This window comes from Trachypithecus francoisi, unplaced genomic scaffold (assembly GCF_009764315.1).
Source record: "Trachypithecus francoisi isolate TF-2019V2 unplaced genomic scaffold, Tfra_2.0 Lachesis_group17, whole genome shotgun sequence".
Classification (NCBI taxonomy): Eukaryota; Metazoa; Chordata; class Mammalia; order Primates; family Cercopithecidae; genus Trachypithecus; species Trachypithecus francoisi.
The window spans coordinates 21,266,464-21,386,154 of NW_022681462.1; the positions used below are offsets into that span (position 1 = coordinate 21,266,464).

Genomic DNA, 119,691 nt, shown 5'->3' on the forward strand with positions numbered 1-119,691 from the left:
TGATGGTTTTATAAGGGGTTTCCCCTTTTGCTCAGTTCTCATTCTCTCCTTGCCTGCCACCATGTAAAACGTCCCTTTGCTCTTCCTCCATTTTGGGCCAGGACTGTGAGTCCATTACACCTCTTTTCCTTTATAAACTACCCAGTCTTGGGTATGTCTTTATTAGCAGCATGAGAACAAACTAATACAGTTGGTCTCGCCTTCTATTCTCCTTCCTTCTCTTCATTTACACCATTCCCCCAATGAAGACAAGAGACCCAAAGCCCAGTAGATAAGCAAACAAAGCTACTCTTTAAGGTGGGGGAAGGAAAAAGGCTGTGATCAAACATCCCAGTGTATCTGTGAGGTTATTTATGGATGGGATTAACATTTGACTGAGCAGACCAAGTAAGGCAGATTGTCCTCCCTAATGTGGGCAGCTTCTGGACTCCAACTTAAACCATTGGCTCTCCTGGTTTTCAGACCTTTGGACTCAAGCTGCAACCATCCCATTGGCTCTCCTGAATCTCCAACTTGCTCACTGCAGATCTTGGTACTTCTCAGCTTCCATAAAGGCATTAGCCAATTTCTTACAATAAATATATAATCTCCTGTTGGTTCTTTTTCTCTGGAGACCACCAATACAGATTTTGGTACCAAGAGTGGGATATTGCTGTAAGAAATACCTAACAATCTAGAAGTGGCTTTGGAACTGCGTAATTGATAGAAAATGGAAGAGTTTTAAGATTTATGCTAGAAAAAGCCTAGATTGCCATAAAGGGACTGTTGGTAGAAATATGGATGTTAAAGATATTTCTGGTAAGCATTCAGAAAGAAAACAGGAGAGCTGGAGAGAAGCATTCATCTTCTCAGAGAAAAATCAGGAACAGAATGTTGGTAGAAATAAGGCTGAGGCATGAGAATTGCTTGAATTTGGGAGGCGGAAGTTACAGTGCACTGAGATTGTGCCATTGCACTCCAGCCTGGGTGACAGAGTGAGGCTCCATCTCAAAAAAAAAAAACAAGTGATCCTGCTATAAAGTGGCAAACAACCTGGCTAAATAGCATTCTAGCACTTTTGGGAAGGTAGAATTTGCAAGTGATAAAATTAAATATTTAGCAGAAGTGATTTCTAAACAAAGTATTAAAGGTGAGGTTTGGGTCCTCCTTACTGCTTATAGTAAAATTCAGAAGACATGAGATGAACTGAAGAAATCAAAAGCAAAAAGGAATCAGAGGCTGGGTGTGGTGGATCGTGCCTGCAATCCCAGCACTTTGAGAGGCTGAGGTGAGTGGATCACTTGAGGCCAGAAGTTCAAGACCAGCTGAGACCCTATCTGTACTAAAAATACAAAAATTAGGTGGGTATGGTGATGCATGCCTGCAATCGCAGCTACTTGGGAGGCCGAGGCATGAGAATCACTTGAACCCAGGAGGTGGAGGTTGCAGAGAGCCAGGACTGTGCCACTGCACTCCAGCCTGGGTGATAGAGACTGTCTTAAAAATTAAAAAAAAAAACAAACAGAACTTGGGGACTTGGAAAATTTCTTAACCTATCCATATTGCAAAAATTGAGAAAGGTTACTCTGAAGAGATCACTAAGGGTGTGGCTGAGCAACCATTTGATAAACAGATCATGAGTGTGACTCATATACCTAATTAGCCATCTCAGCTGCAGCCAGGAATACCCACGGGATTATACCAGAAAGACACTGATACCTGGAAAGAAAGAGGACAGAGAAAGTGGGAAAGAATAAAGGTAAGTTGTCAGCCTTCTCAGATTCTATAGGACTAGACCATATCACTCTTTGGCTACAAACATGCACTATTTAAGCAAAAGAAAGAAATGACCCCAAAGGCAATTCAGAGATCAGGGCTGCCACTCAGAGTGAGTGAGTGAGTGAGTGAGAGTGTGTGAGTGTGTGTGTGTGTGTGTGTGTGTGTGTGTGTGTGTGTGTGTGTGTGTTTTGATGAGGTCAGGGCAGGGGGACACGGGGAGGAGAAGAGCTGAGCTCCTCCTCAGTTTCTGAGGGCAGGTCACCCTGCCAAGCCACAAGGATGACACTACATCAAAGCAAAGAGGATTTATTCTTGAGGCTTAAGATATAATGGGATTTGCCTCAATAGTTTTGGACTTGCTTGGGACCCATCAACCCTTTGTTTCCTATTTTTCCTTTTTGGAATAGGAATGTCAATCCTACACCTGTCTCACTACTGTGTTTGGGGCACATGTAACTTGTCTGGTTTCAGAGGTTCACAGCTAGAGAAAGATAGGAATCATAGCTCAAGTCTCACCCATACCTGATTTAGAAGATATTTAGATGAGACTACTTTAATGTGAGAATGAGTTTAGATTCTGGGGGCTGTTGGGGTGGAATGCATATATTTTGCATGTGATAAGAAAATGAATTTGGGGGAAGGGCTAGGGGCAGAATGCTATGAACAGCATATGTTCACCCAAAATTCATATACTGAGAGCCTAATCCCCAATAAGGCTGTATTTGGAGACAGAGTCTCTAGGAGGTATTAAGATTACACGAAGTCATTAGGATGGAGCCCTGATCCAATAGGATTCGTGCCCTTATAAGAAGGGAAACCAAAGCTAGCTATCTCTCTGCCATATGAGGACACAGTGGCAAGGCAGCCATCTGCAAGCCCAAAAGAGAGCCCTCATCAGAAACCGAACAATGCCAGACCATAATCTTGAACTTTCCAGCCTCTAGAACTATGAGAAATAAATTTCTGTTGTTAAGCCTCCCCGTCTATAGTATTTGTTATGGCAACCTGAGCTAATGATACTTTCTGTACCTTGGTTTTCCCATCTGTGAAATGGGGATAATTATGCCTTTATCTTAGGCTTATTGTAAGAACAAGTTAACACATGGAAAGCATAGAGAACAGAATCCAGCATATAATAAGTACTATGTCTTTGTGAGCAACTGTTATAAAGACGAAGTCTCAAGGTGCTTGGCTGTCTACCTTGCACAAAAGGTGTCATTTGGCCTTAGCTGGGTATTTAAAAACACTTGAAAACTCTCACCCCCATTGGCCAATGTTTACAACTCTTTTAGCTTAAGTCTGCATTTCTATTAATTTCTATTGGAAGGGTAACAGTCACTTATTTCTCAAAGCAATGAAAAAAAGATGGACTGAAAGATATTAGATGTAGGTCCCCAGAGGATGATGATGAGTTGGAAGCAAAGGCTGAAGCCCCTGAAGCCTATTTCTTCGAAGCATGAAGTTAAGGAGAAAGTAGAGTGGAGTAAACTTGAGACAGGCAAGGCTATTTAAAAGGGTAATTGTTAAACTCTGCATTATTGCAAAATTTCTTTTTTAAAAAAGAGACTCCCTCCAGGCACAGTGGCTCATGCCTGTAATCCCAGCACTTTGGGAGACTGAGGTGGGTGAATCACCTGAGGTTGGGAGTTCGAGACCAGCCTGACCAACAGGGAGAAACCCTGTCTCTACTAAAAATACAAAAATTAGCTGGGCGTGGTGGTGCATGCCTGTCCCAGCTACTCAGGAGGCTGAGGCAGGAGGATTGCTTGAACCTGGGAGGCAGAGGTTGCAGTGAGCCGAGATCATGCTATGCCACTCCAGCCTGGGTGATAAGAGTGAAACGCTAAAGAGAGAAAAAAAAAAAAAGACTCCAAAACTTTCAAGACTGCATTTATTTGTCTCTAGAAGGTAACCCTGGGCCTTTTCATTTTTCATACTTGTGGAAGTCTGAAACACAGAAAAAATTCCATTATAAATAGTTAAAAATAAGAACAGTTTACAAAAGAAATACAATAATGAAATATGCAAAAAAAATTTAATTAGTAATCAAAGATGTTTAAATTTAAAGATACCACTTTTTTACCCATTAAGAGTCCATCTTTTAATAGAGGTCATTGGTAAGAATGTGATGGAATTAGCACTCTTATTATACAGCCAGTGGTGTTATAAACTGGCACGATGCATCAAGTTATAGAGTGACCTACCTGTGACTCAGCAGTTCTACTTCTGGGAATCTATCCTGCAAAAACAATACAAAATACAGAAAGGGCTAAACACATCAGTTATTTGTCATGTTTATGAGAACAAAAAAACTGAGAACATAGTGGCCAACAGTAAGACAATTGTCCCACCTAATGGGTCACATAAACATGCCAGTGATAGAAAAATCAAGAACAGGCACACAATGTTATGTATCTGACAATTTTTTAATTTTAGTTGCAAAGGAAAAGAAATTGGAAGGATTTTAGTGTATTTCCATCAGGGTTTTACTAGCGTGGCAAGATCATTTTGTCTCTGCTCAATTTTCTGAAACTCTCAACTTGAAGAAAAAATAAACCCATGACTGAAAAATAAAGCCACTCAAGTCATGGTCAGGCAGTTTGGATACTGAAATCCATTAAGTATATATCACTATGGATGGTAAAGCACTGCAATCAAATGCTTTAACTTAGCCTTAAACATTTATCTATTTTCTAGTCCACCCTCCTTTACATTTCAAGGTTCAGTTTTGTTAGAATGAAAGTGATTAAAAAGGACTTAACACTGTTATACCCACATCCCCCCAACCCCAACACTTCATTGACTTGCCGATATTGGGCAAGTTACGTCTGTTCCTTAGTTTCCTCACATGTAAAATGGATATAATTGTTTGTATAGCACAGGGTGGTTGTGAAAATTAAATAGGTTAATATGTATATGCTGCCAGGAACAGTCTCTGACAGAAAATATGTATGAGTAGCTTTTTTTTCTAATCTTGATCGAGTCTTTCCACTATACATGTGATCAACCTTTCTTTTTATAGTTCAGACTTAGCTTTAGAAGCTTTATTTTTAAAATAAATTTTAATTTTTTACATATTTAGAATTTTTTATACTTAAGAGACAAATTTATATATATTTACCTGAAGGATTAAAGGATGACTGGATACTGCCTATAGTCTAGTGCATTTTAGAACATTTGTTTTCATTTATTTTTAAGAGTTAGCTGGAAAATTTCAGAAATGTAATATTTAAGTATGAGAATAGAAAACTTGCCAAAGTTTATAAATGTTGTCTTTATTGTCACAGCTCATTAAAAATTGGCTGTTGGTCTCATCTAAGCCAAAGAGTTTAAGGTCCAAGAAGAGGGTAGTCTGAAGAATAGAAACCCAGTCTGTTGCTTAATGTCTTTAAGAAGGCAGGCACACTCCAATTGTTGGCGGCGTGGCTGCAGAATTTGACATATTATCCAATGTACATTCCTCCACCCACTGAGCCAGGCTTGATGAGGGAGATGGAGGTAAATAGAAATCGTTGCTCACTCAGCTTTAGAGTTCAGTCCCTGTTCCTATAATAATCTGAAAAGCAAGGCTCACCTTTCCAAAGTCCCAGAGAACTACAAGCATAGGCACCATCACAGCATCAGAACCTAAATCCCCAAAGTATAGAGAGCACAGTAAAATCCCAGGGCTATAAATGCAGTCGCTGGAGCAGCCTTCCTCTGAGCCACTGTGCCCTTAGACCAGGGCAGCAAAACCCAACACCTTACTAGGTGAAATATGCTACTGTGGTGTAGTAACGAGCGGGGAGGACTGGGACAAACCAGAAAGCACCCACCCCATTAAAAAGGAAACAACTTTGGAAAATACTGGGCTGACTAATCTCATCAGAATATGCCCCATAGGCTATCAGCGAACCCCAGGGCAGATGACTGTTCTTCTCAAGCAAAGGGAGACCCATCACTTACTGTGGTAGAATTTTTACCATCGCATAGAGCCACTACCTGGGGGGATATGAGATGGACGACAGAAGAGGCTCAGGGCTTTCCCAAGGTACTAATGAATTCATCCCAACTAGCTAAACCATCTCATTTCAGAGCTTAAAATGCTATAGGAAGAAATGCCCCCAGTGACTAATCTCACAGATTACCACAACTTGGAACAGGAGTGGTAGGAGTCTACCATCCACATAGGCTTCTTTCTCTCAGAAACTCTCTCCAGGAACATTCCCATGACATGCCAGAGTTTGGAGGTATACACTGGCAGCATACCCAGGCCCCTGGAACAGACACTATGTCTCTCCATATGTCCTTTTCCAAAGGCCCTCAAGCCCCAGCGCTCTTGGCATCTCACTCCAAAATTGAGGGTGGTCTTTGTCTAGAGACATGGTCTCTACAGTGTCACTGGCAGCTCTGAACAAAATTTAGAGCCATGCATAATCTGAAATGCCAGAGCACAACCACAGGTGGCAAAGAGAAGGAATATACAATGGCAAGACAGCAAACACCTTGCCATCTAGCAACGCCAACCCCACTACGGCAAAAACCTACACTTCGAAGTTCTAATTTTCAGCAGGCCTCTCCTGGACCTTGAAATTAATTTTTCTTCCTACCAACACCATATGCTGTGGCTTCACATGGCTCATGGTCCTTTCTGTCTGCACGAATACATGCCAATTCATTCCCCTAGTGAACCTGCTCTGGCCCCAGAAGTTAATCTCCATCCCTGTCATCAGCAGATTCTCATGTACTTCATTCAGGACTTTGCCTCCCAGGAATGTTGTTGATCTTGCACAGCCTGCTCTGACCCCATCTCCAAATCCCCCAAAATGCCCGTCCCTGCCACCACCAGGATTTCACTCCCCGGGTCCTCATCAAGGGCAGGGAAAAGGGTACCACTCCTGCAAACTGAAGCTGGAGAGGGCCTGCCTCCCACATCTTAAGCTCCTCTGGATACGAGCATTTCTGTCCAATGAGCCACGTTAACTGTCACCGGTTCTCTAGTCTGGTCAGGATCCTGAAACCTTACGGAGTCAGCCCTTCAGGAAAGCTGGGCTAAACTTTATGAGGATCCTTTTGTCAAATAAAGGTCAGCCTGAGCATCAATTCCTTGGACACTTCTTATCTTGAGCCCATCCTGGTTCCTGACTGTAAAATGCAAACTTTTTATAAAGTTAATAAAGGTGATATTAAACAATTGCTCAACTCACATATAATGAAATATCTCAGAGATAAATGTTAACAAAGAGAAAACTAGCCAGAAAGACGGCTGCACAATAGGTACTTCAAAGAAAATGCAAGTTCTTCTCCCTCCTGAACAATTCAGTACTAATGTCATTAGTTGGGTCACAGTTAGGTAGTTAGAAGCCACAGTGACCCAAAGTGAGGTGGTATCAGAGCCCAAGCAGGGTGAGATGGCACCCACATATAGAGGCAGCCCAGCATAGGATATCAGAGACCCAGCAGATGAGGGGCATGTTCACACAGAGGGTGTGGGCCAGTGCAAACATGGTAGAGCCCAATCAGATGGGAACGGCAGCCCCATGAAAGGGGTGGAGGCCTGGCCTGGGGACTCAGAGCCCAAGCTGGGTAAAAAGTCCATGGAAAAGGGCAGTTCAGCATGGAGTAGGGAAACCTGAGCGGAGTAGGCCAGGCACTCGTGTGCAGGTGATTTCGCCAGAGCAGGGAGAGGAGGAATTCACATATGGGGGGACCTGCGTGGAATGTCAGAGCCAAGAAAGAGGTTTTTGCGGAGGTACAGCTTGCCACGAGTGTTAAAGTTCAAGGGGGTGAGGAGAACAGCCATGTGGTGAGGGGATGGCAACAGAAATGGGAGACGGGTTATATACAGGGGCATCCTCAGATAAGTGACTGATTCCAGGGCTGGGATGGAAAAGTACAAGATGAGCTTGGAACATCTTCTGCCAAAAAAAAAAAAAAAAAAAAAAGGAAATGATCAAATAATTATGATGACATATCAAACAGAAAGACTGCCAGCTTAAGGAGCTTTCGCTGGCCACAGTGGGGACAATTTGAGCAATAACGTAATAAAAAATGATAGTATATAACAATCCACTGAATTAAATAGAAAACCATGAGCTCATACTAATATAAAAATGTCTATATAAAAACAACCAAAATGTTCTAAAATATTTAAGTGAACAGTTAAACTGTGGCGCATCCACACCACAGATTACTACTCAGCACAAAGCAGAGGAACATTTATACAATGTGGATGATCTCAAGGGCATCATCTGAGCAGGAAAAGACCATCTCTAAAAGTCACATAATGTATGGTCCCATTTTTATAGCATTCTCAAGATTAAGTATAGAGGTGGAGAACAGATTAGTGACGTCCAGGAGTTTGGAAGAATGGAAGGTTGGGAGCAGAGTGTGGGTGTGACCATAAAGGGGCAGCATGAAGGAGATCTTTGTGGTGATGGAACAGTTCTGCATCTGGATTGCAATGATGATTCCATGAATCCACACATGTGATAAAACAACATACAACTATGCATACATGGTACCAATGTCAATTTCCTGGTTTTGATATTATACTATAGTTATAGAAGATGCAACCATTGGGGAAAACTGGGCTACGGATGCTTCTCTGTACTATTTTTGCAACTTCCTGTGAATCTATAATTATTTCCAAATTACAAATTTGATAAATGTAGAATGTTTGATGAGTAATGAGATATTTACGTAGTTTCAAAGCACCGCCTCACAAAATACATATTAATTACAAAGGAAAAAGATTAACTATAAAGTGAAAGGCTTGGCAGTCACCACCTTAAGCAAGTGATCAAAGTGAATATCATTAGAAATAGAATAAATCAAAATCTGCCCCATGTAACAGGATGCAATGAGTAGAAAACAGCATCACTTTTGTTATTCCTGCTGACGATGCATATCTGAATCTAATCAAAAGGAAACAGACAAATGCTGATCAAGACACACTCTATAATAAACAACTGGCCTGGTAAGCTCCAAACGTGACATGGTTATAAGTCACAGAAGCTCTGAGAAACTCTCCTTCCAGACCGAAGGAGCCATGGCAACTAAACGTAATTCATGATTCTCAGCTGGGTCTTTTTGCTAGACGAGACATTATTGAGACTACTGGTGAAACTTGAATGGGACCTGAGGATTGTATGGCAGTAACACAACATTCATCCCCAGACTTAGTGGTTGCATTGTGGCCACGCAGGGGAATGTCCTGTTTGTAACAAATGTACACTGAAGCCTTAGGGGCGATGGGACATCAGGTTGACCCTCAAATGTATCAGGAAAAAAGTTCTTTGTACTGCACCTGCAAACTTTCTATAAGTTGACTATTGTTTCAGACTAATTTTTTTAATTTTAAAAATGAATGGCTGGGCACGGTGGCTCACGCCTGTAATCCCAGCATGTCGGGAGACTGAGGTGGGCAGATCATGAGGTCAGAAGTTCGAGTCCAGCCTGGCCAACATGGTGAAACCCCATCTCTACTAAAAATACAAAAATTAGCTGGGCATGGTGGTGTGAGCCAGCTACTCAGGAGGCTGAGGCAGGTGAGTTGCTTGAACCTGGGAGGCAGAGGTTGCAGTGAGACGAGATCGTGCCACTGTACTCCAGCCTGGCAACAGAGCGAGACTCTGTCTCAGAAAAAAAAAAAAAAAAGAATGATTTGAATGTAAAAGGATGAAAAATCCTTGACAAAACTGATGAAATTCTGGAATGCTTCTGCAAAAAAAAGGCACTCTTTACGATCAGGCCTCAGAAGTCATACTTGACAGTAGTGACATGCACTGTCTATAAAAATCTCAAACGTCGAGTCTTCCTTGGTTCATTCTACAAATTAGCACTCTTCCAATTAACAACAAACTTGGTTGGCTAAAAAGACTAAAACTTAAGTGTTTTATTCCCTTTTCTGAAGAAAATTCCAGTCAGAACATTTCTGGCTTTTACTAGGAAATGTTAGTCCCCACTCTAAATTAGTGTACTGTACATGGCCTATGCCCAGGATCAATTATCCTCGGAAAACCAGGACCTCCCATCATACGTACTTGCTACTAGTACTGCCAAGCACAGACCTGCTCTGCTACTGCAGAGGCTCCTGTCCAAGCCCAGGTCCAACAGGACTGGCAGGAAGGTGTAGCCAGGTGGCTCACCATGAGAGTGACATGATGATACCTACCTGAGGAGGATCAATGAGGATTAAGTGCAAGTCAGATTTTTACCTTGATACTAGCATTTGCAGAAGCATTACTCTTCTTAGATAGTCAGGTTCGAGGTCTAGCTCAGGTCATTTCTTCACTTTTTTTTTTTTTTCTTTTTTTGGAGACGGTGTCTCACTCTGTCACCCAGGCTGGAATGCAGTGGCATGATCTCAGCTCACTGCAACCTCCCCTCCCGGGTTCAAGCGATTCTCCTGCCTCAGCCTCCTGAGTAACTGGGACTACAGGTGCCCACCACCATGCCCGATTTTTAGTAGCAATGGAGTTTCACCATGTTGGTCAGGCTGGTCTGGAACTCCTGACCTCAGGTGATCTGCCCACCTTGGTCTCCCAAAGTGCTGGGATGACAATTGTGAGCCACCGCACCTGGCCCCACTCTTTTGTTGTTCTTGTTCTTAGTCATTCCATGTCAGCTTACGTAGCAGCAACAGGAATTCTGTCTCCTATGGGTTGACTGGCCAGGGAAATCTTATATCACAAGTGGTCAGAATATGAAAATCTAGACTGAGCATATGCACAAATGAATCCTTAGAACACATTAATCAAATCAGAAATGGAAGCCAAGGCCGCCCACTGCCGCTTTCCCCACACCCCTGCCCCCACCAGCCAGCAAGAAGCCTGTAGGACCTCAAATCAGAGCACAACATTGGTGAGAGCCAAGTGAGAAAACTCAAAACACTGGCTACAGAGCTGGAATACCTGCGGCCCATTATTGCTCACTAATCAATGTTGATTGCTCATGAGTCAAGAAAATTTGGTATCTGTCCAAATGACATGACAGGTATTATGCCAGATACTTTGCTGACATTATGTCATTTGAAGTTAGTTATCTTATATACAAGGTAGGTACAATTATTATACCCATTGCTCAGATGGGGAAAACTGAGGATTAGAGGCATTCAGCAGCTCATGCAAGATTACACAGCTAGCAAGTGGTAAAACCAGGGTTTAAACCTTAGCAGTCTGTTTCCAAAGCATACTCTCAACTGCTCACCTAAACTGCCTCCTTCCAACCACCATTTGTGACTCCACAGTCCCCACTGTCCCTTATATCGTACCATGCAACATGTTTGTTACGGCATGCTTACTGCATATTCCTATACACCTTTCTTATTTCAATAGTAATTGTGTTGCTGGGTAGGATAGAGCAGGGGGCCTCATTTATGTATACCAGTTCACAGCAAGGGCAAAAAGTCCACTTCTGGACTTGGAGAAGCATGCTGCCACTTCCAGCTGTCTCTTTAGTTGACAAAGTAGTAAGAGACAATAAACTGCTTTCTTTCATTTAAAATGTTGTCTTACAACCAGCACCACCCTCCCAGCTCCAACCCCCACCAACACACACACACAAAAGTATCACCAAGCATGCATCTTTATGTATGGCAAGCTACTTACTTCTTTTTCTGGAGACCACGGAGTCCAGAAAACCTTTTGATGGATTAAATAGGATCATTTAAAAGATAAACTTAGGTCTGTATTGGGTGGTTCTGGAGGAGTTTCCCCTTCCCTGGAGCTGCTTACCAGTTAATTTAGAAACAAAATAATCTCCCAAACTAGTAAACCCCACTGCCCCACCCAAGGGCTTTCATAAAATTATCTTGTTTTAATCACATTTTAGCATGGAAAAATTACTCATATCTCAAAGTATACATTTTACGGTTTTGATATCTGTATGGCTACTTAAGAAGGAATATTTTACCAGACTTCTGGTTGGGGAGATAACGTCAGTCGTAGACATCACACCCTGGCGACAAGTATGCACCGGCTCACCACTGCCACCATCTGCCCAAGGCCCTTCCTCTTCATTCTTCAAGCCGAAAGCACAGCTGATACGTTGGGTGATGTTTCTTGATAGCTCTCTAGCCGAGGATATATGTGGTTCAGAAGTGTCATTACTGTAGCTCTGCTCATCTGGGTCTTGTTTCTGGAAACCATATTTAGTTGTCAAACAGTATAATATGACAGAAAGATTTTGATGACTTAAACCAATACATTTCCAAGTTTTAACTGATGAGGTTTCATTTAAGTGATAAGGGCAATGCTTAAGTTACCATGGAGAGAAAAAGCATTGTTCAATTGACCGTATTTTGTTCTCCTATAAACTTAAAATGTTATGCAATAGGTAACTGCATTAAACATATTATGGCATGGAACAGATTGTATGTTTTACAATGAGCAAAGCACTTCTGTTACACAATTAACATGCAAGAAAAAACTAAGGTAGCCACCTGCACATGTCCAAACACTGTGACCATAACACAATCCAACCATCCAGTTTGGCCAACAGGACAATCCACTCCTGCCATTGCAGAATGTAGCTTTCTAGCAGTCACCTGGCTAGGACTAATGGAGAAGAAAAAAATATTCAAAGGTACTATGATATACCTGGAGATTTCTGCCCCAAATTTCTAGGATAATTGTTTCTTTTCTCTCTAGTGTCTCCCTTCTGTTCCTAAACATGATCAAATTTCTACTTAGGAAAGACCTTCACTTGATCTAACAACTTTTCTGCCCTTTTTTTTTTTTTTGGCAGGGGGTAGGGGGAGTGGAGGTGGGGGGGGGGTGGTTCTTCTTTCCACTTTGAACTGCTAGGTTAAATGGACTTGAAGTTTGCCACTTTCCTCTGAATCTGCTTGGATTCCAGATATTTACCAATCATGCACCCTCAGTCTCCTCCAAGTTAATGCCCAGCCCAATTCTCTTTTACCTTTCAGGTGCTAGACATGGTGCCTTCCCCAGTCCTGGCCTTCCTCAGCCTCTCTGTAACCTCTCATACTCCTCACCTTTAGTTTCCTAAGGTTCTCTTCTCAATTTTATGACCCCATCTTGTTCCTCTACCTTCTTGCCACATTCTAATGATGATTCCTTCCTCCTACCAACAGAGTTGCTTAGGGCTCATTTTTAAGGCCTTTTCTCTCTTCCTATTTTGTCTCCCCAGATGACTGATTCATTTTCAGCCCATCAATGTTTGCCTCTCCCCGAAACAAGTCCATAAAACCAGCCCACACTTTACTCTGCCTAATGGACACTTCTGAGCTATCCCACTCTGATAATGGTGGTGACACTATGATACTTCAGTTGACAGGGCCATTTGTGTCATTCCTGCTGAATGGTTGCAAAATCCCATCAGAATGGTATCACCAGACCATTGCTGAGCTCTTCAGCTGGCCTCAGGGAGGGTCTCTCCTAAGAGAGGTCCTTTGGGGAAAAGAAATGCCTCTGCCTTCCTGTGTCCTGTCTGATGTGCACTCTACTGTAGGGAAACAACCACAGTGCTTTTAGGAAAGCCCCCTCCTATGTCCAGCTGTAGAAATCCTATCAAAGATTCAACAGTCAGGAACTAGGTGCCCTGGACAGTGACCACAGGCAAGTATAGATGGTCAGGGACTCAACGCCAAAGCTCATGTAGATCTGGGTTCAAATCCCAGTCCTGAGTTTTCATAGCTGTGTGGCCCTTAACTATTTTTGTTTTCCTTCTCTGTAAAATGAGGGTCACAAAAATAGCTCAGAGGATTGTTATAAACATTAAAAGTATACATATATCACTTGGCACAGTGTCTCGTACATAGACAAGGCCTAATAAATGGTGGCTAGCATTATTCTAAAATCTTACACCTTTACCTTTGAGTCTTTGGCTCCTCCCAAAAGATCACTGAGAACCTGGATATATTCAGTTGCACCTTTGAGGATATCAACTTTGCTGGGCTTCCTGCTTTGGGGAAGAAACGGCACAAGTGCCTTCAATTTGGCAAAACCACGGTTGAGATTTTTTATCTAGAAAACAAAAAGGCACAGTGAGACAGAGAAGCCAATTTGTACAGACATCTCCCCAAGCTACAGAAGGGGGTTGTTTCCACAGCCTCCTTGTCTGAGGGGCAAATCTAAACAGGCATATGCCCGAAAGAGTCACTGTTCCACCAGCAGTGCAGTTCATAGTAAAAGAAGAGGGAATGGCATAAACTTGGTACTGAGGGCAGAAGGGCTGCAAGGTATATTCACGTTCATGCTGACCTCACTCCTCTTCCTTTGAGAGTGTACCCGCTGTATCATAATGCAGAGGCAGTAGAGGTGTGGCTAAAATCTGAGTCAACTACACCCAGGTTTAAAATCCAGGTCTATCACTTACAAGAGTGTGTGGAATACTTCACATCACTAAGCCTCAGTTTGTTCATCTGCAAAGTGGAAAATATCTCAAAGCTTTCTGGGGCGGGGTGTGATTAAGTGATATAATGTACACATAAGATACCTCACCCAAACCCGGCACATAGGAAGTCCTCAAGAAGTGGTGTTGCTGCTGATGAATCAAATGTACAAATACTTGTCAACTCAAGCACTGAGCCATCCGCTCTTCAACCTCTTTCCCCACCGAGTTAATGATATAGAGGCAAGGGTGAGAATCCAGAGAGTTGGTGAGACTTCAAAGGCTCCTCATATTTTATTTTTCTCTATTCTCCAGCGTCTAATCCCTGTCTCTGAAGGGCTATAATTCTGATGGTCACCCCCCTGGGAGACACAGGCCTTGGGAGAACTGGTTCCCACTATACCACAAAGTCAATATATTTTGAGTATATCCTACCTGGAGCAAACCAGGCAAGGGACATAGTTTGCCATTTCACAGGAGAATACAACAACCAGTCCGTGTATAAAAAGAATTTAATAATCAAAGAACTACAAACTAAAACAGAAATTAGATGCCATTTTTCATGTATCAAGGTGGTAACATTTTGTTTTATTATACCCTGGATCAGGGATAGCATGAAAAAGAGCACAGTCCTAGATCTGTAAGAAGGGATAGGCCGGGTGCGGTGGCTCAAGCCTGTAATCCCAGCACTTTGGGAGGCCGAGACGGGCGGATCACGAGGTCAGGAGATCGAGACCATCCTGGCGAACACAGTGAAACCCCGTCACTACTAAAAATACAAAAAACTAGCCGGGCGAGGTGGCGGGCGCCTGTAGTCCCAGCTACTCGGGAGGCTGAGGCAGGAGAATGGCGTAAACCCGGGAGGCGGAGCTTGCAGTGAGCTGAGATCCGGCCACTGCACTCCAGCCTGGGCGACAGAGCAAGACTCCGTCTCAACAAAAAAAAAAAAAAAAAGAAGGGATAAAAATTAGTAAACCTATCTAGAAAGGAATTGGGCAACTTGTATCAAAAGCCATTCGATTGTATATGCCTTAAGTCTCAGTAATTTCACTTGCAGCATTTTATTCTAAGGAAATTATCAGACACGCACATAGAGTTACATCGATAGTTATCAGTAAAAAGCTACAAAGAGCAAACATGCCTAATAAGAGACTGAATACATTATGGTCCATTTTTGGACAGACTATGCACTCAAAAACTATTCTTTGAAAGAATACTTAAGAATATAAGAAAATGCTTTTGATAATGTTAAGTGGAAAAAATTACACAAATATGTACTGAATGACAATTTTGTAAAATTATATATATATATGAATCCACAAAACTAGAAAAAAAGACTGGGTGGATATACACAAAAATGTTCACAGTAGTTATATCTGTGTTGTGAGTATCGCTTAACCTCTTCAGTCATTTCTGTCTTTTCCAAGTGTATTAATATTACCATTATAAACAATAATATAGCTCGTTAGTGTTTTGGTGGATAAAACCAGGACTGATTCTCTGGAGAAGACAATTTCTTCCTAGTGGGAAGGACCACTTAAACTATTAGGTCATAATCTCTTTGTAGGGCCACCAAATCAGATCACAGGTTCTGGCCATCAAGAGTCTAGTACCAGTAAAAGCAGGAGACTTAGAGAAGTCTCCTACTCTCCTGTCGTCCTTTCTCCGCTTGCCCTCTCCCTGCAAAGCTCCTACTTGATTCACTGGGACATTTCTAAAAGGCCTGGGGTGCTTAGGAACAGCCCCCGGCGGAATTTCTCTCCGCAGTTCCAGGCCTGAACGTGCGCTCTTGCACCCCTCACCCTTCCCTCTCCCAGATTCGCCTCTGCTGCAACCAAACCCATAGAATGCAAACGCTAGGAAGGAGAACATGTCTCCCAAGTTTGGGGCTGAGTTTCGTTAGAGATAGTAAAATCTACCAGCAGGTGCCGCTCCAACCACGGCCCACAGGACCCTTCCCGTTTGCGAGATTGCTGCGGCTCGACTGGGAAAGTCACTTTATCTTGACAGAGTTGAGTGAGAGTCTTGGGTGCACACTGGGACGTCGTGTTTCGTTACTTTAAAAAAGAAAAGTCACTTCCGTCAGGCCCCCCTTTCTCCTCACCCTCGTGTGTGCTTCGAGACCGAGATGCAGAAAGCAGAAAAAGGAGCGAAGGGGATCCCTGTGCGCCCCAAGCACCCACCAGAGCCTATAATGTGAGATGAAAGCTCACCCCCTGCGCGCGAAGCTTTTAAAGCACCTGCCCAGGGAGACATTTTTGAAGTTGTCAGCGCCCCTCCTCTGTCCCCTCCCGGACCCGGGTCCTGCACAAATCCTGGAGGGTTAGCGGGCGAGGCGACCAACGCAGCGGCCGCCAACGAGCAGCTGCACAGAGGTGCAGAGGAAGGAGGCCACTGCCGTTCTCCCGACAAGCTGGGGGCGCGGGAGGCCTCGGGAGCTCGAAGTCGCCTCGAGCGGGGGTGGGCGGTGAGTGGGCCCCCGGGTGTTGACCAAGTGTTTGGTGGTGAAGCAGGGACTGGGAGGGGGGAGCGAGCGTCGACCCTGGGGACCCCTCACCCGCTCACGCTCCTTGGCGTTGGCCACACGCCGCCGCTCCAGCACCAACTGGAGGTTTTCGGTGGACGAGTAGCCGCCTGAGGGCAGCCGCTTGAGCCGGCAGACAGCCGCCAGCTGGGGCAGCGGCCCGAACTGCTCCCGCAACACGTCTTCTAGCACCTCGGCTTGCGGGGCGCACAGGAGCGCGGGCGGCGCGGCGCGGGGATCTAGGGCGCCGGGCGCGGGGTCCATGGCGAGGTGGAGGCAGCTGAGGCAGGGCTTTCACCGGCGCACCTGGGGCCGCACGAGGCCCGGGCGGGGGCGGGGCGGAGGCGGGGGCTGGACCACCTGCACCCATTCCTCTGCAGCATATTCCAATCCCGGCCTGCTCTCTGGAGGCTGCGCCAAGGCATCGCGTTGAAGCAGCCGCACAGGTGCGAATCGGGAGCACTGGAGCGCAGTACCGGCTGCACACTGGAACTGCCGGCAGCGTGGTGGTGGTGTTTTTCTCAATCCACTTGCCACAGTTCCAGTCCCCCAAATTCCCATTTAATCAGTCTGGGTTGGGGCCTGAGCTTCTGGATATGTGTATACGGAAAAATGTGATGGATAGCCACAAAACTTTTTAAAGAATTCGTTTTGAAATAAAAGTTGCGGAGAAAATGGCAAGAGTTTCTAAGAGCTCCTGTGTCCCCTTCGCCACGCTCTCTACTTAATAAGTTTTCACGTTTCCTCCATTGCCCTCTTTCTCGCTGTGAATATTCTCATTTTCATTATTCTTTTTCCATTTTATTTGAACTATTTTCTTTTTTCGCGGGTGGGGGGATACATCGTTTTATTCATTTTCTCCCTTTTCCACACAGACTTTTATTGTCAACACAGCCAAACACAGTTGTTACTTCAGAAGATGTGCTGGAAAATAGCGATCCCGAACTTGTTAAATAGTAGAGTACAATTTAGTATTTTAGAAATAATTAGCTACATCTTCTGTTTTGACTAGATTACTCATGAGAGTTTGTTTCTCTGGAGGTTATCAATGTAACTGGAACATTCTGATCTTGCAACTGGAAATCAGACATGTTTCTGGAAGCCCTCTGTAAAATTCTTCCAGGCATAAAAATACTTTTTTTTTTTTAAGTCTGAGAAAATATATTTTCTCCATTTTTTGTTTTAGGTTCAGGGGTATATGTGCAGGTTTGTTATGTGGGTAAATTGTGTGTCGCTGAGGTTTGGTGTACGAATGATCCTGTGGCCTAAGTAGTGAGCCTAGTACCCAATAGGTATCCTTCCAATACACGCCCCCCTCTTACCTTCCCCTCAAGCAGACCCCAGTGTCTATTGTTCCTATCTTTGTGTCCCTGTGTATTCAATGTTTAGCTCTCACTTATAAAGTGAGAATGTGCAATGTTTGGTTTTCTGTTCCTGTGTTAGTTCCCTTATGATAATAGTGTCTAGCTGCATCCATTGATCTATTCTTTTTTAAAAGTTTTTAAGTTGCAGACCTGCTATCATATCACCTCTAAATACTCCAGTGGGTATTCCCCCTAAACAAGGCCTCTCTTCCACACAACCACAACACAACCACTCAAACTAGGAAGTAAGCATTGGTACTATGCCACCATACAATCCATGGACCCCATCCAAGTACCACCAGCTGTCTCAACAATGTCTTTTTCCCTTCTGGTTGGAATCCAATCCAGGAGTACAAGTTTTATTTTGTTGTCCTATTTTTACTCTCCTTCATTCTGGACCGTTTCCTCCATCTTGTCCTGTCTTCATGCCCTTGACAGTTTAAAAGAGTAGGGGCCTTTCATTCTGTAGTATGTCCCTCAACCTGGGGCTCTCTGCTATTTGCTTATGTCCAGACCCCAGCCATGCCTTCATGGAGGGACTCCGTATAAATGATGCTGGGCTCTTCTCAGTGCATCACATCAGGAAGTACATGAGGTTGATCTGCCCCACCACTGGTGATGTTAACCTTAATTGCCTGGTCAAGGTGGTGGTGTCAGGTTTTTTCACCCTAAATTGATATTTTGTGGGCCAGCTGCGGTGGCTCACGCCTGTAATCCTAGCACTTTGGGAAGCCGAGGCAGGTGGATCACAAGGTCAGGAGATCGAGACCATCCTGGCTAACATAGTGAAACCCCCATCTCTACTAAAAAATACAAAAAAATTAGCCAGGTGTGGTGGCGGGCACCTGTAGTCCCAGCTACTCAGGAGACTGAGGCAGGAGAATGGTGTGAACCCGGGTGGCAGAGCTTGCAGTGAGCCTAGATCACGCCACTGCACTCCAGCCTGGGCGACAGAGCAAGACTCCATCTCTCTCTCTCTCTCTCTCTCTCTCTCTAGGGAGAGAGTGTGTGTGTGTTTGTGTGTGTGTGTGTAGATACTCCTTCTCATCCATTGTTGACTCCTGCCTGAATCAACCAGCACCATGAGTAGAGCCAAATGATTGGCATTCTACTGTGAAGAAGAGCTTTCTCTTCTTCCCATTCATTTATTCATTTTGTATTTATGTCAGCATAGGCCCATAAATTTCTGTTTTATTCACAGGATGTAATTTATTTACATCATTATTTTAATGCTCAATTTGTCCCAGATTTGGCCTATGGGAGGCCCTCTAAGCTGGCTCGTCTGTCGCTTTCATATGACCCCCTCATTTTTGTGCACTTTCTTGTACCAGGAAGGCTCTTCTCGAATTTTCCCAGCTCCAGCCCAAGAATCAGTCTATTCTTCTTTTAGTGGAAGTTAGGATTTAGAAACCAAGATCTGTATGCTTGGTTGCTCATTCCTTTTTGGATGTCATTGCTTCTAAGCCCTTTTTGCAGATATGACACATACATAGGTAAGTGCACATGCATATAATACATATAGCTATATCTGTGTATCTAAGTACATATATATTTAAAACCATGAGTTCACACTAATACCTCCAACTCCAACCAAACACCTCAGGTTCCTTCTAGTTTCCCTGCTTTCCTTTTTTGTAACTCCTCACCCCATATCTGCTTTTGTAACTCCCTTCACCAACAATGAGAAACTTGACTCACATTATCCTCAGTGTAATTACTTATTTGCTCAATCCCTGTACATAACCAATTTCCTAACCACATCAGCCACCTCTTTGACCCCACCATTCTTCAGCTTCCACTCTGACACCTCCTAGCAAAGGTCAAAGGAAAGAAGGGGACACACCAAATGTTTGACTGAGGTTCCTTGAGCATGGCCAGGGAATGGGGAAGTGTGACCTGCACATCACATCCTCTATATTGCTTATTTCACAATAAGCATGGGCCAATTCTGTAATTTAAAATATATTTTTAAGTATGAAAACATTTTGTTTGCTCAAAGTTGGTTTGGTGTTGTCTGCTGGCAGGCAGATGGAAGGCAACAAGGGCCAAACGTATGGGAACAAAGCTTAAAATGGAGATAGCTTACCCATTTACTTAACTTTCCTTGAAAGCATCATAAAGGACATCATTGATATTATTCTATTTTATTGCCAAACCTTGCAGTGAACAAGGTGGTATACATTAGGAACCCAGTGTGAGCACACCAGATTTGATTCTGTATTCTGTGTTCTTCCATAAACTCCAACTCTTAACTTTCTGGCCTCCGGTCTGTTAGATTCATACGTTATGTCATTGTTCTCAGGGAAAGCAATCACATGAACTGATTTAACCTAAAGTGTTACAGCTGATAGTGACTTAGTGCTGATACCTTGCCATACACCCAATAATACAATGGCCTAATGAACAAAAAGTTTCACTATCCTCTAACAGTGTGAAAGCTGTAGGTCAGCTCTGCTCCTCATGGTCACTTGGGGACTTATGTTCCTTCCAAATTATTGTTCTTCCATCCCTTAGGGCCAACTCCCCTAGGGCATTGTCATCATTGGCATGGCTGAGGCTCAGTCGCCACCATATCTGGGTTCCAGGAGAAGGGCATGGAAGAGATCTTAAGGCCTGACCAGAGGTGGCACATAGGATTCAACTCACATGCCATTGGCAGGAATTCACACATGGCTACACACGGATGCAAGAAAGGGCAGGGAATGTAGCCTGACTGGGGAGCCATGTGCCTGGCTACAATTCTGTTCAATGGGGAGAACGCATTTGGTTGACAACAGGAGTCTCTGTCCTAGTACCCCTCCTCTGTGCTCCAGTAGTGCCCATAAAACCTTTGCAAGATCATTTATTTCTCTTATTTTGGCTCCTGGAAGGAGGATCACTGGCCACAGCATCTCCAGCACCTATAGAGTGCTGGCTTGGCACAGAGTAGACATCCAATAAACATTTGTTGAATGACTGAGAAGGCAAATGAATGAATAATGCTTGCAATGAAGTAAAAAAGCTACTTTGACATGGGTAAAATAAGAACCTGCTTATTCAGGTAAAATCTTTCATGTTTTGCCACAACTACTTGACCCTATAATATATATCTGTGAATTAGTAAATAGATGAATGAAAAAGTTTACCTAAGATTACATAGAAAGTAGGAAGATCTCTCTGCCATGGAAAACTGAAGGATAAGTATCCTGTTAGATGCTGGAGATATACTATGGTTGGTGTACACAGTACTGGCTCAGTTGCATTCATCCTATACTACTCTATGGGTGTAGTAGGGAGTTTCCCCTTCCAGGCTGCCTGAAGTGTGTGAACATCTTTAGGTCCGATAATGCATTGCTTTCCTTGTGTTTGCTATTCCTGCTTATTGCCCTTCCTTTGTGGGACCAGACCTCTTAGGATGCAACTGATGACATCCTCTCTTTACTGCTTTTTTGTTTCCTGAGTCCTAAATACCTTGTAGCCCAGTACAATGCCAGCTGAATGGAGTCTACCCTTGGAGTAAGGATGGGGACACACAACTGTCTCAAAACACAATGCCCTTGAAGAAAGGGGATCCCTGTCTACTTTGTTGATTGATACAGACAGTAGGTCTCTGAGTCAATGGTGCAAAAAGCAGCGTAAGGCTAAAGGACCTTTTACCAATTTCTTATTGTTGCTCTGTTTCAAAAAGCAAGACATGTGCTTGCTTCAAATCATGTTTCTGACTTCAGCTCCATGACTATTACAGGTAGTTGGTAAAATTTCTCTGGCAATTGGCCTGTCTTGGTTTCTGCTGCTGCTGTCAGTTTTGCCTTTTTCTGTGTGTTATTATGTATTTTAGAGGGAAATGAGAAAACTCTTGGTCAAATGCCATTTTAAAGAGAAAGTTCCCCTAATCTGGCTTTAAATAACACATTTTTTGTTTTTCATTTAAAATTAAGAAAGCTATTTTTTCACTTAGGGAGAGTTACAAGGCATGCAGTAAGAAGGAACTCTTCACTTTTGCCTGATAACATAAGGCTGGGTGAGATGATGACTTAAGGCTGGGTGAGATGATGACTTAAGGCTGGCACATGTTGAGTGCTAACAAATGTCACCATTATTGTCACTTCTCTTGCTAGATAAGCTGTTTCCCTCCATGCTTGTGGGCAGCTAAGAAAAGGTCAAGACTGCTCTGTCTACTTGGGAACAATTAACCAATACTCCTCCCGAATCCTGCCCTGGAAGGGGAGGGCAGGGACGGGAAGGAAAGAAGGGGAACCTTAGCAGTAATCAGAACTCATACTCCAGGCAGAGGCTACAAGCAGGCCAGAGAAGCGGAATCTCGGTTTGGACCCCTGGATTTGGAGAATGAATTTTTCTGACTTTGGGCGGGGGGGACATTTTTGTTTGTTTTTCCCTTAGGCTTTATTGAAAGCCTGTTTATCTAGCCTGTTTTACTTGTGCAAAGGGGCCTATGAATGATATTCCTAAAGCCAGGAAGAGGTAATCATGCTGAGCAGAGTGAAAAAAAAATCAGGGTTTCAGGTTTTTTTGTTTTGTTTTGTTTTGTTTTGTTTTTTGTAGTACCTCTTTAACAAGCATCCCTTCCCTTCAGGAACTCCCACCCCAGGTGCCTCATCACCCGACCCCACCCCTTCCAGAAGGGATTGAGAGAGATAAGGTAGGTGCGGTGTCATTCCTGAGCTGTCTCCTTAGAGACCTCTGCAGGGAGCCTGCCTTGCAGCAGCAAAGACCTCATGCCATACGCCCCAACAAGGCTCAGTATAGGCTCAGAAGCTCGTCTATCTATTCTAAGCAGATGCCAAGAGATTTCACTCAGGATCCTGGTGCTTACATAACCATGAGAGGGCTGGAGAGGCAGGAGGAGCTCTGAGTTTGAGAACACACCACTGCCACTGCCATTTAACTCCATGAATGTGGGAAAGGGGCCTGGGACACTATGGGGGAGACACACCTGGCCCCATCTCCTTGCTCTCCACAGAAAATAGACAAAAGGACAGGAAAGTGAGCTCTGCCTCACTTCTACCCTCTCAATGTCCTACAACAGTTTCTAATTAAATCATCTTAATTCGCATTCAGAACACTGAGTCCAAATTCTGAAAAATGAAGCTTCTGCAGTGCCAAAAGGCATGAGGTGGAGGCAGTCAATCCACATTATCTTCTCCTACGAGACACAGATAAATTGCCCTCGCTCCATCTCCAGCCAGTCCACCTCATCAGTCTTTGCGCATTAGTTACCCTGGGCCTAGGTGAGAAGAACTCTCCCCTACTGGGTCTGCCCTCCTAGGCACTCAGCACCCCTCATCACAGTGCACACATTGTGGCTCACAGATGCCACCTTTCTCCCATTAGCTCAGGCAAGACATGAAAGAACTGCTAAAAAAGCAGCTTTAGTAAAGAAGACCAAGAATGCACTTTAAACAGGGACCAAAGACTATAGTCAAGTCTATATTGCCCAGAATTCCCATCCAAATCGATTTGGCAATTTCATGTTGTTCATATTCACATAAATTCACATTATGATGATGTTATATTATTTTTGGCACAGCATTATTATTTTATCCCACCATATCCTGGGCATTAGACTTTCCTCCCATTGTACAGAAAATCAATAAAGTTTAATGACTGGGCAAGGTCACGCTGCCAGTCAGTAGCAGAGCCAAGTCCAGAACTTAGCTTTGTCACATTCACTGCACATTTGTCACATTCACATTCACTGCAGCTCTCTTTCCTCCAAGTCTGAGTGGCCTCCAACCCAAGATCACTCAGCACAGCCTCACATTTCCAGCTGCTTGAGTCCTGGCACACGAGTCCTGCCTGCTTGCTATGTGGAATAGTTCACTTCCCTTGGGGGCCTTGTCTTCCTCCACCCCCACCAAACATGAGCTAGGGTTAGTGTATTGGCTACACCACCAGCAGGGTTAAAAGAGGGTCAAAAGTGTGTCTCAGAAAGAGGACAGAGAACAGAGAAAAGGAACAGACACAGAGACTCTGCCCTTGGGCTTTGTCCCCAGGAAACTGGCCAAAGACCTTCTCTTCCCAGAGCCCCTTAGCTCAGGAGTTTCTCATTGGTGCTGCTGTGCTTCAGAGCCCTGACAAAACATAGAGATAGACCTACAGCCTCATGAAGGGGCCCTGGGAAGCTTCAAGCCATGTGAGCTTCAGTGGCTTTGCAGAAGAACTGAGAAAATGAAGCAGAGAGTGGGGGCTACAGGCAGAGGGCCATGGCTGTCAAGAGGGACCTTCTGCAGCAGGGCATTTGTATCACCTTCAGGCAAGTCATCTGTATTCATCCATTTTTACACTGCTGATAAAGACATAACCAAGACTGGGAAGAAAAAGAGGTTTAATTGGATTTACAGTTCCACATGGTTGGGAGGCCTCAGAATCATGGTGGGAGACCAAAAGCACTTCTTACATGGCAGTGGCAAGAGAAATGAGGAAATGCAAAAGCAGAAACCCCTGATAAAACCATCAGATCTTGTGAGACTTATTCACTACCACAAGAACAGTATGGGGAAACCGCCCGCATAATTCAAATTATCTCCCACTGAGTCCCTCCCACAACATGTGGGAATTATGGGAGTACAATTCAAGATGAGATTTGGGTTAGGACACAGAGCCAAACCATATCATTCCATCCCTGCCCCCTCCAAATCTCATGTCCTCACATTTCAAAACCAATCATGCCTTCCCAACAGTCCCCCAAAGTTTTAACTCATTTTAGGATTAACCCAAAAGTCCACAGTTCAAAGTCTCATTTGAGACAAGGCAAGTCTCTTCTGTCTATGAGTCTGTAAAATCAAAAGCAAGCTAGTTACTTCCTAGATACAATGAGGGTGCAGGTATTGGTTAAATACAGCCATTCCAAATGGGAGAAATTGGCCAAAACAAAGGGGTTACAGGGCCCATGCAAGTCCAAAATTCAGCAAGTCAGTCAAATTTTAAAGCTCCAAAATTATCTCCTTTGACTCCAGGTCTCATATCTAGGTCATGCTGATGCAAGAGGTGGGTTCCTATAATCTTGGGCAGCTCCACCCCTGTGGCTTTGCAGGGTACAGCCTCCCTCCTGGCTGCTTTCACAGGCTGGCAATGAATGTCTGCGGCTTTTCCAGGCACACAGTGCAAGGTGTAGGTGGATCTCCCATTCTGGGGTCTGGAGGACAGTGGCCCTCTTCTTACAGCTCCACTAGGTGGCACCCCAGTATGGACTGTGTAGGAGCTCCAACCCCACATTTCCCTTCTACACTGCCCTAGCAGTGGTTCTCCATGAGGTCCCTGCCTCTGCAGCAAACTTCTGCCTGGACATCCAGGCATCCATACATCTTCTGAAAGCTAGGCAGAGGTTCCCAAACCTCAATTCTTGACTTCTGTGCACCTGCAGGCTCAATGCCACATGGAAACTGCCAAGGCTTGGGGCTTGCACCCTCTGAAGCCACTGCACAAACTCTAAGTTGGCCCCTTTCAGCTATGGCTGGAGCAACTGAGAAGCAAGGCACCAAGTCCCTAGGCTGCACACAGCACGGGTACTGTGGGCCTTGCCCACAAAACCATTTTTTCCTGCTAGACCTCTGGGTCTGTAATGGGAGAGGCTGCCACAAAGGTCTCTGACCTGCCCTGGTGACACTTTCCCCATTGTCTTGGGGATTAACATTTGGCTCCTTGTTACTCATGAAAATATATGCAGCCAGCTTGAATTTCTCCTCAGAAAATGGGATTTTCTTTTCTATTGCATTGTCAGGCTGCAAATTTTCCAAACTTTTATGCTCTGCTTCCCTTTCAAAACTGAATGCCTTTAACAGCATCCAAGTCACATCTTGAATGCTTTGCTGCTTAGAAATTTCTTCCACCAGATACCCTAAATCATCTCTCTCAAGTTCCAAGTTCCATAAATTTCTGGGGCAGGGGCAAAATACCACTAGTCTCTTTGCTAAAACATAACAAGAGTCACCTTTGCTCCAGTTCCCAAGAAGTTCCTCACCTCCATCTGAGACCATCTCAGCCAGGATTTCATTGTCCATATCATTATCAGTATTTGTCAAAGCCATTCAACAAGTCTCTAGGAAGTTGGAAACTTTCCCACATTTTCCTGTCTTCTTCTGAGCCCTCAAAGCTGTTCCAATCTCTGTCTGTTAGCTAGTTACAAAGTCACTTCCACATTTTCAGATATCTTTTCAGCAACACCCCACTCCTGGTACCAATTTACTATGTTAGTCCATTTTCATGCTGCATTTCAAGATGCACCCAAGACTGGGAAGTAAAAGAGGTTTAATTGAACTTACAGTTCCACATGGCTGGAGAGACCTCAGAATCATGGCGGGAGATGAAAGGTTCTTCTTACATGGTGGCGGCAAGAGAAAATGTAGAGGTGCAGAAGTGGAAATCCCTAATAAAACCATCAGATCTCATGAGACTTATTCACCACTAAGAGAACAGTATGATTCAAATTATTTCCCACCAGGTCCCTCTCACAACAGGTGGGAATTATGGGAATACAATTCAAGATGAGATTTGGGTGAAGACACAGAGCCAAACCACATAATCATCCAAACTCTCTGGGTTTTATCTCCCCATTTGTAAAGTGAGGGTTCTAATAGATCCTTCCTCAGAGGTGAAGTGAGGAGTGAAGTAGGCCATCAGCAAAACAATCACCACTAATGCTTGCATGGTGGGATCCATGTCCCATGCACTATCCTAAATTCATCCTATGCATTGACTTTCCTAATTCTCACAGCACCCCCACAAAGGAGGTACTGCAGTTACTTCCATTTCACAGAAAAGGAAACTGAAACATGAAAGTCAATGAACCAGCTTTCCGAGCTAGAAAGGGATGAAAATGGGATTGGACCCAGACTGTTTGACCTCAGAGCCTGGGTCTATAGCCACCAAGCTCTCCTGCCACCATTAACCCCCATCATGTTGTTAGTTAATGGTAGTATGATTTATGAACCACACAGAAAGTCCAGAAATGTGGTTATCATATAGACAAATCCTAAGTGACCCAGGCTAAGGGGAGGTTGGAGCACCAGTGCAGAAGCTACAATCAGAGCTGGTTGAGGAGACACTAAGTGACTTGGCTCAATTTAATTGACCCCATGGCAGAAATGTGATGAAAGGTTCACTGGGGTCACCTTGAAGAGGGCCTGGGATCCCAGTCCTGGGATCTGTATGGCAGAGAGTGGAAAATACTTGTCAGGTCTAAGAAGTCAAAGATTGCAACAAAAGCAGGGCTTTGGCAAGATTCAAGAGGCAGTGAGAGGTAGCTGCTTTGGGGAGTGAGGCATGGTTGCACTATGGACAGCCTGCTGCTTGGGGCCCTGTCCTGCAGGAAGAAGCCAGATGGCATGGACCCTCTGGCTATCCTAAAGCACATGGACCCTCGTGCCTCCCAAGAGGAGCCAAGGCATACTTACTCTTCCATGATTCTCACTGGGGCCTGGGGCTCTCACTGGGGGTGGGAGGTCCTTGGAGTTGGTTGCCTAAGCTGCAGCAGGAATTGCTGACTGGCAAGGTGTAACAATTTATAACTCTTATAAGTGAGAGCAATACACAAAAGAGAGGGTCCTTCTGAGAGGCATGGTGGAGGCACACAGGAAGGGTTGGGCCCAGGTCCAAATTCATGTGTCAGAGCAGTGAATGCTGTATGTATCTAGTGCATGAAAAGAGCTGGGCATTTGTTGGTAGACACTCAAAATTACTGACTAAGCAAGTGTAGATTTTCCTCTAAACCAGTGACATCCCTCATCCTCAAAATGCTGTTACATCTTCCTCCAGAATGTGAGAAACTTCTCCCTACCCCCGGAAAACCAGGTCTGAGAGCCTTTTCATAACAACTGTAATGTCTATAGCTTCTCCTACTTATGCTAGAGTCAGGCTGTCCCCTAAATCATAGTGAGTGGGACCCCAGCCTCCACGGTGAGCAACATGCCCACAAAGACTAAAAATCTCTGGGAGAGAAGGCTGTGGGTACCTGAGTGTCAACAGCATACCCCGTGTGGTGGCAGTTGTCTGTCACAGACTGCTAGTGCCACCAAAGCAACCCAAGGTCACAGAGAGTGGCAGGTATACAGAATTCCCACAGTGGAGGCAGGGCGGGCAGGCCCTCCAGCGAGACAAGCTGGCCACTTCCCCCAAGGGCAGCTGACAACTGCAATCTGTCTCCCTAGATGGTCCCAGTCAGTCTGTGGAGAACTTCATTCCTCTGCCTCTCTCTTGAGGAAACTGCAGTTTTCAGAACCTCCCCTGAAGGAGAGAAGGGGACATCGGGGACATGAGAATTGACCCTAAGGAGTTGGCAGGAGGGAGTCCTTCCTGTTTACCTGCCCTAGTCCAGCCACTTCTTTGTTACCGTTAGGCTGCGGGGCCCCATTGCTGTTCTGCGAGATCGGCTGGATTGATTATGAACAGCTCCTTGCTACTCCACACAATCACCTCTCCACAGGACTCCTTCCTGGGGTTGTGAGAAGGGGCTGAATGTGGTAACTACCTCTGCTCCCTACTAGAATGCTAGCCTCATGAGGGCTGGGATTTTTATCTGTTTGGTTCACTGTTGAACCCCTAAAATCTACAATAGTGCTTGATACATAGTAGACGTGCAATGAACGTTCCTGGAAGGAATAATTATTGATATAAAGTAAAATTCCTGAAGTAGATTTCAGAGTTAATGGATCTTGGTGGCTGGGCCCGTAATCCCAGCACTTTGGGAGGCTGAGGCGGGCGGTTCACTTGAGGTCAGGAGTTCAAGACCAGCCTGGCCAACATGGTGAAACCTTGTCTCTACTAAAAGTACAAAAATTAGCCAGGCATGGTGGTGCATGCCTGTAATCCCAGCTACCCAGGAGGCTGAGGCAGGAGACTCGCTTGAACCCAGGAAGCAGAGGTTACAGTGAGCAGAGATCATACCTCTGTACTCCAGCCTGGGTGAGAGAGAAAGACTCCATCTCAAAAAACAAAACAAAACAAAAACAAACAAACGATAGTTAATGGATCTTGGGCCAGGCACAGTGACTTATGCCTGTAATCCCAGCATTTTGGGAGGCCACGGCAAGAGGATTGCTTGAGCCCAGGAGTTTGAGACCAGCCTGGGCAACATGGTGAGACCTCATCTCTACAAAAAATAAATAAAATTAGCTAGGTGTGGTGGCATGTGCCTGTGGTCCTAGCAACTTGGAAGGCTGAGGTAGGAGGATCACATATACTGAGAGGTCAAGGCTGCAGTGAGTCAAGATCTCACCACTGCACTCCAGCCTGGTTGACAGAGCAAGACCGAGTCTCAAAAAATAGTGGGGGCCAATGGGGGGGAGTTAGTTATGAATCTTTAGACATTAAACAAAGTAACTGAAATGTACGAAGAGACAAGAATGATCCCCCGACCGATCAAAGCCCACGTGTGGCTACATCCCGGGCCCAGTGTCAAAGTCCCGCTGCTGTCACCGCCGCCACCATGCCCAAGAGGAAGACCAAAGAGGATGCTAAAGGAGATAAAGCCAAGGTGAAGGACACAGCACAGAGAAGATCCATGAGGTTGTCTGCTAAACCTGCTCCTCCAAAGCCAGAACCCAAGCCTAAAAAGGGCCCTGCAAAGAAGGGAGAGAAGGTACCCAAAGGGAAAAAAGGAAAAACTGATGCTGGCAAGGAGGGAAATAAACCTGCAGAAAACGGAGATGCCAAAACAGACCAGGCCAGGAAAGCTGAAGGTGCTGGAGAGGCCAAGTGAAATGTGTGCATTTTTTATAACTGTGTACTTCTGGTGACTGTACAGTTTGAAATACTATTTTTTTATCAAGTTTTATAAAAATGCAGAATTTTGTTTTACTTTTTTTTTTTTTTTTGAGCTGTGTTGTTAGCACACAGAACACTTCATTGTTGTTTTTAGGGGAAGGGGCATATGTCACTAATAGAATGTCTCCAAAGCTGGAGTGATGTGGGGAAAACACCTTTCCCTTCTAGTTTTGGGAGACTTCCTCTTGGCTCCCAGGAGGAGGGATTCCCTGACTTTCATACACATGACCACCTTGGCACAAAAGCCTTGTGGTATGGAAAAACCAATTCATTTTTATGTCCTCTTCTCCCTGTCCATCTTTCAGCATAGACTTAACTCTCTTAAGCCCAGAGTGCTGTTGGGACCTGATCCCCAGTCATTTGTTACCAGTATGTCAGGCAATCTGGACTTTCCAGGGATGCCACTGAGAGGACACCTGTCTAAAGAGCAGTGGTTCTGTTGCTAGATTGTGGCTCTTCAGATACATTCTGCCATTTTCATTTCACTTCCTGAAAGTCAGGGTCGGCTCGTGAAAAGTTATTAAACAACATGCTACATGTGAAATGTCAACTCTCACTCTAAACTTCCCCTGTTCAGAGCATCAGATGAAAACTTCATTGTGTTTTATAGTGGCTTTCTGAGTTTTGGTAGTCCATTGAAGAAGGGAGTTTGAAAGTTGTTGTATACTGTTAATAATTGTCTGCCCATGTCCTGCCTGAAATACCATGATTGTTTAAGGAAAGTATCTTTAATAAAGCTGGATACAGTTTGGATTGGAAAAAAAGGTAACTGAAATATATAAATACATACATATATATATATATATATATATATATATATGGCTCTTACAAATAAAAGGAAAATGTGACAAAATGATAAACATAATGAGACAGTTTTTAAAAATCCTCTCAGCGAAATTGATTGAGTAGACAAAACATAAATGAGAATGTAAGATGTTTGCATAATGCAAATTATAAGCTTAATCTAATAAATATACCTCTAGAACATTTATAAAGAGTGAGCATATACTAGGACACAAAGAGAATCTCAGGAAATTCCAAAAAAGTAAGCCATGTTATTATTATTATTATTATTATTATTATACTTTAAGTTCTAGGGTACATGTGCACAACGTTCAGGTTTGTTACATGGGTATACGTGTGCCATGTTGGTTTGCTGCACCCACCAACTCGTCATTTACACTAGGTATTTCTCCTAATGCTATCCCTCCCCCAACCCCCACCCCACGACAGGCTCTGGTGTGTGATGTTCCCCACCCTCTGTCCATGTGTTCTCCTTGTTCAACTCACACTTATGAGTGAGAACATGTGGTGTTTGGTGTTCTGTCCTTGTTTGCTTATAGTTATGGTTTCCAGCTTCATCCATTTCCCTGCAGAGGACGTGAACTCATCCTTTTTTATGGCTGCATAGTATTCCATGGCATATATGTGCTTTTTTTTTTTTAAACGCATTCTCGCTCTGTAGCCCAGGTTGGAGTGCAGTGGCGCGATCTCGGCTCATTGCAAGCTCCGCCTCCCGGGTTCATGCCATTCTCCTGTCTCAGCCTCCTCAGTAGCTGGGACTACAGGTGCCCGCCACCACGCCTGGCTAACTTTTTTGTATTTTTTTTAGTAGAGACGGAGTTTCTCTGTGTTAGCCAGGATGGTCTCGATCTCCTGACCTTGTGATCTGCCCGCCTCGGCCTCCCAACGTGCTGGGATTACAGGCGTGAGCCACTGCGCCCGGCCGTGCCACATTTTCTTAATCCAGTCTATCTTTGATGGACATTTGAGTTGGTTCCAAGTCTTTTCTATTGTGAGTAGTGAAAGCAGGTCACGTTATTTAATACTTCCTCCTGATGACACAAAGCTAGGAAAACCCTAAAATAAAGAATAGAAAAACATACATAGAAAAATATATATACATACAAACATTTGTATTTGTTTGATTGCACATGTGTGATTGACCCATGAGCAACCTAAGTGTGAACAGCATGGTCCACTTGTATGTGGATTTTTTTCAATAAATATTTTGAAAAAATTTTTGGAGACTTGCCACAATATAAAAAAACTTGCAGATGAACTATGTAGCCTAGAAAATTTTTTTTCAGATGGAGTCTTGCTCTATTGCCCAGGCTGGAGTGCAGTGGCATGATCTCGGCTCACTGCAGCCTCTGCCACCCCAGGGTCAAGCAATTCTCATGCCTCAGCCTCCCAAGTAACTGGGATTACGGGCATGCACCACCACCCCTGGCTAATTTTTTATTTTTTATTTTTAGTAGAGATGAAGTTTTGCCATGTTGGTCAGGCTGGTTTCAAACTCCTGACCTGAAGTGATCTGCCTGCCTCAGCCTCCCAAAGTGCTGGGATTGCAGGAGTGAGCCACCATGCCCAGCGGCCTAGAAATATTTTTTATTTTATTTTTTGAGACAAAGTCTCACTCTGTCACCCAGGCTGGAGTATAATGGCATGATCTCAGCTCACTACAATGTCTGCCTCTCAAGTTCAAGCGATTTTCCTGCCTTAGACTCCCAAGTAGCTGGGACTACAGGCGCCTGCAACCAGGGTAATTTTTGTATTTTTAGTACAGATGGGGTTTCACTGTGTTGACCAGGCTGGTCTCGAACTCCTGACCTCAGGTGGCCCTCCTGCCTTGGCATCTCAAAGTGCTGGGATTACAGGCATGAGCCACCACACCTGGCTGAAATATTTTTTTAAAAAATAAGAAAAATTTAGGTCTGTCATGAATGCATAAAATATATGTAGATGCTAAATCAATTTTATCATTCACTACATAAAATATATACAAATCTATTATAAGAAATTAACATTTATCAAAACATATGCACATCAACACTTACAGACCATACACGGTGCCATTTGCAGTTAAGAGAAATGTAAACAAACTTCAAGATGCAATATTAAATGAAAACAATATTAAATTAACTGTGGCACCTACTGTACTATTGTGATAATTTTGTAGTCACCTCCTGTTGCTGCCACGGTGAGCTCAAGTGTTTAAGTATCCACTTAAGACACTATGTGATGCTAATCGTCTCCCGTGAGCAGTTCCTCACTCCAGTAAATTGCATATGGCAGTAAAAACTGATTTAGTTCTCATGTATTTTTCATTTTCAGTGCAATATCATAAACCTTGAATAACATCATGGGATCCATATGAGATATCACTAGTAAGTTTGGAAGTACTCCCAAAAAGCAGAGAAAAGTCGTGACATTCATTATCCAAAAAAGTTGAATTGCTTGATATGTGCCGTTTATAAAGGTCTGCAGCTGTGGTTGTCTGCCATCTCAAGACAACTGAATCCTGCAAAGGACAATTGTAAAATAAAGAAAAGGAAATTTGTGAAGCCATCACTGTAGCTACACCAGCAGGCACAAAAACCTTGCACTTTTTGCAAAATATCTTTTTAATCTCTTACTGAAAAATGCGGTTTTTATGTGGGTGCAGGATTGCTATAAGAAAGGCATACCTACAGACTTGAATATCATTTGAGAAAAAGCAAAATCCATTAATGACAACTCAAAGCAAAAGGAAGGTAAAGAATCTAAAGCAGGAGAATGTATTGCCAGGAAAGGATGGTTTGATAGTTTCAGAAAGAGGTGTGGCTTTTACAATGTGCATGTGACAGGAGAAGCAGCTTCTGTCAACCAAGAGACAGTAGACAAGTTTCCAGAAAATCATGCAAGAGAAAAGGTGTCTTCCTAAACAGATTTTTTTTGTTGTTGTTTTTGTTTTGTTTTGTTTTCTGAGTTTTTTTTTTTTTTTTTTTGAGACAGCATCTCACTCTGTCACCCATGCTGGAGTGCAGTGGCATAATCTCGGCTCACTGCAGTATCCCCCTCCCAGGTTCAAGTGATTCTCGTGTCTCAGCCTCCCAGGTAGCTGGGATTACAGGTACGGCCACCACACCCTGCTAATTTTTCTATTTTTTGTTCAGACAGGATTTCACCATCTTGCTCAGGCTGGTCTCGAACCCGTGGGCTCAAGCAATCCACCTGCCTTGGCCTCCCAAAGTACTGGGATTACAGGCATCAGCCACTGTGTCCAGGCTGTACAGATTTTTAATGTAAATGAAAGTGTCCTATTCTGAGGGGGAGAAAATGCGGCAAAGGACATTTGTTAGTAAAGAAGAAAAGCAAACACCAGAATTTAAAGCAGAAAGGGATAGACTAACTCTACTGTTTTGTGCACATATAGTTGGGTTTATATGATCAGGACTGCCCTTATCCATAAAGCTGCTAACCCCTGATCCTTTAAGGGAAAAGGTAAACACCAGCTGCCAGTCTTTTGGTTGTACAATAAGATAAAGCATCCATTGATGCTTTATCCCTAAAGTCAGGAAGTACCTTGCTAATAAGGACTGCCTTTTAAAGTTCTTTTGAGGCCAGACACGGTGGCTCTTGCCTATCATCCCACACTTTGCGATGCTGAGTAGGAGGAGGGCTTGAAGCCAGAGGTTCGAGACCATCCTGGGAAAAAAAGAGAGAAAGCCCCATCTCTACCAAAATTTAAAAATCATCTGGGTACAGTGGCATGAATTTGTAGTCCCAGTTATTTGGGAGGCTGAGGTGGGAGGATCACTTGAGCCCAGGAGTTCAAGGCTGCAGTGAGCTATAATCATGCCACTGCCCTGCAGCCCGGGCAACAGAGTGAGACCTTGCCTCTAAAAAGTAATTAATTTAAAAATATTTTTTTAAAGTTGTTTATAATTTTCTGCTCTGCATGTGTAAGACAGCCTTATTAACTGGGGAGTAAGCGACCTTATCACATCTCCTAAATAGAAAATAGGAGCACGTCTGACCTCATGCACTTTAATATTGCCTTCATTTTTTAAAAAAAGATTTATTCAACACTTCTGTGCTGGGACCAAGAAAAATCAGTCAAAATGTGCCCCTCACTCTTCTTTCCACTGTACTCCAGCCTGGACGACAGAGCAAGACCCTGTCTCTAAAAAAAAAAAAATATATATATATTTTACATTTTTTTAAAGAAAAAAATAGGCGGGGTGTGGTGGCTCATGCCTGTGATCTCATCACTTTGGGAGGCCAAGGCAGGTGGATCACTTGAGGTCAGGAATTTGAGACCAGCCTGGCCAACATGGTGAAACCCCATCTCTACTAAAAATATAACAATTAGCCAGGCATAGTGGCATGTCCCTGCAGTCCCAGCTACTCAGTAGGCTGAGGCAGGAAAATTGTTTGACCCTGGGAGGCAGAGGTTGCAGTGAGCCGAGATGGCACCACTGCACTCCAGCCTGGGCAACAGAGCTAGGACTGCTAGGACTTTGTACCCCTATGAAGTCCCTGTAGTTTGTGTTCAACCTCTGCTGTTTTAAACAAACTAGCAAAAAGTTGCTAGCTATAAAGCCCTTACTAAAGTGTGCTTGTTTTGAGACAGAAGGAACACTGAGGGAAGGAGAACCAATCCAGGGAGGAGAGAGTATAGTGGCCGCCACAAGGGACAAGCAAGCACAAAGCTTTTGTTGATTCAGCAAGTATTTATTGAGGACCTGCTGTCTGACAGGCCGGCCTGGTGCTGGGTGCTGAGGGGCTACAGGGGCACAGCAAGCCTCTTCCCTTGAGAAGCCACTGATGTCACTGGGTCACTCAAGGTAAGCATGTTCAAAAGGGCTAAATCAAAGAACAAGGCAGGAAGTCCGCAAGGCCAACGGAAGGCCCCAGAGAACAAGTAGAGCTCAGAGGCTCCGAAGGCATCCAGGAGGAGAAGGAGGGTCAGTATTGGTGGGCAGGAGCAGCCCCTCAGCTCTGGCCTGCCCTCAGGCCACACCATGGCCCATGGGCTTCTTGCACACCCACTGACAGGGGGTGTCACAGGTCATGTCATTCCACTTCTGCTGAATGTGGACACAGTCTTCAGTCTGCCCATTCTTGTGCCGCCAGTTGTCAGGCTGATTCCTTTCCCAAAACCTGGAGACAATGAGGTTTATTCTGTTGGATGAAGGAAGCATCCCTTCCCCATGCTGTGGCTTAGGAAGCTGACGTGTGATGGGTCTAGAGAACTGACATGAGATGGGTCCTGATTTGCTTTCTAGGAAACTGATTTGCTTTCCAGGAAACTGATTTGCTTTCCAGGAAACTGATTTGCTTTCCAGGAAACTGATTTGCTTTCCAGGCTCACCAGGGCGAGTAGTAAAGGACCAGCGAGTAGGCAAGGCTAGGAGCAAAACTGCAAATTTATTTTTTGGTCAGCCAGCTTTGTGGAGGAGGGGTGAGGTCCATCGGTCTCAGGCAGGGGAGGCCAAGGGAGTCGCCCGGTGGGGCTCTCCAGCGGAGTTCCTGCAGTCCGGACAGGAGTGGGGGCTGAGGAAGTGCGCGCAGCGTGCCCGCCAGGAGCGGCTTTTATGTCCTGGGCCTGGGAGTGGGAGGGCAGTGGGCGGGACATAGGCTGGTTGGGGGCCGGGCGGTAGGCGTGGCTAGGCCGGTTCCGGTTTTTCTCCATCGGAGGTTGGGTTGCGCCTGTGCAGTCGACCCCTGTCTTTCCCGGGTGCGGGAAAGTTGATGGTGAAGAACCTGGAACTGCGCCATCTTGCCTCTGTTCGTCCAAACAGGTCCTTCATCTGCTAGTGGCCCTAGGATAGGGACAGGGCTGGGAGAAGGAGTACCCTGAGGCTGTCTGTGCTCAGGTTGCCCTTAGTTACTGAGGATCCAGGGACAGGGAGGGGTGTCTATGAAGCTGCAGGCTCCCACCCCAGAATTCACACTAATATGCCTTCTGAGGGGGCAGGATCCCTTGGAACCAGGCCTGAGTAGGGTAGGGAGAAAAAAACAGAAAGCCCCACTCATTGGCTGCATGCCAGCCTCAGGACCTGTCCTTTCCTAATGACCCTCTGTGTAGGAGTCCGGGTAAGAGCGATGACCATGCCTGTGTGTCCAAACACACACACATCACATACAAAACACACACACACCTCGCATACCACATGCATTACACATGCCACATACATGGCACACACACCACACATACACCACATACACATCTCACACGTCACACACACATATACACACAACACTACGACTTACTGGGAAGGGACACACAGCGTGTAGCTAGGCCCACCAAAGACAGTGCCCAGGACAGTGCCAGATGGTGGCTAGACTCATGCTTTGTTCTGGGCGGCATTGAATGGTGTCCCATCTGTCCAGTGCCAGGAACCCTCTGTGCCCCTGTCAGTGAGACCGATCCAGTAGTACACTTTACCTGTGACCTCTACCAGAAATGCCTGCAGAGAAAAGGCAGTGTTATTGTTTGCCCTTGTGTGTGTGGAGCCAGTTCTCCAGGCCACCTGGAGAACCTGCTTATAGATATACACATAATTATATATGCATATCAAAAACTGTAAACAGAATTTTAAAACACTTTTATCTCATTTGGAGAAAGTTAAAAGGTAAGATAAAACTATGTACTATAGAATTTTTTAGGATATCTAAACTCAGGGTAAAACCAAAGGAAAACATTTCTACTTCTTTAGTAAATGGCTTGTGTGAAACATCAAGCTCTCACTCATTTTTTTTTTTTTTGTATAGATGGGTTTGTTTGATGAGGACTGTGATCCAATGATTGTTTAGCAACAATTTTACCAAACTGTAAATTCTTTTATTAACAGGCATTATAAACAGATAATACTAATCTTATTTAAAAACCATGAGTGCTACACTGGTGAATATATAGCTTATGAATAACTTAAAAAATATTTCCCATTTTAGGCTGGGCGCAGTGTCTCCTGCCTGTAATCCCAGCACTTTGGGAGGCCGAGGTGGGTGGATCGCCCGAGGTCAGGAGTTCGAGAGCAGCTTGGCCAGCATGGTGAAACCCCGTCGCTACTAAAAATACAAAAATTAGCAGGGCATGATGGCAGTTACGTGTAATCCCAGCTACTAGGGAAGCTGAGGCAGGATAATCACTTGAACCCAGGAGGCAGAGGTTGCAGTGAGCCAATATCGCACCATTGCACTCCAGCCTGGGCTACAGAGCAAGACTCTGTCTCAAAAAAAAAAAAAAAAAAAAAGTATTTCTCATTTTAAAAGGCAAACACAGTATACAAAAACCTATACTAAACAAAGAAGCTATAATATGGATACACGATCGATGTGTCTAAAATGATACATACGGTACATAACTAATGTTAATTATGTGATCAGTACATTTTTCCATATGATTCTCTTCATGCTTCACTTTCCCCAGAAATTGAATTCTGTACTTCCTCTTCTAAAATTGGTACAATCAGGTTATCCTTGGACATCAAATTATATTTCATCACATATTTAATAAACTGATGACACAAAAATGCTTAATTTTCATATTCATTAAATATCTGCCGATGATGGGAAATAAACATGTGAAAATATTCTGTAAATCTCACGGCATACTGATTTTGGTTTCACTACAGATGACTCCTTTATGCTAACCCTGCTGGGAAAATATTTATTGCTCTTCAGAAGACATGCAGCACCATCAAGTGTGTGTCTAGTATAGTCTACAGCAGGACACTCTTTTGGAGTTTTATGAGCTGCACAAAGAAAAATCCACTGTTCAGTTGCTGTCATTTGAGTACAAGTATCTGGATGACATTCACTCTGAAGTTTGACAGCAAGTCCAATTAGCTCAAGGCACAATTGCCTTAAATGTTCATACGTCCATACACATTCATCTTGGCCTTTAGGTGCTTCAAGAATTTTGTCAATATTGGAGTAATCTGCTCTTATGTTCTGTTAAATATACTGTTGAGCAGCTAGTGTATTGTCCATTTCATCAAAGGATTCATCAGGCCAATTCTAGATATCCTGTGCCTTGGTGCCCTGCCTGTTCTGCCTCAGCGCTGCCATCCCCTCTGCCGTGACCATAGTGCCAGTGCCTCCCATAGCTTGTTAAGAAGATGTGGTTTACAAGGTTGCATGTTCTTTCTCAGATCAGTAACAGTGGTCTCAGGAGAGCCACAGGGGGTGGGCAGTTCTGCAAGTCAAATTGGACCACAAACACTGTGGTTCTTTGTTAGTAATCCTGGCAAGTTCTGATAAGGACCACGACAGATGAACCACCTGGGACAGTATTGCGTTTGGTGGTCCTCGGACTCAGAGTTGTGTGCCTGGTCTTCCCAAGAAGCCTGGGTCTCCTGTTCATGGGCCCTCTAAAGCAGCTGGATTAACTGACATTAAAATCAAGACAGGCCAGATGCAGTGGCTCACTTCCAGCACCTTGGGAGGCCCACGTGGCTGAATAACTTGAGCCCGTGAGTTTGAGACAGGCTGGGCAACATGGCGATACCCAATCTCTACAAAAAAATACTCCCAGAAAATAGCCAGATGTGGTGTCATGCGCCTGTAGTCACAACTACTCAGGGGAGCTAAGCTACTTAGAGGGCTGAGGTGGGAGGATCGCTTGAGCAAGGAGGTCAAGGTTGCAGTGAGCCATGATCAGGCTACTGCACTCCACCCTGGATGACAGAAAGAGACATTGTCTCCAAAAAAAAGGTGACTGGAAACAAGCCTGAGGGAAAACCAAATGCAAGAGAAGGGAAGTGTGCTCCTAGCACTTAAGGGCATCACTTGATTTCACCTCCCCTTGGCCTTCCTTCCTGCTGATGTCTCTTGACCTCTGGTGTCTCCCTCATTCATGGAAGACATGGAGGTTTGCCGTCAGTGGTTCTACCTCCAGTGCATGTGCTCATCAGAACTCAATCAATATTTGCTCACTGCCTGGCAGAGGAGACATGGAGGTCTCTGTTATACCTGCTGAAAGCAGGAAGGCCAAAACACCACAGTCCCTTATTCCACACCAATTCCACCAACAATATCCCATGCTCGTAGCTCTGATCTGCTCCTCCTTGGAGGCCACAGATGCCAGGTGGGCTCCTTGGGACACACAGAACTGCTCAGCCTCATGCCAAGACTTCTTGACATGAGAAAAATAATATAAGCTGCCACCATTGAACTTCCAGCCTTGCAGGACCATCTGGAGAAGTTGACCTGGAGCAAAGATTGGGGAGAAAAGAGAACCAGGAGCTGCCGGTGGGGGTCCCAGAGGGAACTTTTCTGACACCTCTAGGGCCTGCCCACTGAGGTTCACAAGCTCATGCAATTCTTGATGCCCAGTGCTCCAGGAGTAAGGCCTGGGGGGCTGCACTGCCATCTCACTGCCCAGCACTCCAGGAAGCAGCCCTCAAGACACCTGGCTTGGGCCCTCCTGGGAGGCTCAGGCAGCTCTCTCTTTCCAGATACCTACTTCCTAGCTATACTGCCCTCTCTCCCAACTCATTGCTACCACCTGACAGTCCTCTCCACCCCAACTCCTGCCATATTCCCTGGGGATTTTACAGCTATCCCATAGCCTTACTCATTTCCTTGTCTTCATCTCCATCCACTTCCACTGCCACACCCATGGCCATCCTGGGACCTGGCCATCACCTGGTCTGCCTGGCCTTCCATTTTTCAAACTCTTACAGCTCATCCTGTGAGCACAAGCCCCGATTCTGTCAGCTCTTTCATCCCTCCTTGCCACAACAGCCTGATCTTTGACATCATCTGTGCCACAGCTGTTTGAAATGGTACCACACAAGTTCAACTAATCACCAAATTGTTCTTTTGTTCAACATGCATTGTGCAACATTCCTTAACTTCTTCGAGCTAGCCACTGCCACACTGTACAAAGATCAATCAGACATGATTGATGCCTTTAAGGAACTTAGAGTCTAATAAATGAGACAGATGGAGAAAAGGTGTTGAAGATGCATTGATTAAAAAACACATGCACAGTAGAATAGTCACGGAAGAAGGTATGGTCTGTTTCATCTGAGCAGGAGGTGGGGCTCATGAAGGACACCCTGAATGAGACGTTACTGGAGCTGAGTTTTTTTGTTTTTGTTTTTTGAGACAGAGTTTTGCTATGGATGCCCAGGCTGGAGTGCAATGGCACGATCTCAGCTCACTGCAACTTCTGCCTCCCAGGTTCAAGCGATTCTCCTGCCTCAGCCTTCTGAGTAGCTGGGATTACAGGTGCCCACCACCGTGCCTGGCTATGTGTTTGTGTTTTTTAGTAGAGATGGGATTTTGCCATGTTGGCCAGGCTGCTCTCAAACTCCTGACCTCAGGTGATCCACCTGCCTTGGCCTCCCAAAGTACTGGGATTACAGGTGTGAGCCACTGTGCCCAGCCTGGAGCTGAATCTTAAATGACTGAGGAAGAGTTTTCCAGGTGTTCAGTGTCAAGGAGAGAACCCCAGGCTGGGAAAAGCATCAGCACAAAGGCATAAAGGTCTGTAACAGCCTGGCATGGCCTGATCTATTCAAGCTACTTGGTATTCTTGGGACATAAAGGATGGGTGAGTGATGAATTTGGACAGATTCACCAACACTAAATGGTACATCCCATGTAAAAGAGTTTGGATTTTTTTTTCCCTATCAGCAATGGGAAGCACTGCAAGGTTTTGAGAAGGATGGTAATACGTCCAGATTTGCACTGGAAAAATGTCAACCTGGTGGAAGCTGAACCAGAAGAAGGCACTCCTGATCAGGCCAGAAACACCAATGATAACACAATGGCGAAAATCCCAGTAAGAGATGGGTATAAATCAGGGGCTGGAAAAGTGTGGTCCCAGACCATCAGCATCACCTGACAACGTGGTAGAAATGCAAATTTTCAGGACCACCAAAGCCCTCCTGAATCCAAAATTATGTTTTAATAATCTGCTTCAGCAAGCCCTCTGGTGGTTCTGATGCCCAGAACTAGTCATCTAAACCAACAACTGGCAAACTCCAACCTGTCAGCAGTGTCTTTTTAATAAAGTTTTTTGGAGCATAGCCATGCTTATTAGTTTACTGTCTTTTTCTTTTGCTTTATAATTCTGAACAGAGTTGAAAAGTTATAACAGAGACTGTACAGCCCCAAAGCCTGAGATATATATTTCTTTGCCCTTTAAGAAAAAAAATTAAGCTAATGGTTCTCAGCCCAGATGTCATTAGATCCACCTAGGGAGTTAAAAAAAAAATCCTGATGCCAGATACCCTCACCAAAAAAAAAAAAAACAAAAAAAATCAGAGTTCTGGAGGTGGGTCCCCAGGCATCAGCATTTTCAAAGCTCCTTGGGTGATTCCAGGGGGCCCCCAAAGTGGAGAAACACGGGTCTCACCTAAAGCAGCAGTGAGAGCTGGGAGGAATAAGCACATTGGGGCACCAGGAGAGGTGTGAAGAAGGGGGGCCTCTGACCCCAGACCAGGAACCAGGCAAAGCAGTAAAGTGGGATGTCACTGCTGCCCACCAAGCCCTCATTTGTCAGCTCCCATTTCTTCAGTGACTGCCCCAAACACTCCCTTCTGTCTCTCAGTTGCCCTCTTGTCCACAGGCCAGTCAAACAGAACTGCCTAAAGTTTCCAGAACCTCATGATTTTGTGTCTCCATGCCTGTAAACCTACTGCTCTCTTACCCTATTTGCTTGGCAAATACTTATTCATCCTTCAGGTTGAAGTTCAAGAGCCATCTTCTCACAAAGCGTCTTTTGATCCTTTCCCCACAGATCTCTTCCCTCCCGCTAGAAGATTCCTTTTCCCTTCTTTTTGTTCTGCCCCTAACCCCAGTTCTCAGTACCTGCTTTTAACCTATCAGTCTTACACCTGTCTGTGTGTCTTTCATGCATGTCTGTAGTACTAGCCTGTAAGCTTCTCAAGGGTACCTATCACACCTTATTCACTTTTTTACCCAGCACATCACAGGGCCTCACCTCAATCAGGTGAGGGCATGAATGCTGGGTACTTTGTTAAAGGCCTTACATGTGTGACCTCATTGGATCCTCACTGTGATGCAAATATTATTGTCCACCCCTTGCAGATGAGAAAAGTGTAGCTCAGAGAAGGTAAGTAACCTGCTCAAGATCATACCATTTGGGATAGTGGGAAGTCAGAAATAAGGCTGTGTGGCCCACTAGCCCATGCTGTCCTTATCACACACATGCACCATTTACAGTTGGTTTCCCGTGTTCATGGGAACATGAACACAGTTTGGTCACTGTGACCAGGTTATGAGCAACGTGAGAGCAGGAACTTCACACTGCACACCATCTCCACCACTGCCCAGGCTCCTCGGGCCCATTTCTCTGGATTTGGTCCGGGAGATGCATGTTGCAGTAGAAAAGAGGCTGATGAGACAGGAGACTCTACCCTCTCAAGAGACTGTGCCCTCCCCAGCGGGACTCCCCACTCCCACTTACTTTGGGTTCTTTGTAGCTGTTCCTGTAAAGCAACAACCTCATGGAGGGTCTTCAGGCGACTCTACTCCTGCTGGATTTCCATGGTTAGAGCTTTGGTGTTCTCTAGATCTCCTCTTAACCTCTGGATCTCAGCACTGGCCTTCTGCAGATTGCTGTCTAACATCTGGGTCTGGGAAGTTAAGGTCGAAGCATTCTTCATTTCTTGTTTTATTTAGGGTCTGCATCTCTCTGCTGGCATTCTTCATATGACCATTTAAGACCCGAATCTGGGCATTTAAAGTATTGGCATTTTCCATCTCTGCCTTGAATACCTGAATCTGAGCATCTGTCTGGTCCAGACGGCCATTTGCTTTTTGGGTCTGGGCTGTGACTGTTTCCAAATCCCTTTTTAACATGTGAATTTCATCACCAGCCCTTTCCAAATGACCTCTTAGGAACTGGATCTCAGCACTGTTGAAACTGCCTTTTATAAAGGCCTGGGTCTGGGAGTTTAAAGCATTTGTGTTCTGCAGATTTTCCTTTAGTCCCTGGATCTCAGCATTGGCTCCTTCCAAACTATTTCTTAAAACCTGGCTCTGGGTCCTCAAGTCATTGACCCTATCTAGATGGCCTCTCAAAACATGGATCTCAGCATTAGCGTTCTTTAAACTGCTATTGGCTAACCGAGCCTGGGCATTTGCCATTTCCAAACTGGCATTCAACATCTGAATTTCAGAGTTTGCATCTTCTAAGCCTCTGCTTAGCACGTCGAGCTCAATGCTAGTGTTTTCTAAACTGCTTTTCAAGAAATTCTGGGTCTGGGCCGGGCGCGGTGGCTCAAGCCTGTAATCCCAGCACTTTGGGAGGCCGAGACGGGCGGATCACGAGGTCAGAAGATCGAGACCATCCTGGCTAACACGGTGAAACCCCGTCTCTACTAAAAAATACAAAAAATTAGCCGGGCGAGGTGGCGGGCGCCTGTAGTCCCAGTTACTCGGGAGGCTGAGGCAGGAGAATGGCGTAAACCCGGGAGGCGGAGCTTGCAGTGAGCTGAGATCCGGCCACTGCACTCCAGCCTGGGCGACAGAGCGAGACTCCGTCTCAAAAAAAAAGAAAAAAAAAAGAAATTCTGGGTCTGGAAAGTCAAAGCATCTGCCTTTTCCAGGCCTCCCTTGAGCCTCTGGATCTCAGCATTGGTTCCCTCCAGGGAACTCCTTAACATCTGGGTCTGCAAACTCAGTGTAGTGGCATCCTTTAGAACTCCTTTTACCATGTGGATGTCAGCACTGGTGTTTCCCAGATGATCACCGAGCACCTGGAGCTGCGAATTGATATTGTCCACTCTGCACCTCAACATCTGGATCTCTGCTACCCAGGCGCTGGAATTCTCCATGTGGCCTTTAAATATCTGGATAAGCTCTTGCATTTCTGCCTCCCTGCCAAAGTGGTGATGATCTGGAGGGAGGAAGTGAAGAAGGCAACCAAAGAGGCCCATTATGTAGGGTAGCATTGTATGGGCCAACCAGAGTGTTCTTAACATTTCCAAGGGAAATGGGTACTGCACAGCTCCAACAAGCACCCTGCTGGTCACACAGCCACCCAGACCCTGGGGACAGTCCACCTGAGAATGTGGGCCAAGAAACAAAGATCTAATTAACTGTTACACACAAATGATGGGGTCAGAAGGATTGAAATGCTTGCCTGCTGTAAGCCAGCTGCCACCAGGAGTCATGCTGGTAAGGCTTGGATTATTTTGTCATTATAATTGCTCAACTTGAAAGTAACCGATTATATCATTTAGAGCTGTTAAAGTTTAATTTTACTGAAATTTGACCATAGATGGGTTGTTATGGGAAAGAAAATAGATATGAATAAAGCCTCTGGTTAGTCCTACATTATATTTGTACACCAAGCATAGAGGCTCTCGATTCACCATTGTTACATGTTAAAAATCACTGCAAACGTAAGTTTTATGATGGCAAATTCCATGGAGAAGAAAACACAAAGGAAAGAAACAGAAACAAAACAAAATAGTTGCACTAGGAGGAAGTACCCTGTTCAACTCACAGGGTTATGACAGAGGCATGCCATGCCCTCCAAGTAACTAACACTGGACCTCAGCTGAAATAGCCTTTTAAAGAGCCAGCACCCCCAGTGTTAGATAGGGCAAGGGTCCCTACAGAACAGTTTAAGGATACAGGAAACCTGAGTAAAAGGCCTTGTGCAGGGGTCATTGAAGGAGACTCCGCAGCCGCCTTTAATCTGCAAGGTCTTTCCCACCAACCTCATGTGCATCTACCTCTGGTCCTGCTGGCATCCTTTATTCATCTCACGAACTAGGACCCAATCTCATACATCCACGATCCCCTTCTGATTCCAATCTCCCCTCAGGAATAGGGAGAAAAACTCAAGTTGGCAGGGACCCTTTCTGGAGCATCCATTCTCTATTTCTCATGCACTGCCTATGTAAATGTGTGAGACCTCAGTCACTGTGCTAAGGTAAGAGAAGTGACCTTTCAAGGTACTGGAAGTTCAAAGATTCTATTTTGTAAAGATAGACAAATCAATGTAACAGAATGGAGAATCCAGAAGTAGACCCCCACACATATGGACAATTGATTTTCAACCAAGGTGCAAAGGCAACTCATGGAGAAAGATAACTTTTTCAATAAATGGAGCTGGAACAATCCATTTCACACCATTATACAATAATTAACTCAAATGAGGCAGAGACCTAAATGTAATACTGAAAACTGTACAATTTCCAGAAACAAAGGAAAACATCTTTGTAGTCTTGGATTAGGCAGATTTCTCACATATGAGACCGTGAGAACAATCCGTAACAGAAATAAAATGATAAATTAGACTTTATCAAAATTAAAATCTTGTTAAGAGAATGAAAAGACAAGTCACAGACTGAGATAAAATATTTGCAAATTACATGACTAGTAAAGAACAAAGAGTACATACTCTATGATCCCTTTTCTATAAAACGCTAGAAAAAGCAAACTAATCTGTAGTTACAGCATGTAGATCTATGGCTGCCCAGGGATGAGGGGAGGAAGGGAGAGGAAGGAATTACAGAGAGCCACAAGGAAACTTTGGGGTGAGGAGGATGACTATATGATGATGATTGTGGTGATGGTTTCGGGGACACATACATATATCAAAACTTATCAGATTGTATGCTTTAAATATGTACACCATTAGACCGCAATAAAACTGTGTTTTTAAAAAATTATCTGTTTCTATGAGGATGGTGGAACCCATTCAGTGGTCTGGGGGTACTGAGGGAGAAGTTCATCCTAGGTTCTTAGCATCTGAAGGTCCCGGCTCCCTCTGCACCCCACCCCCACTGTTACTGTTGGGTTCTGTTACTGTTACTGTTACTGTTGGGTTACTGTTGGTACTGTTACTGTTGGGCTACTCACTGTTGGGTTCAAAAGGTAAATGCCCAGTAATGTTGTCTCCCAGAATCATGGCTTGCATAGACTTCAGCACAAGTCTTGTGTGCTGTTGAACTGAGACATTCCATTTTCCCAGGTCAGCAAATCCCCAGCCCTGAGACTGGGAGGATACACTGTCCCATACACAAGAGGGTTCCAGAACTGGGAAGATAGCAGCAAAGACCCTCCCTCATGAACCTCAGTTCTTGGGATGCTCCCTCTTGGACAGTGGCCTCTATCTGGTCCCAGGAAAGCTGTGGCTTAGGGCTGGAGCTGGAGGTAGAATGATCTTTCTGGGAGCAGAGAGGCCCAGAGAGGTGCATCTGGGGCCCTTGAGAACTTTGTGCTGAAAGGAGAGAGAGTCAGTGAGATTTGGGTCACCTGGGGGCTTACTCACTACAAAGAGAGTCACAAGAGAGAAGACCAAGGTCACAGCCATAAATGCTGGGGTAGTCTGAATGAGCCTTGGTATCTTGGGGGCTGCAGAAGCTGTTGCCACAGAGTCCACCCCTGTAGGGGAGAAGCCAGAGTCCAAGGTGAGAGGGTGCTGTGCAGACTGAGACACAGTCAGACTATCTGGTTCCATTTCCTGGGTTGTCTAATGGGGATGAGAACCCCTGCCATGCTTATCATACAAGTGGTTACGGAGAAGGAAGATGAAACACTCTGGACTGTTCACCAGAACGAGGTGTGGGCATGGTAGCAACACAGAGGCGAGGGGCTCTGAGACCGAGACCACTGTTCTCCAAATCTCAAGGAGGCTTTGGTGGTGCACAGGGCACAGAATCTGGCACAGAGCACAGAGCAACAAAAGTGTAGTTTGAATGAAACAAGAAAGGAAGGGAGGGAGGCCTCACAGGACCAGCTCAGTGTGCAGAGCCAGGATTCCAAACCAGGACCATCTGAATTCAAAGTTCATCCCCTTTCTCTCGCCAAGTCTGCATCCCCAAGGACAAGGGTCTGGGGAGAGCAATAAGACAGCAATAAGCTGCCTTATGGCAGAGGGCCAAAGGACAGGCAGGCTAATCCCTCACTGGGCATGAGCTGGGGGCCCAGTTTTCTTACCTTGAGGGTGCAGGGAGACACATTGGTTATCTGTGCAGAAGCGGACTGCCTCACCATCCATCTCTGCTTCCTTGATCCTCCAGCACTGCTCCCAGCCACTGGCTCCTGGAAGGGCGGTCCTGCGGACCAATGGCAGTGGAAGCAAAGCTAAGACACCCACACTTCTATGCTCTTGACAGAGGTCCTGACCACCCTCCCAGCTCTTCCTCCCTCCCCGCCTGACTCTGCAGAAACCCGCCCCAGTGGGACCCTCCCCTAGAGGCTCCCAGACACCGATCTGCCCTATTTTCTTCCTCTTCCCATTAGCACTTTCCCGTCAGTTCTCAGCCCCATCATCCCAACCTCTGTCGCATCCAGCATAACCCCAAACACACCTCTTCTTCTCTGGTGGCTGGGACAGGTCACCTAGGAAGGAGGTCTCAGCTTTGTGTAGAAAACATCCTTATGACTATGGCTGACCTTTAATTCTAGCCCCAGAACCTCTTAAGTAAAAGGAGTCAGGTAAAGGAGGGGCCAGGTCAGTGCAGCCGATATTTGCAGGTCAAAGGAGGAGGGCGGGTGGCCAGCCACTTGGGGCCTCACAACTGAATTATAGTATACAGGAGCATGTGTGGAGGTTATGTAAAAATACCACATGATTTTGTACAAGGGACTTGAGCATCTGTGGACTTTGGTACCCGTGGGGGTCCTGGAACCAATCCCCCACAAATACCAAGGTACAACTCTGTAAAAATGTGTTTGGTCTTCATCTCAGTTCCTCACACAGAACTCCTAAAACCCTTAGAGTTTTCTGGGTAACAGGAGTGTCTTTTGTTATTCATAATAAGCCCCTTAGGACTATCCTTGGGTTTATGCTAACGAGGTGACACAGGGTGGACCCTTAGATAATTTCAGGCTGGAGGCTGGTCCCAGAAAGACCAAACATGGAATTAGACTTTGGAAGATTGGGACTTTCAGCCACCCACTCCCATTCCCTACTCCCAGACCTCCAGGTACAGGAGATGGCCTGGGGTCTGGGCTATATAGACTCTTGAAAAATGAAATGCAAGGAGCTTTGGGATTGGTGGTCCACATGCCAGGAGGGTGTCGTGCCCTGACTCCACAGAGACAGAGTCTCCTGCACTTGGGACCCCACTGGGCCTTGCCCTGTGTACCTCTTCATCAGGCTGTTTTTGTCCTTTACAAGAAATGCATAGTAAGTATAGTGCTTTTCTGAATTCTGTGAATTGTTCTAGTGAATTATGAAAACTGAGAGGTTGTTGCAGAAACCCCTCAATTTTCTGTTTGAGACAGGGTCTCCCTCTGTCACTCAGGCTGGAGTGCAGTGGTGCAATCATAGATCAATGCAGCCTTGAACTCCTGGACACAAGTGATCCTCAGTTCTCAGCCCCATCATCCCAGCCTCTGCTGCAGCCAGCATAACTCCAGCATAACTCCAGCATAACTGGGACTACATGTGTGTGCCAGCATGCCTGGCTACTTTTTTATTTTTATTTTTTTGTAGAGATGGGATCTCTCTTTATTCCCCAGGCCGGTCTGGAACTCCTGGTTTCAAGTGATCCTCCCACCTCAGCCTCCCAAAGTGCTGGGACTACAGGCATGAGCCACCTTGCCTAGCCAGAACCCCCAAATTTGTAATTGACCAGGCAGAAGTGGGGGTCACTACCTCTCTTGTAGCTGGCATCTGAAAGGGGGCACTCTTGTGGGACTGAGGCCTTCCCCTGTGAGATCTGTGCTAACTCTGGAAGTTCGTGGCAGAATCTGTTTGAATTGTTGGATGCCCAGCGGGTGTCAGAGAATTGGCTGGTGTCAGGAAAAAGCGCACATTTCATGTCAGAAGTAGTGTCAGAAAATACCAAGCAGACCCCAACTTTAGCTGATTGGATCCATGCCTCCTGAGGTGAATCTGATGGACAATCTGATGGAGCAGATTCAAAAGAATCTGATGGAGCAGGCTGGGGCCAATGTGCGGCTTTCAGCGAGCCCTGTCCCTTCCAGGAGGAACAGATACTGCTCCTGGGGGTTCCTGCTGCTGGGTGGGCCTAGCATTAGAAGAGAAGGCGTGAGACAACCCAGTGGACAGTGCCATGGAGCTGTGCAAGCCTGATGTCCCTGTCCCCACCACAGGGGTAACCAGCTGAACAGAACCAATATTCCCATGGCTGGTCAAGGAACCCCTCTAAAAGTCAGTGTTGGGGTTACCAGCAGATTCTTGTTCTTTGGTTGCCTCTTGTCTCCATTACTTCAAACGGGCACAATCGTTTTGAAATAAATCACATTTTCGTTCACTTTGGGAAGTCTAATTACATATTACACCATTATAGCAACTCTTAAACAAACTCACAATCGTTCAAATGACTTGTTCCATCCGTGTTGTGTTGTTTCTTTGCTACTTTCACCCTCCGTTCCCATGTCCCATTCTCATGTCTTCTGCACAGATCCTGGGGTCAGCCTCTCATAGGTCCCCACCTGCACTAACAACACTGCAGACCAACCACAATGGTGGAGAAGCCACACGGAACGTGCCTCCTCTGGGGCCGGGCCAGGAGAACAGCTTCAGCCCAGGAGGAGCCTGTGCCATGTGTGGCTGATGTCAACCCGGCAAGCAAGTCGCCCCGTGGGCAGGGCATCTGCAGGCAGGAAGGGAGCGGTTGCCCACACCCAGTTCATGATGGTGTGTGTGTGTTTGTGTGTGTGTGTGTGTGTGTGTGTATTTTGAACTGCGCACTATAGGGGCCCAATGTGTAGAGTGCAGAAGTACCATCTGCTGCCTTTTACCTCCTGTTTGATGAAAATTGACCTTAGAGTGGAGGGCACAGCAGGAATGAAGGGTGAAGGCATCCATTTCTGGACTATCAACAGCTCTGCCTGAAACCCCAGTGGTGTCTGCCAAACTCCTTGTCCACCACATGGAATGGGATGGGAGCTGCTGGAGGTGCCTCCCCAGAGGCCCATCAGACAGCCAGGGGTGGTGGCTGAAAAGAAATGGCTTGTCTTGGTTTATGTTTCCCCATACACAGGAAAGGCCCAGGCTGGACCTACTCAGGTCCTATTTCCTCCTGGGGCCTTAGAGCTGAGGGAACCTCGAAGGCAGAACTCTACGGATCCCTTGCCCAGCTGGAAGGTCAGAGTTTGGGCCAGGAGAGGGGCATAGTTCTTCCCTGGCCTCCCCACCCACCCTCTGGGCCCTGGCTCTTATATTTCCCACAGGAACTCCATCTACCAGCAGGCGAGAAAAACCAGGGGGTTGCTATGTCTTCACTGAGAGGCTTTCTGTTCTCTGGCCAGACAAAAACAAACGGGCATTAATACCAGAACTGGCCAGGCGTGGCTGCTCATGCCTGTAATCCCAGCACTTCATGAGGCCGAGGCAGGTGGATCACTTGAGGCCAGGAGTTCGAGACCAGCCTGGCCAACATGATGAAACCCCTGTCTCTATTAAAAATACAAAAACTAGCAGGGTGTGGTGGCGGGTGCCTGTAATCCCAGCTACGTGGGAGGCTGAGGCAGGAGAATCGTTTGAACCTGGGAGGCAGAGGTTGCAGTGAGGCGAGAGTACGCCACTGCACTCCAGCCTGGGCGACAGAGGAAGACTCCGTCTCAAGAAAGACGAAAGAGAGAAAGGAGAGAGAGAGGAGAGGGAGAGGGAGGGGAGAGAGAGAGAGAGAGAGAAAGAAAGAAAGAAAGAAGAACGAAAGAAAGAGAAAGAAAGAAGGGAGGGAGGGAGGGAAGAAGGAAGGAGGGAAAGAAGAAAGAGAGACAGAAAAAAGAAAGAGAAGAAAAGAGAGAGACAGAAAGAAAGAAAGAAGAAAGAAAGAAGGAGAGAGAGAGAGAAAGAAAGAAGAAAGAAAGAAAGAAAGAAAGAAAGAAAGAAAGAACGAAAGAAAAGAAAGGGAGAGTCTACCTGGCTCTAAAGCCAAACCAGAGAGGGCCAGAGCCAGGAGAGGGAGATAGGCGGATTCCTTTTTTTTTTTTTTTTTTTCCAATCCAGGCCATTTTATTTAATAGTGGGGACAGCTTCTTGACATGATGTGAGCACTTGCATTCATCAGTACAAAGTGTACACCCCACAAAATATAGCAACAACAATTCATCACATTTACAGGCCTGAATGCAAACCACCATCTCACCTGGCTTTTATTCCATCTGTCTCCTAACTGTTGTCCCTGCCTCTCCTCTTACCCACTCTCAAGTCCTGTCACCACGGTGCAAGCATAATGATCTTTACAAAAAAAATTAGGTGTACACACAAATATTACTTAGCTCTCTCAGCTGGGAGAGGCAATGACGTTCTAATAGCAACAGCCACACAGCACCCAGGTTTTGGTTTCTAACACCATTCTCCAAAAAAAAGAAACCAGGGCTCATTAGAGAAATGGCTGACTCTAGAACTGTGGCAGGAAATACACAAGCTGAGCCTGGAGCATCTTGTAGCACCAGAAAGTAAGGAGATGCTTTGTTACAAAAAAAAAAAAAGTGATGGAAATATGTCAAATGACACAGGAACCAATGAAGGAGCTCCCAATGGCCAAAGCCAGAACAATTTGAGAGAAAACAAAAACAAAAACAAATAAAGTAGCATTGGATTATAACCCAAAGTGTAAAAGAAATATCCGTGAGTCCATACTGACGTAAATGAATGTCTGAGTAAGTAAATAAATAGATAAATCTCAGGCAGAAAATGTCCAAATGTTTTATGTAAATATTCCAGTCTGAGAAAAGTAGAGTGTAACTTCCTACTCTTTCAGTGTGAGCTCCATGTAGTGACTTCCTTCCAAAAAGTTCAGTGTAGGAAAAGGGAGAAAAGAGTAACTCTGGAGTCAATAAACTTGGCAAACACTACCGGAGCCTGGAGATCAAGGTCAACACCAACAGTAATGAATTCTATTGATGGTATGTACCCTTGATAGGATGTGATAAGAATTGCCCTTTATCTCCATGATCTTCCTCCTGAAACTCAGTACCCCAGTCTAATCATGAGAAAAACACCAGACAAATTTCATTTAAGGGGCAATCTACAAAGTACCTGACCAGTGGGCTCCTCAAAACTGTCAAGGTTATCAAAAACAAGGAAAGTCTGAGAAAATGTCACAGCCAAGGGGATCCCAAGGAGACATGATGACTAAATATAACGTGGTATTCTGGATGGGATCCTACAAGAGAAAAAGGCTGTTAGGGGAAAACCAGGGAAATCTGAATAAAGTATGGACTTCAGTTAAACATTGGTTCATTAATTGTGACAAATGTACCATACTAATATAAGGTGTTAACAATAAAGGAAATGGGAAAGGGTGGGTATATGGAAACTCTCTATATTATCTTCACAATTTTTCTGTAAAGCTAAAACTATTCTATAATGCAAAGTTTTAAAAAAAATTTTGGAGACAGGGTCTCACTCTATTGCCCAGGCTGGAGTACAGTGGTGTGATTGCAGCTCACTGCAGCCTTGACCTCCCAGGTTCAAGCAGTTCTCCCTCCTCAGCCTCTTGAGTTCCTGGGACTACAGGCACATGCCACCACACACAGCTAAGTTCTGTTTTGTTTTTCTGTTTTTGTTTGTTTGTTTGTTTGTTTGTTTTGTAGAGACAGGGTCTCCCTATGTTGCCCAGGCTGACCTCAAACTCCTGGGATCAAGAGATTCTCCTTGAGTTCTGTGTTCTGTAAACACAGGCATGAGCCACTGAGCCCAGCCTAAAAAGGTATTTTTTAAAAGATATTAGGGGTGGCTGGGTGTGGCAACTCACACCTGTAATCCCAGCACTTTGGGAAGCTGAGGCAGGAGGATCACCTGAGCTCAGGAGTTTGAAACCAGCCTGGGCAGCATAGCAAGACCTCATCTCTACTAAAATTTAAAAAAAAAAAAGTTAGCTGGGCATGGTGGTGCTCACCTGAGGTTCTAGGTACTCAGCCAGTTGAGGCTGGAGGATGCCTTGAACCCAGGAGTTCAAGGCTGCAGTGAGCTATGGTGGTGTCACTATACTCCAATCTGGGTGGCAAAGGGAGGCCCTGTTTCAAAAAAAAAAATTGAAATTACCATCCTGGATAACATGGTGAAACCCCGTCTCTACTAAAAATACAAAAAGTTAGCCATGCGTGGTGGTGGGCGCCTGTAGTCCCAGCTACTTGGGAGTCCGAGGTAGGAGAATGGTGTGAATCTGGGAAGCGGAGCTTGCAGTGAGCCGAGATCATGCCACTGCACTCCAAACTGGGAGAGAGAGCGATTTGTCTTAAAAAATAAATAAATAAAATAAAAAATTCAAAATTAAAATGAGACATAAGGTAGTAATTATGGAATCTCAGAAGACCAGAGTCAAGCTTTAGAGCCTATGCTGGCAGGAGGAATGCTCCAAGAACACTGACCTGGTTCTGGGAATGACAGCACTAAATCTAGTCTGAGCTCTGAAAAACCACCGGGACAAATTAAAGGTCTCGCATGGTTGAATCCGACTGGTGGTCCCTGGGTCACATGACTGCACTTTAAAAATAAATAAATACACAAATAAATAAATAAATATTAAATAAAATTAAAACAGGGTCTTGCTCTGTAGCCCAGGCTAGAGTGCAGTGGTGTGATCATGGCTCATTGCAGCCTCAACCTCTTGAGCCCAAGCAATTCTCCCACCTCAGCCTCCCAAGAGCTAGGATTACAAGTCTGCGCTACCATACCCAGCTAATTTTTTTGGTATTTTTTGTGGAGACGGGGTCCCACTGGGTTGACCAAGCTGGTTTTCAACTCCTGGCATCAAGTGATCCTCCTGTCTTGGCCTCCCAAAGGGCCTCCCAAAGCATCTAACCTCATGCCTGCACTTTTCTGCAAGTAAGGTTGTAAGTGTTAGTTCTGCCTCTAACTTGAGAAGGTCAATTCAAAATACAGGAAGATACCTAAAACAAGAAGCTGCTCAGGATAAAAGAAGAACCACAAAAGTGTGACAAATGTTTTCCAGTGACATAGTTCTATTGCATGTCTGTAGATCTTGTTATTCCTGGAAGCATTTAAGCTTTCAAATGTAACAAATCATTTGTCACGCTTCTTCAACACTAAGTAAAAAACAGAACAATTGGGATCATGTCACTCATCTGCCTAAAACACTTCAGTGGTTCCTCGTTGTCCTTCAAATAAAATCCAAAACCCCTCCTTTGGCTTTGAAGGCCCCCGAAGAGCTGCCTGCCCGCTGCTTCACCCCACACCACACTCCAGCTAGACTGGACTTCTCTTGCTGCCTCAGGCCTGTCACACTCCTCTGTATTTTCTGTTTCCTCTCTTTTTCCTCGTCTGTGCCCCCATCCCACTCACTGCCTAAATTCTGCTCCTCTCAAGGCCCAGCTTATGTGCCTTTTCCTCATGAAGCCTTAGGAAATCCTTTCGCTTTAGGCTCCCATAGAACAATAAAAATTTCCTTGTTGAAAACACACTGAGTTTATCATAAATTGGGTAGCCTGTGTTTTCTCCCCAAAAAACAAAGATTCATTCTAAAACCTAAAAAAAAGAAGGAAGTTGCCTTGGGACAGATAGGAGGGGAGGTTCTTGGAGGTCTGGGGTGTGAACAGAGAGGTAGAGAGAAAGGAGGGCCTGAAATCTCTGAAGGAGGCAATGCATTGCCCTGCTGGGGGCTGCCCGGAGCCCTGGCCAGGTGGGGTCACCAAGGGATCCAGTGGCAGTCCCCATGCCCAGGGCCCAGCCCCAACCAGGGTGACAATGCCAGGAATAATGCCAATAATCCCAGAAGCCAGGGTGCTTTGTAAGAAAAATGGAAAGTGCGGCTGGGCGCAGTGGCTCACGCCTGTAATCCCAGCACTTTGGGAGGCCGAGGCGGGCGGATCACAAGGTCAGGAGATCGAGACCACGGTGAAACCCCATCTCTACTAAAAATACAAAAAATCAGCCGGGCGCGGTGGCAGGCGCCTGTAGTCCCAGCTACTCAGGAGGCTGAGGCAGGAGAATGGCGTAAACCCGGGAGGCGGAGCTTGCAGGGAGCCGAGATCGCGCCACTGTACTCCAGCCTGGGCGGCAGAGCAAGACTCCGTCTCAAAAAAAAAAAAAAAAGAAAAGAAAAAGGGAAAGTGCTAGACTACACACATGCACGCACACACACGCACACACACACATGCACACACACACGTGCACACACACGCACACACCCCACCTAAATAATGGTTTATCTTCCAAAGCACTGGGAAAATTAAAGCAAAGAAAGCATAGCTCATACAATATGAGAAAAAGAGGAGAGAGAGAAAGAGAAAGTGAGACAGAAGGACAAAGAAAGAGAAAATGAAGTAATTATAGATAGATCAATAAAGCATGAAAACAAAAATAAAATATTATAGTACATGTCCACAAGCATTAGGACTAGTTGGTCAGTAGGGGTGAATCAAGTATTTTTTTCTCTTTTTCTTTTCTATTCAAGCACAAAAGGATAAATTTTTCAAGAGTATTTTATTGCAACATTGAAAGAGGGCATGTCAAACCTTGTCAACCTGCCAAATCAGAAAAAACAAAAAAAGAAAACAAATGAACAAAAAAAAAACTTATAGAATACAATAAATACCCAAATTGACTGAGAAAAAGTTCTCACCTGTCCCTGGCTCCCAACTTTTCACCTGACAATGGAAAAATCCCCAGAATTTCACAAGAAATACTGTGGGGTCCATGACCCGAGGAGCTGCCCAGGTATTGATAATGCCCCAAGACCCGCTAGAGACAGGACTACAGCATTATCAATGGTGGGACTCCTGGGCGAGACCGCACTGCCAGCAGAAGGGCAGGTGCCCATGTAGCGACCTCCCTGGAGAAGTAAGATGTGCATACAGTAGGGGAGGCAGCCAAGCTCACATGACAAAGCAAAGCAGCAGGTGTCCCAGCTTCCTCAAGGGAGGAAGCCAAGGCAATGCTGCACTTGCTGGGTCCAGGCTGGGGCACAGACTCCAGGTAAAAACACATCCTCACTGACTCAGGCTCTTTCAGTTTCAAGAAAAAGCAACGGGCAGGGTCAGGAGCACAAGCCTCGTAAGGTCCCCATGCACAGAACCCAGGAGGATCAGAAGGGCTGGGAGGATCTGAGGCAGCACTGAGAACAGGAGCAACCAGAGCCCCTCAGCCTGCCCTCCAGGACCTCCATCACAACTCCTCGAGCCATTCTCTTTTCTCTGACAGCTATAATCCTCTGCAGTCACTAATTTTTTTTTTTTTTTTTTTTGAAACAGAGTCTTGCCCTATCACCCAGGCTGTAGTGCAGTGGTGGGATCTCGGCTCACTGCAACCTCCGCCTCTCAGGTTCAAGTGATTCTCCTGCCTCGGTCTCCCAAGTAGCTGGAATTACAGGCACCCACCACCATGCCCGGCTAATTTTTGTATTTTTGGTAGAGATGGGGTTTCATCATGTTGGCCAGGCTGTCTCGAACTCCTGACCTCAGGTGACCCACCCACTTCGGCCTCCCAAAGTGCTGGGATTACAGGCGTGAGCCACCGACCCCGGCCTGCATTCATGTCTTTCCTCTGCCTTGTAGCTTCTGCTCATTGCTAGTTTCTTCCAGTGCCCTGTGATGGCCCCTCCAGCCTTTCTCTAACTCAGGGCCTTCCAGCTCAACTTCCTTCTGTTAACAGCCTCATCCCCTTGCTACTTCCTGGTTCAAATTCTTTCCCAGAGAAATGGTCTGATTTTCCCAGCTCATCTCTTTGCCAAAACCAACCAGAGATCCCCAACCAGCCTTGTTTTTGTCACCTCCCATTTTCTCCATTGGTGAGGGAGGGATCCCCTGCCCTAAATATGACAAGATGGCCAAAACACGACATTTGACACTGGGCAGGTGAGATTGACAGCAGTTTACTAGTGGGGAAAGATATCACAAGCCATGCAGGGCCACACGGGGTCACCCTCAGGAGCAGAGTGAACCAGCCAGGGCTGTGGGAGGCAGGCCTTGTAGTAACAAAATGATGAGGTGCCCCGGGTTCCTTAGGAGGATGTGATTAGCTTTTTTGAATAGTTTATCAGGCTGGCAGAGAAGTGAAATCCATTAAGTAGAAAACTGGGTGGAGTGCAGCTGGTCCCAGACGATAGGAAACCAGCCAGGTGAGGACTGAGGGCAAGGGCATATCTGGTGAGAGGCAGGGAACTCAGGGTTAGGTCTTTGGGGCCCTGTGAGGCATAAAATGTCACAGCAGCACATGCTATTTCAGGTCTTACAATGCAAGCCTGTACCCTCAGCTCTGACCCATTTGCACCCAGAACAGCACACTGCTGGTCACAGTCATTTAATGAAGCATCTTTTCCTGTGGACCCTAATGAGGACCTGAGTAGAGTGCTACTCTCCCCTCCTCTCTGTGGTGGCTGCTGCCTGGATTCCTACTTTGGCCACTGGACTTGAGATTTGGAATTGATGCCTGTGGAACTGGGTCTCTGTGAAGAGTGGGAAACCTGCTGAAACTCATTCTTGGGAATTGAGCTAGAAACTAGAAGATTGTCCAGTGAACACCCAAGAAGAAAGACCACCAAGATCGTGACACTGGAGACCTTGGAGACCTTGCTCTACTTTATTTTAATAAAAACTAGAAATAAGTACTAGTCACATTTTGTGGCATTTCCAGGGCTGAAACTTCCCTAGTCCTTGTTATTTTTGACTCCCCAGATGTTTCTTGATGATACTCTAGAACTTCATGTCCAGCAGAGGAGACTGCCTTTCCCACATATTCACATGGACAACCAGGAATGAAAAAGTGCACGTGGAGTGAGGCCTTGACCCAGGCAGCATTTTATTCTGAGGAAGATGGAAGGTGAATTCATGAAGGCACTGAAGGCTGCTTCCCATGCACAAGACACAGGAAGACAGGAAATGCAGAAGGAGGAGGAGGTGCCGGGGAGGTGAGGACAGAGGCTGGATGGACACTGGGCGGAAGGCAGGGCTGGGCACCCGGGTGTACTAAGGGAGTGGAAGGAGAAGGGAGTCTGGGTACTGGCCAAGTTCTGAAGGAGATACAAGTCCATGTCAGCCGCTGACTTGAACCAGAGAAGAAGAGGTTCAGGCTTTAGATGATGTGGATGAACAAGCCACTGAGGATATACCATGAGCAGGATCTCCAAGAACAGAGCTATTCCCACTGCAAACACAGCCAGCTGCTAGCTGCCAGCACAGCTAAGCAGACACGTGGAAATTCTAGAGGGTTTGGCCAAGAAAAGCCCTGAATGACAATATCAGCAGAATTGCTTGGTTGCTCTGAAATAACTTTGATGTGATGAAGCTGAGGCTTCTCTGAAGAAGTGGAAAACCCCAGGTGTTGTCCCGGATTACGGGTCTTAATCCTCCTTAGCAGGGCAATTGGAACTTCTAAATCCTCTCTACCTACCCCTCCCACTTTAACCTGAATTCTCCTTTCCATTCCAGCTGCCTCCATGGGGTCAGAGAATTTCCAGCCAAGACAGACGGACTCCAGAATGCCACTGTGGGACAATTTTGAAGCAAGGAAAATTAACGTGAAAAGTCATCCTGGAGTCTGGGGGAGAAAGAGGCATTTCCTCGTGTTTGACAAGCGTTGGAGTTCAAAGAGTGAGCTTGGGAGCCTGTTCTGTCATGGTTCTGACGGGACGTAGGGTCGCTTACAGATGAAAAGAAACGTTTTGTCACATTGGGCATCATTCCAGGCCTGAAGCGAAGAAGCCCTTATATTGCCACAGTGTTCATTGTTCCCAGTATTGTTGGGCTCACCTGGGATCCAGAACCTACCAAGAGGGAGAAATAAAGGTTTACAAAGTGGAAAACCAAGAAGAACTTATTTCCAGTGAAGAAATGAGTTAACTCAACCCCAGCTTGAGTCCTAGGGAATGGCATAGTAAATGTCTGCACCCAAGCCTAAAAGGAAGGGGACTAGCGAGACTTAGACCTCTAAGCTTTCACTCACGCCCCAAGTCCAGGCAAAACCAACCCACCACTCTCAAGTCCCTACACAAACCCACACTGTGAAGACCTAGACTCATGACAGGATTCCTGCTGAAGCTGGCCAGGTAGAAGGCCTTGCTACCAAACCCCAGAGGGCGTGGAGGGCCCAGATCCCACAGCCAGTTAGTGACAGGATTGTGCTAGATCTTGGTTGCAATGCTCCTGTCACCCTAGCACAGGGAAGAATCAGAAACCCTGCCTCATGGGGAACATCGCCCCCACTCCCTTCATGCCCTGGCCATGGCCGGGGAAAGTCAGGCTGGCAGAGAGGGCTCCTGGGACTTACTTCGCACTTTGGACCTTGTTGAATGGCGTGTCATCCACCCAGGACCAGTCCCCTTCTGTCCCTGCTTTAGTCAGGCCAATCCAGTAGGTGAGTCCCCCCGCCATTTTATACAGAAACTCCTGTAGGAAAGACAGGATAAGCAGAGGTGCGGTCACACTCAGAGCTTGATCACCTGTCTCCGGGTGTTCTTCACCTATGCTCAGTGACAGCCCTGACCCACAGATGCACTGCACACACTGGCCTCTCAAGCCTCTTCCTGCCCTTACCCAGAACCCAGATTTCATCTTCCAGATTATGATGTGTCCCTGCCCTGCAGCTAACAGGCTCAGGACTTAAGCATTTCTGCCACTCAGGAAGCAGGTGCTGAAGCACAGGAAGGCCTCAGCTGAACTCCAGAGCATGGACCACGAGAGAATGGTTCATATGACAACACCTGAATCCACATACGGCACTGTGCTGAGTCCCCCATATGCATTCACTCCTTTCCTCTGAGGCAGGTGCCATCACCATGCATGTTTCATCAAGTGAGGGCCAGTGAAGTTTGCCCAGTGAAGTTGGGTATTCCACCCAAGCTGCTAGGACTAGTTAGATGGCAAGGTTAGGGCTCTAGAACTACTCCAGAGCGCAGGCTCTGACCTGAGCTGCTATCCCACCACCCAGATGAAAAAGGCCTGCCCAATTTCTGCCTCACCAGGCAGGAGACTTCTTGAGTCATGTGGAATCATTAACGCTGTTCACAAATATTTCTTTTTTTCTGGGCACATGGAAAGTAGCTCCTCTCTGCCCTGTTCCAGGAGTACTGGAATCCAGGAACTTACTTAACTTACTTAACATAACTTAAGCCAGTGAAATGTAAGCAAAAATGAGGTATGTTAAATCGGGGCAGAAGCTTTGCACAATATGTCAAGTTCCCTTTTCCTGCCCCAGCAATTGTGGAAACATGTTCAGATGAAGACTCCTTCGGCCTGGGTCCTTGAGTAGCGAGAGTGAGCACAGCCCCCTTGCTGGCCCTTATTAGACATGGTATCGAGAACTAATCCTTCTTCATTAGGTCATCAATATTTGGGGATTTTTGTTTGCACAGTATAATCTTGCCCATCCTCCCGTATGCCCAGTGCTCATACGCCCCCTTGCCAGAGCCCACAGGCACAACACTCACCTGCTCACTCTCTGAGGTCACCGAGGTCAGGTGTGAATTCCTGGACACACAGAACTGCTGGGCACTATACCAGGTCTTTGTGATGAGAGAAAAGTAATAGAAGTTCCCCTTGAAGTACCTCCAGCCTTGAGAAACCACCTGTAGAATGTCATCTAGAGAACAAGAGGTAAAAGTGAACGCTGGTATTCTTGATTTCTTGGGGTGCTGGCTTGGTGGGGGCACTTGAATGAGGTCTCAGAGACAGCAGCAAATGGAGCTGTGCTCTGGTGTCCTTGGGTCCTTGTGTAGGGGATTTGGGACACTCTTTCAAATCCTGAAAGTCAGACAGAGACTAATAGAGTCTCTGGGACTGGAGAGGTTAGAATGCAAGAGGATGGACAAAGAGTGTCTTTCCCATGGGGGAAGCAACCCTCCATCGGCCATGACAAGTGGCTGAGCCCCTGGACTCTAGAAAGGAACTTGATGAGAAATGACGAGGTATGGGCTGGGGTGGACATCGCCTAATGCTTTTACATTCTGCACTTTGATGTGGGAACTCTAGCTGGACCCTGGTCTCTTTTCTCCTAACCGCGCCTAAGTCCTTCCCAACCTACCCTCCCTCCTTAACTTCCTAGTCCATGGCTGCCCCTCTCTTCCCCCCGGCCTCCTCCCTAACCCACCAGCCCAGTGACCTCAGGTCTGGGACAGGTAAGATCCCCTGGGCCGCTGGTCAGCTTCAGTGTAATTTTCTGAGTCACTTACCTTGTCGTTTGAGCAACTTGCTCATATTGTCCAAGCTGCCCTGGAGTGCCCGGATCTTTGTATTTAAAGCACTGGCTTTCTCCAAATCACTTTTTAACTCTGGGATTTGGGCTTTTAAGGTACCGACTTCTTCCCAACTTCTTGTTAAGATCTGGATCTGTGCGTTGGCCTTCTCCACACTGGTTTTTAACTTCAGGAACTGAGAACGCACATAACCCAGGCTCACATTCACCGTCTGGATCTGAACGCCAGCTGCCTCCATGCCATCACTATTCTTTTTAATTTCAGAATCCAGGGTGCTGATGTTGTCCACACGACCTTTCAGCAACTGGACATTGGTCTTTACATCTGATATGTTGCCCATAAACCGGGGATCTGGGATTGAGAAAGTCAGGAGGTCAGCTGAGGGGAGCCCCAGGGACCGGAGTGGGAGTGTTGTCAGGTTGATCAAAGGAAGGGAAGGGAAGGAACAGGATGAAGCTTCCCAAAGAACCAGGACAGTCCAATGGGCCACCCCAACCCTCCAATCATTTATTAACATACAACAAACATGCAGTGGGCACCTACCATGTGCCAGGAACACAGGTGGATACAGACAATGGGGAGACTGATGAAACACAGGCTCTCTGTGAGAAAATTTCACAGGCAAGCAGAAGCAGGAGTTAGAAACCAGTCCTGAATTTTCTCTGAGTGTTCATGGAACATTTGATAAAGGGGTGCCCTCCATGAGCCCTGTCACTCTCCCCAGAACTTGATTCCCCCTGGACCCCACCCCTTGGTTGCCATCCCTCTGCTTTCAGAAACCCCTGCAGTGGCTGTCTGCTAGGACAGCACCACTCCCTCACATCTGTCCACGGGCCCCTCTGTGACCATGGGAAGAGCCAGCCACTAATCTGGAAGTGGCTTCTTCTCCAGAGAACATGGAAAAGGAGATTATAAAACTGTGTCTCCCCTTCCCTTGCCCTACCCACTTTCACATTCTGCTCAGGTCCCAGGCCTGGGTACCAGAGAGAGGATCAAAGATAAACCAAGAGGCTCAAAGGCGAGCCCTGAGGAAAATGCCATGTTAGAGGCCAGGGGTCTAGGATGGGGGAAGGGGGACTCTGCTCAGAGCCTACAAGTCTAAGACCAAGTATGTCCCGAGGCCACAGAGGGAGAAAACAAAATCCAACAGCTTCTCGGGTCCCCTTCCTCTGCTTCCTGGAGCCATGGCAGGAGGAAGAAGGCTCTGCCAGCAGCAAAGGCCATGAAGCCTGACAGAGCCAAAAGAGGAAGAAAGATAAACCCCGCAACACCAAATGAGTAGGAAGGCTCCCTAGACATGATTTTTGCAGGGACAGGAGAATGAAGAGAGCACGAACGGGTCCTGTTGAGGGGACTGAGTCATGGAGATCTGTTGGCTCGTTGGTCAGGCTCTCCATCTGGTGAGTTGGGGCCAATGACATATGAGGCTTAGTCCTTCACAGGGTCAGAAGACATTGCACTGTCAGGGACTGTCCACAAGGCTCCAAATCCAAGGAGCAGAGCTCAGATTGGTGGGGGATGGAGGGGAAGAAAATAGCACAGCATGAAAAACTAGATAAATGTTTCCTGAGGACAAAAGAATGTATCCTTGAGCACCAATGTGCAAATGCTGATCCCAATAATCTCCCAGAAATTGGGAGGGGAAGAGCATCAGCTCACCATACTGGGGGTGGCACACCCTGTTACTGCACATGGAAAGAGGAGAAAGGAGACAAATGAAAAAGTCAGAGGCAGGAGAAACCTGGAGAGCAGGCAAGTGGTCTGAATCTGGAGGGAGCCAGCTGGCCACAGAGAGGAGCTAAGCCCAGACGATGAAACATGAGGACTTACAAAGGACGGCCTGCAGCAGGACAGAGGCGACCAGAACCAGCGTCAGGCAGATTAATGCAGCACGGACTGTGGGTGTTTTCCCCGGGAACAGAGATGGACCAGACTTGGGAGGAGGCTCTGTTGGAAGAAGAAGAAAATGTGTGTTGAAGGAGCAGCAAAGGGCAGGTTTGCACACGGAACACGGAGCAGGTTCTCAGCAGTGACTGTCGCTTGCCTCGGGGCCAGAGGGAGATGTTCTGTTTGTCCACAGTGAAGTGTGCATCAGGGGCCTCCCTCTCCGCCGTCATCCTGAGTATTCACCCTTACCCTGGAAGCACAGGCGCTTCTGGCTGCCTGTCTCTCCAAGAGCTCTTATCTAGAGGAAACAGGAAGTCAGTCCCACACCAGGTCACCATATCATCCCAACTTCCCTATTCCTGACTAGATACCTTGTCTGGCTCACTCCCCTCATCAGAAGTCTGAGCTTTCAGGAAGAGGCCATTTGTTGTCTTCTCTGGGGGTCTGTTACATAGATACATTAACCATCTTGTCCCAAAGCTATCCCATTTCTCTTGTAAGATTGTCTTCATCCATCCACCCATCCATTCACCCCACAAATACAGACTGAGTGCCTTCTAGGTACTGATGCTCTACCAGGCATAGGGCCACAGTGATGAATAACTCACGATCCTTGCACCAAGCAGTTCACAGTCTAGTAGGAAAGACAGACATGAGCAAATAAATTGCAAGGTGATGAGCACAAGAGACAAATATGCCCAGTTGAAAGAAGCATATGAAATGGAATAATGGAAAAAAAAACTGCAGTAGAAAGATAAACATATGCCAAAGGATGGAGCTTAAAATAGCATGGAGTGCTTGGCAAACTGAAAATAGTTGCAATATTGCTGGAACGTAAAATATACATTCCAACAGGAAGGGGACTCACATGGGGTGGAAGAGGCACCTGGGGTCTGATTATGAAGATCCTTCTGATCATGTCAAGGAGCTTGACCTCTAGCTCGTGAGTGACATGAGGCCAATTAAGGACTTCAGGCAGGAGAGAGACAAGGACAGGGACACTGTAGAAACATCACTCTGGTTGTAGTGAGGAGCACAGACTGGTTGGGGGAAGCCTGGAAGCAGGGAGACCAAATAGGCAACCATTGCAATAGAATATTCTGCTTCCTGTTATTAGTGCATCTTGGCTGATACAATATTCCTTTATAATATGTAACTTGGAGATTCAAAATGTAAACCTAAGACTTGAGTTCTCCTCCCTGCTTCCTGTAGCATGTGAGCTTTTCAAACAAAGTAGAGGTGCTCAGCAACGTCAGACTAGGAATCGTTCTGTTTCTCTCTCCTCTCTCTCTGTCCACAGCTTCCTCTCTCCTTCCTTGTAACCTTGAATAGAGAATTCCATATGTGCAAGAAGCTCAGGGCACAGAGGAGCCTATTTGGAGCTCAGTGAAGGACTAAATTTTCTCCTGGGTAGCTTCTCATGCTTTGAAGAAGTCTGCCAAATCTGAGAAATCTGGCACATGGCAGACTCTATACAAATATTTCTTGGAATGTAGGAAACAGGAGAGGAAAGAGGGAGGGAAGGAAAGAAAAAAGAAGGAAGTTGGTCCAGATAATTGGAGGATGGGTGAATGGATGAATGAATGGATGGAGGATGCATGGACGGATGGGTGAATGGTAAGTGACTGGGAGACTTGATAGCTAATCATGCCACTCTGATGTTTACACAGTCTGTGGCCTGGGATCTGCCTTCTAGAAGCTGCTGCTTCTTTCCGCTGTCTCCAGAAGTTCTCATTCATCTTCAAAGCAAAAGCATAAGGGGAAGTGTGATTTACTCTTTACTCAGGAATGAACAAAAGCTCTGGCCGCAGGACAAGAAAGCTGTCCTGGGCCTACTGAGGCTGAGCCAGTAGAGCTGGATGACAGGCTGTATCAGGGACCAGGGTTAGAGGTTAAGCTAGCAGGGCCAAGGAAATATCTACCTATGCTTTCAGGGGCTCCTGCTGCCTTTGGTACTTGGGAGGATGGTGGCTGCAGGCTCAGCCCATGCCCATGTGCAGCTCATTGTAGTTACAGGCCCTCGATGCTCTCTCTCCAGTTAACCAGGCCTCAGGCTGGAGTCACTTCTCAGACTGGATGAGGGAACCCAGAGGGGACCCCACACTGGGAAGCTCTGGGAAGGAAGCTGGGTAACAAAGATGGTGTCTCATTTGTTCTGTCTCATTGCTTCCCTATCTGCTGTCTGCTCTAAATTTTGACGTTCAATAGTCCCAAACCCCAGGGTCTGGCTCCACCTCACTGCCTGCCTCTGAACACCCATGAAGATTCCTACTCTCTTCAGGTGTCTCGTGTGGTTGCAGAGCATTGGTTCCGTCAGGGCTTAGACAGGATTAGAATGTTCTACTTCTGGACTCTCATGCTCGGGACCCAGCCCAACTCCAGAGTCATCTCTGCCCTTCTGCTCCTGACTCCTGGCCCTTCATCCACAGCCTGTCCTATTTCTGGGCCTGGGGATAGAGAAGAATCCAAATGACTTAAGACCCTGGTAGAAGAAGCCTTGCAGGGGTCCTGGTCTCCTCCTGCAGCATTTGAAGGAAAGAAGCCGCCACACAACATGCCTTGGGAGTGTCTGGTCCTTTTCCCCTAGGTCAAGAAGTTGGGTTTTCTCTGCTGGTTTGTGGCATGAGTTATTCTTTATAGACCCCCCAGACGCCCTCTCAGTGGTCCCAGGAAAGGATAAGGAAGCCTCAGCAGGCTGGGCCCATGGTATAGGAAGAGGCTGCGCCCATGGCATAGGAAGGGGCTGGGGCAGGGAGCATTTAGTCCAAGTGATGCAAATGGAGGCTCGGGTAGGTAGAATACTGAGAGGTGAAAGGATGATCCAGCATGAGGAAGCTGAGCAAAGGCATGGAATCCTGGGTTGTGGGCCCTCTGGGGTTTCAGAGGAGGTGGATATAAAAGTCCCAAACCATAAGAAGTTTCATTTCCCACTTTGTGGAGAGAGAGGGAGTCACGAGCCATCTTCCCATGAGCATGCTCATCTGCAGGTATTTCCTGAGTATCTCTCCTGTGCAAACCTCTGGATGCTCTATCTGGCACCTGGCCTGACAGGAGAAAAGACAGAGAAGCAGGCAGGTGCCTTGGCCACACTTTCCAGTCAGGAAGGCTGGCAGCTCTCCTGGACACTCAGGCGATGCCCTCCTCTTCCAAATGGAAGAGGAACTCTGATCAGACCTAGTGACCAAAAAATTACTTCTGTGGTGAGAACGGGAAGTCTGTGCTCATTTTTTTAGTTTCTCCTCTTCCTGTGCTCCTGGGGTTCTAATACTTTCTCTGGATAAGGACAGAGGAAGAAAACAGCTTGGCCACTTCTTCCCTTTCTCTTGTTGAGACTATGGTTGGGACCAGTCTTATGCTTGGAGGAGGACCATGGATTTAATCAGCAAGACTGGAACAGAGACCTGGGTTTTTTGAAATGCTCCAGCAGTGCCGAGAGTCGTCTCCCGAGAGGAGTCACCCGAGTCCCTCAGTCAAGTCATGGAGGAAACTAGAGTGAACACCAAACTGCGGAGTGGGGACAGGGAAGGAGACGAGAGGGAGGAGGGAGAATGACTCTGAAATGAGAGGGGATTACAGCTGGTCACACCTGGCTTGCAGGCCTCAGAGGGACTCCGGTGATAAAATGGGGGATTTGGCCCACAGACTCCAAAAAATCAAGGGATTCCATGCCACCCTCTGGACATGTGCCCTGGGCACAGGGGATAGGGCAGAGAAACCAAGGAGCATAGGTGGCATCACTTATTCCTCTAGAGTCCTGCTGTGCACTAGGTACCAAGACACAGCAAGGAAAAAGACAACCACAGACCCTGCCCTCAGGAATGGTTTTCCTGTTGTTGAAAAAATATGACATCCTTAATGCTGGGGAGAAGGGAAGACTCTCCCAAGACTAAAAATGACTGACAACACTATAGAGACCTCCCCATGTCTCCCTGGACCCTGATAATGGGTTCCTTTTTTATGACATTATATAAGGATAAGTCTCTTTGGAACAGTGACAATGAGCCAGACCCTACTGGTCAGGGTATTTCACCCAGTGCCATCATAAGTAGTGTGATATGTAAATGGGCTGGCAACCTAGCCACATAGAAGAGCTGCTGTGTACCCGGCAGAGGAGGCTGCTCCAAATTACATTGTAGGTCAAAGAACTCATGCCTATAGCTTTAGTGGGAGGGGCAAATCTATGTTAGGAAAGTAATGAAAGGCTTTTAGGAAAAAAATGTGCAGTTTCTTTTTAAATCTTTTATTTATTATATAACTAATGATATTAATTATAGAAAAAATCCAAGTAAGAAAAAAAACCCACCCCAGGCTGGGCGCAGTGGCTCACACCTATAATCCCAGCACTTTGGGAGGCCAAGGTGGGCAGATCACCTGAGGTCAGGAGTTTGAGACCAGCCTGGCCAACATAAACCCGTCTCTACTAAAAATACAAAAATTAGCCAGGCGTGGTGGTGTGTGCCTATAGTCCCAGCTACTCGGGAGACTGAGGCAGGAGAATCACTTGAACCCAGAAGGCAGAGATTGCAGTGAGCTGAGATCATGCCACTGAACTCCAGCCTGGGTGATAGAGTGAGACTGTCTCAAAAAAAAAAAAAAAAAACCCACCATAGAGACAACAAATGTCATACCCATAGTTCAGTTTTCCTTACCACCCACATGTATACATATACACATCTATATCTATAGCCATAGCTATGTCTAATCGTAACTATGGATATATTATATACATATTTAACAAGACAATTCCTGCTTATTTTCCCTAGCATCCTTCCCCACCTCTCCTGCATTTCTTTTTTGTTTTGTTTTGTTTGAGATAGAGTCTCACTCTGTTGCCCAGGCTGGAGTGCAGTGGTGTGATCTCGGCTCACTGTAACCTCCACCTCCAGGGTTCAAACAATTCTCCTGCCTCAGCCTCCCATGTAGCTGGGACTATAGGCGCCTGCCACCACATTCGGCTAATTTTTTGTATTTTTAGTAGAGATGGGGTTTCACCATGTTAATCAGGATGGCCTCAATCTGCTGACCTCATGGTCCACCCACCTCGGCCTCCCAAAGTGCTGGGATTACAGGCGTGAGCCACTACACCTGGCCTCTCCTGCATTTCTGATACCATAAATCCCTCTCCATTGGGAAACTTTTTTCAGTTTGTGATTCAAATGGGGCTGCTGATCCCAGGCATAGGAGTGACAACTCACAATGATGGCTGCCCAAGGTTTGGGTAGGAAGGTAGATCTCCTCTCTCCCTAAACTGAGGGCCCTAAAGATATGACTATAGGGCAGCTAGTAACCAGTTCCTCTGTCATGTGGAAGACCCCAGTAGAATAAGACCAGCACAGAGACAGAAGATGTAACAAAAAAACGAAGAGACAAAAAGTGAGTCCTGGTGCCTTTGAGTGCTGGATCCTGTTGAACCTGAGTTCCATTCCCCACAGACACTGTGTTTCTTGGTTTGGTTATATGAACATAAACAAAAACAAAAATCTCTTATTTTCATTTGAATTTAATTGGATGGGTTTCTGTTTCTTGCAACCAAAGAGTCCTGTCCAATGCATTATGTAAGCATATAAATTTTTTTACAAAACTAGAACTCTACCTTATAGTGTGTAAGGTTTTTTTTGGTTTGTTTTGTTTTTTTTGTTTTTTTGGTTTTTTTTTTTTGCTTAGTAATGTATTATGGATAACCTTAAAATCAAACTTACATCTTCATAACAACTTTTATTTTTATTTCATGCTCTACTGTAACTTTGTTTTCACTTTTTATATTTAATACATTTGGATTTCATGATATCCCATTTTTTTCTTATCTCTTATTGTCTTGTTCGAGTATTCCATGATTTTAGAAAGGAATCTAACTTATCCATTTCTAAATGGGTAGCCTGCTGTCCTGACACCATTTTTTAAAACAATGCATAATTTTATTTCTGACTATGAAGTACCATCTTCATCATGTGTTTCATAATATGTTTGAGTTTGTTTCATATATTTAAAGGTCTGTTTCTGGACTTTCTATTGTGTTCCATTTGTCTTTCTATTGATATACCAAAACTCTACAATATTAATTAGTATAGCTTTATAAGAAGGCCCTATCTCCAGACACAGTCACGTTGAGGATTAGGGATTCAACCGATAAATGAACAGAAAACACAGTTCAATCCATAACACAGCTCCTAGAACAGACTAGCAAAAAAAATGTAACCCATAATAAGGATAAAAACCAATCTACTGAAACTAACCCAGAACTGATACAGATGTTAGAATTACTAGGCAAGGACATTACAATAGACATTATAACTGTGTTTCTTGTGTTCAAACAGTTAAATAGAGACATGAAATATTTAATAGATACAAATTGAACTTCTAATGATTAAAAAAACTACAATGCCTGGTATGAAAAATACACAGAAAGGGATTAATGGCAGGTTATAAATTGTAGAAGAAAAGATCAATGAACTTGAAGATATAGCAATAGAAACTATCCAAAATGAAGCACAGAAGAAAATAGAACAGAACATCAGTGAAGTCTGAGACAACTTCATGCAATTTAATATACACGGAATTGAAGTCCTCAAAGAGGGTGAAGAGGGACAGAATATATATTCAAAGAAATAATGGTCAAAATGTTTCCAAATTTAAAAGCTATTTATTTAGATAATAACATGGATGGGTCCACTCCAAGATGGTCGAATAGGAACAGCTCCAGTCTGCAGCTCCCAGCATGATTGACACAGAAGATGGGTGATTTCCACATTTCCAGCTGAGGTACCTGGATCATCTCATTGGGACTCACTGGACATGGGGTGCAGCCCGTGAAGGGCAAGCCAAAGCAGGGCGGAGCCATCACCTCACCCAAGAAGCGCAAGGGATCAGGAGATTTCCCTTTCCTAGCCAAGGGAAGCCGTGACAGACTGTACCTGGAAAATCGGTACACTCACGCCCAAATACTGTGCTTTTCCCATGGTCTTAGCAACCAGCAGACAAGGTGATTCTCTCCTGTGCCTGGCTCAGCGGGTCCCACACCCATGGAGCCTTGCTCACTGCTAGCACTGCAGTCTGAGATTGACCTGCAAGGCTGCAGCCTGGCTGGGGGAGGGGCATCCACCATTGCTGAGGCTTGAGTAGGTAAACAAAGCAGCCAGGAAGCTCAAACCGGGCAGAGCCCACCACAGCTCAGCAAGACCTACTGCCTCTATAGACTCCACTTCTGTGGGCTGGGCATAGCTAAACAAAAGGCAGCAGACAATTTCTGCAGACTTCAACATCCCTAACAGCTCTGAAGAGAGCAGTGGTTCTCCCAGCATGGCACTTGAGCTCTGAGAGCAGACAGACTGCCTCCTCAAGTGTGTCCCTGACCCCTATATAGCCTAACTGGGAGACACATCCCAGTAGGGGCCGACAGATACCTCATACAGATGGGTGACTCTCTGGGATGAAGCTTCCAGAGAAAGGATCAGGCAGCAATACTTGCTATTCTGCAATATTTGCTGTTCTGCAGCCTCACTGGTGATACCAAGACAAACCGGTTCTGGAGTGGACCTCCAGCAAACTCCAACAGACCTGCAGCTGACTGTTGGAAGGAAAACTAACAAACAGAAAGGAAGAGCATCAACATCAACAAAAAGGACATCCACACCAAAACCTTATCTATAGATCGCCAACATCAAAGACCAAAGATAGATAAAATCACAAAGATGGGGAGAAACCAGAGCAGAAAAGCTGAAAATTATAAAGACCAGAGTGCCTCTTCTCCTCCAAAGGATCGCAGCTCCTCGTCAGCAATGGAACAAAGCTGGATGGAGAATGACTTTGACGAGTTGACAGAAGTAGGCTTCAGAAGGTCAGTAATAACAAACTTCTCCAAGCTAAAGGAGCATGATCTAACCCATTGCAAGGAAGCTAAAACCCTTGAAAAAAGGTTAGAAGAATGGTTAACTAGAATAAACAGTGTATAGAAGACCTTAAATGACCCAATGGAACTGAAAACCATGGCACAAGAACTTCATAACGCATGCACAAGCTTCAATAGCTGATTTGATCAAGTGGAAGAAAGAATACCAATGATTGAAGATCAAATTAATGAAATAAAGTGAGAAGACAAGATTAGAGAAAAAAGAGTAAAAAGAAATGAACAAAGCATCCAAGAAATATGGGACTATGTGAAAAGACCAAATCTACATTTGATTGGCATACCTGAAAGTGATGGGGAGAATGGAACCAAGTTGGAAAACACTCTTCAGGGATTATCCAGTAGAATTTCCCTAACCTAGAAAGGCAGGCCAACATTCAAACTCAGGAAACACAGAGAACACCACAAAGATACTCCTCGAGAAGAGCAGCCCCAAGACACATAATTGTCAGATTTGCCAAGGTTGAAATGAGGAAAAAATGTTAAGCGCAACCAGAAAGAAAGGTCGGATTACCCACAAAGGGAAGCCCATCAGACTAACAGCGGATCTCTCAGCAGAAACCCTACAAGTCAGAAGAGAGTGGGGGCCAACATTCAACATTCTTAAAGAAAAGAATTTTTAACCCAGAATTTCATATCCAGTCAAACTAAGCTTCATAAGTGAAGGAGAAATAAAATCATTTACAGACAAGCAAATGCTGAGAGATTTTGTCACCACCAAGCCTGCCTTACAAGAGCCCCTGAAGGAAGCACTAAACATGGAAAGGAACAACCAGTACCAGCCACTGTAAAAACATGCCAAATTGTAAAGACCATCAATGCTATGAAGAAACTGCATCAATTAACAGGCAAAATAACCAGCTAACATCATAATGACAGGATCAAATTCACACATAACAATTATTAACCTTAAATGTAAATGGGCTAAATGTCCCAATTAAAAGACACAGACTAGCAAATTGGATAAAGAGTCAAGACCCATCAGTGTGCTGTATTCAGGAGGCCCGCCTCATGTGCAGAGACACACATAGGCTCAAAGTAAAGGGATGGAGGAAGATCTACCAAGCAAATGAAAAAAAAAAAACAGGGGTTGCAATCCTAGTCTCTGATAATACAGACTCTAAACCAACAAAGATCAAAAGAGACAAAGAAGGCCATTACATAATGCTAAAGGGATCAATTCAACAAGAAGAGCTAACTATCCTAAATATATATGCAGCCAATACAGGAGCACCCAGATTCATGAAGCAAGTTCTTAGAGATCTACAAAGAGACTTAGACTCCCACACAATAATAATGGGAGATTTTAACACCCCACTGTCAATATTAGACAGATGAATGAGACATCTGAGACATTAATAAGGATATCCAGGATTTGAACCCAGCTCTAAACCAAGCGGACCTAATAGACATCAGCAGAACTCTGCACCCCAAATCAGTAGAATATACATTCTTTTTAGCACCACATCACACGTATTCTAAAATTGACTACATAATTGGAAGTAAAGCACTCCTCAGCAAATGTGAAAGAACAGAAATCACAACAAATTGACTCTCAGACCACAATGCAATCAAATTAGAACTCAGGATTCAGAAACTCACTCAAAACCACATGACTACATGGAAACTGAACAACCTGCTCCTGAATAACTACATAAATAACAAAATGAAGGCAGAAATAAAGATGTTCTTTGAAATGAATGAGAACAAAGACACAACATACCAGAATCTCTGGGACACATTTAAAGTAGTGTGTAGAGGGAAATTTATAACACTAAATGCCCACAAGAGAAAGCAGGAAAGATCTAAAATCGACAACCTAACATCACAATTAAAAGAACTAGAGAAGCAAGAGCAAACGAATTCAAAAGCTAGCAGAAGGCAAGAAATAACTAAGATCAGAGCAGAACTGAAAGAGGTGGAGACACAAGAAACCCTTCAAAAAACCAATGAATCCAGGAGTTGGTTTTTTGAAAAGATCAACAAAATTGATAGACTGCTAGCAAGACTAATAGAGAATAAAAGAGAGAAGAATCAAATAGATGCAATAAAAAATGATAAAGGGGGTATCACCACCAATCCCACAGAAATACAAACTACCATCAGAGAATACTATAAACACCTCTATGCAAATAAACTAGAAAATCTAGAAGGAATGGATAAATCCCTGGACGCATACACTCTCCCAAGACTAAACCAGGAAGAAGTTGAATCTCTGACTAGACCAATAACAGGCTCTGATATTGAGGCAATAATTAATAGCCTACCAACCAAAAAAAGTCCAGGACCAGAGAGATTCACGGCCGAATTCTACCAGACGTACACAGAGGAGCTGTTACCATTTCTTCTGAAACTATTTAAATCAATACAAAAAGAATGAATCCTCCCTAACCCTTTTTATGAGGCCAGCATCATCCTGATACCAAAGCCCGGCAGAGACACAACAAAAAAAGAGAATTTTAGACCAATACCCCTGAAGAACATCAATGCAAAAATCCTCAATAAAATACTAGCAAACCGAATCCAGTAGCACATCAAAAAGTTATCCACCATGATCAAGTTGGCTTCATCCCTGGGATGCAAGGCTGGTTCAACATACACAAATCAATAAACGTAATCCATCACATAAACAGAACCAATGACAAAAAACCACGATTATCTCAATAGATGCAGAAAAGACCTTTGACAAAATTCAACAGCCCTCATGCCAAAAACTCAATAAACTAGGTGTCGATGGAACGTATCTCAAAATAATAAGAGCTAGTTATGACAAACCCACAGCCAATATCATACTAAATGGGCAAAAACTGGAAGCATTCCCTTTGAAAACAGGCACAAGACAAGGATGCCCTCTCTCACCACTCCTATTTAACATAGTGTTGCAGGTTCTGGCCAGGGCAATCAGGCAAGAGAAAGGAAAAAGTGCATTCAATTAGGGGAAGAAGAACTCAAATTGTCCCTGTTTGCAGATGACATCATTGTATATTTAGAAAACTCCATTGTCTCAGCCCAAAATCTTAAGCTGACAAACAACTTCAGCAAAGTCTCAGGACACAAAATCAATGTGCAAAAATCACAAGCATTCCTACACACCATTAATAGACAAACAGAGAGCCAAATCATGAGTGAACTTCCATTCACAATTACCACAAAGAGAATAAAATACCTAGGAGTCCAACTTACAAGAGATGTGAAGGACATCTTCAAGGAGAACTACAAACCACTGCTCAATGAAATAAAAGAGGACACAAACAAATAGAAGAACATTCCATGCTCATGGATAGGAAGAATCAATATCATGAAAATGGCTATATTACCGAAAGTAATTTATATATTCAATGCCATCCCCATCAAGCTACCAATGATTTTCTTCACAGAATTGGAAAAAAATACTTTAAAGTTCATATGGAACCAAAAAAAGAGCCCGCATAGCCAAGACAATCCTAAGCAAAAAGAACAAAGCTAGAGGCATCATGCTACCTGACTTCAAACTATACTACAAGGCTACAGTAACCAAAACAGTGTGGTACTGGTAGTAGCAAAACAGATATATAGACCAATGGAACAGAACAGAGGCCTCAGAAATAACACCACACACCTACAACCATTTGATCTTTGACAAACCTGACAAAAACAAGAAATGGATAAAGGATTCCCTATTTAATAAATGATGCTGGGAAAACTGGTTAGCCATATATAGAAAGCTGAAACTGGATCCCTTCCTTACACCTTATACAAAAATTAATTCAAGATGGATTAAATACTTAAATGTAGACCTAAAACCATAAAAACCCTAGAAGAAAACCTAGGCAATACATTTCAGGACATAGGCATGGGCAAAGACTTCATGACTGAAACACCAAAAGCAATGGCAACAAAAGCCAAAATAGACAAATGGGATCTAATTAAACTAGAAAGCTTCTGCTCAGCAAAAGCAACTACCATCAGAGTGAACAGGCAACCTGCAGCATGGGAGAAAACTTTTGCAATCTACCCATCTGACAAAGGGCTAATATCCAGAATCTACAAAGAACTTAAACAAATTTACAAGAAAAAAACAACCCCATCAAAAAGTGGGCAAAGGATATGAACAAACACTTGTCAAAAGAAGACATTTATGCAGCCAACAGACACATGAAAAAATGCTCATCAGAACTAGTCATCAGAGAAATGCAAATCAAAACCACAATGAGATACCATCTCATGCCAGTTAAAATGGCAATCATTAAAAAGTCAGGAAACAACAGATGCTGGAAAGGATGTGGAGAAATAGGAACACGTCTACACTGTTGGTGGGAGTGTAAACTAGTTCAACCATTGTGGAAGACAGTGTGGTGATTCCTCAAGGATCTAGAACTAGAAACACCATTTGATCCAGTGATCCCATTACTGGGTATATACCCAAAGGATTATAAATCATGCTTCTATAAAGACACATGCACACGTATGTTTATTGTGGCACTATTCACAATAGCAAAGACTTAGAACCAACCCAAATGTCCACCAATGATAGACTGGATTAAGAAAATGTGGCACATATACACCATAGAATACTATGCAGCCATAAAAAAGGATGAGCTCATGTCCTTTGCAGGGACATGGATGAAGCTGGAAACCATCATTCTCAGCAAACTATCACAAGGACAAAAAACCAAACACTGCATCTTCTCACTCATAGGTGGGAATGGAACAATGAGAACACTTGGATACAAGGCGGGGAACATCACACACCGGGACCTCTCAAGGGGTGGGGGACTGGGGGAGGGATAACATTAGGAGAAATACCTAATGTAAATGAGGAGTTGATGGGTGTAGCAAACCAACATGGCGCATGTATACCTACATATCAAACCTGCACGTTGTGCACATGTACCCTAGAACTTAAAGTATAATTTTAAAATATAAAAAACAGATGAATGCATTTTACTATGTGAAATAAGCCAGATCCAAAAGACAACATATTATGTGATTCCATTCATATGACATCTGAAAAAGGAAAAACCATAAGGAGGATGGAAACTGATTAGTCGTTGCCAACAGCTGACAGAAGGAGAAGTGGTTGCTAAAAAGTAGACACACAGGGGAACCTTAAGGGTGATAGAAGGCCTTATATGGTACTGTGTTGGTGTACATCACTCTATGTATTTGTCAAAACCCATAGAACTCTACATAACAAAGAGTGAAATTTTAAAAGTAAGAAAAGGACGTGAACAGACACTTCTGAAAAGGAGATATACAAATAACATATAGCCAATAAACATATAAAACATATAAAAATGCTTGACATCATTAGTCATCATAGAAGTGCAAATTAAAACCACATCTCACACCAGTCAGAACGGTTATTATTAAAAAGTCAAAAAATAATAGATACTGGTAAGCGTACGGAGAAAAAGGAACACATATACACTGTTGGTAGGAATGTAAATTAGTTCAACCTAATTTGAGAGCAGTATGGAGATTTCTCGAATAACTAAAAGTAGAACTATCACTGGGTCCAACAATCCCACTGCTGGGAACCTACCCAAAGAAAAAGAAATAACTCTATTAAAAAGACACCTGCACTTGTATGTTTATTGCAGCACTATTCACAAAAGCAAAGTCATGGAATCAACCTAGACACCCATCAATGGTGGACTGAATAAAGAAAAAATGATATATATACACTATGGAATACTATGCAGCCATTAAAAAGAATGAAATCATGTCCTTTGCAGCAACATGAAAGCAGCTGGAGGCCATTAACCTAAGTGAATTAACGCAGAAAGAGAAAAACAAACATTCTCATAAGTGGGAGCTAAACAATGGGTACCCACAGACATAAGATGAAAACAATAGATACTGAGGACTCCGAAAGCGGGGAGGGAGGGGGACGAGGGTTGGAAAACTACCTGTTGAATACTACATTCACTATTTGGGTAATGGGCTCAATAGAAGCCTAGGCTCCTCTCTCTCTCTCTCTCTCTCTCTTTTCTTTTTTTTTTCTTTTTGTTGTTGTTGTTAATAGAGAAACAGGGTCTCACCATGTTGCCCAGGCTGGAGTGCAGTGGGTATTCACAGGTGCAGTCAGTGCACCACACAGACCAGAACTCCTGGGCTCAAGTGATCCTCCTGCCTCAGCCTCTGAGCAACTGAGACTACACATGCATGCCACTGTACCTGGTGCAGGCTGTTCTTTGAAGAAGAATCTGGAAATTATATCTCCATGTCCACTACATAAGATAGTTGATCCTGACATTCGAAGGAAGAAAGTTCACTGACACAGAAAGGGGGTATAGTAGGTAGTCTCAATAATCCCTGCCTTCATTCCCTGTGAACTTGGAATCATGACCTTCCTCCACCAATCAAGTCTTCAGATGGTACCACCAATCTTTGAGATTCGATGGGAAGACTTGAAATAGACTTGAAGCCCCAGCCAATAGTTTGACTGTAATCTCGTGAAAGACTTTGAGCTTGATGCACCCAACTAAGCTGCACCTGGATACCTGCCCACAAAAACTGTGAGATGATAGATATCTGTTGTTCAAAACCACTAAGTTTTAGGGTAATTTGTTATGCAGCAATAAATTACTAACACAGGGGGCAGGGAGGGTTATGAATAGGACCCAAGCAATGTATACCTTGTATCTACCTAGTTTAGCCTGCAAAGCTTGGAATTCTGGAACTCTTAACAAACAGGATGATCAATAGGCTAAGCTCCCTCAGATATGAAGGTTTGGTTCACCCTATCAAGTAAAGAACCCAGATAGTTTATGTGCTAACTAAAGGGAAAAAGAAAAAGAATAAATGAATATTCATGGAGGGAAGTCATATGGCTTCAGAACATAGCAGAAACAAGGACGAAAAGGACTACCTGAATTTCCTCTTTTCTGTGTTATATATATTTTTATATTTTTAATTTCATTTCACTTTTCTTTCTTCTCTCTCATTTACCATTGGATATAGCTGTTCAGAATATCCAAATGGAATCATAACAGAACGAGAGGAGGGGCTGGACACAGCGGCTCATGCTTGTAATCCCAGCACTTTGGGAAGTCGAAGCAGACAGATCACCTGAGGTCAGGAGTTTGAGACAAGCCTGGCCAACATGGTGAAACCCCATCTCTACTAAAAATACAAAAATTAGCCAGGCTTGGTGGCGGACACCTGTAATCCCAGCTACTTAGGAGGTTGAGGCAGAAGAATCTCTTGAACCTGGGATATGGAGGTTGCAGTGAGATGAGATTGCACTGCTGCACTCCAGCCTGGGTGACAGAGGGAGACTCCATCTCAAAAGAAGAAAAAGAGGAGGCAAATCAGTCTTTCAATAATCCTAGACTTAAAGCTGGATGGAATAACTTCAAAGACAGTGGGAGGTGCCTGCTCTTAGAAAGAGCTTGTGTTTTCTGTTGGGTAAGATACAACTGCTCCAGATCAGGTAACAATAGCTTGAGGAAATGTCAGCACAAGGAAAAGTCTGTGTATGGGTATTGGGCTGTAAAGATAGTTGTCTTTTTGGCCTGTCCAGAATACCTTTATTGATAAAGATGAATCTCAAAAATCTATGGTAGGCAGGATCCCCAACTCCCAGTAAGAAGACAAAGAGAGTCGTTTCTTCATTCCAACTGCCTGGCAGCTGGCTCTAAGGCATTTTACCCAGGCTCAGGCAGTCAGACGCCACCACCTGTGTGATTGAGACAACAATGCACTCTTTCTGAAATATCTGAGAGTCTTCTCTGATGACATCGTTCTTTGGTTCTGCCTCTATTTCAAGTCTTCCCATTGAATCTGAGAGCAAATGGCCACCCTCTGAATAAATTCCCTTTATGCTTAAGTTATGCAGACCATAGGCTTGTTGTTTCCAATCAAGAACCCTGTGACTGGGCGCAGTAATCCCAGCACTTTGGGAGGCCAAGGCGGGCATATCACTTGAGATCAGGAGTTTGAGACTAGTCTGGCCAACATGGCAAATCCCCATCTCTACTAAAAATACAAAAATTAGCCAGGTGTGGTGGCAGGCATCTGTGATCCCAGCTACCCAGGAGGCTGAGGCAGGAGAATCACTAGAACCTGGGAGACGGAGGCTGCAGTGAGTTGAGACCACACCACTGCACTCTAGCCTGGGCAACAGAGTGAGACTCTGTCTAAAAAAGTAATAATAACAATAAATTTTTAAAACGAACCCTGTGTAATGTACCCACCAAGTTATCCCCTCTCCTTCTAAGAGTGACCCAGGCTTCCCAACATGTGTTGCCTCAACCACTAGTCCAGGATGTTCTTCCCAGAAAATGGTCCAAGACTAAATAAGTTGGTGAAATATTTCATGCTGTCTACTTTTTATTGGAGAATCATATTAAAGTTCCCGGGAAGTCTTGTGTTAAATCTGTTTAACATTTTTATACCAGGGGTTTCAGGATCATTTTGCTTTTATACCTTCTTCACAGATGACACTTCTCACTCTGAGAAACACTGGCCTAAATTCAAGAAAGGACAATTCAGGGAGACTGAAGCTCTCTCTGATTTCCCAGTTCTAGTTGTTTTGCTCTATAAGATCTTGCCACTTCCCCAGATGAATCAAGGAATCACCATTCCCTTCACAGGAAGCCATGCTCCTCACAGAATATCATCACCCTTCTATTGAATACTCTCTACCTTCCCCATTAAATTCAGATGCTTCCTCAGACATTTATAAAGTGTTTTATTCTGGGGTCTGTTTAGGGCCTCTCTATTCTGTTTCACTGGTCTTCAAATTCTCTTGATGTCACTAAACTAATAGCTGCTTTATAAAACATCTTAAAATATGGCAGGTCTCCTTTTTAACCTTTTCTTAATTAAAATGTTCTTTGCCATTTTTAACTTGCTCTTTCAAATTACTCTTTGGCAAGTCCTATTGGGATTTTAAGTGGAGTTTTGGTAAAGCTGTAAAATAATTTAGGGAGAGTTGATGTCTTTAGGATAGATTTTATATCCACATGCATGTGGCGTTTCTCTATTTCCTTTATATCTGTCAGTCAGAATTGTTTTGGTTTTCTTCTTGTGAGCACCAACCTTTTGTTTGAAGGGAGGAAGACAACATTATCATTTGTAGATGATGTTATTTTTTTACCTATGAAATCTAAAAGAAGCACCTGGAAGAGTTACTTAAATTGATGAGGGTTAATCTTCATATAGACAAAAATAATCCACATTAATAACTTTCCTATATACCAAAATCAGCTCATTAGAAACAGTGGATATGCAGAGCAATTGGGGGGCTTCATATATATTTAGGAAGAGAATTAACAAGACTTGGTAATGGGCTTGGTGTAGAGGACGTTGGGGTGGAAGCGTCATTGAAATGTTTCAGAATTTTGTGTGGCCTCCTTTTGCCCCACTGTCACCCTGCAAGGGAAGACTATATTGGATTATACATTCTCATTTCCATTCCAAAACTCAAATTTCTGCCTCTTGATGACACTTCTCAAGGTTTTTGACATTCCTGGTTTCAGGACTGCTGGTATGGTCTTAGTTATTTTGTTCTTTTCATTTTGGTTGAATGGAAGTGGGTTTGATTAGCTTGTCAGCTCCTACCCCACCATTGTTCCCAGAAATCTGCCTGTAGGATTTCCTGCAGCTGTTCTGAGTCACTCTTCTGCAGTGTTTTGATAAAGTGGGAAGAAAGATCATCTGTGGGAGTTACAAAGAGGAACTGAAAAGAGGAGAGAAGATTTAGAACAATAGTAAGGATAACAGAAGAGGAAACTCGCCAAAGACAAAGAAATGGAAGGGCAGCTCAGAGACTGCTTATTCATAGTGGTCTGTAAATGTCAAAGGCTCTCAGACACACAAGGAGGTAGGCAAGGGAAATGCCAGAGCTCCCTTTCTGGGCTCACTTAAAACCCTGCAAGTTATAACCTCAGAAAAGAATATATATATATTCAATGTAAATATTGCTATAAGGGAATCAAATTATTGAGAAACATACCAACCAGAATTACAGAGTTTTAGGATTAAAGGTTACCCTTTACAGTACATAAAAACAATCTCTGAAGTCCAGACATCTTAAAAGACTCCTTTGTAACTGGCCAGGTACAGTGGCTCTCACCTATAATCCCAGCCTTTGGGAGGCCGAGGCCGGCAGATCACCTGGTCAGGAGTTCAAGACCACCTGGCCAACGTGGTGCAACCCCATCTCTACTAAAAATACAAAAATTAGCCAGGCATGGTGGTGGGCACCTGTAATCTCAGCTAATCAGGAGGCTGAGGTGGGAGAATTACTTGAACCTGGGAGGCAGAGGTTGCAGTGAGCCAAGATCGTGCCGCTGTACTCCAGCCTGGGAGACAGAGTTAGACTCTGTCTCAAAAACAAAAAAAAGAGACTCCTTTGTTATGAAACAGAACAGGATTATACACTTTCAACAAGTCCCCCACTGGACAAAAGAGTAAAACTGATGCTGTTTGTGATTATTCTCAATATACCTCCTTATCAGAACTAGCTTTAAGTATATCTACTTTTCTATAGTTTTGTGGGAGGGACTATTTCTCCCCATGTCTCTAAGATCTGTTTTATGAGCACCATTCTTACCATTAAGCCTGTTCTCAAGGTTAAGACCATTAGTCCAGAAGAAAAGTCCTGAGAAACTTCAATATGAAAAGTGAAAGTGTAGCAGATAATTTTAAACAAATGGAATATGCAATTGTTCACCGGTGTTTAAAATTGGCCTCTTAGGTTTAGACAGAAAACTCTGATTTGAAGTTTTGCCAGTTATCATTGTGTAAATATCCCCACAATAGCTGATTTCAACTTGACACGATGTTGCCAAACATGGTTGTGAAGAGAAGCCCACAATAGGCTCCTGAAAGCCTGTAAAGGACAATGCCAGGATGCCACTGTTTTCCTCCCATGGCCATGATCTATCCAATTGTGTGGTTTTTCCCCAGCCTTGTTCTCCAGAAAGGAGAAGAGAGGGGTTTGCCTACAGGTTTGGGATGGAAGGACAGAGGTACTAGGAGTATGACACTGTTAAATGCTACCCAGGAGACCCAGAGTAGGGAAAAGATGCAAAGGCCCCAGTATAAACTGGAAGGAATGAGCCCCAGCTCCTTTGAGGAGCCTCCGTTCTGAGAACTTACGTGTCAATTTCCACCAATTTCCGCCAACAACCTACTGTGGCTTTTAAGTTCTGTCTATCTGTCTCCAAAATGAACTGTTCCTCTTCCCTGGCCACAAGAGGCCTGGCTGCCCCCACGCCACAACTCCCTGATGTGGGCATGGCTCCTTTACGTGATTGTGGCCTATGGTCACTGTCTCAGGAGTGGGTGATTGATAGGGAAAGCTCTGGTGCTTTCTCTGGAGCAAGAACCACCAGGACCACGAAGGCCTCATGTTTGACCACCAGCTACCTGTCTACAAGGAACAAAAATCCTTTCCATGAGTATAACAACTCCAGGGACCCGAGTACATTTCCTGGGTATGTGGGGAGAAATGAGATGAATAACGAGAGAGTAAAACATAAATCTGATCCCACTAGTCCCTTGCTTCAAAAGAGTCTCATTACCCTCAAAAGAAAAGAAAATATCCTGATCATCTAACAAAACCCTTTGGGATCTGGAGCCTATCTTCACATTCCCATCTCTCACCACTCTCCTCACTGGCTTTCTTTACGTTTGGAAATATGCCAAGCCCACTTCTTCACAGGCCCTTTGCACTTGTGAATGTATATATGTAGGTATGTATGTATTTATATACATGTACATATATCTTTTCTTGGTGAACCATTTGAAAGTAAATTGTAGCGTTTCAGCATTATTTGATACTTCAGCCCTTATTTCCTAAAAACAAACAAGGACATTCTCCCCCCATAATTCTTATATAATTACCACACCCAAGGAATTTAATGTGGATAAAATATCAAAGCTGTTATAAAAATTTACAGACCAGGCACAATGGCTCGCGCCTGTAATCCCAGCACTTTGGGAGTCCAGGCAGGAGTATCACCTGAGCCCAGGAGTTTAAGACCAGCCTGGGCAACACAGTGAAACCTCAACTCTACAAAAAACTAAAAAAAAAAATGTGGTGGTGCATGCCTGTAGTCCCAGCTACTGTGGAGCCTGAGGTGGGAGGATCACTTGAGCTTAGGAGGTCAGGGTTGCAGTGAGCCATGATCACACCACTGCACTTCAACCTGGGCAACAGAGAGAGGCCCTGTATTAGAAAAGAAAAAGTTTACAAAAACCCTTAAATGAAAATATTTACCCAAAATAAGCTGGGTTTATTTCCTGATCCCAGGATCCAGTTAAAGTTCACACATGGTATTTGGCTGTCACGGCTCTTTAGTTTCCACTAATCTAGGCCAGTCCCATAACCACAACCATGACTCACACACACTCACCTCTTTTTATCGTTCGTCATATTAACACATTAGAGAGCTCATGTCCATTGCTTGTAGGATGCCCAATCCTGGATTTGTCTGATTGCTTCCTTATGATTAGACTCAGGTTGTGGTTTTCTTTTAAAATAAACTGTTAGTGCAGCTTGACACCCCTCGTGTGAGGGTGGTGCTGAGTAGTGGCTTAGCTGGGAACCCAGCAAGTGTGTTCCAACTGTTGCCCAGCCTGGCCTCCAGGTGTCCCCTGGGCTCCACAGCCCTGATGCTGCTCAGGTTTTGGACCATTCCCCACTAGAAAAATACTGAAGAATTTTCTGTGCTCCAGAGCAAGTCCTCCAGAGCTCCTAGGACCAACTGTTTATTGCCTTCGGATAACAATGTCTGAAACACTGGAACAAACATGTTTTGATGAAGGACATGGAAACTAGGACATACCTCTATCCAGAAGCCTCTGCGCCAAAGACCTTAATCAAGACCAAGAAGATGCCCCACTAGGCAGAGAGACTATTTATGGTGTTACACCCAAGGGGTGTATATCCTTGAAGATTCCATTGTGGGACCACAGAACCAGACATGTCACCCTCATCTATAATACCAACCACACCCAGATGGTCTGGAGAGGAGCAATGCATTTATTGAGTGAATCCTGAAGACAGGAGCTGGATGCAAATCTACCGAGATGCCCTAGGACTCCTCTAGCGGCATCTTCTAAATCATCTGGGAATTTGTCTTGGCCTAGTTCAAAACTAACATGGTCAAATGAAGATTTGTGTTTCTGGTCAAGATGGAGTAACACAGATTATGTTTACTCTCACACCTAAGATAAAACAGACAAAATACAGAAAACAACGGTTTTTAGGACACTGGACTGTGATGAAGAATAGTGATCCCTGAAACAAAGGAAACAAATGAGGTAAGCTCTGTGATTGCACCAGCTTACTACCCGCAGTTTCAGGCCACAGCACAAAGAGGAAGAACAGAAGGGGCCAGGCAGACTCCCTGAGTTGAGAAGGCAGAGCTGAGAGTACAGGGATACCACAGCAGCTAGAGTACATAGGACAGAGCATGTAGTCCAGATCTCTGGAGTTCTGTATCTGAGCAGACAGGAGAGAGCTGCTCAGATACAGAACTCCAGAGATCTGCAGCATTCAGCAACAGTCAGCACATGTGTGTGAGGAAAGCACCTGAAGCTGGAGAAAGAACCATTCAAAGGGATTAGAAGGAAAAATGTTGTTGCCCATGCAAAGCCTAGAATGGTGCCTGTTTCCATCAGCCAGCCTAGAAAATGTATAATTCACAGGGCATTGGGTAGAGTACACAGGACTCAGGGCAGGAAGAGCATCAGGAAAAATAGCTAATGCATGCTGGGCTTAATGCATAGGTGGTGGGTTGATAGGTGCAGCAAACCACCATGGCACAAATTTATCTATGTAACAAACCTGCACATCCTGTGCATGTATCCTGGAACTTCATAAAATAAATAAACCGTGTATTTAAAATAATAATAAATATAAAGTCATGTTGTATACAAACAAGGATAATTTGACTTTTTCCTTTCCAATTTGGATGCCCTTTATTCCTTCTTCTTGACTAATTGCTCTGACTAGGACTTCCAGTACTATGTTGAATAAAAGTGGTGAAAGTGGGCATCTTCGTCTTGTTCCAGATGTTAGAGAAAAAGCTTTCAGTGTTTCCCTATTCAGTGTGATATCAGCTGTACATTTGTCATATATGGCCTTTATTGTTTTGAAGTTTATTCCTTCTGTATCCAGTTTGTTGAGAATCTTTTAATCATGAAAGGGTATGGAATTTTATAGAATGCCTATTCAGCATTCCTTGAAATGATCATATGGTTTTTGTCCTTATCTCTGTTAATGTGATATATCATGTTTATTGATTTGCTTATGTTAAACCAGCCTTGTATCCCTGAAATAAATTTCAGTTGATCATGGTAGATGAACTTTCTAATGTGTTGTTGGGTTTGTTAGAATCTTGTTGAGAATTTTTGATCCTATGTTCGTTAGGATATTGACTGGTGGTTTTCTTTTTTATTGTGTCTGGTTTTGATATTGAGTAATGCTGGCCTCATAGGATGAATTTGGAAGTTTCCCCTCTTTAATCTTTTGGAATAGTTTGAGTAGAATTAATATAGCTCTTCTTTAAATGTTTGGTAGAATTCAGCAATGAAGCCATCAGGTCCCAGGATTTTTATTGATGGGAGACTTTTAATTAGTGCTTTGATCTCATTACTTGTTACTGGTCTGTTAAGATTTACTGTTTCTTCAAGTTCAATTTTGGTAGGTTGTATGTGTCCAGGAATTTATTCATTTCTTCTTGGTTTTCCAATTGGTGGGTGCATAGTTATTTATAATAGCCTCTAATGATCCTTTGTACATCAAAGGTATTCGTTGTAATGTCTCCTTTTTTATTTCTGATTTTATTTATTTGGGTTTATCTCTTTGTTAGTCTAGCTAAAGTTTTGTTGATTTTGTTCATATTTTCCAAAAACCAACTTTCTGTTTCCTTGATATATTACACTGGGTATTGTGTTTTTAGTCTTAATTTCACTTATTTCTGCTCTGATCTTTATTATTTGTTTTCCTCTACAAATTTTGAGTTTGGTTTGTTCTGGCTTTTCTAGTTCTTTAAGATGCACTGTTAAGGTGTTTATTTGCAGTCTTTCTACTTTTTTAACGTTTATTTTTATGGCTCTAATTGATGCCTCACTTTCTACTTTTTTGATGTAGGCATTTATTGCTATAAATTTCCCACTTAGTGCTGCTTTTATTTCATAGGTTTCTGTGTGTTGTGTTACCATTTTAATCTGTTTCAAGAAATTTTTTAAATTCCTTCTTGATTTCTTCATTGACTCACTGGTCATTCGGGAGCATATTGTTTAATTTCCATGTATTAACACAGTTTCCAAAATTCCTCTTGCTATTGATTTCTAGTTTTATTCATTGTGATCAGAAAATATATTTGATATGATTTTGAATTTTCTGAATTTCTTGTGATTTATTTTGTGGCATAACATGTGGCCTATCCTGAAGAATGTTCCATGTGCAGAGAAGAATGTGTATTCTGCAGCAGGTAGGTTGTTGTATAAAGGTCAGTGCTGTGTTTGGATATGGTTTGTCACCGCCAAAACTCATGTTGAAATTTGATCCCCAACGTGGCAATGTTGGGAGGTGGGGTTTAGTGGGTCATGGGGTGGATCCCCCATAAAAGTCTTGGTTAGTGAGACTGGATTAGTTCTTGGGGAAATGAATTAGTTTCCCTGAGAGTGGGCTATTATAACACCAGGCTGCCCCTCGGACTTTGTCTCTCCACATATGCCCATTTCTCCTTTGACCTTCTCTACCATCTTTTGACCTAGCACGTGGCCCTCACCAGAAGCTAGGCAGATGCTGATGCCATACTCCTCATACTTCCCAGCCTACACAACTGTGAGCTAACTAAGCTTCTTTTCTGTGTAAATTACTCAGTCTCAGGTACTCTGTTATAGTAACACAAAATGGATTAAGTCAGATAGGTCCATTTGGTATAGAGTGCAGTTTAACTCTGATGTTTGTTGGTTATTTTCTGTCTGGATAATCTGTCTATTACTGAAAGTGGGCGTTGAAGTTCCCTAATATTATATTGCAGTCTATCTTTCCTTTTAAATCAATTAATATTTGCTTTATACATTTGGGTTCTCTGATATTGGGTGCATAAATAGTCATAATTATTATACCCTCTTGCTACATTGATTCCTTTATAACCTCTTGCTGAATTGACTCCTTTATCATTATATAATGACCTTCGTTGTTTTTCTTTACACTTTTTGACTTGAAGCCTATTTTATCTGATATGAGTATAGTTACTCTTGCCCCCTTTTTTGTTTCCATTTGTATGAAATATCTTTTTCTATCCATTTCCAGTCTGTACATTCATGTATAGGTAAAATGAGTTTCTTGTAGGCAACATATAGTTGGGTCTTTTTTTTTTTTTTTTTTTTTGAGACGGAGTCTCGCTCTGTCACCCAGGCTGGAGTGCAGTGGCGCGATCTCGGCTCACTGCAAGCTCCGCCTCCCAGGTTCATGCCATTCTCCTGCCTCAGCCTCCTGAGCAGCTGGGACTACAGGCACCTGCCACCACACCCGGCTGATTTTTTGTATTTTCGTATTTTTAGTAGAGACAGGGTTTCACCGTGTTAGCCAGAATGGTCTCGATCTCCTGACCTCATGATCCGCCCGCGTCGGCCTCCAAAGTGCTGGGATTACAGGTGTGAGCCACCACGCCCAGCCAGGTCTTATTTTTTTAATTCATGCAGCCATTTATGTCTTTTAATTGGGGATTTAGTCCATTTATATTCAGTGTTATTTTGATAGGTAAGGACTTACTATTGGCATTTTTGTTACTTGCTTTCTGGTTGTTTTGTAAGTCTTCTTTTCCTTTCTTCCTTTCTTACTCTCTTCCTTTGTGGTTAAGTGATATCTCTTAATTTTTAATTCCTTGCTTTTTATTTTTAGTGTATCTATTACAGGTTTTTGCTTTGTAGTTACTGGGTAATTTATAAAGGAAAGAAGTTTAATTGACTCACAGTTCTACTTGGCTGGGGAGGCCTCAGGAAACTTACAATCTTGGTGGAAGGCAAAGGAGAAGCAAGTGCCTTCTTCACAAGGTGGCAGGAAAGAGAGAGAGTGAAGAGTGACGGGTGCACTAAAATCTCAGGCTTCACTACTATACAATTCATCCTTGTAACCAAAACCCAGTTGTACTCCCAAAGCTATTGAAATTTAAAAATACTTTTCTAAGAAAAGAGACTGGCATCTCTCCTGCTCCCTCTCTTGCCACATGCCATGCCTGCTCCCCCTCCACTTTCTGCCATGAGTAAAAGCTTCCTGAGGCCTCACCAGAAGCTGAGCAGATGCTCGTATAACCTACAGAACTATGTGCCAAATAAACCTCTTTTCTTTATAAATTACCCAGTCTCAGATATCGCTTTATAGCAGTGAAAAATGGACCACTACAAGAAGGAAGATGTCCACTCCAGAAAGAGCCCATGGCTCATCTCGCTGAGCCCTGCCTATGAGCAAGGCACAGCACATCCTCCTGGGAGCAGAGCAGGCAGATGCCACAGGGGGAATGTGGCATCTCCATTGGGCGGGATGTTATTGGGGTCTTCCAACCCCACTGACTTCTTGCCCAGTGCTTCTTCCAGTGGAGCAGCATGGAGCAGGGACAAAGCGGTGTCCAGGTGACACTGCTTTGTGGAGCACTATGGCAGGACACAGTAACCTCTGGAGACTGGGACAGAGACCAGGAGAAAGGATACCTGATCTCAACTCACCTTGATCTTCCATGCCCCTTTCCTCTTTACTTGCAAATCCTCCCCCTAAACCAGTCCCAGAGGCCAGGCCAGGAGATAACACTTATAAGCGTTCTGGCTTCATGGTCATTGCCAGGTCTTTATGTCCATTACCCTTGAAGAAAATCTAAATCAGTTTCTAGGACCAAAATCAAACCACATCTCTTCCCTGCTTAAGAGGTTTCCATAGCTTTCCCTCCTCCATGGGGAAAAGTAGACCCAAGAAACCCAGAAAAGCCTGGTAGCTGAGGTCACCTCTCAGTGGCTCCTGAACTCAGTCCTGTATTAGTGCAGTCACAGGCGATCAACATGTTAATCAAACCCATCTATAAATGTTTATTTTATGTTCCTCATGCTCCATTTTAAAAGACAGATAACATAGAATATATTTTAGAAGATGTGGAGCAGATGTTAACGGCAGATGCTAGAGAAACAGGAAAGTGCAGGGGTGAAGACCTGGGCTCTGAAACCAGACTGACTGAGTTGGAGTCTTTGTTTCCCAGCACTGCATGGCCTTGGGCAAGTGGCTGGATCCTCTGCCTCCGTTCCCTTATATATATGCTAGGGGATGAGATATCATCTAACTTATGGGATTGTTGTGAGGGTCAACAAGTTAATACCTGTTTTAGAATGCTTGTGAGACTGCCTGGCACTGGATGAGCGAACATTGGGTATTATTAAATAACATAGCTGGGCATGGTGGTGCATGCCTGTAGTCCCAGCTACTCAGGAAGCTGAAGAGAGAGGATCACTTGAACCCAGGAGTTGGAGTCCAGTCTGGGCAACACAGTGAGACCCTACTTCAAAAATATTTTTTTAATAAATAAAAAAATGTTTCAAACAACGGAGGCAGACAGACTTGACTTCCCACACTGCATTTTGATTGCCTCCGGCCCTAAACATACCCCCAAGCTTCAATCCACTGCCTCTTCCCTCACCAGCATACACCCCTCCCCCACCACTCCTTTGATCATATTTTGGGAAAGAATCCTTAAATTAAGTTCCCTTTAGCACGGCTTTTATAGGACATGGACACCACAAGCTTGATCTTTCTCCTTGCCTAATTCACACGCAGGCTCAGATATGGGCCTGTCCTTCCCTCATGTTGCTTTTAAACATCGATCATTAAGCAAAGTTCATGTCGAGAACACCAGAGTCCACAAGAGTGCGGGATTCCTGAGATCCCTACCAAAGCTGCTCCCTGACGTCAACAATTCCGCCGGCGCTCTCTCCCTCCGTGACCTGTAGATGGCGCCACTGCCTCTGCCTGGGCACAGAAGGACGCCTGCCGCTTGAAGTTCTGTTTTCACTATGCGTGTGAATCTGGTCCTCCTCAGTTATTTGTCGGACTGAATGATAGTTATAATGGAATCCTGGCCTTCCAGGAATCCCCGACCCCCTCAATGAATGTAGTAGTAATATTAGTCATCCCATTCTTACCTTTCACTCCCTAGGCCAGGACCCCTGAAATTTCAGTAAAGGTATAAATTTGCTGAATTCTTTGAACCAAGCTCCAGTTGCTGGCTTCATGGAAGGCAGAAAATTGCTTACCTTGTCCCCAGTGACCACACATGAGTAATCAGTCTTGGCCTTCCGGATGTAGCCAGGGTAGCGATGGCCTTGATCCCACCAGCTGGTGACTATTAAATATGCCAAGCCCTGACGGGTTCAGTCCTGAGAGTTCAGAACCTCTAGGAATGCCAGGGGTTCTTGTTGCAAAGAGACCCGAGAAACAGGAGTCAGGTGGCAGTGACACCGCATGCTTCCCCTACTTCACCAAAGCTGTTCTTGCCACAGTCACAGTGAACTGACCCTCCTGTTTACAAATTCAACTGGCATTTTCCTATCTGTTGATTTTTTTAACTCTTGGTGACATTCTTTCCCGCTCACTCCCTCAGAAGGCCCCATTTCTTGGATATTTGTGGCCTCACGCACTCCTGGTCTTCCCCTGCTTGGAACCTCCAGGAGTTCCTTCTCTCTCAGCTCTCCCCTAAGTCCTGGACTTCCTCATAGGTCCGTTCTTATTCCTCTTCACTGCTCTCCACACAGATTCTCCCTGGACAATCTCCTTCCTCCCCACCTCACTCCCCAATTCTCTTTCAGTCTAAACCAGTCCCCCAGACTCATGAATCCAGCTACCACCAACCCTCTTTGCTTGCTTGCCACACGACTCTTCAAAAACAATAAATCCAAACCTGAACCCGGCCCCAGCACCTGACCACCACGTTCCTATCCCCATCCCAGCCAACAAGTCTCACTCTGGCTCTGGGCTCCAGTCTCCCGAGCCAGACAGTTGAGTATCACCCTTGACTCCTGTGTTAGTTTTCCAGGGTTGCTGTAACAAATTATCACAAACTAGGTGGCTTAAAACAACAGAGAGTGACCCTCTCATCGTTCGGAAGGCCAGAAGTCTGAAAAACTGTCAGCTGCGCTGTGCTTCCTCCAAAAGTTCCAGAGAAGAATCCTTCCTCACCTCTTTCAGTTTCAGGAGGCTTCAGGCATTCCCTGGCTCCTCTGTGCCTGACTCCAGCCTCTGCCCCCATCTTCACATGGCCATCTCTTCTGTCTCTGTGCATCCTCTTCTCTCATAAGAAAGCTCTCCTTGGATTAAGAGCCCACCCTAAACCAGTATGATCTCATCTTTATCTTTACCTTAATCATATCAGCTAAGATCCTATTTCCAAATAAGGTCTCATTCTGAGGTTCTGGGTAGACATGAATTTGGAGGGGATGCCATTCAACCCACTGTAATTCCTCCACTTCCCCCCCTCCAATCTAATTTAATGCATGCTACCTGGGTTTGTTTGTTTGTTTGGGTTTTTTGTCTGTTTTTTGTTTTTTTAAGACAGAGCTTTTTGCTCTTGTCGCCCAAGCTGGAGTGCAATGGCACAATCTCGGCTCACTGCAACCTCCGCCTCCTTGTTTCAAGCAATTCTCCTGCCTCAGCTTCCTGAGTAACTGGGATTACAGGCACCTGCCACCATGCCTGGCTAATTTTTTGTATTTTCAGTAGAAACGGGGTTTCACCATGTTGGTCAGGCTGATCTTGAACTCCTGACCTCAGGTGATCCACCTGCCTCGGCCTCCCAAAGTGCTGGGATTACAGTCATGAGCCACCACACCTGGCCGCTACCTGGGTTTTTGTTTTTCTTTTTGTTTTGTTTTGTTTTTTGAGACAGAGTCTCCCTCTGTTGCCCAGGCTGGAGTGCAATGGCGGGATCTCAACTCACTGCAACCTCTGCCTTGTGGGTTCAAGTGATTCTTGTGCCTCAGCCTCCCGAGTAGCTGGGATTACAGGCACCTACCACCATGCTTGGCTAGTTTTTGTATTTTTAGTAGCGACATGGTTTCACCATGTTGGCCAGGCTGGTCTCAAATTCCTGACCTCAGGTGATCCGCCCACCTTGGCCTCCCAAAGTACTGGTATTACAGGTGTAAGCCACCGCGCCCAGCCGCATGCTACCTGTTTAACATATTTCAATCCACCTCCTTCTCTCCATCCACATGGTCAATTCCTGCTCCCTGGCACCTGGTCAGGTGTCCAGGCCCCAGCCTTGCCTTCCATCCACTCCTCACACAGCAGCCAGAGGAATTGTTTCAAAACAGATCCAACCCTGCTCCTCACCTCACAACCTGCAACAAACACACACACACATACACACACACATACACACACACACATAGACACACACACACACTCCCAGCGTCATTGGAAGAAAGCTCCAGCTCCCCAGCCAGCACTCCGCAGCACACCAGTCCCTCTGTGAGTGGTCCCTGCCCTCCTTTCTGGCTTAATGCCTAACTACTGCCCACCCACTTTCCAGCTGCCTTCCTCATGTCCCAAGCCTGCCTGGGCCAAAAGCACTCCCGTGGGCTGCAGGTGCCACAGCGCCCAGGTCTCTGCAGATGCTGCTCCCTCTGCTGGAAATGCCCTCTCCCTGCCTGGGCCCACCTCACTTACTCCTTCATATCTCAGGTTAGACACTGATTCCTCTGGTCAGATAGCCCTGGCCCCCAAATCAAGTGAGATTCCTGTTCGGGCTCTCCCAGCTCCCCAGGCCACCCCCAGCACAGCCCTGTCACACTGTACTACGTGTGTTCCTTGAGAGCAGGCACCGGGCAGGCTCACCACATGGCCTCTGCACCTAGCTCAGTCCCTGTCACTTCACAGTAACAAACAACACATTGTGAGCACTCAGCATGAGTCAGGGACAGTCCTCAGCATCTTCCCTGCACTAACTCACTTCCTCTTCACAACAATTCTGTGAGGTGGTGACTTCACATAAGGCCCATTTTTTTAGATGTGGAAAACGGGGTACAGATACATTAGGTAACTTATTCAGAGTCACAAAGCTATTAAGTAGCAAATCTGGTGTTCCAACACAGGCAGCCTAGGTGCAGAGTCCAGTCCTAGCTATAACGCTATACTCAACTATTTATTGAAATAACTCTTTATTGGTTCAGTTAGCTAATGTAAAATGGAGCCAGCCTGACTCCAAGAAGTTAGCTAACTTTTCCTGAGGTTGTCTAGTGAGGTCAGAACTTTGACTCAAGCCCTCAGACTTCTAGACCGGTGTTGCTTATGAACCCACCAGAAAGAGACCAGGGGGCCAGGAGTCACTGGGCCGCTGTAGGTGCAGGATTCTCAGAAAGGCGCCTGAGAAAAAGGGGCCCTCTTCCTTTGCTGCCTTGTCCAGAAGTGCTCATTATAGTCAGGGCAGAAGCTCTCCAGCACAAAAGGACACCCCGGCAGCAAGTCTCCTGGTACCAAGCACTATTCATGAGGTCCTATTAAAACAAACAAAGAAACAAACAAACAAACCCTTTGTATTTTTGTAGAGACAGGGTTTCACCATGTTGGCCAGGCTGGTCTTGAACCCCTGACCTCAGGTGATCTGCCCAGGGAGTGATGGCGGTGCCTATAATCCCAGGTACTCAGGAGGCTGAGGCGGGAGGATCGCTTGAACCTGGGAGGCGGAGGTTGCAATGAGCCGAGATCGCGCCATTGCACTCCAGCCTGGGCGTCCGTCCCAAAAAAAAAAACCACCTGAGTTCAGATCCAAACCTCAGTCTGATCAGGCCTCTAAATCTAATTGCCAGATTAAAGGAGGTACAGAGGATAGTGCAACATGGTGAGTAAGTCCAAAGAATGAGAAATGCTAAGGACGACTGCTCTAGTTACACACACACACACACACACTCTTGTACATAAAGAGTAAGATGAATGGTCACATTTTAAAAGCCTTAAAGATGCATCAAACAAACACAATGTATGGCATTTGTTTGGATGCTGATTGAAACAAGATACCTGTAAAAAAAAAAATATATATGAGACAAAAGAGCAAATGTGAACAATGACTGGCTATTTGATGATATTAACAATTAGTACTAATCTGTAGGTATAATTATTGTGTTTTTTGTTGGTTTGTTTGTTTTTGAGACAGGGTCTCACTCTGTCACCCAGGCTGGAGTGCAGTGGCTCAATCATGGCTCACTCACTGCAGCCTTGACCTCCCGGGCTGAGTGATCCTCCCACCTCAGCTTCCCGAGTAGCTGGGACTACAGATGTGCGCTATCACGCCCAGTTAATTTCTTTATTTTTTTTTGTAGAAATGGGGTTTTGCTGTGTTGCCCAGGCTGGTCTTGAACTCCTGGGATCAAGTAATCCTCCCACCTCTGCCTCTCAAAGTGCTGGGATTATAGACATGAGCCACCATGCCAAAACAATTATTGTGCTTTTTACAGAAGAGTTCTTACTTCTTAGAAATACATGCTGAAGGCCTGGCGTGATGGCTCACCCCTGTAATCCCAGCACTTTGGGAGGCCGAAGCGGGCGAATCACGAGGTCAGGGGATCGAGACATCCTGGCTAACATGGTGAAACCTCATCTCTACTAAAAACACAAAAAATTAGCTGGGCGTGGTGGCAGGTGCCTGTAGTCCCAGCTACTCGGAAGGCTGAGGCAGGAAAATGGCGTGAACCTGGGAGGTGGAGCTTACAGTGAGCCGAGATCATGCCACTGCACTCCAGCCTGGGTGACAGAGCGAGACTCTGTCTCAAAAAAAATAAAATAAAATAAAATAAAATAAATACCTACTGAAGTATTTACAGATAATAAAATAACTTGAGGGAGAAGAATAGGGATATAGATAAAATAAGGTCAATTGTGGAATCTGGGTAATAGATATATGGTAGGGGGAGCTATATTATTCCCTCTACTTTTGTACTTGCTTCTAAAATGCGTAATAAAAGACTAAATAAAAGAGTCACCCTCACACAGTGAACCAGACAGCTGCAGCCAACCAGTCAGAAATTATGGATTATGGATCCACTTGATCCAGTCAATTCTGTTCTGGAGTATGGTGATCCCAGAAGGAGGTTTTGAAACAAAAAAGAGTCTTAAAGAGGAGTCAGCTCTGGTAGGCTCAGAAGCCTGCCCCTGGCTGGGTGAGGTGGCTCACACCTGTAATACCAACACTGGGAGGCAGAAGCAGGAGGATCGCTTGAGGTTCAGAGTTCAAAACCAGTCTGGGCAATGTAACAAGACCCTGTCTCTATAATAACAACAAAAAACTTTTAATTTGCCAGGCATGATGGCATGATCCAATAGTCCAAACTACTCAGAAGGCTGAGGCAGGAGGATTGTTTGAGCCCAGGAGTTCGAGACTGCAGTGAGCTATGATCGTGCCACTACATTCTAGCCTGGCAATAGAGTGAGACCCTGTCTCAGAATAAAAATTTAAAAAGAAAGCCTGACCCTTATAGTTTGGCTACATTTATAGAATATAGAACATTTTTTCTTCTCCGCTTTTTTTTTTTTTTTTTTGGTCTTTTGTTGCTATTAAATATTGTTCTCCTTCAGTCTTTGGTAAAAATCTTTTATGGAAATTTCAACTTTTTTCACTTGTGGTTAAAGGAAGCAAGGAAAGTTGAGTTTGTTTACCAAATGTTGAGACCCTCAATCCCATCCGCAGCCCCTAAGACACCTGGTCTTCCCCTGCAAGCAGGAGACTGGAAGAACCTTCTCTGGGAAATGTAACCGGCCGAGCAGAAATACATTCAAGGCAATGAAAATTGATAGATTTTTCTGAAGAAATTGAGAGGAGTTGTAGAGAGTTGGCAGAGTTTGAGGTTGAATTATTTCAAAGCATATAGAAAACTAACCAAATGAAAAGAAAAAAATAATTATTAATTTTTTAAAGTAGTATAGGAAAGGAAAATATAATTGTGATTCAGCTGTGTATAATGTTTACATATTCATAGTAATATGATTACTGAATATTGATATACCAACTGTTATTTATTGGTTTGCCACATCCATTTCCATTACTGTTATGTTCTTCCCTAAATCACAGCAGGTGGAAGGCTAGAAACTATTCTTCCAGACTTAAAAAAAGTTTGGGATTTTAGATCTGCCACAGGGATATATATTTTTTTGTCTGTTTGACCTATCAATAATCTAGAATTATTTTGAAATCCCTCTCTAGGATAGTAAATGTGTGCATTTCTCCCTATAATTCGTTAGTTTCTACGTTATCATTAGAAACCATATTAATTGTATACATGTTTAGAGCTGTTGCCAGGTGTGGTGGCTCACGCCTGCAATCCTAGCATTTTGGGAGGCTGAGGTGGGAGAATCACTTCAGCCCAGGAGTTTGAGACCAGCCTGGGCAACAGAGGAGACCCCGTCTCCACAAAAAATAAAAATGTTAGCGGATGTGGTGGTGCACGCAGTCCCAACTACTCAGGAGGCTGTGATGGGAGGATCACTTGAGCCCAGGAGTTCGAGGCTGCAGTGAGCCAGCCATCTTTGAGCCATTGCACTCCAGCCGGAGGGACAGAGAGAGACCCTATCTCAAGAAAAAAAAAAAAAAAACTGTTTTATCTGCTTGGTGAATATTTTGTCATGAGAATGATATTAATATGGCCGTGCTTGCTTTTTTGTTCGTTTGTTTGTCCAATACATCTTTTCCCTTTCTTCACATTCAGTTTGTCTGTGTCTTTACATCTTAAATGTGTCTGTTTAAAACAACATATAGCTAGGTTTTCTTTCTCATCTATTTTGAGTTCTTTCTCCAAAAACATTTTCAGCGTAGGTCATCCTACAGCATACATTGAAAAAAAATGTTTAGTATGCCTCATATCTGAGTGACAATCTGTCTAGATATAAAATTATAATTTTCAAAAGAGCCACCCTCACACAGCCCTGCAGGGTCTATATTCTGCCCTGATCATACCTGCTATAATCTGAAAGTGTCCCTCCAAAATTCATTTGTGTTAACCTATGCAGACACTGTGGTGGTATGAAGAGGCAGGGCCTTTGGGGACATGGTTAAGTCACAAGTGCTGCACCCTCACAGATGGGATTAGTGCCCTTAGAAAAGAAGCTGAAGGGAGCTCCCCGGCCCCTCCACCATGTGATAACTCAGCAAAAGGGGCCATATTTGAAGCAGAGCAAACCCTCACCAGACAGAATCTGCCAGCACCTTGAACTCAGATTTCCCAACCTCCAAAACTGTGAGCAATGAATTTCTATTGTTTATAAATTACCCAGTTCATGGGTTTGTTTTTTGTTTGTTTGTTTGTTTGTTTTGTTTTTTGAGATGGAGTCCCTCTCTGTCTCCCAGGCTGGAGTGCAATGGCATGATCTCAGCTCGCTGCAACCTCTGCCTCCCAGGTTCAAGCAATCCCCCTGCCTCAGCCTCCCTAGTAGCTGGGATTACAGACACGTGCCACCACGCCCAGCTAATTTTTTTTTCTTGTATTTTTAGTAGAGATGAGGTTTTACCATGTTGGCCAGGCTGGTCTCAAAGTCCTGACCTCAAGTGATCTGCCCACCTCGGCTTCCCAAAGTGCTGGGATTACAGGCATGAGCCACTGCGCCCGGCCCTGTAGTTCATGGTATTTTTGTTACAGCAGTCTGAATGCACTTAAGACAGTACTCCATGGATACCTGCCCAAACCTTCTGGGCCATTTTCACAGGCTGAGTGAGCACCCAGTGGGTATCCCAAAGCAAAAAGGTTAGGGCAGGGCAAGCCACAGTTAAAATAATAGCCTGCCCAAAGTTAAACTGCCACCTCCACTTATTTGCAGCTTTTAAATGACAAGCTTGCTGCAGAGAGTAGTTCCAGCTACGTTTCAGAAATCACAGGATTTTGTTCTTGGCTTCAGCGGGAATGATGATGGTATTTCTCCAGTAGGCTCCAGGAAGTTCTCCACTTACATGGAACCCTCTCTTAAGCAGTTTAAGTGAACTGCTGTGTGCGTAAAGAGGGCGGCATATGTGGCTGTGTGTGCATTTGTTTGTGCATACACAGGACGCCCCTGGAAGGTTACACAAGAAACTGACCCTATTGAGTGTCTTCAAGGAGGGCACCTGGGTGACTGGGGACTGGAGTAGGGAATGAAGCTGTTCCATTGTTTTATAACTCTTGATTTTTTATTGTATTTATTTATTTGTTATTTATTTATTTTTGAGACAGGGTCTCTCGCTTTGTCATACAGGTTGGAGTGCAGTGGTGTGAACATTGCTCACTGTAGCTGCCTCAACCTTCCAGGCTCAAGCGATCCTCCCACTTCAACCTCCCAAGCATCTGGGTCTACAGGCATGCACCACCATACCCAGCTATCTTTGTATTTTTTGTAGAGACAGGGTTTTGCCATGTTGTGCAGGCTGGTCTCTAACACCTGAGCTCAGCCAATCCACCAGCCTCAGCCTCCCAAAGTGCTGGGATAAGCCTGTAATAGGCATGAGCCACCATTCCTGGCCCTTGGAGTCCTTTTGATAAGAACACTAATCCCATTCATGAAAGCTGTATGCTTATGACCAATTCACCTCCCAAAGTCCCCAACTCCTAACACCATCACACTGGTGATTAGGATTCAACACATTACTGAGGAGGAACATAAACATTCAGACCATAGCAGGATGACAGCAGCCTCCTCTCACCTCCCACTCTGGGACTGTGCTTCTGGAGAGCAGTTGACTGGGGATGCCCTTCACATGGGACAGAGAGTGGATTGGGAAGGACCTGTCATCCTCCTGAGCATCAGGGACCCCCTTCCCCAACATATTTGATATTCTTGTTGTCATGTTTTATCTGTTCAGGTAAAGCTAGTGATTGTCCTCTTACAATGACAAACGGCAAAGAAGAAATATCACCCCATATCTCCAAGGGCCTAATCTCTGGCAGCCTGCCAAGATGTAAGATTGGAAGCTGGGGAAAAGGGGGCGTGCTTCCTGGAACAGAGCAGATGCAGATACACAGAGTTGAGCTGTCTTCCGACCCTTCTCTTCCCAGGGCCTCCTACCTAGAGAAAGTCCAGCATGTATGGATTATACCAAGCCTTGCTCAAGTGCAAGCTCTCCCTGGCTCCTGATCCTCCTGGTGCCAGGCTCGCCCTTTACAGCCACAGTTATTCTCGCATGCATCACCTGTATAATCTTCCTATGTCTGTCTCCCCTACAGACACTCAAAATGGCCTCTAGTCACTAAGAGGAAGAGGACAGTGACTGACGTCTGGTCACAGGGGTACCCTGGGGTGGGAGCTGCCGTTGTGCACTACAGCAAGGTGGATGTTTTCATTATCATTGTACCCCCAGTACTCAGGGAGTATTCCGGGAGCAAATAAAGGACTCCTCTTGGGGCCCCCATCCTAAGGGGGCTGTCCGTCCTGCCCCTTCCCTTTATGGACCAGGATTAGGGAGTGTGGACTGCTGCGCCGGGCACAAACAGGTGTAACCAGAGAAATAAGACACGCGGCCAGCTTCCCGGGCCTGGCCTCGTTGGAGACATCCCCCACCCTCCCTCCTTTTCCCACCCCCATCCACCCCTTTCTGGACCCTAGGGAGTCAGGGCCCACTACCCAGAGCGCCTGCGTAAGGAAGTCCGCGCAGAGCGAAACCCCTCGGTGCTGTAAGTTTGCGACCAGCAGGGGGCAGCACAAGGCCGCTTCCCCAGAGGTGGCCGGCAGGACCGCGGCAGCACTGCTGGAGCGCGGGCGGGCACTGACCCGGGGCGGGCAGGGGAGGAGAGCCCTGTCAGTGTGAAATTACCCTGAAGACTGGGGCGTGGTATTAGTGCGTAGGCCAGGGGCACGTCCCGGTCCCTGACACCCAGGACACTGTCGTTACCGCCGCCCTCCTCCATGAGTGTGGTACCAAGTGCCGTGTGGTGCAGTGATAGGGGCACAGGCTCTGCCGTGAGGCTGAAAGGATGTTTCCACTCCACGGTTTACTGTGTGACGTTGGGAAAGTTACCCTGTCTAAACCTCAGCTTCCTCATCTATTAAATGGGGTAATACGGCCCACCTCATTGGGTCGTTAGGGAGCTCATAAGCCGACCGGTAAGTACTTAATAAATATTCACCTTCATCAGCACTTTTCTTATTGCATCATAGTTGCCCAACTGTGCATCTCTCCTTGTACAGGTTTTCTTACCACTTGTGGGAGATTATGTTTAGGATCTATACCCAGAAGTGGAATTTCTGGGTCACATGGCATGAAAAAGTCCCCCAATACCTGAGCTGCCTGGGTTCATACCTGTCAGGCATTTTGGGATTACAGCGTCCAGCCCCGTCCCCCATCAAAGTAACTGCTCCGTGAGCTGTTGTGAGGCCAAGTTGAGTGGGGATGAGGTTGCCACAGCTCTACACTGGGCCCTACACAGCCCCTGGCTGACCTCAGACCAAATTAACCACTTGATCCTATCCAAGTCTCCTCAAACTCCAGCCCCTTGGAGCTCCCGGCCGGCCTGAACTTCTTGCTGTGAGAAAGGAAGCGCTGTTCCCTCCTCAAGCCCACAGTGGTCCTCACCCACCTTGGGGGTGTGGACCACCTGAGAGTGCCTGACCAGGGCCTGGGTCTCCATGCACTTCTGTGTCTCTGTCTCTGTAGGTGCTTGTTTCTGTGGCTGAGGTTGGGGATTCCTAAAAAAGAAATAAGACCCCCCATCTCTTTCTGGCTTTTTTTTTTTTTTTTTTCTGTTAGAGACAAGGTCTCTCTCTCTGCCACCTAGGGTGGAGTGCAGTGGCACAATCATAGCTCACTGGAGCCTCAAACTCCTAGGCTCAAGTGATCCTCCACCTCGGCCTCCCAGCTAGCCGGGACTACAGATGTACACCACCACACCTGCTAATTTTTTAAAATTTTTTGTACAGATGGGGTTTCACTGAGTTACCCAGGCTGTTCTTGAACTCCTGGCCTCAAGCCATCCTCTTGCCTTGGTCTGTCAAAGCACTGGGATTATAAGCATGAGCCACCTCATATGGCCTTCCGACTCCTTCTTTAACAGCCAGGAGTTGGTGCATATAATTAGTCCTCAACTCTTCCTCAAAGAAAACAAGTTTGAAGCTCAGCCCAGTTGCCCCAGTCTGCACCCCATGAAAATGCTACTCTTCTGCTCACCACACAGCCCCACACAGGCCCGGTCCAAAGCAGAATAGGATAGAGTCTCCCCAGGGAGTCTGGGCTGCCTCCCTGAAGGAGAGCTGGAAAAGGAGACATGTCCTCTTCAGTAGGAGATAGCTGGTGAGAGAGTGATCCTGGGGACTGTCCCCTGGATAGTTTTGTGCAGCTGACCTGAGGCCAGGAAGCCCTAGCACTGTCTTCTCCCTCATGGCTCAGAGACAGGGAAAAAAATCTGTATGAATTAGCTCAGGGTAATTTTTTCAGTCCCCATTTATCTTCTGAGTCAGGTAACCTTGTGCAATGCACAATCTGCCCAACTGTATGTGGCAGAAACCTACATCCTTGCAGTTCCTTAGGAAGCAAGATCTCAGACTGTGAAGAAGACTATGACCAGGCAGGTGTCCACTTGTCCACCTTTAATCTCTGAGGCCATCAGGGGAAGGTGGTGGTCAATGTTCCTGTGAAAAAAATACTGCTTACTCCTGTCAGTGGACTCAAAATTCCCTGTTGCTCCTTCTAGAGCAGCTGCCCCTGGGCCTGACGGTGTCTACGGGGCAGTTTCAGGAATGCTGTGGCCTCCCTTCCCACTACCTGGCACATCCCAGTCAACTTGGCTGACTACCTGCGTGTGCTCAGCACTGTCTCCTGGCAGCTGTCCTTATTACCTAACTGCAGCTTCAATGCATCTTCCTATGTCTCAAATCAGGAACACTTCTCAGTGATGCCTATTTTCCTCCCGAACTATGGTCTCTGACTGAGTCCCTGGTCTCCACCACAGACTTGACAACACTCATATACGGCTAAATATGGTGTCTTCAAGCATGCATGCTAAACTAAAAACACCACTTCTAAAAATTTATCTGAAGAAATTCTGGCGCAAGTGCAAAGATGCATGTTTAAGGAGGATTATGGGAGCATTCGTTTGTGGTAGTGAAAAACCTCTGAAGACTCCAGATGCCCATTAATAGGGAAATGGTTTAATACTTTATGGGTCACTCAAGCTCTCACTTCCATGCAGCGATAGAAAGCTTTCCAAGACATTTAAAGGGGTGGAGGTTGGGAGGGTTGGAAAACAATATGAACAGTCAGAGCCCATATAGGTTTTAAGAAAATAGAGGACTACATGCAGCTAAATGCATAGACCTGGAAAAGTCAAAGACCAATAAGCTTTTGGGTGGATGCTCAAGACCATTGGTAATTTCCAGAGACATGGAAATTAGAGCAACAAAATATCCCTTGATGCCTAACTGACTGGCAAAAACTTGAGAGTGGGAAAATACCAAGTTGACAGTGGAGGGGATGTGTGGATACACAAAACTACATGCATGTTGGTGAATGTGGACTGGAGCAGCCATTCTGGACAGCAAGCTGACAATGTTTAGGCAAGTTAGATGTTTCTAGTGACCCAGAAACTCTACTCCTGGTATAGATTCCAAAGATATATTCCCACAGGTGCTTAGGGAAACCTGTGCAAGGATGTTTGTTGTGTGTGTGTGTTTTTTTTTTTTAAAAAAAACAGGATTTTGCTCTGTCACCCAGGCTGGAGTGCAATGGCATCATCTCGGCTCACTGCAAGCTCCATCTCCTGGGCTCAAGTGATTCTCCTGCCTCTGCCTCCTGAGTAGCCAGAACTACAGGCACACACCACCACACCTGGCTAATTTTTGTATTTTTTGTAGAGACGGGGTTTCACCATGTTGCCTAGGCTGGTCTCAAACTCCTGAGCTCAGGTGATCCACCTACTTCGGCCTCCCAAAGTGCTGGGATTACAGGCATGGGCCACCACACCCAGCCTTTTATGGCATTATTCGAGGTGGCAGGGGAGTTGTTGGAGCCACCTAGATATCTAACCTTGGGAGAGCAGAGTAAAATGAAGTGGTCACACACCATGGAGAGTTATACAGCCATCTGAAGCAACAGAGACAGATCTTTAAAAATATAACATGGGGCCAGGCATAGTGGCTCACACCTGTAATCCCAGCACTTTGGGAAGCTGAGGTAGGCAGATCACTTGAGGTCAGGAGTTCAAGATCAGCCTGGCTAACATGATGAAACCACGTCGCTACTGAAATTCATAAATTAGCTGGGTGTAGTGGAGCACGCCTGTAGTCCCAGCTACATAGGAGGCTGAGGTGGGAGAATTGCTTGAACCCAGGTGGCAGAGGTTGCAGTGAGCTGAGATTGCAACACTGCACTCCAGCCTGGGCAACAGAGCAAGACTCCATCTCAAAAAAGAAAAAAAAAGATGGCCGAATTGGAACAGCTCCGATCTGCAGTTCCCAGCGTGATCGACGCAGAAGACAGGTGATTTCTGCATTTCCACCTGAGGTACCTGGTACATCTCACTGGGAATGGTTGGACAGTGGGTGCAGCACAGTACATGGAGGGCAAGCCAAAGGAGGGTGGGGCATCGCCTCACCCAAGAAGTGCAAGGGTTCGAAGGATTTCCCTCTCCTAGCCAAGGAAAGCTGTGACAGACTGCCTGGAAAAACAGGACACTGCCATCCAAATACTGAGCTTTTCCCAAGGTCTTAGCAACTGGCAGACAAAGTAATTCTCTCCTGTGCCTGGCTTGGCCGGTCCCATGCCCGCGGAGCCTTGCTCACTGCTAGTGCAGCAGTCTAAGATCAATCTGCGAGGTGGCAGCCTGGTGGGAGAGGGGCGTCCCCCATTGCTGAGACTCGAGTAGGTAAACAAAGTGGCCAGGAAGCTCAAAGTGGGCGGAGCCCACCACAGCTCAACAAGGCCTACAGCTTCTAGACCCCACCTCTGTGGGCAGGGCATAGCTGAATAAAAGGCAGCAGACAACTTCTGCAGATGTAAACATCCCTGTCCAACAGCTCTGAAGTGAGCAGTGGTCTCCCAACAGGGTGTTTGAGCTCTGAGAATGGACAGACTGCCTCCTCAAGTGGGCCTCTGACCCCCGTGTGGCCTAACTGGGAGACACCTCCCAGTAGGGACCAACAGACACCTCATATAGGCAGTTGCCTCTCTGGGACAAAGCTTCCAGAGGAAGGATCAGGCAGCAATATTTGTTGTTCTGCAATATTCACTGTTCTGTAGCTTCTGCTGGTGATACCCAGGCAAACAGGGTCTGGAATGGACCTCCAGCAAACTCCAACAGACCTGCAGCTGAGGGACCTAATTATTAAAAGGAAAACTAACAAACAGAAAGGAACAGCATCAACACCAACAAAAAGGTCATCTACACCAAAACCCCATCTGTAGGTCACCAGCATCAAAGACCAAAGGTAGATAAAACCACAAAGATGGGGAGAAACCAGAGCAGAAAAGCTGAAAATTCTAAAAATCTGAGCACCTCTTCTCCTCCAAAGGATTACAGCTCTTCGTCAGCAACAGAACAAAGCTGGACAGAGAATGACTTTGACAAGTTGACAGAAGTAGGCTTCAGAAGGTGGGTAATAACAAACTTCTCTGAGCTAAAGGAGGATGTTCGAACCCATCGCAAGGAAGTTAAAAACCTTGAAAAAAGGTTAGACGAATGGCTAACTAGAATAAACAGTGTAGAGAAGACATTAAATGACCTGATGGAGCTGAAAACCATGGCATGAGAACTTCGTGATGCATGCACAAGCTTCAGTAGCTGATTCGATCAAGTGGAAGAAAGAGTATCAGTGATCAAGGATCAAATTAGTGAAATAAAGCAAGAAGAGAAGTTTAGAGAAAAAAGAGTAAAAAAACAAACAAACAAAGCCTCCAAGAAATATGGGACTATGTGAACAGACCAAATCTATGTTTGCTTGGTGTACCTGAAAGTGACCGGGAGAATGGAACCAAGTTGGAAAACACTCTTCAGGTTATTATCCAGGAAAACTTCCTCAACCTAGCAAGGCAGGCCAACATTCAAATTCAGGAAATACAGAGAACACTACAAAGATACTCCTCGAGAAGAGCAACCCCAAGACATATAATCATCGGATTCACCAAGGTTGAAATGAAGGAAAAAGTGTTAAGCGCAGCCAGAGAGAAAGGTCGAGTTACCCACAAAGGGAAGCCCATCAGACTAACAGTGGATCTCTCAGCAGAAATCCTACAAGCCAGAAGAGAGTGAGGGCCAATATTCAACATTCTTGAAGAAAAGAATTTTCAACCCAGAATATCATAGCCAGCCAAACTAAGCTTCATAAGAGAGAAGAAATAAAAGCCTTTACAGATAAGCAAGTGCTGAGAGATATTGTCACCACCAGGCCTGCCTTACAAGAGCTCCTGAAGGAAGCACTAAACATGGACAGGAACAACCAGTACCAGCCACTACAAAAACATGCCAAATTGTAAAGACCATTGATGCTATGAAGAGATGACATCAATTAATGAGTAAAATAACCAGCTAACATCATAATGACAGGATCAAATTGACATATAACAATATTAACCTTAAATGTAAATGGGCTAAATGCCCCAATTAAAAGACACAGATTGGCAAATTGGATAAACGGTCAACACCCATCAGTGTGCTGTATTCAGGAGACCCATCTCACATGCAGAGACACACATAGGCTCAAAATAAAGGGGTGGAGGAAGATCTATCAATCAAATGGAAAGCAAAAAAAAAAGCAGGGGTTGCAATCCTAGTCTCTGATAAAACAGATTTTAAAACAACAAAGATCAAAAGAGACAAAGAAGGTCATTACATAATGCTAAAAGGATCAATTCAACAAGAAGCGCTAACTATCCTAAATATATATGCAGCCAACACAGGAGCATCCAGATTCATAAAGCAAGTTCTTAGAGACCTACAAAGAGACTTAGACTCCCACACAATAATAATGGGTGACTTTAACACCCCACTGTCAATATTAGACAGATCAATGAGACAGAATGTTTGTTTATTTATTTATTTTTTTTTTTTTTTTTTTTTTTTTTTTTTTTTGAGACGGAGTCTCGCTCTGTCGCCCAGGCTGGAGTGCAGTGGCCGGATCTCAGCTCACTGCAAGCTCCGCCTCCCGGGTTCACGCCATTCTCCTGCCTCAGCCTCCGGAGTAGCTGGGACTACAGGCGCCCGCCACCGCGCCCGGCTAGTTTTTTGTATTTTTTTTTTTTTTTTTTTTTTTTTTTTTAGTAGAGACGGGGTTTCACCGTGTTAGCCAGGATGGTCTCGATCTCCTGACCTCGTGATCCGCCTGTCTCGGCCTCCCAAAGTGCTGGGATTACAGGCTTGAGCCACCGCGCCCGGCCGAGACAGAATGTTAACAAGGATATCCAGGACCTGAACTCAGCTCTGCACCAAGCGGACCTAACAGACATCAACAGAACTCTCCACCCCAAATCAACAGAATATACATTCTTCTCAGCACCACACTGCACTTATTCTAAAATTGACCACATAATTGCAAGTGAAGCACTCCTCAGCAAATGTAAAAGAACAGAAATCACAACAAACTGTCTCTCAGACCACAGTGCAATCAAATTGGAACTCAGGATTCAGAAACTCACTCAAAACCGCACAAATACATGGAAACTGAACAACTTGTTTCTGAATGACTACTGGGTAAATAACTAAATGAAAGCAGAAATAAAGATGTTCTTTGAAACCAATGAGAACAAAGACACAATGTACCAGAATCTCTGGGACACATTTAAAGTAGTGTGTAGAGGGAAATTTGTAGCACTTAAATGCCTGCAAGACAAAGCAGGAAAGATCTAAAATCAACACCCTAACATCACAATTAAAAGAACTAGAGAAGCAAGAGCAAACAAATTTGAAACCTGGCAGAAGGCAAAAAGTAACTAAGATCAGAGGAGAATTGAAAGAGAGAGAGACACAAAAAAACGCTTCAAAAAATCAATGAATCCAGCAGCTGGTTTTTTTTTAAAGATCAACAAAATGGATAGACCGCTAGCAAGACTAACAAGAAAAGAGAGAAGAATCAAATAGATGCAGTAAAAAATGATAAAGGGGATATCACCACCAATCCCACAGAAATACAAACTACCATCAGAGAATACTATAAACACCTCTATGCAAATAAACTAGAAAATCTAGAAGAGATGGTAAATTCCTGGACACATACACCCTCCCAAGACTAAACCAGGAAGAAGATGAATCTCTGAATCTCTGAATAGACCAATAACATGCTCTGAAATTGAGGCAATAATGAATAGCCTACCACCCAAAAGAAGTCCAGGACCAGATGGATTCACAGCCGAATTCTGCTAGAGGTAGAAAGAGGAGCCAGTACCATTCCTTCTAAAACTATTGCAATCAATAGAAAAACAGGGAATCCTCCCTAACTCATGTTATGAGGCCAACATCATCCTGATACCAAAGCCTGGCAGAGACACAACAAAAAAAGAGAATTTTAGACCAATATCCCAGATGAACATCAATGTGAAAATCCTCAATAAAATACTGGCAAACCGAATCCAGCAGTACATCAAAAAGCTTATTCACCACGATCAAGTCGGCTTCATCCCTGGGATGCAAGGCTGGTTCAACATACACAAATCAATAAATGTAATCTATCACATAAACAGAACCAGCATGATTATCTCAACAGATGCAGAAAAGGCCTTTGACAAAATTCAACAGCCTTCATGCTAAAAACTCTCAATAAACTAGGTATTGATGGAACGCATCTCAAAATAATAAGAGCTATTTATGACAAACCCACAGCCAATATCATACTGAATGGGCAAAAACTGGAAGCACTCCCTTTGAAAACAGGCACAAGACAAGGATGCCCTCTCCCATCACTCCTATTCAACATAGTGTTGGAAGTTCTGGCTAGGGCAATCAGGCAAGAGAAAGAAATAAAGAGTATTCAATTAGAAGAAAAAGAACTCAAATTGTCCCTGTTTGCAGATGACATGATTGCATATTTAGAAAACACGGCCGGGCGCGGTGGCTCAAGCCTGTAATCCCAGCACTTTGGGAGGCCGAGACGGGCGGATCACGAGGTCAGGAGATCGAGACCATCCTGGCTAATACGGTGAAACCCTGTCTCTACTTAAAAATACAAAAAAAAACTAGCCGGGCGACGAGGCGGGCGCCTGTAGTCCCAGCTACTCGGGAGGCTGAGGCAGGAGAATGGCGTAAACCCGGGAGGCGGAGCTTGCAGTGAGCTGAGATCCGGCCACTGCACTCCAGCCTGGGTGGCAGAGCGAGACTCCGTCTCAAAAAAAAAAAAAAAAAAAAAAAAAAAAAAGAAAACACGATCATCTCAGCCCAAAATCTCCTTAAGCTGATGAACAACTTCAGCAAAGTCTCAGGATACAAAATCAGTGTGCAAAAATAACAATCATTCCTATACACCATTAATAGACAAACAGAGAGCCAAATCAGGAGTGAACTTCCATTCACAATTACTACAAAGAGAATAAAATACCTAGGAATCCAACTTACAAGGGATGTGAAGGGCCTCTTCAAGGAGAACTACAAACCACTGCTAAACGAAATAAAAGAGGACACAAACAAATGGAAGAATATTCCATGCTCATGGATAGGAAGAATCAATATCATGAAAATGGCCATATTACCCAAAGTAATTTATATACTCAATGCCATCCTCATCAAGCTACCAATGACCTTCTTCACAGAATTGGAAAAAACTATTTTGAAGTTCATATGGAACCAAAAAAGAGCCCGCATTGCCAAGACAATCCTAAGCAAAAAGAACAAAGCTGGAGGCATCATGCTACGTGATTTCAAACTACACTACAAGTCTTCAGTAACCAAAACAGCATGGTACTGGTAGTAGCAAAACAGATATATAGACCAATGGAACAGAACAGAGGCTGCAGAAATAACACCACACATCTACAACCATCTGATCTTTGACAAACCTGACAAAAACAAGCAATGGGGAAAGGATTCCCTATTTAATAAATGGTGCTGGGAAACCAATTAGCCATATGTAGAAAGCTGAAACTGGATCCCTTCCTCACACCTTACACAAAAATTAATTCAAGATGGATTAAAGACTTAAAATGTTAGACTTAAAATCATAAAAACCCTAGAAGAGGCCGGGCGCGGTGGCTCAAGCCTGTAATCCCAGCACTTTGGGAGGCCGAGACGAGTGGATCACGAGGTCAGGAGATCGAGACCATCCTGGCTAACACGGTGAAACCCCGTCTCTACTAAAAAAAAAAAATACAAAAAACTAGCCGGGCAAGGTGGCGGGCGCCTATAGTCCCAGCTGCTCAGGAGGCTGAGGCAGGAGAATGGTGTAAACCTGGGAGGTGGAGCTTGCAGTGAGCTGAGATCTGGCCACTGCACTCCAGCCTGGGCGACAGAGCGAAACTCTGTCTCAAAAAAAAATTTAAAAATAATAATAATAATAAAAATCCTAGAAGAAAACCTAGGCAATACCATTCAGGACATAGGCATGAGCAAGGACTTCATGACTAAAACACCAAAAGCAATGGCAACAAAAGCCAAAATTGACAAATGGGATCTAATTAAACTAAAGAGCTTCTGCACAGCAAAAGAAACTACCATCAGAGTGAACAGGCAACCTACAGAATGGGAGAAAATTTTTGCAATCTACCCACCTGACACAGGGCTAAATTCCAGAATCTACAAAGAACTCAAACAAATTTACAAGAAAAAAACAAACAACCCTATCAAAAAGTGGGCAAAGAATATGAACATACACTTCTCAAAAGAAGACATCTATGCAGCCAACAGACACATGAAAAAATGCTCATCATCACTGGTCATCAGAGAAATGTAAATCAAAACCACATGAGATACCATCTCACGCCAGTTAGACTGGCAATCATTAAAAAGTCAGGAAACAACAGATGCTGGAGAAGATGTGGAGCAATAGGAACGCTTTTACACTGTTGGCGAGAGTGTAAATTAGTTCAACCATTGTGGAAGACAGTGTGGCTGTTTCTCAAGGATCTAGAACTAGAATTACCATTTGACCCAGTGATTGCATTACTGGGTGTATACCCAAAGGATTATACATCATGCTACTATAAAGACACATGCACATGTATGCTTATTGTGGCACTATTCACAATAGCAAAGACTTGGAACCAACCCAAATGTCCACCAATGATAGACTGGATTAAGCAAATGTGGCACATATACATCATGGAATACTATGCAGCCATAAAAAAGGATGAGTTCATGTCCTTTGCAGGGACATGGATGAAGCTGGAAACCATCATTCTCAGCAAGCTATCATAAGGACAGAAAACCAAACACTGCATCTTCTCACTCATAGGTGGGAATGGAACAATGAGAACACTTGGACACAGGAAGGGGAACGTCACACACCAGGGCCTCTCAGGGGGTGGGGGACTGGGGGAGGGATAGCATTAGGAGAAATACCTAATGTAAATGAGGAGTTGATGTGTCCAGCAAACCAATATGGCACACGTATACCTATGTATCTAACGTGCATGCTGTGCACATGTACCCTAGAATTTCAAGTACAATAAAAAAGAAAAAAGAAGTGAAGCCCAAAGATGTGTCTGAATTGCTGCAATCTCATGATAAAACTTGGACGAATGAGGAGTTGCTTCTTATGGATGAGCAAAGAAAATGGTTTATTGAGATGGAATCTACTTCCAGTGAAGATGTTGTGAACATTATTTGTAATGGCAATAAAGGGTTTAGAATATTACATACACTTAGTTGATAAAGCAGCAGCAGAGTTTGAGAAAACAGATTCCAATTTTGAAAGAAGTTCTACTATGGGTAAAGTGCTGTCAAACAGCATCTCATGCTACAGAGAAATCTCTCATAAAATAAAGAGTCAATTGATGTGGCAAAAAATATATATATATACAATTTTATATATATAGTTGTTCTTCCCTTCCTGAAAATTTCATCCAAAAGCCATTAGGTAGGGCCAAGCAAGCTAAGCATCCCCACAAGGAAGAAAACCTGCCATGGTGAATCCACATGGGTGTGTTGGGATCCAAGCAGGGAGACATCCACACAGTGTCAGCATCAGACACCTCAGTCACACTGGGGTGAGCAGAGCCTCCTCAGTGGGGGGTGGGGCACAGAGGAATGCAGCCACAGGAAACTGGTTATACACCAGGAAATTGATCAAATAGGAAAACAGGAGACAGATTTCTCACTGGTTGAGAAGGTAGCTATAAATACAGAAAAGAAGAAAACTAGAAAAAGCCCTTCCACCTGGGGCAATAGAGGAGGACTCTGTCTCTACAAAAAATGAAAAATTAACTGGGCATGGTGGTGCACACCAGTAGTCCTGGCTCCTCAGGAGGCTGAGGTGAGAGGATCACTTAAGCCCAGGATTTCAAGGCTGCAGAGAGCTATGATTGCACCACTGCACTCCAACCTGTGCAGCTAGAAAAGTCTACCTTAAAAAATAAAAATAATAAATAATAAAACTCAGTAATATAAAAACAAGTAACCCAATGTGAAAATGAGCAAAGGATATGAATAGATATTTCTTTACAGAAGATATATGAATAGCCAATAAACACATGAAAAGATGGTCAACATCATTAGTCATCAGGGAAATGCAAATAAGAACCACAATGAAATACCAAGTCACATCCACTAAGATGGCTATAATTAAAAAAAACAAAACAAAAAAAACAGACAATAACAAGTGTTGCCAAGGATGTGGAACAATTGGAATTCTTATTCGTTGCTGGAGTGAAATGTAAAATGGGACAGCCACTTTGGAAGACAGCGTGGTAGTTCCTCAAAAAGCTAAACATTGAATTAGTTGTTTGACCTAGCAATTTCACTCCTAGGTATATACCCAAGAGATATGAAAATATATGGCCACCAAAAACTTCTCCAAGAACATTCACAGCAGTATATATTCATAATAGCCAAAGAGTGGAAACAACCCAAATGTCCATCAACTGACGGATAGATAAACAAAATGCGGTATGTCGATACAATGGAATTATTCATCCATTAAAAATGAAGTACTGGCCAGGCACGGTGGCTCACGCCTGTAATCCCAACACTTTGGGAGGCCGAGGCGGGTGGATCACGAGGTCAGGAGATCGAGACCATCCTGGCTAACACGGTGAAACTCCATCTCTACTAAAAATACAAAAATTAGCCAGGCATGGAGGCGGGCGCCTGTAGTCCCAGCTACTCTGGAGGCTGAGGCAGAAGAATGGCGTGAATCTGGGAGGCGGAGCTCCAGTGAGCCGAGATCGCGCTACTGCACTCCAGCCTGGGCAGCAGAGCAAGACTCCGTCTCAAAAATAATAATAATAATAGTAATAATAATACTGATAATAAAATAAAATAAAAATGAAGTACTGATTTATGCTACAATATGGATGAACCTTGAAAACATTATGGTAAGGGAAAGAAGTCAGTCACAAAAGACCACATATTGAACAATTCCATTTATATGAAATGTTCAGAATAGGCAAATCTGTAGAGACACAATGTAGATATTTACCTAGGGCTGGCAGGGATGGGAGAATTGGGAGGTGAAAGCTAACAGGAATGGGATTTCTTTTGGGGATGACAAAAATGTTCTAAAATTGACTATAGGAGTGGTTGTACAACTCTGTGAATATACATATTTAAAAACATTACACAGTGTACTTTAAATAGGTGAAGTGTATGATATATGAATAAAATCTCAATAAAGCTATTACCCCCACAAAAGGACAAAGAAGCTAGCTTGAACAGACTTTCACATTTGGGACAATTTGCAAATTAAATAAATAATATAGTAACAAAATACAACCCACTGAATACAATAGGAATCCATTTGTTGACACTGATCTAAACAATGCACAAAGAGTTTGATGAGGGGCAGGATATATACATAATCTAAAAGTTCCTCCCTGCAAAATACTTATTAAATGCAAAGGGAAAAATAATAACCTTACAGGGAGAAACTTACTCCTTACTCAAATGATCAAAGTTAACATCGCAGTAAAGGATACATCAAAATCATGTACCATCTGTTAGGACGATGAAATGAGAAGAATTCAATCAATATCATCTCTGTGATATTACTGTCAAAGATGCATAGTCTGAGTTGAATTGTGAGGAAACATGAGATAAACCCACACTGAGGGGCATTCTACACAATAACTGGCCGTGAAAGTCAAACAAAGACTGGAACTAACTATCACAGATGGAAGGGGACTAAAGAGACATGGCAACTGACTGCAATACATCTTTACTGCATCCTTTTGATAATGAAGGACATTTCCAGAACCACTAACAAGGTTTCATGGGGTCTGAGGAGTCAACTGTGATAGGATTAATTTTCTAATTTTGATGATTGCATTGTGATTTCAAGGGAGAATGTCCTTGTTTGTTAGAAATACAAACTAAAGCATTATGTCAGCAACTTGAGTTCAAACAGGTAAGTGGAGGAGGGAGTTTCTTTGTAATGCTCTTGACAATTTCTCTGTAAGTTTCAGACTGTTTAAAATAAAACAAGGAACTCTAATATATACAATCTAACTAACTGGTCCATATTCTTCAAAAATGTCTGTTACAAACATATACAAAAAAGGTTGATAAACTGTTTCCAGGTAAAGGAGACTAACAAGAACTTAAAAACTAAATGCAATAGATAATATTGAATTAAATCTTGGACCAGAAAAAATAATAATAACATAAAGGACATTACTGGGACAATTGATGAAATTTGAATAAGATCTGAAGATTATATAATGTATCAACATTAAGATTCCTAATTTTAATCATTGCAATGTGGCATGTAGGTGATGGCCCTCAGGAAATGCATGCTAAAGTACTTAATAGTAAAAGGACATGGTGTCTGCAACTTATCCTCAAATGCTTCCATAAAAATAATTTTATAAGAGAATGATAATGCAATTGCAGCTAAAAGACAGCTATACTAGAGTTTTGTAACATTCTTGCAACTTTCCCATAAATTTGAAATTGTTTTTAAAACTCTTAAATAATATTAAAAATAAAATGAAATATAAAACTCAACACCATGTACATAAAATAAAAACACACACCAAAAAAATAAAGCTTAAATACAACCCCGTGGTTTGGAGGAGGGGGCTGTGAAATTCAGGGAGGAGGAGAATGTGAGCGAGTTTAAAGAGATTAAACACACAACTTTTGTTTTGTTTTGTTTTGTTTTGAGACGGAGCTTCCCTCTTGTCGCCCAGGCTGGAGTGCAATGGTGCGATCTCGGCTGCAACGTCCGCCTCCCGGGTTCAAGCAATTCTCCAGCCTCAGCCTCCGGAGTAGCTGGGATTACAGGCGCTCGCCACCACGCCCAGCTAATTTTTCTATTTTTTGTAGAGATGGAGTTTCACCATGTTGGCAAGGTTGGTGATCTACTGACCTCAGGTGATCCGCCCACTTCCGACCATCTCGGCCTCCCGAAGTGCGTGAGCCACCACGCCTACACAAAGTGCGTCAGCCACCATGCATACACAATTTTTAAAACAAACTAGGGAGGGGAGCTGCCGAAACAACCCCCAAATTTCTCACCTCACACTTCTGAGGAATGAGATAGGGTAGAAATAGGGACAAGCATGAAGGGAGATTTCATGTTTTATCTTTATCTTTTGGCATTGTTTGAACATTTATTACATAAAATACAACCAATAATTAAATATGTAATTTTTTAATACAGACAAAAAATGGTGGAACATCCATATAATGTTACTAAGACAGCTGTTAGGAATGAGATAGAGCTACGTCCATTAACATATAAGAAAACTATGTCCTATTTTTTTTTAAAGGCAATTACAGAGTGGCAGAGAATATGAATCATTGTTGCAAAAAGCATCTAAATAGTTCACATATGCAACATAGTAACTATAAGCCATGCTACTCCTGGAAAGATGATTAAGGAAGGACTTGTATACACTTGTCTGATTATTTTATGACTTTGTGTTCACTTATAATTTTTAAATTAATCTTATGTGAATATATTCTTATAAAAAAATCAAATAATATATGTATTGCGTTTATGATTTAAATACATATTACTGTGGTTTAGAGAAGGAATTGTTTCTTAAAGGACAATTCGTATTTCCTTCTTCAGCCTGAAGAGTCAGAAGGCAAGACAATTAGTATTTTTAAATAAGGAAATGTAAACTACTTTTCAGAAAAACATAATGTACAGCAATAATGATTATGTAATCATGCCTCTATTAATACAGCAACCGTTTAAAATAATGCAAATGCACAATAACCAGGCTGTTTCCAATTTCCTTGGACTGGTTGGCGAGAGTCCCACTTTCCTGGACTTTCCCACTCACATATATGATCCTGCGCAGCGTATAACCACTACTTACCTCTCCAAACCCAACAAACTTTGCAGGCGAAGGTTTCTATGTTTCTCCCTCCATTTCTACTTGACAAACCCCTGCCTGGGGCTGCGCTCGGAGTCATCTTCACTTACTCGCTAAGTCAGGTAAAGCCTTTCCTGACTTTCTCCAGGCCGGGGAAAGAACCCTTACAACCCTTACCCACTCCCCGGCTCCCATTGCCTCTTCTTCCCTCTGCCCACGGTGCTCCCCACTTTGCGCGGTGATTTTTGCTCCGGGGGCCTGCCTCTCAGAGGCAGGGAAAGTGCCTCTAAGGGAAAGTGCTCTAAGGGTGGGACTGATTTAGTCTGGACATTCCTGACCGGTAGCACTACGCCCATAATGACCCAAAAATAAATGCCTGCGTAAATTGCTTTGGGAAGCTGTTGGGCAATTTATTAAGAGTGGTGAAAATGTCCCCTTCCTGCTGAAACAGTAAGAATCTTGAAGAAATAATCCTCCCCAAAGGAGAAAACTATATACAAGAAGGTTTTGGGTTGTGTATTATTTTCATACAGAAAAACTAGACACGGCAGAATATCAAGTAATTGAACGTTTAAGTAAATTACACAGTAACATAATACAGCATTACTCGGCCGATGAAAAGTATGCTTATGAGGATCATAGCACATAGCAAATACTGAAGTGTGGCCTCAAGTAGAAAAGACTGAAGACAAAAGCACATGTTCACCAGGACTAACATTATGCAAAATAAGGACGCACATAAAAAAAAAAAAAAAAGGCTGAGTCTTTTAGTGGTAGCACGGGGATATTTTCCCTGCTTTCAGTTCTATGATTGCTCTTCTAGCCATGCGAACAGTGCACAGAGGTTGGAAGTGGCGTCAAGAAGAGTCTTAACATTGTGTACATGATTGTAAAACTGAGAAAAAGAAGGCATTTTCAGCCAGGGGAATGCATTTCTAATGGAGGGACTTTCTGCACCTTGACCTGCCAGTAGGGGTTGGGGCCCGGCAGTGGAATTCCCGGGGGGGGGGGGTCTCAGAACAAAACGACGGCCACGGAGTCCACCTGAACGAAAGGGCAGGGAAGGGGCCCCTCGCCCTTGACCCTTAGGCTCTGCTCCAGCCACCCGGAGGTTACGCGGAGCAGAAGGCCGTTTGGGTTGAATGCGTGGGGTTTTTCCAGCGATCCATCCCTTTGGACTGGCTTCCCCACCAGCAGACCAGCCCGATGGCCGAGCGAAGTTTCGGGAGACCTTGCGGGAAGGGCACCTAGCCCTCGCCGACCCGGCCGCGCTTTGTCTGGGGCGCGCGCCCGCCCGTTTCCGGCCCCGCCCCTCGCCTTGGTCCCAGCCCGCCCCTCCCCCGACCCCGCTCCAGCGCCTCAGCTCCGGCGCGCCTGGCTTCCGCGGCTTCCCCCACTTCTCCGCCGGCTTCCCTCTCCCCTCTCCTTCCCTTCCTGCCCTTTCACACTCACGCCCCAGCCCCCGTCACCAGCTCCCCCAAGGACTTGCAAACTTCGCCCTGCGGAGCGGACTCTTCGGTTCTCCGCGGAAAATCAACCAGACCCAAAACAGAAGTCCGGGGCTTGGGGATACCACGCCGCGCGCCTGAGCATCGGGGCTTCATTTCTCCAGGCGACATCTGCGGAAAGGGAGACCTAAAGGCCATGGCTGGGGAAGAGAGGCAGGTGCCTGGAGTAGTGAACGGTGGAGATGACGACGGCGGCCGGGCGGCCTGCACCCAGCGATTCCGAAAGTGCCCATGTATCCGTCTGGGGTTTTTTGTTTTTTGTTTTGTTTTTTTTCTTAGATCATCCACCAAGGCCAGGGTTTCCGAGTGAGGCGCCCACTTCGCATCCCACAGTACCGCCACGTGTGTTCCCCATGAGCTCTTTAAGAGAGAACCCAAGAGCTCCTTAAGAGAGAACCCAAATAATATATGAATACCTTCTCCAGTAACTTCAAGTCAGGGGCTCAGACACACACACACACCCCTAAAACCTATTTCTTTCTTGGAAGAGCGTGTGTCCCTCGGCTGTCCTTCCAGCTCTCCCTTGGTGCATGTGCAGGACACATAGAAGGGTGGAGTGTGGGTTGCCATGATTTTTACACAGAAGGTGTCACACTTTGGGATCTGTTCCGCAGGGAGGCCACAGGTGCCAGGGGACGGGGAAGAGACTGACTCTTGGCAAGAACATTTCTTTGCATTGTTCAGTGCAGTTTTTTTGACTGTTTGTTTGCCTAAGAGATGATCTTCCTTGCCAGAAAAAAAAGTGTTATAAAAATAAAAGGAAACAGGATTACGATGTAAAAGACGAATAGATAAACCCGGTTCCGCAGATATGCGGCGCGCGCGACTCACGACCTCGGATACATTCACTGAAGTTGCCGCGCACTCATACCCGGGTTCACCTGGCCGCTCGCTCATTCCTCCTGACCAAGGCCTATGGTCAGAGGTGTCCGCGCCCCGCGGCCGTTAGAGGACGCGGCCTACGCTCGAAAGCTGGCCGAGCCCTCCACGCGCTCGGAACTCGGTCTTCCCGATGCAGCCTCCCAGCTATTCCAATGCCCGCTGCCTTTCCCGAGCCCGGCCTGGAACCCGCCTCTCTCGGGGACCTTGACCTCGCGCGGACCTCGTCGCCTTGCTTAGCTCTCCCTGACCTGCTTTTGAACCCGCTAATCCCGTCCCGAACTCTCGCCCCGCGGCAATCCCTTAGCCCGGCCCTGGCGCGCTAATTCCCGCTGACCCCGCCGCCTCGCCGCCTGTGACTGGGATGAGGGCTTCCCACCTCTGAGTGCAGGTGTGATCTGGAGCTCAGGCCACACCTGCCCCGCATTGTCCCCAGCCTGGGCTCGCACGCCCTAGGACCCAAGCAAACCGTCTCTTGCCTCAAACATTCTGCCCTTCTCTTGCTTCCTCTTGTTTCCCTAGCATAATTCATGTCTTTCTTTAAGAAACCCATCGGACGCACAAAGATCAAAATCTTAGGTAACACGCTAAGCTGGCTACGCTGTGGGGAAGCAAGCACTCTCCCACGTGGCTGGCGCGCAATGAGGGCGCAGGAAAGGTAAGCAGGAGACCTGCCGCCGGGAGCCAGCGCCAGGCGCGGGCGAGGCGGGCAGGCAGGAAGAACCGCGGACAGGGCAACTTAATCTCATTTTTACAGCGGGAGAGTGAGATGAGACGATAGCTTGAGCTTCTAGGGATGGGGCTGAGATTCTGGAGAGACACCTATTAGTCATTTCCTAATCTTTTGTGCTGCTTAGAACTTTTTTCTCAGATGCAAGTTTTCCTTTTAAAAGAAAAAGAAAAAGAAAAAAGGGCAGAGCGGAGTGGCTCACACCTGTAATCCCAACACTTTAGGAAGCCAAAGGGAGAGAAGCCCTAGAGGCCAGGAGTTCCAGACCAGCCTGGGCAACATAACGAGATCCTTGTCTCTGCAAAAAAAAAAAAAAAAAAAAAAATAGGCGAGTGTGGTGGCTCCCGCCTGTGGTCCTAGCTACTCAGGAGGCTGAGGCCGGAGGATAGCTTGTGCTTAGGAGAAGAAGGTTTTAGTGAGTCGTGATCATGTCACTGCAACCAGCATGGGCTATAGAGTGAGACCTTGTCTCTTAAAAAAAAAAGTAAAAGTCATTATTTTAAAAGTTGATGAAATTAGTTCACACCATACGCATTTACAAACACAGGTCACACACACACACACACGCACACACACACACACACTTCCAAGGTGGGGGTCTGCATGTTTGTTTGGGGTTGTTTTGTTTTGTAAGCGAACTGAAACCAACACAAGGCACTGTACTCCCCTTCTTGGTGTTTCAGGACCATGGAGGCTTCGTAAAAAGCATTTCTTTAAGGGGAGTTATTTTCAGAGGCTGTTTTCTAGCCAGGAAAAAAAAAAATCGATACTTAAACTTATCCCCTGGGGTGCGCAACATGTAAACAACCAGGTAGAATGCTCCTCCCAACCCCAAAGATCAGACTCCGGGGTTCCAGCGTTGATCGTGTAT

General features: G+C 44.8%; 4 protein-coding genes, 1 long non-coding RNA gene and 1 pseudogene across 6 annotated transcripts; 2 read left to right on the plus strand and 4 right to left on the minus strand.

Annotated features, from left to right (window-relative positions):
* Window positions 1-3,632: 3,632 nt before the first annotated feature.
* FIGLA (folliculogenesis specific bHLH transcription factor) lies at window positions 3,633-16,885 on the minus strand. Its single transcript, XM_033176788.1, has 5 exons — window positions 16,652-16,885; window positions 13,575-13,727; window positions 11,653-11,877; window positions 3,963-3,997; window positions 3,633-3,705 (listed from the first exon to the last, which is right to left on the minus strand). Exons 1-5 carry the CDS (start codon window positions 16,880-16,882, stop codon window positions 3,690-3,692), a joined length of 660 nt encoding a protein of 219 aa, XP_033032679.1. The 5' UTR covers window positions 16,883-16,885; the 3' UTR covers window positions 3,633-3,689.
* Window positions 16,886-29,404: 12,519 nt separating this feature from the next.
* On the plus strand, window positions 29,405-30,441 carry LOC117062943 (non-histone chromosomal protein HMG-17-like). The gene has a single exon (XM_033176789.1). It carries the CDS (start codon window positions 29,405-29,407, stop codon window positions 29,675-29,677), a length of 273 nt encoding a protein of 90 aa, XP_033032680.1. The 3' UTR covers window positions 29,678-30,441.
* Window positions 30,442-36,183: 5,742 nt separating this feature from the next.
* On the plus strand, window positions 36,184-40,728 carry LOC117061984. The gene is made up of 3 exons (XR_004428169.1): window positions 36,184-36,311; window positions 38,698-38,700; window positions 40,702-40,728. It is a non-coding gene; the product is annotated as an uncharacterized LOC117061984 (long non-coding RNA).
* CLEC4F (C-type lectin domain family 4 member F) lies at window positions 36,858-47,506 on the minus strand. Its single transcript, XM_033175010.1, is given in 8 exon segments — window positions 36,858-36,980; window positions 39,566-39,723; window positions 42,956-43,163; window positions 43,165-43,756; window positions 44,074-44,389; window positions 46,366-46,455; window positions 46,774-46,890; window positions 47,446-47,506. Coding segments are annotated over 8 exon segments (1,665 nt in total).
* On the minus strand, window positions 37,923-38,601 carry LOC117061983 (annotated as a pseudogene).
* A 9,811-nt stretch (window positions 47,507-57,317) lies between the features above and the next one.
* On the minus strand, window positions 57,318-63,747 carry CD207 (CD207 molecule). 2 transcript variants are annotated; one of them, XM_033175013.1, is made up of 7 exons: window positions 63,628-63,740; window positions 63,414-63,530; window positions 61,560-61,934; window positions 60,819-60,970; window positions 59,660-59,778; window positions 59,143-59,156; window positions 57,318-57,537 (listed from the first exon to the last, which is right to left on the minus strand). In XM_033175013.1, the coding sequence occupies exons 1-7, from the start codon at window positions 63,698-63,700 to the stop codon at window positions 57,431-57,433; spliced, it is 957 nt and encodes a 318-aa protein (XP_033030904.1). In that variant the 5' UTR covers window positions 63,701-63,740; the 3' UTR covers window positions 57,318-57,430. The 2 variants fall into 2 exon arrangements, with proteins under 2 accessions (XP_033030904.1, XP_033030903.1); XM_033175012.1 differs by lacking the exon at window positions 57,318-57,537 and having other exon boundaries at window positions 58,166-59,156; window positions 63,628-63,747.
* Between the last annotated feature and the right edge of the window lie 55,944 nt (window positions 63,748-119,691).

Bases quoted from the DNA above. Each gene is read 5' to 3' on its own strand.
- CD207 (XM_033175012.1), bottom strand. From the start codon at position 63,700: ATGACGGCGGAGAGGGAGGCCCCTGATGCACACTTCACTGTGGACAAA. The intron at 63,531-63,627 runs GCAAGCGACAGT...TTCTTCCAACAG, and splicing joins CATCTCCCTCTGGCCCCGAG to AGCCTCCTCCCAAGTCTGGT. The intron at 59,157-59,659 runs GTAAGTCCCAGG...CCCTCTTGGTAG, and splicing joins AACAAGGTCCAAAGTGCGAA to GTTCTGGATCCCAGGTGAGC.
- LOC117062943 (XM_033176789.1), top strand. From the start codon at position 29,405: ATGCCCAAGAGGAAGACCAAAGAGGATGCTAAAGGAGATAAAGCCAAG.
- FIGLA (XM_033176788.1), bottom strand. From the start codon at position 16,882: ATGGACCCCGCGCCCGGCGCCCTAGATCCCCGCGCCGCGCCGCCCGCG. The intron at 13,728-16,651 runs GTGAGGGGTCCC...TTTGTTTTCTAG, and splicing joins ACGCCAAGGAGCGTGAGCGG to ATAAAAAATCTCAACCGTGG. The intron at 3,998-11,652 runs GTAAAATATTCC...TTGTTTTTGCAG, and splicing joins TCTCCCCAACCAGAAGTCTG to GATAGATTCCCAGAAGTAGA.